Source organism: Pristis pectinata, chromosome 3, assembly GCF_009764475.1.
Source record: "Pristis pectinata isolate sPriPec2 chromosome 3, sPriPec2.1.pri, whole genome shotgun sequence".
In the NCBI taxonomy this organism is placed as follows: Eukaryota; Metazoa; Chordata; class Chondrichthyes; order Rhinopristiformes; family Pristidae; genus Pristis; species Pristis pectinata.
In genome coordinates, this window is record NC_067407.1 from 16,446,667 (window position 1) to 16,590,845 (window position 144,179).

The 144,179-nt window shown below is 42.5% G+C and overlaps 3 protein-coding genes across 3 annotated transcripts; all 3 read left to right on the plus strand.

Annotated features, from left to right (window-relative positions):
- Window positions 1–14,575: 14,575 nt before the first annotated feature.
- Window positions 14,576–77,468, plus strand: tlcd4a (TLC domain containing 4a). Its single transcript, XM_052011686.1, has 9 exons — window positions 14,576–14,675; window positions 29,131–29,292; window positions 33,810–33,899; window position 36,141; window positions 36,210–36,266; window position 36,723; window positions 38,849–38,943; window positions 58,680–58,753; window positions 72,238–77,468. The coding sequence occupies exons 1-9, from the start codon at window positions 14,665–14,667 to the stop codon at window positions 72,551–72,553; spliced, it is 807 nt and encodes a 268-aa protein (XP_051867646.1). The 5' UTR covers window positions 14,576–14,664; the 3' UTR covers window positions 72,554–77,468.
- Window positions 77,469–81,860: 4,392 nt separating this feature from the next.
- On the plus strand, window positions 81,861–98,695 carry LOC127568272 (holocytochrome c-type synthase). Its single transcript, XM_052011833.1, has 7 exons — window positions 81,861–81,968; window positions 87,212–87,368; window positions 87,793–87,947; window positions 88,586–88,734; window positions 91,693–91,812; window positions 93,073–93,159; window positions 97,773–98,695. The coding sequence occupies exons 2-7, from the start codon at window positions 87,260–87,262 to the stop codon at window positions 97,972–97,974; spliced, it is 822 nt and encodes a 273-aa protein (XP_051867793.1). The 5' UTR covers window positions 81,861–81,968; window positions 87,212–87,259; the 3' UTR covers window positions 97,975–98,695.
- Window positions 98,696–121,123: 22,428 nt separating this feature from the next.
- rwdd3 (RWD domain containing 3) lies at window positions 121,124–126,861 on the plus strand. Its single transcript, XM_052012342.1, has 4 exons — window positions 121,124–121,306; window positions 124,982–125,466; window positions 126,106–126,221; window positions 126,333–126,861. The coding sequence occupies exons 1-4, from the start codon at window positions 121,234–121,236 to the stop codon at window positions 126,436–126,438; spliced, it is 780 nt and encodes a 259-aa protein (XP_051868302.1). The 5' UTR covers window positions 121,124–121,233; the 3' UTR covers window positions 126,439–126,861.
- Window positions 126,862–144,179: the final 17,318 nt, after the last annotated feature.

The window sequence follows — 144,179 nt, forward strand, 5'->3', positions numbered from 1 at the left end:
GAAAGTCTAAATTAGATTCAGAAATTGAACAACGGATCTTTTCTAAATTTAGGTATGACATAACATCCCGTAGCCATTGGACATGAGTAGGGGGAGTAACTTCCTTCCATTTAAGCAACACAGCCTTCCTGGCTATAAGAGAAACAAAGGCCAATATGTGTAGCTCAGAAGTCTCCAAAATTATATCTTTTTCTCCTACAATCCCAAATAATGCAGTCAGAGGATTAGGCTTAAAATTTATTTTAAAAAGCACAGAAAATGTTTGAAATACCTCTATCCAGTATTTTTTAAGACTCGGACATGTCCAAAACATGTGGATTAAAGAAGCCTCTCCATTATTGCATTTATCACAATAAGGAGATACTGTATATCCAAATAAAAACAAGATAGCTTGTCTTTGGAGCTCTAGTTCTGTATGCAACCTAAGTTAATTCAAAAGTCAAATATAGGCAAGACTGCAAAGTTGCTTTTGGCATCACTTACACATTGTTAGGCATGCTACCTGTTATCTGACAGGGCAGAGGTATTCTGTTAGTTTCACTGCAATAAATCTACCAAAAATATGAAACTGGGCTCTGGAGTCTGTGAATGTTGAATGGAGAGGATTCTGAGGGATAAGATAAACGTGCATCTGGAAAGACAGGGGTTGATTAGGGATAGTCAGCATGGCTTTGTGCATGGGAGATCATGTCTTACGAACGATGGAGTTTTTTGATAATGTGACCAAGAAAATTGATGAGGGCAGGGCAGTAGATATGGTTTATATGGACTTCAGTAAGGCCTTTGATAAGGTTCCACATGGTAGGCTGCCCTGGAAGGTTAGAATGGAGAGTTGGCTAATTGAATACACAATTGGCTTGATGGTAGAAAGCAGAGGGTGTTGGTGGAAGGTTGTTTCCTGGACTGGAGGCCCGTGACTAGTGGTGTGCCTCAGGGGTCAGTGCTGGGCCCATTGTTGCTTGTCATCTTTATCAAAGATTTGGATAAGAATGTACAAGGCATGGTTGGTAAGTTTGCAGATGACACTAAAAGAGGCGTAATAGTGAACAATGAAGAAGGTTATCAATAATTGCAGGGGGATCTTGATCAGCTGAGCAAGTAAGCCGAGGAATGGCAAATGGAGTTTAATTCAGATAGGTGCGAGGTGTTCCATTTTGGAAAGTCAAATCCAGGTCAGACATTTCACAGTGAACAGCAGGCTCCTGGGGAGTGTTGCAGAACAGAGGGACTTTAGCATACATGGCTCCCTGAAAGTGGAGTCACAGGTAGACAGGGTGGTGAAGAAGGTTTTTGGTATGCTGGCCTTCATCAATCAGGGCACTGAGTATAAAAGTTGGAAGATCATGGTGCAGTTGTACAGGATGCTGGTGCAGCCACACTTGGAGTATTGTGTTCAGTTTTGATCACTCTGCGATCGGAAAGATGTTATTAAACTGGAAAGAGTGCAGAAAAGATTTACAAGGATGTTGCCAGGACTAGAGTGACTGAGTTATAGGGAGAGGTTGGACAGGCTAGGACTTCATTCCTTGAAGTGTAGGAGACTGAGGGGTGATCTTATAGAGGTGTAATAAATCATGAGGGGCATAGATAGGGCAAATGCACTCAGTATTTTCCCTAGAACTAGAGGGCATAGGTTTAAGGTGAGAGGAGAGAGAATTAAAAGGAACTTGGAGGGAAACTTTTTCACACAAATGGTGGTAAGTATGTGGAATGAGCTGCCAGAGGAAATGCTTGACGCAGGTACAATAACAACTTTAAAAGGACGACTAGACAGATACATGGATTGGAAAGGTTTAGAAGGTTCTGGGCCAAACACAAGCAAATGGAACTAGCTTGGATGGTGCATCTTGGTCAGCATGGACCAGTTGAGCCGAAGGGTCTGTTTCCATGCTGTATAACTCCATGAACTTTATAAGACAGGTGAGCCGACAATACTACCCTCTTCTAAAGCGATAGGAACATTGAAACAATGTTCATCCAACCTCAAATGTGCAAAGTTATGACATTTGCTTGCAAAACCAATAATTGACATCCATGAGTACTTCTGCTGAAGTTCCATTCAGCTTTTTCCTGAAAGCAGCTGGGAGGATCTATTTATCACTAGAAATGGCCCAGATCCAATTTGAATCAGCCAATGGCCAAATTCCAAATTTGTTGGTGATTGGGGGCAGCAACTGGTGACAGTTGGGATAGCTGAGAGGAAAGTGGTATCAAGGTCTTCACACCATTCATTTGAACCAATCCCATGTATGAATCCTCTGTCAGCTTCTGAAGGGAACTCCAGCTGCTAGAAGCAGTTCTGATGATGCAATACTCCAGTGCAGGAGGGTATTGCATCAACAGAGCCACTGACCTCCAACTGAAAATTGCACACGTAAAAGAATCTACACTAAAGATCAGCAGAGATGCTCCCACTGGTGTGCTGGCCAGCAGTCATCACTTGATCAGCAACATCTTCTGGTCTTTACAACATAGAAACTGTAGAGTTGAACAGCATAGAAACGAGCTCTTCAGCTCACTGCCTCTGTGCTGACCATCATGCCTATCTATACTAATCCCACTTAACTTCTTTAGTTCCATATCCCCCTATGCCCTGCTCATTCAAATACCTGTCCAAATACCTGGACAACTCCAGCCTCCACCACCTCCTCTGGCAACTCATTCCAGACACCAACTACTCTTTGTGTGAAAAAATTACCCTTCAGATCCTCTTTAAACCTTCTCCCTCTCACCTTAAATCTCTACCCTCTAGTTTCAGACACCCCTACCATGGGAAACAGACATTGGCCATCTACCCTATCTATTCCTCACATAATTTTATATACCTCTGTAATGTCACCTCTCAGCTTCCTTTGCTCCGGGGAAAACAGGCTTGCTGTAGTTCCCAAATTATGCAGTGACCACACTGCAAAATACTCCACTGGGTGTGGAATGCTTTCGGGTGCCCTGAGATTAGCAAATATAAATGCAATTTCTTCCCTTTATTAACATCACTTAATACCTCACCTGCAATCTCCTTTCTTTTGCTTGGTCAGTAATGCAAGATCTGTGCACAGGTAAAGCAATATTGCACTCACGGAAACCAGTGATTTAATAAGAGTAGTAATGTCAAGACAGGATCAAAACTCAATCCAATAGTGTGGCCATTGCTTATTATGTATTTAAATCTGGATGTGAATAGAACTAAAAGTAACCCTTAATTCTCTGCCTATTGCATTAATACCTTCTGGTACTTAGTCACCAGTAATCTGCTCATCAGCGCCCATTTTGGGTTTCTCCAGCTGCACATGGCTCCAGATCTCATCTCAGACTTGGTCCAAACATAGACTAAAGAGTTGATTTCTTGTGGTGAAGTGAGAGGAAGTGCCTTGACATCATGGCAGCATTTGGATGGCATCACTCATTCTCCCCTCTGCTGGTGCACGGAGATTATAACGTGTATCATTCATAAAATGCACTGCAGTTACTTGTCTATGTTACTCAGGTAGCATCATCTAAACCCATAACCTCTAGAACCAAGAAAGAAAAATGCAGACACATGGGAACACCACCACCTGATGTTCCCCTTCAAACTGCATGCCTTCCTCACTGAGAAATACATCAACATTTCTTCATCTTCATCGTGGCTAAATCTTGGACTACCTTCACTTGAAGGACAGCATCAGTTCGTGAAGATACCTGACCATGACTTTCTTAAGGGCAATTAGGGATGGGCAATTAATGCTGGCCTTGCTGGTGATTCTTTCATTGTGGAAAATGAATAGAGAAACTATTCAATATTTGCAGGTGAATTTCCTGCATCTATTATGCTGCTAATCTTCTAAAACATTATAGTTTATACAAACGCTGGTCAAAATATTGTATTTTGAATCTCTAGCCATTAGGGCAGCAAAAGCCATTCCAGTGACAGAGTGCGTACAGTTGGGACTGAGAGAGATGATTCGGATGGAAAAGTGGTTAGGAAGGTTAGTCTTCAGCAGGTACATTAGGCAGGATGGAGAGTAAGAGAGTAAGATGGAAAAGAGATCTGGTTGCTCTTTAAGAGGCAGTCATGGGTGTCGGCCTAACCCTATGAAAGTAAGCCTTAGGGAATAACCCTAAGGAAATAAGTGTGGGAAGGGAAATGATAGGATTGCTCCGGAGGAGGGCATAGGCTTGGTGGGGCAAATGGCTTCCTGATAATATGATAAGGAAATATAAAATAAAATGGAATAGCTGTGATAGGGTGGAAGCCAAGAGAAAGTGAATGACACAAGTTCTGACCACTGCCTATGAGGAGTTTGCACATTCTCCCCACATCTGCGTGGGTTTCCGCTGGGTGTTCCAGTTTCCTCCCACATTCCAAAGACGTACGGGTTAGGAAGTTGTGGGCATGCTATGTTGGCGCCGGAAGTGTGGCGACACTTGCCGACTGCCCCCAGAACACTCTACGCAAAAGATGCATTTCACTGTGTGTTTTGATGAACATGTGACTAATAAAGATATCTTATCTTATCTATGGAGCACTGCGGACCTGTGGTGTATCGGAGAAAAATATAAACTTGGAATGGCAGCAGGTCATGGTGTAGTGGAATGCAGCTGGGATATGGCAGCGCAGAGTACATTAAGGCATCTTAAGGTATCTTTATTAGTCACATGTATATCGAAACACACAGTGAAATGCATCTATTGCATAGAGTGTTCTGGGGACAGCCTGCAAGTGTCGCCACGCTTCCGGCGCCAACATAGCATGCCCACAACTTCCTAACCCGTACGTCTTTGGAACGTGGGAGGAAACTGGAGCATCTGGAGGAAACCCACACCGAGAAATAAGAGGAGACACGATGGCAGAGAAGAGAAGTCTAAAGGGGGTGAAAAGGAATTAACTCAAAAAGAGGGAAAGGAAAGTGGTGGAATTAGGGGTGTTGGAAGGTTGCCCAGAGTGACAGTCACAAAGCTCTGGAGAACAAACTCAAGTAACATAGGCTTGGTTAGCTAGAGATTATTCCAGTGATCTGGTTTCGATCCTGACCTCTGGTGCTGTCTGTGCAGAGTTTACATGTTCTCCCTATGACCACTGGGGTTTCCTCTGGGTGCTTCAGTTTCCTCCGGGTGCTTCAGTTTCCTCCCATATCGCAAATACAAATTGGCTACTGTAAATTATCTCTAGTGTAGGCAGTTGGTAGGACAATCAGAAGGAAGTTAGAGTGAAGGAGAATCATTCACAAGAAAATGTGAGGGAAGGGAAATTATAGGATTGCTCTGGAGGAGGGCATAGGCTTGGTGGGGTAAATGGCTTCCTGATATATGATAAGGAAATATAACATAAGATAGAATAGCTGTGACAGAGAAATACAAAATTAAATGGAATAGCAGTGATCGACACACGAATGATAGAGAAATGGAGGGCTATGTGGGAGGGAAGAGTTAGATAGATCTTAGAGCGGGATAAAACGTCAGCACAACATTGTGGGCCAAAAGGCCTGTACTCTGCTGTAATGTTCTATGTTCTATAGGGTGGAATCCAAGAGAAACTGACTGACACTGGTGGTGGTGCTGGCTGAGAGAATGATGAGGGTTTGTGAATCACAAATGATTTAATTGGATGAGGTACAAGTAGAAGAAGATAAATGGGAACAGAGTTACTATGAGATATAAAACACTGCAGTTGCTGGAAAGCGGAAATAAAGGAGAATGCTCGGCAGGTCAGGCATTATCTGTGGAGAGAGAAAATTTGAGTTATTATTACAGGCTGATGACCAGAACTGGCTAGTTCTGATCTAAGTTGGAAGGGCTGGTTTTCTGAAATTGTTGAATTCAATATTGAGGTCTGAGGGCTGTCAGAAGATGAGATGTTATTCCTCAAACTTACTTTGGGACCTTGTAGGGATACTGTGGGAGGCCAAAGACTGAGAGGTTAGATTGGAAGGGGGATGGAAAATTAAAGTGGCAGGCAACTACAAACATGAGGAGAAATGTACTTCAACCGAGAAATTCCAGTCAGCAACCAGAATGTGGGTGCCAATTACAGTAGCTTAAAATGTAAGCAACTTGGATAGCAGAAAAAAGGTGTGGCAACTGAAACTTAAAATGTCGCCCTGTGCAGAAAAGTTGTCATGATGTCCGGGAATGTGGCAAATATGATTAGTAAGGTTGCAGAAGACACAGAATTTGGTGGTGTTGATATTGAGGGGCAGTGAATTAGGGTTCAGAATGATATTGATCAGCTGATAATTTGAGCAGAGCAATGGCTGATGGAAATTAATCCCAATAAGTGCGAGGTGCTGCATTTTGGAAGATCTAATAAGATCTGATAAGACATACATCATGAATGTTAGGGCCTGGGGGAGTACCGAGGAACAAAGGGGCCTAGGCGTACAGGCCCATAGATCCCTAAAGATGGTAGCACAGGTAGATAAAGTGGTGAAGAAAGCATATGGGATGCTGGCCTTCATTAGGTGGGGCATAGAATATAAGAGCATGAAGGTCACGGCACAACTTTATAAAACTTTGTTTATGCTACAGCTGGAGTACTGTGTGCCATTCTGGTTTCCACATGATAGGAAGGATGTGATTGCACTGGAACGGATGCAGAGGTGATTTACCAGGATGTTCCCTGGGATGGAACGTTTCAGTTATGAAGAGAGACTGGGTTTGTTTTCCTTGGAGCAGAGAAGGCTGAGGGGTGGGTATACAAAATTATGAGAGGTACAGGCAGTCCCCGGGTTACGTAAGGGTTCCACTCCTGACAACTGTCTCTCTGTAAGAACCGATTTCTCTGTAAGTCAGAAACGTCCATCTTCTATAACTATCCATATTGTATTGCTCTTCATATACTTGCTATAATTCTTTCATTCCTTTGAATATTCGTCCTAACACTACCCATAATTAAACCAGGGGATTATATACTGTATCCAATCATTAATGAATAACACAAAATATTTTACTATTATTATCATTATTACTACAGGAGGCGCTGCCTCAAGAAGGCAAGATCTATCATCAGAGATCCCCACCATCCAGGCTATGCCATCTTCTCACAGCTACCATCGGGCAGGTGGTACAGAAGCCTGAAGTCTCACCACTGGGTTCAAGAACAGCTACTTCATTCGGTTCTTGCCCCGATGGGCAAAACCCTAATCACTACAGTTTAGCACTTTGATCACTTTGCACTAAGATGGGACTTCATTTTTTTTTGTTCTAATTGTGCTTTCTTGTAAAAATTGTGTGTAATTTATGTTTTTCTTGTGAATGCTGCTTATATGATATTCTGTGTATGTGATGCTGCTGCAACTAAGTTTTTCATTGCACCTGTGCATAGATGTATTTGTGCATATGACAATAAGCTTGACTTGGCTATTACTATCTTAAAAAGTACTTCAAAAGTGTATGGGAGAATTTGCATAAAGTAGGATTTCCATAAGTCAGGTCAACTGCTTTAGAACTTTTTTTCCTATAATGAACACATTCAAAACCAAAGGGCAGAGGTTTAAGGTGAAGGGTAAGAGGGTGAGAGGGGATCGGAGGGAAAAAATATTCACCCAGAGGTTGGCTGGAATCAGGAACGCACTGCCTGTATAGGTGGTGGAGGCACGTATTCTCACAACTTTTAAAAATTACCTGGACAAGCATTTCAGTCACCAAGGCATAGAAGGTGAAGTACTGGTAAGTGGTGTTAGTATAGCTGGGTACTTGATGGTCAACGAGACATGGTTGGTTGCAGGGTCTGTTTCTGTGCTGTATGATTCCATGAAATGTCCAGAAATTTGGAAGCTAATTTTATGAACTGATCCAGATACTGTGGAAATTAATGAGTAGATGTAGTTGGAGGCTGGGCTGGGTAGAAAAGTTTTAACAGATAATTTGCAGAAAGAATTAAAATGCATTCTTTTTTTTAGGGATATGAGTACTTAAATGGATGAGGGAGAAAGATGAAAAGATACTCTCTGGAATTTAGAAGAAAGAGAGGTAATCATATGAAAGATATATGGTTCTGAAGGAGCCTGAGAGGATAGGGTAGATATTGAAAGGATCCACTAAGGGGTTCTCGACCTAGGGGTACAATTTTACTATAAGGAATCAGCCATTCAGAATGGCAATGAGAAGGAACTTTTTCTCTCAGAGAATCATGATTCCTTGGAATTCCTTATTCCGAAGTCAGAAGAAGTTGAGTCACTGAATATATTTGAGGTTGAAATAGATTTTTGGGCTACAGTGTAAATAAGAGTTATGGAGATCATACTGGTATGAATTTGAAGCCAAGATTAGACCAGCTATGGACATTGAATGATGGAGCAGGCTCAAGGAGTCTAGTAGGGTATTCCTGCTCACATTTCTTATGTATTTTTATGTAGCATGACAGAGTAGAGATGCATAACAAAAAGCTCCCAAGGGAACTTGTTACCTTGACTGCTACACTCCACCAATCAAACCCTACATTAAACAGTAAACAAAAATATTATTTTATACCTATCCCTGCTGTGCAGGATTACATGATAATTTTGAAATTATTTGTTCATTTTATATTTGTAATGGTTGCCTAGTTTTGAATTATATTCAAGATGAAAGCGTTTCTTTTAATATATGCTTATCTGACTCCCATAGCCAACTAACAGAGAATGAGAGAAAACTGAGGTGTTGTTAGGGACATGCAACCATAGTCAAAGTATAAAGTTTAAGATAAAGTGGTCATTAATACAAACAAGAACCAGTCTTCACAAACTATTTCAAAATATAAACTAAACAAGCAGTAATCACTTTTGAAATTAAAAGCAGAGCTGCATGAATACTAAGATGTGGCTAAGTTGTTTCACTTGGTGGGTGAGTCCAGGGCAAGAGGGCACAGTCTTAGAATTAGAGGGTACCCATTTAGTACAGAGATGAGGAGAAATTTCTTTAGCCAGAGGGTCGTGGATTTATGGAATTTGTTGCCACGTACAGCTGTGGAGGCCCGATCATTGGGGGTGTTTAAGGAGAAGATTGATAGGTATCTAATTAGTCAAGGTACCAAGGGATATGGGGAAAAGGCCAGGATTTGGGGCTAGATGGGAGAATAGTTTAGCTCATGGTGAAATGGCAGAGCAGACTCGATGGGCCGAATGGCCTACTTCTGCTCTTCTGTCTTGTGATCTTGTGAATACAATAATACCTAATAAGCTCGGCGCTACACTCTTGGACCTTGGCCTTGGGCCCCCATCTGTATATGGCTTCTGGACTTTCTGACTGGCAGACCTCAGTTAGAATTGGTCATAACATTTCATCCACCCTGACCCTCAAAATGGTGCTCCCCAGGGTTGCGTGTTCAGTCCCCTGCTCTACTCTCTGTATATCCATGACTGTGTGGCCAAATACAGTGCCAACTCGATCTTCAAGTTTGCTGGTGACATCACTGCTATCAGCTGGATCAACAACAATGATGAGATGAAGTACAGGAAAGAGATACAAACCTTGTGCCATGGTGTCAGAATAACAACCTAGCACTTTAGCATTTCTTTTTGCACTCGTTCAGTTTGCACTAATATACTTTGCACCATTCTGGTGTTTTACATTCATTGCTATATTTATTATTACCATGTGTACTGTACACACTGTGAGCTTCAGGCAAGCAAGGAATTTCATTACACTCTGGTCTGTATGACAGCAAACTAATCTGAATCTGAAGCACCACTGTCTAAAGAGAGCTTACTGCTTGCTCACAGCAGGAGGCCACTCAAGAGCTATGGTTTGTACACTGACACAAGCACTAGACATTCTTGTATGCATCGGCCAAACATACAGACAATGGGGCCATGTTAATTGGCCGACATCAAACCAGGCATCCTCAGCTAAACAATCAATAATTGGGGTATTTGTGACCCAGAGAGTCTGCCTTCACACACCAATTTCGAATGTCTTGTGCTTCTGTCCTCAGAAGCTTTAAGAACATCCATGTGAATTACCTTGTCCCAGCAAAGGTGTATGAATGTTCAGAGGCGTTGTGTCAGTTACGATGTGTTCCCATATGAAATTCAATGGAACCTTTGTCTGCACATGAAATACTGAAGTAAACAATGCGACTGTAATTATTCAATCACCTGCTGTTATCTTTGTTCTTACGAGTATAAAAACACGATTTATTTTGAGTTGAGAGCTTCTCCTGATAGAGAATCTTCCAGCAAGTCTCCTCCTGCATGACTGCCTGTCGTGCTGAATAAAGACCTTTTACATCTCCATGTGGGTCATTCAATATCACAACAGAGATGTGAAATTGAACAAAGAAACAAAGATAATGTAATAACTCCAGTAACTTCAAAGAGGCAAAACGCGGGACATCTGCAATGAGAGCATTCAAATCCCTGACTCCATCCTCCCTTACCCCTGGCTAATTAAGACTAAATACCTCTCTAATTTTGTGAAGGAAGTTATATTGTTATTGTGCCTTTTCTACCACAAATATCATTGTTGAGCTCAAACTAGTCCAACAAGGGTCTGTGGACCCCAATCATGAGTGTGAATCCTTTGCAGATTTATCCCATGTTGACCCATTGGGAAGGAGAAAATGTTTATCAAGTACTTAAAATACCCAAGTCATTGAAAGGGTTCTTCGTGGAAAATTGTATAGCTCTGTTTCTGAACATAACCACGTCAAACAAAATACAGTTCTATCCATGTCTAACTGATGCAAATTTAATTAAGGACTTGAGTTCTAATTTGGGCAAGTGATGAAAACAAATGGCTCAGGTTTCACCAGCTCCAGGCTTCTGTTAGACTGGTGGGGGAATTTCCCAACCAACAGACTTAGTTCTTAAGTTAAACTGATCTATGTTTGTTACAGAAGATTTGATCCTTGTAGTAAGCACTTTGCTCTCTAATAATAATTTCCCCAGCTGCATGAATATATCAGATGTAATTTTACTTTACTTTTAAAGAAAGTATACTTGGTTATGGGCAAGAAAATGCCAGAAAATGGGCACATTTTTCATTCATTTGTGACTTTTACAAAGCTTGCATGGCTGAAACATAATGTCGGCGTCCTAGAGGTACTCTGTTTTGCAATAATAGGTATTAATTTTATTAGAGTTACTCCGTATTTTGTGAATTGTCAAGATAATTGGTGATCAAGAAGAGGAATGTAGAGCATCATTGGGAGCTCTGAAGACATGTGAAAAACAAAGTACACATGATCGATACAAGGCAGAGCAGGCGACCTGATCCAAGCCCAATGCAGCCTGCGTAGGACTTAAATTTTACATTTTTAAAAAAAATTTTATTTACAGTGTGGTAACAGGCCCTGCTGGCCCAACGAGTCCATGCCGCCCATTTTAAACCCAAATTAACCTACCCGTACGTCTTTGCAATGTGGGAGGAAACCGGAGCACCTGGAAGAAACCCACGCAGACACGGGAGAATGTACAAACTCCTTACAGACAGTGACGGGAATCGAACCCCGATCGCTGGCGCTGTAATAGCATTGTGCTAACCGCTACGCTACCGTGCCGTGTTTTGTTCAGGTGAACGTTTTAATAATACTGTCAGGTTTTGACGGAGTCGGATCCTGCAATACCAGCCCAGTTCTGTACTGTATCTAGGTCATGATGATTGCTTACTATTAACACTTGTTGTCTGTTCTTGATCAATATTTGCTGTTTCCTCATCAAGCAGGTCAATGTTACTTCAAGATTGCAGAAACTCCATTTCAAGTGCATGAAAATCAAAAAAAACTGCAAACGCTGGAAATCTGAAATAAAAACAAAATAAAAATTCTGTAAAAATAGACCTTTAAAATTCTGCTTTTTACACAATTGTGTGAGCTATGCTGAAAAATGCTTCAGGAATCATTTATACTGATGGCCAAATGCCTTTAAAATAGATTTATATTTTTAGACTGTCATGTCCAAATGATCAACCCTCTTGGGATTAGCATGTATATTTCAGTTCCCAACACTTCAATAAGGTTCACCTGCCAGCATTAACTTGCATTTGAAAGAGTTTGTAAATAAAACCTTACCTTGATAAGATAAACTTTCAACCAGGATAATTCACTTATGTTGGTGAACTGTATCACAAGCTGGATAATTAGAACATAGAACAGTACAACACAAGAACAGGCCCTACAGCCTACAATGTCTACACCAAACATGAAGCCGAATTAAATGAAATCTCTTCTGCCTGTACATGACCCAAATCCTTTCCCTGTCTTTTCATGTGACTAACAGCTTCTTAAACACCACTATGGTATCTGCTTCCACCACTGCCCCTGGCAACCTGTTCCAGGCATTTACCATGGAGACACAAGACTACAGGATCTGGAGATAGAGATGGAGATAGATAGGTGTCATGACAACAACCTTCCTTCAATGTCAACAAAACAAAAGAGCTGGTCATTGACTTCAGGAAAGGGGGCGGTGTACACGCACCTGTCTACATCAATGGTACTGAGGTCGAGAGGGTTGAGAGCTTCAAGTTCCTGGGAGTGAACATCACCAACAGCCTGTCCTGGTCAAATCATGTAGATGCCACAGCCAAGAAAGCTCACCAGCGCCTCTACTTCCTCAGGAGGCTAAAGAAATTTGGTTTGTCCCCTTTGACTCTTACCAACTTTTACCGATGCACCATAGAAAGCATCCTATCTGGATGTATCATGGCTTGGTACAGCAACTGCTCTGCCCAAGTCTGCAAGAAACTGCAGAGAGTTGTGGACACAGCCCAGCACATCACAGACACCAGTCTCCCCTCCTTGGACTCTGCCTTTACCTCTCGTTGTCTTGGTGAAGCAGCCAGCATAATCAAAGACCCCACCCACCCGGGTCATTCTCTCTTCCCTCCTCTTCCATCGGGCAGAAGATACAAGGGCCTGAAGGCACGTACCACCAGACTTCAGGACAGCTTCTACCCCACTGTGATAAAACTATTGAACAGTTCCCTTATATGATGAGATAGACTATGACCTCAGGATCTACCTTGTTGTGACCTTGCACCTTATTGCACTGCACTTTCTCTGTAGCTGTGACACTTTACTCTGTAATGTTACTGTTTTTACCTGTACTACATCAATGCACTCTGTACTGACTCAATGTAGGGTGGCACGGTAGCGTAGCAGCTAGCGCAACGCTATTTCAGTGCCAGTGATCGGGGTTTTGATTCCCGTCGCTGTCTGTAAGGAGTTTGTACGTTCTCCCATGTCTGTGTGGGTTTCCTCTGGGTGCTCCAGTTTCCTCCCACATTCCAAAGACGTACAGGTAGGTTAATATGGGTTTAAATTGGGCGGATTGGACTCGTTGGGCCGAAAGGGCCTGTTACCACGCTGTAAATAAAATATATTAAAAAAATATAATAGTAACTGCACTTTGTAATGAATTGACCTGTACGATCGGTATGCAAGACAAGCTTTTCACTGTACCTCGGTACAAGTGGCAATGATAAACCAATACCAATACAGGTGCTGGAATCTGGATCAAATCTGGAATTTGTCCTGGTGCAAAGTTTCAACCCGAAACATCAACAATTCCTTTCCTCCTACCAGTGCTACTCGACCTGCTGAGTTCTTCCAGTCATCTATAAATTCGCCGATGGTACCACCGTTGTTGGCAGAATCTCAGAAAGTGATGAGGAGGCGTACTGGAGTGAGATAGATCTGCTGGTTGAGTGATGTCACAACAACAATCTTGCATTCAATGTCAGCAAGACCAAGGAATTGATTGTGGACTTCAGGAAGGGGAAATCGGGAGAACAAGCACTAGTCTTCATTGAGGCGTCAGTGGTGGGAGGGGTGAGCAGCCCAAGTTCCTAGGCATCAACATCTCAGAGGATCTACCTTGGGCCCAACACATTGATGCAATCATGAAGAAGGCACGCCAGTGGCTCTACTTCATTAGAAGTTTGAGGAGATTTGGTATGTCACAGATTTCTACAGATGTACAGTGGACAGCATTCTGACTAGTTGCATCACCAATGTGCAGGATCAAAAGAGGCTGCAGAGGGTTGTAGACTCAGCCAGCTCCATCATTCTCACAACCCTTCCCACCATTGAGGACATCTTCAAGAGGCGGTGCCTCAAAAAGGCGGCATCCATCATTAAGGGCCCTCACCACCTAGGACATGCCCTCTTCACAGTACTACCATCAAGGAGGAGGAGGTACAGGAGCCTGAAGACCCACACTCAACGATTCAGGAACAGCTTCTTCCCCTCCGCCATAGGATTTCTGAACGGTCCATGAATACCTCGTTATTCCTCTTTTGCACTATTTATTTTTGTAACTTAGTCAATTTTATATCTTCATGTCTCGCACTGTACTGCTGCCACAAAACAACAAATTTCACAACACACGTCAGTGATAATAAACCTGATTCCGATTGTTTGTTGCTCCAGGCACTCTAAACTTTTCCCTCCTTTCACCTCAATTGCATGTCCTCCAGTACTTGACATCATTACCCTGAGAAAAAAAAGATTTTGACTGTCTAATTCACAGTTATATAAATTCACAGTTATATAAATAAACAGTTTTTTTAAAAACTTCCTACCCCATTTCCAGGCGACCAGTAAAGTAAGCAGACCTGGTTTTTTTTTGGCTGGAGGGAAAGTCGTTGAGATTGAGAGGGGTTCTTGTGGGTGGTGAGGCTGAGAAGGGATGCGTTTTAACGAGAGGACGGGCTTCCTGTTGAGATGACAGAGATCCTGGTGGTGGAGGAGGACAGAAGGAGCTCAGCATGCAGAGAAGGTGAGGCTCAGGGGCTGACTGGATGGGGAGGGGGCTGACTGGGGTGGGGAGGGGAGAGTCTCACAACTTTCGTTGACTTTTTTGAGTCCCTTTCACCGGCAGCGTGGCTGGGAGGAGGGCGGCTGGGCGGCGCGGCTGAGCTGGGGAACCGGGAGGGGTCTCCTCTCCCCTCCCCTCATCCCGGACTGGGAAGGCCCGCGGCGGCCTTTGAAGTGACAGGCCCCGAGGTGAGGGACACGCCGCCTCACCACAGTACCGGCCCCGGCCTCACCGGCTGCTGCCTCGGCCCCCCCCCCCCCGGTGAAGGCCGCGCCTTTCGAAGGAGGTGGTTTCGGGCGGGGGGGGGGGAGGATGAGGGGGGAGGTAGAGGGGGCCTGGGGTTAGGGAGGGACGTGAAGGGAGGTAGAAAGGGAGGGTAGGAAGGGATGAGGGAGGGATGAGAGGTGGGTAAGGGAGGGTTAAGTAGGGGGTGTTGGGGTAGGGAGGGATGAGGGGGGTGTGGGGGGGTGGGGAGGGATGAGGGGGGTGTGGGGGGTGGGGAGGGATGAGGGGGGTGTGGGGGGAGGGATGAGGGGGGTTGTGGGGGGGACAGATGAGGGGTGTGGGGGGAAGGGTGTGGGGAGGGATGTGGGGGGTGTGGGGGGGAGGGGTGAGGGAGGGATGAGGGGGTGGGGAGGGTGAGGGGGGTGTGGGGGGTGGGGAGGGATGAGGGGCTGTGGGGGGGAAGGGTGTGGGGAGGGGTGTGGGGGGGAGGGGTGAGGGGAGGGGTGAGAGGGGGTGTGGGGGGTGGGGAGGGATGAGGGGAGGGGTGAGGGGGGTGGTGAGGGGTGAGAGGAGGGATGAGGGGAGGGGTGAGGGGGGTGGTGAGGGGTGAGAGGAGGGGTGAGGGGAGGGATGAGGGGGTGGTGAGGGGTGAGGTGAGGGAGAGGGGGGGGGTGGAGAGATGAGGGGGGTGGGGGAGGGAGGGGAGTGGGGAGGGTATGAGGGGGGTGGGGGAGGGAGGGGGTGGGGAAGGATGAGGGGGGTGTGGGGAGGGGGGTGGGGAGGGATGAGGGGGTGTGGGAGGTAGGGAGGGGGAGGAGGTGTTAGTGAGGGATGGGGGTTGAAAGGTCTGGTGGTGGGGTGAGGGTAGGAAGGTCTGGTGGTGGGGGAAGTGAGGGGGAGGTAGGAAGGTCTTGGTGGTGGGGGAGTATTTCTTGTGCAGCACATCAGGAAAGTGTTCATTTTTCTCTCTGGAAAAGAATCTCTTGCTCAAATGGAATGCATGAGATGAACTGAGTTAAAACAGACTGATGCTGAAATGAGAAAAAGAATGAACATTCCCTGAACAAGAAAGGTCACTGTGCTTGAAGCACTTTTCATTTTATGAGAGGGAAGATGATAGAGTTATTTGATTTATTGAAATGGTAACAGCAGATTGCAGTTCCCCTCTGCTTCTGTGTTGAAAAGGAAGCTGGTTCATCATGAAGTCATTTATGTTAAACCAGACTTGGGTTCTTAAAAGTTGAAAATGGAAGATACTGAGATTAGAGTTGCACTGTGGGTGCTTTGAAAATAGAAGATTGCTTGAGGAGTTCACGTGTTGATTCAAATGCATTGGGAGGTGCAAGGTATTCGTAATGAGTACTATAAATATGCAGTGATGTTATAGTTTAGGTGTTGATTCAAGCCTGGAATGAATTCTTCAGTTGTTTTTATTCTATAATTCCTCATCTGATTAAACAGAAGCTTTCTGTATAAAATGTGTCTTCTTTTTATTACACTGTTTGTAATGTGGGTGAAAATCTGTGCAAGGCAGCACATTTGGTAGTCTTGATGTGGACGTAAGACCATTTGCTTTTACAGCACTACCCTAATGCATTATTCATTTTCATTTTTTAAGTACGGTTCCTGCAGGCCAAATACTTTTTTGAGTGCTTGTATTGCTATGCTGACTACATAGTTTTTAGACTATGACTTTGTGCCCATACAAGTTTGCTGTAATTTTCAAATTTTTTGTCTCAATTGCAAAAAGTAAACACAAAGCTCAATTCATATGAACCCACTCATCATTTGGTGTGTTTCCGAAGACCCTTTTCAGTCTGCAAGTGATGTTCCTTATTTCTGATAGAAATGGAAGCTGTTATTGGAATACTGTGTGTTTAAGCAGCAGTGTTTCATTCATCAATTGAGAGTCTAACTCACCTCCTGTCTTGGTTTAAGACATTTAGCTGCTGAAATTGTTTTGTTATTCAATGGTAAACCATCTAGAACAACATGGGGTAATGAGAAAAGGAAGCCTAAGTAAGTGACAATTATGTGCCTGCCTGGCTGATATAATTCACAATTATATTGTGCCCCCAGAACACTCTACACAAAAGATGCATTTTCACTGTGTTTTGATGTACGTCCGGTGACTAATAAAAATATCTTATCCTAATAGATATTTCAGATTAAAGTGTCTTCAGTGATTATGATGGGCTTGTACTTAGAACCAGTTTGCACTGCTATTTCAACTACTAATTTTCAGATTTGTTCAGTGATCATATTGGTACACTGTAGTATCATATTACTGTGGGGAGGAGGGCAGGACAAGGGGGAGGCATGCTATTTTGTACTATTTGCAAAACATGGGACCCACATACAAGGGATAAAAGGCATCCACCCAGTTATTCTGGGTGAATTGAACTTGAAGATTTCTGTTCAATTCAGAATAAAAACAAAATGCTGGAAGCAGTCAGCGGGTCAGGCAGCATCTGTGGAAAGAGAAACAGTTAATAGTTCAGGCTGTGGACCATTTGTCGGAACACTGATGTTTTATTTTAATTTCCAGCTTTGGCAGATTTTTTAAATTGTTTTTCAGTTCAGTTCAAGGTTGGGTCAAGTCTGATCTACAAAGTTTTTTGGTTCATAGTGTTACACCATAAGAAATAGGAACAAGATTAGGCCATTGGGCCCTTGAGCCTGCCCTGCCATTCACTAAGATTTTGGCAAATCCAACATTTTCCTAGGGTTCATTTTCTCACCTTATCTCTATAACCCTCATTTTCCTCACCGACTTTTCAAATAAAAATCTATCAGTATCAGCTTTGAATGTATTCAAGGAATCATAAGATAGTCTCCTCATACCCAGGATCATCCTGGTGAACCTTCCCTGAACTGCCAACAATAATATACAGTGGCATGCAAAAATTTGGGCACCCCCGGTCAAAATTTATGTTACTGTGAATAGTTAAGTGAGTAGAAGAAGAAACTGATCTCCAAAAGTCATAAGTTAAAGATGAAACATTCTTCTCAACATTTTTAAGCAAGATTAATGTATTTGTTCTCTACAATTTTAGAGTGAAAAAAGGAAAGGAGCACCATGCAAAAGTTTAGGCAACCCAAGAGATTTGAGCTCTCAGATAACTTTTACCAAGGTCTCAGACCTTCATTCGCTTGGTAGGGCTATGGCTTGTTCACAGTCATCATTAGGAAAGGTGATGCAAATTCCAAAGCTTTATATATATCCTGACTCCTCAAACCTTGTCCCAACAATTAGCAGCCATGAGCTCCTCCAAGCAGATGCCTAACACTCTGAAAATTAAAATAAATGATGCCCACAAAGCAGGAGAAGTCTATAAGAAGATAGCAAAGCGTTTTCAGGCAGCCGTTTCCTCAGTCTGTAACGTAATTAAGAACTGGCAGTTAATAGGAACGGTGGAGGTCAAGTTGAGGTCTGGAAGACCAAGAAAACTTTGAGGGAACTGCTCGTAGGATTGCTAGAAAGGCAAAGCAAAATCCCCGTTGACTGCAAAAGACCTTCAGGTAGATTTAGCAGACTCTGGGAGTGGTGGTGCACTGTTCTACTGTGCAGTGACACCTGCACGAATATGACCTTCATGGAAGAGTCATCAGAAGAAATCCTTTCCTGCGTCCTCACCACAAAATTCAGCATCAGAAATTTGCAAAGGAACATCTAAGCAGCCTGATGCATTTTGGAAACAAGTCCTGTGGACTGATGAAGTTAAATAGAACTTTTTGGCTGCAATGAGCAAAGGTATGTTTGGAGAAAAAGGGTGCAGAATTTCACGAAAAGAACACCTTTCCAACTGTTAAGCACAGGGGTGGATCGATCATGCTTTGGTGCTTGTGTTGCAGCCAGTGGCACGGGGAACATTAACTGATAGAGGGAAGAATGAATTCAATTAAATAGCAGCAAATTCTGGAAGCAAACATCACACCGTCTGTAAAAAGCTGAAGATGAAAAGAGGACGGCTTCTACAACAGGATAACGATCCTAAACACACCTCAAAATCCACAATGGATGACCTCAAGAGGCACAAGCTGAAGGCTTTGCCATGGCCCTCACAGTCCCCTGACCTAAACATCATCGAAATCTGTGGACAGACCTCAAAAGAGCAGTGCATGCAAGACGGCCCAAGAATCTCACAGAACTAGAAGCCTTTTGCAAGGAAGAATGGGTGAAAATCCCCCAAAAAAGAGACTCTTAGCTGGCTACAGAAAGCGTTACAAGCTGTGATACTAAGTACTGACCATGCAGGGTGCCCAAACTTTTGTTTTCGGACCCTTTTCCTTTTTGTTATTTTGAAACTGTAAAGGATGGAAATAGAAAAGTAATCTTGCTTAAAATATTAAGAAATGTTTCATCTTTATCTTTATGCCTTTTGGAAATCAGGTCATCTTTACTCGCTTAGCTATTCACAGTAACAGAAATTTTGACCGGGGGTGCCCAAACTTTTGCATGCCACTGATCTTTCCATTGTAAGCAGGTCATAATTGTATCTAGTAGATGAGGTCCACTAATGCCTTGTACAGCTCAATAAGACTTCTTGCTTTTATACTCCACCCATTGGCAGCATGTATGGAAACGTTTTGGGTCATCAGAACTGAGCAAGAGAGAGAACAAGTTAGTCGAGGTAGCAGAGAAAGTGGGGCAGGACAATAGGCAAAGGGAATGTTTGCAAAAGGGTGCCATGTCCAGCAGACCAGAATATACAATGAAAGGAAAAAGAACAGAGGAATGGCAGAGATGGATCCTGCCTGCCCTGCTGAGTTTTACCAGTATTTTCTGTTCAATTATCATTTGAAATAAAATCCAACTTCCCATTAACCTTTCTGATTACCAGCAGCATCTATGTGCCAGCTTTCTTTGTTTCATGTATGAGGACCTATAAATCTCTGAATCTTTCTGCAGTCTCCCATTTAAATAATAATCTGTTTCCTCATTCTTCCTTCCAATTTGAACACATTTTCCCATATAATACTCCATTTGTTAACTTTTTGCCCATCATTAAACTGTCAGTACCTCTCTGCTAAACGGTTGCACTTTTGTCACAGCTTGCCTTCACCCTACTCATTCATCTACAAATTTAGCAAAGTACATTTGCTTCCTCTTTCTAAATCAGTAAAATGTATCGTAAACGACCATAGTCCCTGCCACTGATCTCTGTGCACTCACTGGTTGCGGGTTGCTGTCCTGAAAATGACCCTTTATACATGGTCATTGCTTCCTGCTGGTTAGTCAATTCTTCTGTCTGTGCTAATATATTACTTCTGATGCCTTGAGCTCTTACAATGCAAAGTAGGTTTTCATGTGGCATTTTGTAGAATGTCTTTTGAAAATCCAAATTTACACCTATTTATGAAATATCCTAATTTACTAATATATTTGCTATTTATTAAATATCCAAATTTACCTGTCTGCCATGAACTTTGGCTGACACTTTCTCAAAGAACTCTAATAAACTTGTCAGACACGATTTCCTTTTCATGAAACCACACTGACTCTGCTTGATCAGATTATGACTTTCCAAATGTTACACTATTATTTAATAATTCTAACATTATTCCTATAATAGATGTTGGGCAAACCAGCCCATTGTTATTTACTTTCTTCTCCTACCCTTTAAATAAATGTATCACATTGGCAATTCTTTGGTATCTCTCCCGAATCCACTACCAATATATCCATCATTTCTGTATCCACTCCTTTTAGGATCCTACAATGTAAACTATGAAGTTCAGAAGAATATCTTTAGTCCCATCAGTTTGTCAAATACTATCCTGAAAGTAGTGTCATAGGTAGACAGGGTGGTGAAGAAGGCTTCTGGCACGTTGGCCTTTTGTCAGCCAGGCATGAAGTATAGATGTTGGGAGGTTACGGTGAGGTTGTATAAGACACTGGTGAGGCTGCTCTTGGAGTATGTGTTCAGTTTTGGTCTCCCTGCTATAGGAAAGATGTTATAAACTGGAAAGAGTGCAGAAAAGATTTACAACGATGTTGTCAGAACTTGAGGGACTGGGTTATAGGGAGAGGTTAGACAGGCTAGGACTTTTTTTCTGTGGAGGGTAGGTGACTGAGAGGTGATCTTATAGAGGTGTAAGCAATCATGAGGGTGTGGCGACTCACGTCTAGTCGGGCGAACCGGCTCGGCAGTCGGGTCGCGCGGTTGTCGGAGCGACGAGGCCCAAGATGGCGGCGGGCCTCGTCTTTCCGAGCGACAGGGAGAACCCGCGCGTGAGAAAGTCCTGATGACGTAGGACTTACGTCATTGCCGGTTTTTTGGGCGGGAGTTTTCTCCCTTAAAGGGCCCGCGCAAGGCAGGAAAATAAATCAGTTCTGTTTGGCAATCCTCTGAGTGAGTCTTGTTTTATTCCGCGGTAGCAACCGCTACAAGGGCATAGATTGGGTGAATGCACTCAGTCTTTTTCCCAGGGTTGGGGAATCATGAATTAGAGGATATTGGTTTAGGGTGAGGGGGAGAGATTTAATAGGAACTTGAGGGGCAACTTTTTTTATACGAAAGGTTGTATCTATGTGGAATGAGCTGCTAGAGGAAGTAGTTGAGGCAGGTACATTAACAACATTTAAAAAACACTTGTACATGGATAGGAAAGGCTTAGAGGGATATAGGCCAAATGCAGGCAAATGGGACTAGCGTAGGTGGGAATCTTGGTCGGCAGCGGGCCGAAGGGTCTGATTCTGTGCTGTATGATTCTGTGACTAATTCTCAAGTGATGGTAGTGGTATTTAATCCCTTCCTTTTTTAGTATAACATTTATGGAACACACATTGTATCTTCCATTTAAAAAAAATGCAGAATATCAGTTTTGCTCTACCATTTTCCCAGCCTCATTTTCTAAGGGGCCTGTTTTCACTTTGACCATATCTTTTTAATGTACCTGTAGTTACTCTTATTGTCAGCTTTAAAATATTTTCTTAGTTTGCCCTCATAGTTTATTTTCTCCTCCTTGATTTTCTTTTGAAGTCCTCTTTTGCTGGTTTCTGAATTTATCTCATCTTTGGGCCTATGACCAACTCTTGTTTTGGTATAGAATGAGATCCTTTTCTGAATACAGCATAATTTAAGGGCATTTGAAAATTAGAGATTTCGGATGAGCATTTGAGATTTGTAAACTGGTGCCCTTAAAGAAGTCTAACATTTTAATGCTGTATAGGAATTGGAGAGGTGGTAGGATGTGTGGCACCTTATAATTTTCTTTTTCCCCAATTCTGCTTATTTTAGCTGACATATGTACACAGAGAGCTGCTTGGATCTACAGGAACCAGAACTGCTGACAGCAATCAAAATCTTGACTTATTTTAGTTAATCTGGACAAGTGTGTAACTTCTAATCAGTGCTCAGGTAATATAATTATTTCCTATTATGTTTGTTTTATAGCAAGGCAAATCAGAAGCAAAGTAGGTGAATAACATTTCACCTTTTTCTATTTTTTCTTGGAAGCCCCTGCTCTTTTCTCCCACCCCAAATAAAATAAATGGTTGTGCTCTTGTTTGGTTAATCCAATTTGCTGATCTGTACATGTAATGTTGATATCATAGGTGATGAGTGAAGTCTAAGACTTTTCTGGTCTTCAGTCTATTAGTGTTTTCTTATGATTTGTGTAGATATCAAACAGTAACTATGAATTCAATCTCAGATGGTCAAAGCAGATATTCTCTTCTTAGATCCTTTGGGGTTGAGGATGACTTGTTTCAATCTCATTTCTGAGGAGATGGAGATGTGTGATTTCTAATAAAGCATAGTGGTCATTGTGCACCAGCTAACATATGGTCCTGGCCAAGTGAAGTCCTGGTCCTGATGGACCAATGGTAAGGAGATCCAGGATTTTTGGAGATCAGGTTGCGCTGCACAGAGTTAGCACATACAATTATGAGCAAGGCTGATTGTAGAAGGAGTATTGAAGTATGTTGCTGTGGTATGTCATGTGTTTAGAAAGTATTAAGTCGTTACTTGCTCCATAGCCTGTTCAGAGTAACCACAGTCGCACATTGGAGAGCTTTCAAATTGCCACTTTTGTATTTGTGTCTGGCATGTTTGGATTGCCCATGAGTTTTTTTTTGAATGATCAAAGGGATGTTGAGCTTTATGGAAGATCAAAAAATCCTCTGTATTGGCCTTTACAAGAAACTGCAAAACAATTGCTAGTTCTATTTGGTTTCCAAGTTTCAGGATTGAACTTGCTAAAATTTAAGTTAAAGGTCCAATAGGACTTGGAGCAACAAACACGCTGCTGGAGGAACTCAGCAGGTCGAGCAGCATCTGTAGGGGGAAAGGAATTTTCGTCATTCCGGGTCGAAACCCTGTATCAGGAATGTCAACAATTCCTTTCCCCCTACAGATCTTGCTCGACTGCTGAGTTCCTCCAGCAGAATGTTTGTTGCTCCAGATTCCAGCATCTGCAGTCTCTTGTGTTTCCAAAAGAACTAGCATGGCTTTAGTTGATGTCTTGGTTTGTCGGAAATCGTTCATTTTCCTTTACTTGTTGAACTTTATAGGGAGTGATATTCTTGGTGATTGGATAGGGGAGTCATGTGCAACACTGATTTTTTTTTCTCCAGCACTTGTTTCTGGAAGAATTTTTTGGAGATACTGTGGCAGAGAGCAAATGCCGGCTGCTTAATGAAAACTTGAACTCTGAGAAATTTAATTCTTAAAATATATCTTTGGAGTCTGGAGTCTTGCTGTGTAATATTGCAATTTTCTTGCTATCTGAGATTTTAAGAAATGGCTGAAGCTGTGTGTTGCCTCTGTGTCCTGTTGCAGGATCTTGCCTGAGTTGCTAATTCCCAGAATTTCAAAAAAGTACTGACTTATAATGGTTGCATGTCAATCCTTGATTGGCAAGTTGAATTTGATTAAGCTCTGTGTCTGTGTGTAGATATATTTTTATGTGATTATTTGCTTACCAGTGTTCAATGACTAATTTAACTTTTTTAAGATTAGCACTTACAGGATAGTAGCTTGGTTCAAACCAGGGATTAGAATTTAAAGAGTTACCTGGAAGCATTTTAAGTTGTTGCACCTGCTATAGTTACCCTGTTTAAATTGGCTCTGAATGCATGGGTTTGGTTTTCCTTTAAAAACATTCAGATTTTTGGTTGAGGACTGAGGCAGTGGAATCGGCACAGTTATCAGAAGAGGAAAAATCTGTGCTTGTTTACTGTCGAGTTGTTGGCAGCAGCTGTGAGGACAGCTGTTATTCCTTGGGTCAAGGTTAGAAGCCTAGCTCTGTGATCTTAAATTGTTGGATAATGAGCCAAATATAAATAGAAATTGTTAAAACCAATTATACTTTATCTTATTGCAAACAAGTGTCACTGTCAAATGCTCCAGATAGTAAATATCTGTTCAGCTTGGAAGGGGTAATGTGAATGTCCTTGTGGATAATCAGGTTTGTTAGATAAACATCTTTCACCAACATTTTATTGTGGATACATACGAATGCATAAGGAATGGGAGGGAGCAAGCCACTCAGCCCTTGGGCTTGCTTTGTGACTGAATAAGATCTGAGCTGAGCTGATGGCAAACTCAAAACCACATTCCTGTCTACCTGCGACAACCTTTCACCTCCTTGCTTTATCAAGTATCCATCTACCTCTGCCTTAAAATATTTGAAAACTGTTTTCATCTCCCTCTGTGGAAGAGAGTTCCTGTGATTCACAAACCTCTTGGAGAAAAAAGATGCCTCTTCTGTCTTAAATGAGCGGCCCCTTATTTTTAATCAGTACTCTGTAGTTTGAGTCTCTCACATGAAGAAACATCTCCTCACATTTGCCCTGATAAAATTCCTTAATCTTGTGTTTCAATCAACTTTCATCTAATTTTTCTCAACTCCAGCTGATACAGGTCAAAACTATCCAACCTTTCCTCATAAGACAACCCCCCCATTCCAAGTGTTCGTCTAGTAAACCTTCTCCAAACTGCTTCTGATACCTTAGAATAAAAATATGAATACTGTACCCAGTACTAGTGCATATGTTCTCACCAATGCCTTGTATAACTAACGCACAATCTCCTACTTTTGTATTCAGTTTGGTTCACAATAGACAGACATTCCGTTAGTTTTCCCAATTGCTTTCTGTGGTCCTTTTGTAAATTGTGCACGAGGACACCCAGATCCCTTGTTTACTTTTCCTGCCAAAATAGACAGTTTCATATTTTCTTGCATTATATTCCATTTGCCAGATATTTGACTACTCACTTAACCTCAATGTAACCCTTTGTGGCCTCCATATGTCTTCTTCGTAACTTATGTTGGATTTGACTGTTTTAATTAGTTTTTTTTTTAACATGTATAGTGTTTAATACACCTCAAGTGGCTGCACAAGGAATGGCCGCTTCCTAGCTTATTGGTTCGTCCATCAGGTGAATGTGTGTTCTCATTGGTTGGTTTGGCCACAGGTATCTAATAGGTTTCCTAATTGGACTGTTGTTAGCTAAGGAGTACCTCTTATCTCAGGTATAAAAGGTGTCGCTTTTTATTAATCTCCTCCCTCCTCTCCCCCCGTTCCCCACCTACCCCCCCCCCCCCCCCCCCCCCCCCCCCCCCCCCAACCCAAACCCTAGCTCATCTTCAGTTCCTTTTGTCTCGGCTCATCTCCTAGTAGGAAAGCTAGTGCCATGTGCTCTGTGACTGTTTCTTTGTTTTAAGCTTTTCCAATAAAACTTTGTGAAGCACCAAGTTGTTGTCAAGTGTTTTCAACTCATTCCTGGACTCCTGAAAGAACTGCAGATTCGAAAATAACTGGATCTGACCATTAGAAGACTTAACTTTTTGAATTGTACTTTGTTATTGGCTAAGACAAGTTATAAAATTGCAAGAAATTTTTGGTAAGACCTGATTTGTAGAGTTAGTGAAATTGGGTTTTTTAATGGTATTTAGATATTATTTATCTTGTGTTCCAAATTTGATTAATAATTTACAATTCATCTTTGAAACTTTTCTATCCTATGAAATCAATATTGAATTATTTTATTCAGAGCTGTGTGATACTGAGACTAAATTATGTGCAGATGTGATGAATTGTTTATAGCCACAGGGCTGAAGGAGGTTATGGAGCTTGGAGTAAGTGATAACAGAGGTGGGGAGAGGCAAGAGCTGGGAGGGACTTGTAGATGTGTGAGAACTTTTAGAATGGACAAGTACTGCTAATTGATACTAGGGCATAAATTGAATGCAAAGTTTTCATGTCCCTGTGTGGTACTGCATGAATCCAAATTTTTTGAGGAGTAAGATAATTCTGTAGGTTTTCTGTATTTAACTGAGTACATTAACACTTCCAGTTTACCTCCTGACAATAATGAGATCAATTAACTTAATTGTTGAACTCCATGCAGGATCTGCACTTTGTGTTGCCAAGCCTCACATTGTTTGGAAGTCTCTGGAAATTACTGAGTGCAAACCAGTAGATGTGGATGACTGTACATGTTTAGGCCAGAGATTGAATGAGTCAGCTTAGTGAATTTGTTGGGTCGGGGTTGGTGGTTGAATCTTCTTGCCTGATGCATATTCTGTTGAGGCAGTACTGTTGTGCACATGTGGAGATAATGTATCCCCTCCTCTTCACTAGTGCATGAGGTGCTGGCAGGGCAGATACTCTTATGGAAATTCATCAATGAAGCAGATGCCCAGTTTAAACTGAGGACCAGCTTGGTTGCCCTTCCTGATTTGGCTCTGGCTACTCAGCTATTGGTTGGAGGTCTGTCATTTTATGTGATTTCTGACACAACACCTTAAAATGAAATCTCCCAGAATAGAGTTGCCAACTCTTTGTGCACCGATGTTCTTTCTCTCTCTCTGGAACAGAGAGATAGGAGATTTTCACTCTCCTTGTAGTCCACTCGGGTTGTTGAACATGTTCACGTGGTGGATGTTTTTACTCTTCCAATATCACCAAAGGAACTTTGGAGCAGCGGAGTATTTTTTTCCTAGGTTGCTGGCAACAATGTCTAGGATAGTTCCAAGAGGTTCACAGATAATCTGGCAAATTTATCAACCTTGGTTTCTGCTGTGCTTTGCCAAATACAGCAATAGAGTAAGAAGGATGGACTAATGACTGTACTGGGTTAGGTTCATGTTAACATGAGCTAGAGAGTCATGAGATGTTCGCTTATCTACATGGGGAGTTGTTGAGCCATCAAGCTGGCTCATTCTTCATTGCAAGACCCACCCAATATGTTCTCCTGCAGCTTTTCCTTCCAGAGAAAGGTATACCCACCACTTGGTTGTTTGAGTTGGCCGTTCCCTGCCTGTGTCTATCTTGATGGAGGCTATATCAGGTTCTCTTAGTTCCTGGACTTTGATAGCAGGGTAGTGTTCAGATTTGTTGCTGCTGGGGTTGTCCATGATGTTCCAGTCCTGAATTCATATTGAGGACTGCACTGGAAGTTGCCTGTTTGTGACTTAATGAGGGATGGCCATTACATTTCAGCTAGGTCTTGGTCTAGTCACGTGGAGTATCTCTCTTTCCCATCCTCCCTCAGACTCCCTCTCTGTCGTCCTGTTGAATTGTGTTGCTCAGCCCCCCCTTTATCTTTTGCTGCTCTAGATATCTCGCTTTCCCCTCTGTCAGAAAGATGGTAGCTGTGAGAGGTTCCAGCAGGATGAATCTGCCTCTGTTGTCTGGAAGCCTACGTGCTGGGACCCACTAATCTGTCTACAGAGTACCACAAAACCTCTTTCTGCTTGCTCTATTATGGAACCAGGATGCAATGATCATCACATACACCACAGCCCTGGAATTATGGAAGAGCCCAAATAGGTCTTCTACCTTAGAGAAAACTTTTGCCTTTTTCCCAAAGGGAGACAAAATTCTCCTGGATGAATTCAATGGCAGAGTTGGAAAGATTGCAATCTTTTTAAGAGGTGTGATTGGCAAGACAGGTATAGGGAAAGTAAATTCAACATACTTCTCCTACTGATAAAATGTTTGGAACATTGCCTTGTCATAACCAATGCCCTGATTTATCAGAGAGGCACGTACAAGACCTTCTTGAAGCTTTCTGATCCAGGTACTGGTACATGTTAGATTATGTCAGTATTCAAGTAAGTGACTGCAAATATGTATGCATCATCTGCACCATGGTAGATGTCAATGATATTTGCACTGACCACTGCCTACTCTTTATTTCTAAAATCCTGCCCCAAAACAATGGCAGCAACAGAAATGCTGCTGCAAGAAATTATTGCTGAAGGTTCGGGACTCCATCCCACTGCAAACTACGCTTTCGGCCGCCCTGTCACTACTGACTGATGAGGTCTAAGCCCGTTTGTCATCTGAAAAACACGTTCTCTAGAGCAGATGATATCACTACTGAAGTTTTAACACGTGTTGAACTTCAGTCACAAATCCACAACCATATCTCCCACATCTGAGGGGAAATGTGCAACATCTCCACTAAGTAGTGAGAATCCTTAGCACATGACTGTTCAAAAGGAGCATTCAGAATGGTACTGAGAACATCCGAGTGCCTTTCGCCTCCCACACTACCTACCACCTCTCCCATCTGTGGAAGAATCTGTGGGTTCCTCATTGACCTCATCTACCTCAGAATCCACTGAGTGGTAGCAAGTCATCCTTGATTCCAAGGGACTGCTGAACATCTGCTGATCATTGTTGGATTCCAAATTTTCTTTCTTAGAAAATTAATTTCATTTTCTTTGGCCTTTTTTAAAAGAAAGGGACTTTTTGTTTTATTATTTATTCGTTCGATATGTACGCCATAAGGCCAAAATTTATTATTGGTTCTTAATCACCCCTTGAGTTTCATACAGGAGTTGTGTGTCAACCACATCACTAGGCCAGGATCGATCACATGATCTACCATACAGTGAGGTTAGAGGATTTCCTTCCATATAAGGCATTTCTGAAGCTGATGAGTTTGTGACAATTAATAGCTTTTGATTTCCATTACTGATCCCAAACTTTTATTTAAAATTCCAGATTTAATTAATTAATTAATTGGATTTCTATTCCCCAGTTGCCATGGTGGATTTCAAACTTTTATCCACATAACTAGCCGAAGTCTATAGATACTAGTCTTGGAACTTAACTTCTGTGCTGTGTTTGGAGAGGTCTGAAATGTGAACATAAACTTGGGTAATTGAATGAATTTGTTAGTTGTCTTAATTTTACTCAGAATATTTTATCGTTTTTATTTCCTTACAGAGGTCCAGTTGTAATGGCTTCACTTGACTGGCTGGTTGTTGCAGTAACTAGTTTCACGATATTTCAAATTCTGTTCCATTACTTAAGTGCAAAGATATCTGTTTGTTTCTGCAATGGTTACCGAACACTGACTGACATTCAGAAGGTTGAATGGAACTCCAGGTATGTAGTCTGGTGATTTGATTTGAAAAGGCAAATTTAAACAAAGGCATGTTTGAAATGTTTTGCATTTGTTTTATAACTACAGTCCTGACACTCTTTCAGATAAATCTTAAAACAAATATGAAAACTTCTGCCTTTCTTCTGAAATTTCTCTTGAGACACACCAACTTTTGGCCTTCCAGAGGTCATCTGTTCATTGACATTCAGTGCTAGTGCTTCTACATGCCCAACCATTTGGAGGTCCATGAGTATAGCAAGGCTGGAAATCAGGAAGTTTGATCATACCAGGGAGTGAAAGGTTGCCACAGGTAGGCAGGATTCCAGAGTTGAGGTTACAATTGGATCACCTGTGTTCTTATTAAATGCTGGAGCAAGCAGAAGGACATGGATGATAATGAGATTAAGTAGGGGTATGTTGATAACCAAGGGCATCTTGATTTGAAGAAGGATGAGGTTTTGGGAGTCTTGAAAAACATTAAGGTGGATAAGTTTCCAGGGACTGATGGAGTCTATCCCAGGATACTGAGGGAAGCAAGGGAGGAGATTGCTGGGGTCTTGACAGAGATCTTTGATTCCTATTCAGCCAAGGGTGAGGTGCTAGAAGACAGGAGAATAGCCAATGCTGTTCCTTTGGTTAAGAAAGGCATTAAGGACAAACAAGGAAATTATAGGGTGGTGAACATTGCGTCAGTGGTAGAGGAATTAGTGGAGAAAATTCGCAGGGATGGGATTTACTTGCATTCAGAAAACCAAGGATAGTCAGCATGGTTTTGTGAGGGAGGCCCTATCTCACAAATTTGATCGAATTTTTTGAGGAAGTGAAGAAGTTAATGAGGGCAGGGAAGTGGATATTGTCTACATGGATTTCACTAAAGCATTTGATAGGGTCCTTCATGGTAAGCAGGTCCAGAAGATTAAGTCATATGAGTTGATAAGCTGGATACAAAATTGGCTTGATTGTAAGAGATAGAGGGTGGTGGTAGAGGGGTGTTTTTCTGACTGAAGGTCTGTGACCAGTGGTATTCTGCAAGGATTAGTGCTGGTACCTCTGTTTGTAATATATATTAATGGTTTGGATGAAATTCCAAGTGGTCTGATTAGTAAGCTTGCAGATGACACAAAAATTGGTGGAGCTGTGAATAGTGAGGAAGATTGTCAAAGGATACAGCAGGATATGGATCAGTTAGATATTTAGGCAGAGAAGTGGCAGATGGAGTTTAATCCAGACGTGTGAGGTAATTACTTGGAATATTTTATCGGCTGAAGGGCCTGTATTGTGCTGTACTGTTCTATGATAATACATTATGGGAGGTCAAGTGCAAGAGGAAGGTATACAGTAATTGACAGGACCGTTGGGAGCATTGATATACAGAGGGACTTCGGGGTGTAAGTCCATAGCTTCCTGGAAGTGGTAACACTGGTAGATAGGGTGATAAAGAAGGCGTATGGCATTTTTGCATTCATTGTTCTGGATGTTAAGCCTTAAAGTTGAGAAGTTGTGTTGCAACTGCTTAAAACATTGGTTAGGCTACATTTGGAGTATTGTGTGCAGTTCTCATCACTGCATTGCAGGAAGAATGTGAAGGTTTTGGAGAAGGTGCAGAAGAGATTCACCAGGATGTTGCCTGGGTTGGAATGCATTAGCTATAAGGAGAGGTTGGACAAACTTAAATTGTTTTCTCCAGGGTGTTGGGGGCTGAGGGGAGACTAAATAGAAGTATATAAAGTTATGATAAGATATTTCTTTACTAGTCACATGTACATCAAAACAGTGAAATGCATCTTTTGCGTAGAGTGTTCTGAGGGGAACAGTCAAGTGTCGCCACACTTCCAGCGTCAACACAGCATGCCCACAACTTCCTAACCTATACGTCTTTGGAATGTGGGAGGGAACCGGAGCACCTGGAGGAAACCCATGCAGTTACGGGGAGAACGTACAAACTCCTTACAGACAGTGGCTGGAATTGATCCCGGATCACTGGCGCTGTAATAGCATTACGCTAACTGCTACACCACTGACGCATAGGCGGGATAGATAGTGTCTTTTTCCCATGGTGGAAATGTCAAATACTAAAGGGCATAGGTTTAAGGTAAGAGGGGTAAAGTTTAAAGGAGATGTGTGAGGCAAGCTTTTTGCATAGAGTGGAGTAGGTGCCTGGAATGAGCTGTCAGAGAAGGTGGTAGAAACAGATATGATAACAAAGGTTGAGGCATTTAGACAGACATATGAACAGGCAGGGAATAGTGGGATATGGCCATGTGCAGGCAGACAGGATTAATTTAACTTGGTGTTGTGATTGGCGCAGACATGGTGGGCCGAAGGGCCTGTTTCTGTGCTGTACTGTTCTATGTTTCAGGTTCAAGTGGCTGAACGGCCTACTCCTGCTCTGAATTTGTATTGGGGTACCTTCTTCCTCTGCTTGCGATCTTTGTTTCTCACTTTGGAATTCCTTGATGAAAATGTTATTTTTCACCACTCATGTACTGCCTACGTTAATTAATCTTGAAGTAATGGAAGTAGGCTGGGACAATTTTTCTAAGGTACAGTATCCTCTCTGTCAGCTTTTCCGTAGTAGTTTGGTTGAAAAAAATTATAAGTTAGCTCAGATAATAAATGGTAATTTTCAGGGTGGAGTTGCAAAATGATTGAACCAGATGTACTCCTAAAATCAAACTTCATTTAAGAACTGCACTTCATGCATAATTTTTTTTTACAAAATCCTTTTGATCTAATGGTTAAAAATAGTAAAGTAAGCTTGCTTTGCTTTGAACATTATTATTTTTGGGATGTCAGTATTGCTAGACGGCTGCATTTATTGTCTATTCCAAGATGTGATCTTGTGATAGCTCTTCCATTAGACATTTGGAATTGACTATGTAATGTATATTGAGGCTGTATAGGCCAGGGCTACACATAAGGGATAGATTCCCATTCCCAAGGGAGACTTTTAAACTCCATCAGAGATGGGAACCTATTGTTCTCACATAAAGGAATTGAAAGCTAGTTGCTGTTTACAATATTTTGCTGGTGCTAATGCACAAGTGATCAGATTTACTGAATTTCTTACCTTAATTTGCCATGGGCGGATATCTAAGTTCACATCTTTTAAATTTCCGGTTTAGTTGCAAATAGAGTGCACTAATTGTGCTTGTTTGTCACCAAGTATTATTTTTAAAGAAATGCTATCATTGCGAAATACTTTAAAAAAAAAAGGAAATTTTATGGAATCAATGTAAAGAACTTTATTTAGTTGGCAAAGATCTATGCTTCATGTAGCTAAAAGAAAATTGAATATTTAGAATAGGCACTGGTTTTCTAATTGGATTTTCAGTTTTATAAATAAAGCTTCTGGAATGCTGTTAACCAAGTACTAAAGTTCATGTGTAGATCTTAATTTGTAGAATACACTGGATGATGTGAGATAAGAACTAGAAATAGCATGATGTTTTATGACCTGGTGTTTCCTGCAGTAAACAAGACCTCAGTTGTTTTATATCCTCTCCTTTGATTGGGGAAAAAGGGCTCCATAGTTGGAAGCGTCAAGCTTGTAATATGTATTTGATTCTGCCTGAAATTGCCACATTTCTCATCAATTGTTCTATTTATAAATACTGAGTTTATCCTGCAGGATCATTTTCCCTCACTGGGGCAAATGAGTGGTTTAAATCAAACTCCTATTGTTAGTTGTGTAACATTTGTAGAGTTAAAGCAGTTCCAAACTATTTGTGAGCAGAATTGAATAGACTGGGGTTCTTTTCATTGGAGAAGAGAGTTAGAATAGATCTGACTTTTTAAGATTGTGGCAGAGAGATTGTTTTTTTGGAAACAATTCCAGGACAAGGGAACAGAACTGATCATTGTCGCCATGCAATGATCATAGTTGATAGCAGTTTAGTTATAGAGTAGCTAGATGTACATGTCAGGGAAGAAGGGAGTGGTGTTACAATGTGGGAAGGGATAATTATAATAAGAAATTGCTTGCATGGAATAATATGACCAAATGATCCACAGGGTATATTGCACATTGTTTTACTTAACTTTAAGCAATAAACACTACTTGAAAATACCTTAATTTTGGGATTAAGGGGAAGGGTTCCTGCTTGGTTTTACTGAAATTTTGTAGCAACAAATTTGGCATTCATCCTCAAACGTAATGAAGCATTGGGAGTGGGTTGAGTGGAATAATGCTTTAAAATAAGGACCATTTAACAATATCAACCAACATTGGTCCAGGAAGAGTGATCAACTATTTACTTGTATAAGAAAGAGTGAACAGGAAGTGAGTCTAGTTGATAAATTGAGTTTGGAGAGAGCAGTCAGACTATAATTTGGATAAATAGCTTTTCAGATTTGGGACAGTACGTAACATTTCCTGAGGTTGGGATTAAAATGGGAGGGAGGGATATGAAACTTCGGTGCCAGAAGTATCAAATTCTCTGTAAACCCAAAAAAGTCCATCAATGTGCAATCAATGATGCCTCACCTGACTTTTCACTTTTTTATTTTTTTTTTGTAGGGTAGTGTCCACATTCCATGCTTTGCTGGTTGGGCTATTGTGTCTGTACTTGCTGTGGTTTGATGATGCAGTCAATGCAGATCCAATCTGGTAAGAAATCTTTTAATTTCACTGATCAGAAACTTGAGTTGAAAATGTATTCAATAAAATAATTACACTTTAAAGGGATACATAAACTTACTCTGATCCAATCACCATTATATAAACATCGTGATCTCTTCTATTCTCATAATCACAAAAAAGAGATTGGCCTTTATAATCAAAAACTATTGCATACAAAAGGAGGAAGCATTTCTCCAGCAATACAAATCTCTATTTAAAATTATATCTAGACTACTGTGTGCAATTCTTCACACTGTATTTTGGGGATTGCATTAACTAGGCTTATATCCTTGGAATATGTAAGATTCAGGTGGGTGGTCAATTTGTAGTTCTCAAGATTTTGAAAAGAATTGATTGGATAACTAGGTCAGCTGATGGAGGAATCCGAGGCAGAGTGACCTAACTTTAAAATCAGGATCAAGGCAATTCAATAATTGTAAATCTGAGATTGATAGGTTTTTGCTAGCCAAGGTTGTTACTAAGGGGTATGAACCAAGGCAGGTGGATAGAGGAAAAATATAAATCAGCCTGTTAAAGGTGAATTGTCCCAAGGGACTTAATAGGCGCTTTTCTTGTTCAGATTCTCCCAAATGAGAAAACGAGTATGTAATTTAACATTGACAGTAGCCAGGGACTGCTGCTTAGAAACAATGAGTAGTGCCTGTATGAGATGGGAAAAGGAGCATGTTTTACTTACTCTCGGGTACAAAACCTTATTGGAAGTTGTCTGCCTTCAGCATATTGGCTAAAATTGTTTGTGTGACCAGGGATAGGAAGATAATTTTCTGAGCGACATGCTACTAATTTATTTTTGTACTGTGGAATAGCAAATTGGTTAAGTATTCTGAGATTTCCTTTGCAATGTGGAACCTGTCCTAAATTTGCTAGGACTTCAAACAAATGGATAATTTACAGGCTGCAGAATCATATGAGGCCATTTAGCCTATTTGAGTCTGTGACATGTCTATGCAGCAGCAATCCACCTACTCCTCTACCCTCTCTCCTAAGCATTACAAATATTTTAACACCATAGTTGAATCTGTGTCCCACTACAGTGCACTGGCAGTGCATTCCAGATCCTAACCAAAGCAGAAAAAAAAACCTTTGTCATGTCACTTGGTTCTTTTTGCCACCTTCATTCCATGACCTGTATCTCTTGACCTTTTTCAATGTCTTTCTTTCTGTGCTGTTTAGATGTTTCAGGATTCCTTCCTGATTTCAAATGCCTGTGTCAGATCCCTATCTTAACTTCCTCTCTTTCAAGGAGAACAATCCCATTTTCTCCACACTTTCTAAGTAGGTCCCTGATCCCAAGAAGTATTCCTATTGATCTTTTCTCACTTACTGTAAGACCTTCATTTTCCTCAAGTGTGCTCAGAACTGGGAATATTAGTCCAGCTGTGGCCAAGCCTGGGTTTTATAAAAGTTCATTATGCTCTTGTACTCACTGCCGATGTTTCTAAAGCCTTGGATCCTGTCTGCTTTTTCAACTGTTTACCAACTTATCCAGGCACTTTCAGCGATCTATACACATGTATCTCTTGATCTTTGTTCCTGTATCCTTTTGGAATAGTGCCATCTGACTTATGTGGCTTTTCCTTGTTCTTCCTCTAAAATGTAATTAATTAGCATTTTCACCAGCCTGTCTATAATCGGTTGAAGTCTATTCCTACTCTCCTCACAGTTCATTGCAGTTGCAAGTTTTGACTAATTTCAGTATCAGACATATTCACATTGACTTATAGTAATTAAAAAAATGTTAAGGACCTCTTTATTCTGTGTGTTTTAACTTCAAGCAATAAATTTAAAAAATAAATAAATTACTAGTATTTGCCCAGGAAATGTAGGATTTGATGCTTGCAGAGAATGTTGATTAAGCATAAAATTATAAATGAAGTCTCAAAATTATAATGTGGAATTAATTTCCATGTAGAATTGTTGTGAAGGTTCCATTGCATTTGCCATGTGCTACTCTTAACTGCATTTTCCTGTTCAATTTCCCCATCTCCATCTTTTTTGCAGTCACTGTCCCCTTAATAGGAATACAATTGCTAGTTGAAATTATTTATGATTTTTGATGTTTTTGGCAAGCTGTGTATTTGCAAAGACATCACAATTGGTCTCAGTATCTGAACACCTACAGTATCTGGGATGGGCTTTCTGGTTGGTGAGTCTGCTTTGATTACTGGACGAACCACAGACTACCTGGACTATTTTGACTCGGTAAAGGGTTTCATGCTGCGAGCACTGATTATTGTTTCTGTTTAAATGTAAATTTCTGCTTCTTGGTATTTACAGGGGGACCCTACACTGGTAAAATTAAATGTTGGTCTTGCCGCAGGCTACTTCATTCAGGTGAGTGTCCTTTTTAGTCAAGTCATTCTTTCAGATTTATGTTAACTAGAGTACAGTTTCTTTGAATTCAACTAGGAACAAGATAAGAAATATCTTTTGCTTCAAGTCTGCGCAAGATATATACATTGAAATTGTTTGATGTGGTAATGGTAGTTTCATCATCTTTCTCTGCACATGAAGACCCAGTGGAGACAAAAGACTTTTAGGAGTCCCATCATGAGAAATATAAGTCAGAATTTTGTTTGGATGGGGCTGCTACTACTAGACTAATCTAAGTAGAAACGCACAAATGCCATTTAAATTGTACTGATCCATCATCCATCAGCTGAAGGTAGGGAAGAACATGATCACATTTTGAGCTTAGTATCTGATGAAGGACCTAGAGTCGTAGAGTTGTACAGTACAGAAACGGGTCTTTCAGGCCAACTTGTCCGTGCTGACCAAGTTGCCTATGAGGGTTAGTCCCATTTGCCTGAGTTTGGCTCATATCCCTTTAAGCCTTTCCTATTCATGTAACTGTCTAAATGTCTTAAATGTAATTGTACTTGCCTCTACCATTTCCTCTGGCAGCTTGTTCCACATACCCACCAACTTCTGTGTGGAAGAAGTTGCCTCTCGGGTCCCTTTTAATTCTTTCTCCTCTCATCTTAAATCTATGCCCTCTAGTTTTGGACTTCCCTACGCTGGGAAAAAAAGACTGACCATTACATCCCAGGAAATGAATCGGCCTCTCCTACTTCAGATTTATTGGATCTGCTGGGCATTTTCATTATCTACCTTCCTTTTTCTTCCTAAGGATATATATCCTGTTGACTTCAGAAAATTAGGCCTCTTTCATAATTAATGTTTCTGTTGTGAATAGATATTTTATATCCATATTTATTTGGGCTTTCTTTTTTTTGATCAATTTTTACCGAGCCTTTGTAAGCAACTTTGCAAGAGAATTTTGCCTCTTTCTAAGAATTATTTTGCAATAGAAATCTCAAAGTCCTTGCTTTGGTTTTTGAATAGATTCAAAGTAACCCTTGTTACTTATTACTGTTTTGTGAATGGGTTGTATGATTTTTTCCAAATTAGAAAGCTGAAACTAGTGTACCCTGGGCCCCTGTTTTTTCTGAAGGTCCTGTGAGATTAAACATTATTGTGTTTCATCTTCAGAAATTTGGCTAGAGTCTTTGAGTGGGAGGAGAGTATTTTGCAGTGAATATTTTGACTCTAGCGGTGATTTTGAGCCGTGTGATTAGGTTAAGAAATATAATTGGAGTTCCTAAGTTATAAATAACCACTAAAAACAGAAAATGCTGGAAGCACACTCAACATTGTAGATAATCTGTGGAAAAGGAATCAATTAACATTTCAGGTCAAGCCCAGTTTTGAAGACAAGTGCTAGAAATATTAACATGTCTCTGTAGACCTGTTAGTTTATATAGGCACTATTTGACTGTCAAAATATGCAAACTTTCCAATATACCATTTGAGGAAATGCTTTCAAAGCAACATATGCTATCATTAAATAATTTAATGTTTTGAAATACAGAAATATTAGGATCACTTACTGAAAATAGTAAAGTATGGGAAAAGTATTTAGTTATTGTTGCAAGGGGAATCAGTATGACTTAATATCTAAATCAAGAGACAGTGATGCCAATATAATGGAATTATAGTAAAACTCTGATTAATTGGCCACATTTAGGACTTTTGGGTGGTGCTGGATGAGAAAATTTTTCCCATTTTTATTTTACTTTTGTTTACATGTGATAAATTTTCCTGTGAACCCAATGAGTTTAAAAGGAGAGGGGAAATACATGACCACCCCAGACCCCGGCTTTGGCTGCAAACCTACCCATGTTTCTGATCTCTGGTATTCCAGAACCACCACCCCCCCCCCCCCCCCCCCCCCCCCCCCCCCCCCCCCCCCCCCCCCCCCCCCCAACCCTAGCTCTGGCTGCATAACTGGCCTGCAGTCTGGGCCTCTGTCACACTCTGGATCCTAGGCTCATACTCTGAACAATCAGGATTTCTGGACTATCAGATTTGAGGTTTTTATTTTGGAGTTTTACTGTAATGTGCTTGCAAAGTGATCCCTTTGATATTGCCTGGGTGTACCCACCTAATTTACCCGACTTTGGTGGAAGGCACACAAGGTTGCACAAAATGAAACTGCTTTTAAAAACAGGATTGCTGTCTGCAAATTGTCACTTGCCTTTAAATTTGTTCTCTAATTTAAGTACTTCGAAAGGTTTGTATAGTTGGGTACATCAGACATGAAGACACTCAATGAGACACCCAATTCTACCTGCTGTATTAACAAATACAGAACTTTATTGTGTTGGCTAACTTGTGTTGAATGCATTTTTAAGGAACATGCAAAAAAAAAAGTTCGCTTAAAGAAATTGAATGCTTGGTCAATTTTAACAAAATTGTTCATAACTTGTTTCACTAGAACCAATTTGCAAGTATGATTTTCAAATGACAGTCATGTTTATGGATTATGTAACATTTGTTATAGCTTAATGTGAGTAACTGAATAAACTCTCACTTCACACCTATTTCTAATTTTATGTTCTGTGTTGCTTTTTTAGATTTCCTCCTTATTTTGTGGTATTGGAAAGCAATTGGGGACATTTACTTTGTAATCCACCATTTGACAGCGCTGTATGCCTACTATTATGTACTGGTGAGTGCTGTATTAGACAATAGCTGTACTTGTAGGCAAGAAAGGACCAAGAGGAAACAGCAATAGGTCTGTGCTTTAGCCAGGTAGATGTTAGCGGTTCAAATTAATAGGATAATATTGAGAAAATAAGTCATTACTCACACTGAAGTAATAAATGTTATGGTTCATCATTGAATTATATTTAGTTAACAAGTGAATTAACAAATGAGCGTACTTTACCCTTGTGTTATCGTGATTTGTGTATAATAAGAACTAGCATTTAAACACTAGCTAGTTCACACAACCCTTCATTTCATGGACAATGAAATCACTTGTGGGTAAGCTCTGAAGTAAGATGGAGACATGAGAGACAGCAGATGCTGGTATCTGGAGCAACACACAATCTGCTGGAGGAACTCAGTAGGTCGAGCAACATCTGTTGGGGGGGGAGGAAGGATAATATTGAGAAAATAAGTAATTACTCGCACTGAAGTAATAAATGTTATGGTTCACCATTGAATTATATTTAGTTAACAAGTTAAACACTAGGTAGTTCACACAACCCTTCATTTCACAGACAATCAGTGATAGTATAATGGCTTTAAGTTGCAGAGAAAGTGGGGGAGGGCTGATTAGAACAAACGGAGCATCTCTGATGGGGTATGGCCAAATCAAGTCGGTTAATGGATGCTGTTGAAGGCTAAGCATACTACTTTGTCTGTGTTGTGTTGCTAGCAACAGGACTTATGAGACATGCCCAGCAGGTCAAAAGGACTAATGGAGAGAGAGAAAAACTGAACTAATGATGTGCAGCAGTTTTGTTACATAGTGTGCTAACTTGCCAATAACTTGCCCAGTTTTCAATGGTTTATGACAATATAGTTCAGTTTCAAAACTTGTGTCAGACAGCTTAGGTCCAAGCATAGATAAAAGAGCTGAATTCCAGAGGTGAAATGAAAATGACTGCCCTGTATCAGGGCTCGGGATGAGTTGGGGTGTAACTCTCGGAAGCTGGAAACCATACCTAGCACAATGGAAGATGATTGTGATTGATGGAATTCCTCAGTGCAATTTCCTTGAACCAGGTATCATCAACCATTTAACTCTTTCCTTTCCTCCCAGCAAATATCAGAAATGGGACAGTTTGATTATACAGAAGTTCTCACATTGCCTTAAAACTACCTAACTTCTCTGAATTTAAAACTTGGTATACTGAAGTTTAACTGTGAGTAGTTGTGCTGAAATCTCTTAAATGGCTGTAGATAGGCAGATCTGTATTTTAAAATGTCAGGCCATATTGGAATTGTGGGAAGTCACTTTGGCTTCAGGCTGGCCTCTGGCTGTTCACTCTTGGTCCAAAGATTTGGGAGATTTGCATCACTGGGTTAGATGATTTTTCTCACTGTATTTTTGCATGCAGTATTTGCTTGTAATTGGGACATTCTTTATCCGCCTTTTACTATTACAACAATGCATGTTCTTGCTCTTCTATTTTCAAGGTAGCATGTGCCTTTCTGCTTCTGAGGATTTAACTTTGCTTGTACTGTCATCTTAAATAAAATGCACTTCCCAATTTAAGACCCCTGTGTTGTCCTAATTTTGTTTTCCCTGCCATTCCTTTGAAATTTATCTCATGTCTGAATGTAGTTCCACAAGTGGGTCAGGCCTAGGTGGTATTATGAGCACTAACCCAAAGGGTTACTCGGTAGGGATTCACCTGTATTTTTCCAAGGAGCACATTTCCAGTGTCACTGAACAAAGTCCAAATTTCTGCTCTTTCTCCTCTCAACTGGAGCTATGAATGCTGATGTTGTGTTGTACTTGGCTCAATCCCACACTGATAGAGATATCAAATGAACCAAAGAGAATCTTGCTTCTAAGATGTTTTTTTGACCTAATAGTTTGACAACACCTCTAAATGAGAACAGTAATATAGGACAGATAGTGAACATCATATTTTCCATTGTAATCAATTGAATGATGAGCATGGAAGTATAAAAAAAAGGCTCATTGAAAAGCTGTTGTATTGATCAACTTTTAATGCTGATATTTGCATCAAAAATCAAACAAGTGCATACTGCTTTATCATTGTGTGCATAACCAGGATATTATTCTGAATTGAACCCACACTAGCAAACCAGTAATAACTCACTACCAGAGTTTAGTATGAATAAAAACTTATCAATGAATCGCTGTCCTAATTTTGGCATTATTGTTGTCTAATTGAAAGCTTTGAATACTGCTACTTTTGAAAACCTTTTGCCATTGGCTTTTGCAGATCCATTGTTCTGTGTGCAGGCATCTACTTTTAAAATTATGAACCCAAAACTGTGAAACAGGATGTAGCTACGCAAATGCTGAAAGGATTTCTGCAGCAAAACTAAATGAGAAATAAAATTCTACGGTTCTTGTTTGCAACAACAGTGCAGTTTGCAGACAAATATTGCAACTAAACCTGCTGACATGAATCCTTATTTTGCACTTTTAACATCATAATACAACTGAAGCCAATTTAGCTTGTTTTTAAAAGAAAATTTTCCATTCATGTTGCTAATAAAGAAAATTGTCCACTATTCATTCTGACTTCTGATGCAGAATTTTTTTTCTTGCATGTGCTGGCGGTCAAAAGCTCTTACAAGTGTTTTTTTCCCACTATTAGAAAGCTAAAAAAAAAATTGAAACAATGTGCAAAGTTTTTTTTCTTTTTATTTCAAACATAGGTTCTGATGGAATTAAACCTCCTGGTTGTTGTTCTTAATGGCAGTGGGTAAAACCCCACTCTGAGTGCTGAAAATCCAAAATGAACTGAATACAATCTTTCATAATAAAAGTGTTGTTTAAAGTAAGCTATATGGAGGAGCAACAATGTGAGTTTTAAATTTATTTGATTTGAGCATGTGCTATTGGATAAGAAATCCCTACAATATTGCTTTTTATTTTTTTTTTACAAACTATTAATGAATTCTACTGGAGGAATGGCCAATTTGCACAAAATTACCGGAAGATTTTTTTTTTGAATAAAATGACACCACTTGTTGCCTTCTAAATGATCTAATGGGAATTACTTATATTCTTGCATTTACTGTGCTGTGGAGATTGGTAGCTGCTTTCCTGTAATTTCTTGAAAGCATGCTCTGTTTTTCTTTCTATGTTGCAAGTGTGAATCTGTAGAAGCAAATGTGGACATAAGTGAAACCTGTATTTTGTGTTCACCTGTACTGTCACTGATTCTTATCTACTAGCAATGGCTTCTGTTTTCCTGGATTCTCTGTTTAAACATATAGTCTGCACTTAATGTTGTGTCTTTCCTTTCACAGTGCTGGATGCATGACGGTGTTGCTTTTCTGCCAGTTGATAGATCTCTGTAATCATTTACCTTTATCCTTTTTCTCTAACTTGCCTAACTTACGTTATAACTACTTTCCTTCCCAAGCTGAAAATGCAAAATTACAAAATGATGAGGAAGTCAATTGACCTAGTGAGCTTCTGTACCTCCTTGCCTGCATTTAGATGCTATTGATGTACATTGAACAATTATATTGTCTAGTAATAATATGGACTTACCAGAATGTAATAGTACTAGTATACAATGCTTCAACCTTGGGTTTGTGTTTTTTTTTGCTGTTATTTGAGTTCTTGGATTCATAACACAGTAAGTACACTTTTAATTATCTGGTAAGATTTTTCCTCCCGGATGTAAAAGTGCATTTGTTATAAACAAATTGTCTTTATTTTCTATTTGTTAGGATGTAAGGAGTGGCAGGAATCAAAAAGTGTATGTCCAGTACTGCAAATTACACAAGGGTGCTTGTTTCTTATTTAGTCATACTTTTGTTTTTAGTCATTCTTTTGCATGATTTCTAGTTCCTGAGTTGGAAGAATTGGTCCTCATGTGTTGGAACCAGTTTGCAATTGGCTGTTCAGAACTGCAATAGGAGCAGCCTGCTGGGTGTAGCTTCCCCACAGGTGCCTGCTTACTGCTCTGGGGTTTGTAGGGATGGAGAGGAAGGGGAAGGCCCCACATCCTGTGGTGCCCCGGTGCAGCACATCAATGTTGTCTAACAAAAATGCTTTTTTCTACTGAGAATTTCCTGCTGACTTTTTTTACGTGCTCAGTTGTCGGGTACATCATGGTCAGCTGCCGTATCAAGCCAATGTCATGTTAAGTTTCCTCACACTTCCTGTATTGTTGCATTCTCCTTTCGAAGGAAGAAACTTCCCAGAATTTGGGTTCTCTCATATGTGCCATATTTTCAGCTAATGTCTCTGCAGAATCCATGTCAACTGAATTTGCTACTACTTTGAGATTTTTCCATGAATTACCACTTTTGATAAGTTTATTACTTTGATAAAAAATAAGTTTTCTTAAGAAGTAAGTCAGTTGTATCATCAGTGGTAATTCTCATCAGTGGCAACTTTCTTTGGCAAACTTGTCCCTTGATGATACTGTGAGGTTAATTTATAATTCCAGAATAGAAGAAAGAACAATAATCCTGCATTTAACAGACTTGGCAGATTGTGGAGAAAGCTGCAATTGCTAAATGAATTGTATTTTTTTTTAAATGGTAGCTGTTTGGAAGTATTACTACTGAGATGCATGGAGAAAATGTAGGGGATTGCCGTTGAAATGATAAACTGCAATGGCTGACGATGCTGAATACAGCACATAGCATATTTGTGTTACCATGATGGCAATTGATACAAAAACAAAGAAATGTGAAGTTTATATTCTCTTGGTATAACAATTTAAGATGTTTATTCCTGCCCCATCCCTATCTTTTTCCATTATCTTTTTGAAATGCACAGAGTTACGGTCAGTGTCTCCAAAATGTTCACCCACTGACGTTCCCTCTACTTGACTGGCTACATTCACCAAGATAAGGTCCAGTAATGCTCCTTCCCTCTTTGGCCTATCTATATACTGTTTCAAAAAGCTCACATCAAAAAAAAACTTTCTGACCCTTTTATGCTAAGACAATCCCAGTTAATATTTGGGGAAATTGGAATTACCTGGTACTATAACCCTATATTACATTTCTCTGATATTTGTCTGTGATAATTTATGTAGTAATTACGTTTTCCAGCTGGCTGTTCATAATTTTTGTAATTTAATCTTATTTCAAGCTGCCAATTTTAGTTTTGCTGGATTATAATTTAGTGTGAATTGCTTTAAGATGGGGGGCGGGGAGAGGGGGAATGGGAAGCTGCAAAACTCACCAGCCAGTTACTTTCCTGTGTTCCTGTAATGTCTGGTGCTGGTGCTTACTCATTCAACTTTGATTTTATTTAAATACAAATGCACAGTCTCTTTCACCCACTTCATTAGATTTCCCCACCCCCCCCTCATCGAAATCCCAATTTCATTCTTTGTAGAGTTCATACAGTGTGAAAAATGGAAATGGATCTTGCGCCACTTATTATGTGCATTAACAAAAGCATTCTGTATTTGTGCTAGCTAAAATTCCAAAATCCTGAGTCAGTATCTGCTGAGCTTGATGACTAGACAACTGGTTCTAGTCAGCCATTTAGTTGGCAGATGTCTTGTTTATCACTGACTAATGCTGTTTTTCTGTAAAATATTGCATTTAAAGTTAAATGCTAAAATCCCCTCGCCAAAATCTTGAGTTTTCTACTCTGTATAATTTGTACTTGGTGGAACTGCACTCTGCTGTTTACTCCTGACCAAACAGTTGAGCCATAAAGCAATACAGCACAGATACAGGCTCTTTGGCTCAACCAGTCCACGCTACCCTCAGCTAGTCCCAATTTCCTGTGTTTGGCCTGTGGCCCTCTAAGCCCCGCCCTTCCTTGTACCTATTCGAGTGCTTCTTGAATGATACTACTGTACCTGCCTCAGCAGGAGCCTTGGATATCACTGGAGAGCAAGTTTATTTTTGTTTCCCCAATGGTTTAAACCTCAACCATGAGAGCTAGAAGTCAATGCAGTTCAGCAGTAGATGTTCCAGCTATTTTACTGAAATTTTCATGACTCTTGGTAAATCATAATTTCAAGTATAAGAATTTAAACACAGGTACAAGTAGACCTGAAAATATTTAGTAAGATCGTGGCTGATCCTCCATCTCAAATTGACTGTCATGCCTGAACACCATAACTCTGGAACCCCTCAGCTGAAGGTCTGCTAAACTCAGCCTGGAATGTATTCAATGACTGGGAAGAGAAACACAAAGATTTATAACCCTCTGAACAAAGAAATTGAACAAAGTTTATAAAATTGCATGTTCTGCCTCTCAGTTTCACAAACTTCTAAATGTTGTATTGATAGCTCAACTGGGAGAACAAATTGCTGAGTTTTTTGTTTGGAAATGTTTTGTTACACTGATGAAAAATGCAACCACCATAATTATAGGCCTGAAACCACAACGACTGAATTAAACTTGAAGCGCCAAGGTCTATTGGAAACTTTCAAGAAAAAAACATTTCTTAAAGGTGAAATGTAAAAATTCAAAGAATTTTGTTTCAAAGAATATTTGCAACACTGTCTGTTTTGGAACTTACTGAGGGGGGAAATAATTATTTCCTCCTGTCAGGCGGCACCTCTACTTTTCCACTGGTTGCCCACCCCTTTTCAAGATTTGATACTTGCCCAAATTTGAAAATAACTTTCCTTAACGTAAGAATATAAGAAGCAGAGGTAGGCCAATTGGCCCTTTGAGCCTGAGTGATCTATAGCTGATTCATTCTTGGCCTCAACTTCACTTTACAGCTCTCTCCCCATACCCCTTAACTGCCTTGTAGTTCAAATATTAGTTAATCTCTCCTTGAATATATTCATCTGCTCTGCTCTTGCAGCTCTCTGGGGTAGAGAAAGGTTCATGACGCTCAGTGAAGAAATTCCTCAATTCTGACATGAATAGATGAGACCTTTATTCTGAAACCATGACTGGTTCTAGATACCACCACTAGGAGATACATCTGCTCGGCATTCACCCTGTCAATCTCTCTCAAAAACTGACATTTCCATAAGTTCAACTCTCATTCTTCTGTACTTGAATATACATGTCCAGCCTGCTCATGTATTGATGCACATGTCTTCGTGCATCAAGCCCTTCATACCAGGAATCAACTCAGTGAACCTTTTCTGCACTGCCTTCAATGCAAGGATATCCTTCCTTAACTACAGAGGCAAAAACTGCAAGCGGAACTCCAGGTGTGGCCTCGCTGGTGCCCTTTGAATTTGCATTAAAGATTACACTCATTTTCCCTCCCCCACCCCCCATAAACACCAGGGTTCCATTAATCTTCCCAAGTACTGCTGCACCTGCATGCTAACTTTTTCAGTTTCAAGGACTAGGACCCCCCGCCCCAGATCCTGTTGCACCACGACATTTTCAAGTCTCTATTTGAATAATGATTTTTTTTCATTCTTCCTTCTAGAGTGGATTACCTCATTTTTTTCACTTTTATACTTTATTTGCCAACTTCTTGCCATTCAGTTAACTTTTGCAGGTTCTTGGTGTCCTCTTAAGAACTTGCTAACCTGCTTATCTTTTTATCATCAGAAAAGGTGGCTACACTTGGTCCAAAATCATTTTAGGCCTAGATCGTAATTGGCTGAAGCCCTGGTACTGTGGCACCCCTTTGGTTACTAATTACCAATCTGAAAATCACCCATTTATCACAAGATCACAAGACGAGGGAGCAGAAGTAGGCCATTCGGCCGATCGAGTCTGCTCCAAAGAAAAGGGGGGAGAAAATAAAATAAAAGAGAAATGGGGGGGGGGCAACAAAAAAAATCTAACCCCAATTTCTGGCCTTATCCCCATATCCCTTGATACCTTGACTAATTAGATATCTACCTATCTCCTTCTCAAATGCCTCCAATGATCTGGCCTCCACTGCTGTACGTGGCAAGGAAGGAATTCCATAAATTCACTTCTGGCTAAAGAAATTTCTCATCTCTGTTTTAAATCTGTACCCTCTAATTCTCAGATTGTGCCCTCTGGTCCTGGACTCACCCACCAAGGGAAACAGCTTGGCCACATCTACTCTGTCCAGTCCTTTCAACATTTTAAATGATCTATGAGGTCCCCTCTCATTCTTCTGTACTCCAGTGAGTACAGTCCAAGAGCTGACAAACGCTCATCATTTGTAAGCCCTTTCATTCCGGGAATCATCCTCGTAAATCTCCTCTGAACCCTCTCCAACATCAGCACATCCTTCCTAAGATATGGGGCCCAAAACTGTACACAGTATTCCAAATGAGGCCTCACTAGTGCCCCGTAGAGCCTCATCAACACTTTCCTACTTTTATACACTATACCTCTCGAAATGAATGCCAACATAGCATTTCTTTGCCACTGATCCGACCTGGTGGTTAACCTTTAGGGTATCCTGCATGAGTACTCCCAAGTCCCTTTGTACTTCTGTACTTTGAATTTTCTTCCCTTCTAGATAATAATCTGCCCATTTATTTCTGTTTCCAAAGTGTACAACTGCACATTTCTCAACATTGAATCTCATCTGCCATTTCCTTGCCTATTCTCCTATACCATCTAGGTCTCTCTGCAACCTTCCTGTCTCCTCAATACTCTCTACTCCTCCACCTATCTTGGTGTCATCCGCAAACTTAGCCACAAAACCATTTACTTCATCATCCAAATCGTTAATGTACAGGGTAAAAAGAAGCGGCCCCAACACCGACCCCTGCAGAAGACCACTAGTAACTGGTGGCCAACCAGAACAGGATCCTTTTATTCCCACCCTTTGCTTCCTGCCAACCAGCCAATGCTTCACTCATTCTGTTATCCTACCTGTAATTCCATGACCTCTCGTCTTATTAATCAGTCTCTTGTGCGGCACCTTGTCGAAGGCCTTTTGAAAGTCTAAATACACAACATCTACTACCTCTCCCTTATCCACCCTACCTGAGATTTCTTCAAAAAACTCCAATAGGTTGGTCAGGCAGGATCTTCCCTTCACAAAACCATGTTGGCTTGGACCTATCTTGCCTTGCACCTCTAGGTATTCCATAACCTCATCCTTGAGGATCGATTCCAATAACTTACCCACCACCGACGTCAGACTAATAAGTCTGTAATTTCCTTTATGCTGCCTCCCACCTTTCTTATACAGCGGAACTACATTTGCGACCCTCCAGTCCTCCGGAACCATGCCGGAGTCTATCGATTCCTGGAAAATTATCACCAATGCCTCCGCTATCTCTAAAGCCACCTCCTTCAGAACCCGGGGATGCACCTCATCCTGTCCGGGAGACTTATCAGTCTTAAGTCCATTTAGTTTTCCTAGCACCTCCTCTCTAGTAATCTTAACTGAACTCAGTTCCATTCCTTGAGACCCCTGATTAACCGGTATATTGCTGATGTCCTCCACAATGAAGACCGATGCAAAATACTCATTTAGTTCCTCTGCCATCTCTTTATCAACCCGTGTCTTTCTTTTACTCCTTATATATTTAAAAAAACTCTTAGTATCCTTTCGGATGTTACCTGCCAACTTCCTTTCATAATTCATCTTTTCTTTCCTAATGACCTTCTTAGTTTTTTTCTGCAGGTTTTTAAAAGTTTCCCAGTCTTCTGTTTTCCCACTAATTTTTGCTTCCTTGTATGCCCTCCCTTTTGATTTTATTGTAGCCTTCTCCTCTCTCGTTATCCACATTTGTGCCTTTTTTCTATTCAAAACCACCTTTTTTCTTGGAATATATCTATCCTGCATCTTCCTTATTGCAGAAATTCCATCCATTTCTGCTCTGCCGTCCCTCCAGCTAGCTTACTCTTCCAATCAATTTGGGCCAGCTCCTCTCTCATGCCACTGTAATTTCCTTTGTTCCACTGAAATATCGATACACCAGTTATCAGCTTCTCCTTCTCGAATTTGAAACTGAACTCAATCATATTGTGATCACTAGTTCCTAATGGTTCCTTTACCTTTAGTTCCCTATACACCTCCGGTTCATTACACAGCACTCAATCCAAAACAGCCGATTCCCCTGGTGGGCTCATCAACAAGTTGCTCCAAAAAGCCGTCCTGTAGACATTCCACAAACTCACTCTCCTGAGATCTACTGCCTTGCTGGATTTCCCAGTCCACCTTCATGTTAAAACCCCCCATAATTATCTTAACATTGTCACTCTGACACACTTTTTCTATTTCTAACTGCAACTTATAGTCCACTCCTGACTGCTATTAGGGGGCCTATATATAACTGCTACTATTGTCTTTTTACCCTTGCTATTTCTTAGCTCCACCCATAAGGATTCCACCTCTTCTGACCCAATGTCCTTCCTTTCTATTGATTTTATATCATTACTAACCATCATGGCCACACCACCCCCTCTGCCTACCCGCCTATCCTTCCTATACACTGTGTACTCCTGGACATTTGGTTCCCAGTCACATTCGTCATAAAGCCATGACTCAGTGATTGCCACAATGTCGTATTTATTAATCTGTAGTTGTGCCATTAGGTCATCTACTTTATTCCTAATGCTATGTGCATTTAAATATAGTACATTTAGTTCAGTATCTGCTATTGATTTTGTTGTACTTCTATTGTTCAGCAAATTATCCTGACTTTTCACCTGCCTGTCCTTCTTGCCATCCTCACTCCTGACTATTTTCTGTCTAATTAGCCACTCCCCTATCCATGCCAATATATTATCCATGCCAATATATTACCCACACCCTTGTGCAGTACCTTTTTACACAGCACCTTATTTGAATGCCTTTTGTAAATACAAATATATCTTCTGGTTCCCTTCTATCCACCCTGCTTGCTATATCCTCAAAGAGCTCTAGCGAACTTGTCAAAAGTAATTTCCCTTTCATAAAACCACATTGACTGATCGCCTCATGGTTTTCAAAATGTTCAGCAGTTTCCCAATGACAGATATTCTGCTAACTGGTTCCTGCTTTCTGTCTGCCTCCTTTCTTGACTAGTGGCGTTACATTTGCAGTTTTCCAGTCCTCTGGGACCTCCTCCAAAATCAATGGAATTTTTGTCATCCTTCGACGTATCCACTCTTTGCAGCCATTTCCTTTAAGACCCAATGATGCAGGCTTTTAGCCTCGTTTGTTTGCCTATCAATAGATTGTTGTGTGTTCCTCCCTCCCCATAGCCTCTTGATTATCTATTATTATTGGGGTATCTGCCTTCTACCATGAAGACTGATCCAAACTAATTATTTAGAATCAAGAATCCATAATTATTTAGACCTCAGACCCTACTTGGAAATTAAAAATTGGATTTAATTCTCAGTTTCAACCTGTAAGGGATTAATATTTACTTTGGCTACTCTGTTCCTTTTTATTTACTTGTAAAGGTTTTTATTGTCTTTTTTAAAATTATTTGATAGTTTATGCTTGTACTCCTGTCTTCTCCTTCTCCATGCTCCCTCAAATGTGATGAAGATATTATGTGAGCTGAAACCTGTTTTGTGCCCATACACACAGCTATAGAATTATACAGCCCACACTATCCTTGCTGAGCATCAAGCACCCATTTATACTTGCTCCATTCAGTTTAATACTTGGTCCGTTGCCTTCCATACATTGGCGATTCAAGAGTTTGCCTCCACCACTCCCCCAGGCAGTGTGTTCCAAATTTCAGATGCCCTCTTAAACTTTCTGCCCCTTACCTTAAACCTATCCTCTCTGGTTTTATTCTAACAAGCTGTACATTCAATATTTACAAGGCAAAACTTAATCCCTGCCCTAGACTCCCTGACAAGTCAGATCAGAGGCAGGCTGGGAATTCACTGGGTTGAGGCTGTGCAGCAGACTAATATTTCAGGTAATCCTCGATTGGCTTCAGGAGCCTGAAGGTATGAATGAATGTCCTCAAATTGGAACCTTGGATCGAGGCTCAACAAAGGGTCAATACCAACACATTTGCTGGTTAATTTCTTTCCTGGCTCTTGTTAGTTTGGCGGTGTATTCAAAAATGTGAGTTACTTTCAAAGCTTTAAAGATATTACTGGCAGAGTCAGGCACAACAGGTTTGCCAGCAGCTGTTGTGACACTTCTTCATCTGTGACATTTAATTGCGGTATGAAACTATTCATTCTATTGAAATGATAGACAATGAGGGGAATGTTGAATTACCATGCTGAATTTCCTATAGTCATGCTCCAAGCAGTGAGTAAGCCTGTCAAGGGCATTTAAAATTGATTTTAAATGTCTTTAATAGTCAGAGGCATTTGAAAATTACTCATTGATTTATATTTGAAGTAAAAATTAAACTATAGAATACTAACGTAATTAAAAGCATTAAATAAAGAGAAATAAGTAAAAGGTCAACACTTGCTTTTTTCCCCCTGGATTAGTGATCTCTTTCAGATGAATTGGGTTGGTATTCGTAAACCAGTTCTTCCAGCCATAAAGCCGAGAGCTGCATGCAGTGCATTTGTGTAGCTGAAACACATGCTTATGTCATGTGGCAGAAGATATGTAAAAAAAAATTAAAGATTTGTGGTTTAATCTAATTTTTGTTGTTAATGGGGATGATCACAAGGTTGGCACTGTGGTCTAGGATTGTGGTTGATGCAGGTAAGGCCTAGACTAAAGCAAATTAATTCCCTTCTGTTCAAATACCTGTGGTTGTTGAGAACCAGATATGGTGGTTTTGGGAATAGGAGGCACGGTGAAGGGGGATGGAGGGGGACTGAAGTAAAGTTTGGGGGAAAGGATAGAATAAAAAAACTATTTGCAGTTTAACCAGATGCCGCAGTTGTACTATTCCTTGTATTTAGGAATAAAAGTCTATTCTTTTTAACCTGCTGTTTTCCAATTGAAGAATGGAGTGTTGTCCAGATTTTCCAAGTTTATGGCTAGCACTAAACGGGACCTGGTTGTGGCAATTATTTCAACAAATGTGCAGTAATAGGAAGGACAAGAAAACAAAACTGGAAAAATGGAGCAGCACACACGCACACACACACAATGCTGGAGGAACTCAGCAGATCAGGCAGCTTCTATGGAGGGAGATGAACAGTTGACATTTCAAGTCAGGACCTTTCATCAGGACTGGAAAGGAAGAGGGCAGAAGCCTGAATAAAAAGGTCGGGGGAGGGAGAGGGGCAGAAGTTGACATGTGATAAGCAAGTCCAGGTGAAAGGGGAGGAAGATGGGAGGGGGGATGAAAGGGAGTGAGGTAAGAAGCTAAGAGGTAGAAGAGGCAGAGGGCTGAAGAACAAGGAATCCAGTAGGAAAGGACAGTAGACCATGGAATAAAGGGAAGCAGGTGGGGAACAGATGGGCAGGTCATGAGGGCAGGGGAGGGGAAAGAGAAGGGGTGAGGGGGTCACAGGAATGAGGGAAAACAAAGGGGGGTCGGAGAGGGGAGGGATTACTGGTACTGATGACCCCTTCTCCTGCCTTAAGCCCTCTTCCTCCTCTTGGACACCTCATCCTGGCCTTCTGCTCCCTCTGGATCTTTTCATCTCTAACTGCTGATGGAACATTAACCATCTCAACTTCCCTCCTGTTACCTATTGCAACCTCACCCCCTCGGAACGCACTGCCCTTCACTCTCTGTACTGATCCTAATCTTACCATCAAACCTGCAGGCAAGGATGGTGTTGTTGTAGTCTGGCGAACTGACCTTTACCTTGCCAAGGCCAGTCATTAACTCTCGGACACCTCTTACTTACCCCTCAAACAGGAACGCACCAAGGAGCATCAGGCCATTGTCTCTCGCACCATCACCGACCTCATCACCTCCGGAGATATTCCCTCTACAGCCTCCAACCTCATAGGTTCCCCTATCCGGCACTGCCTGTTTCTACCTCCTACCCAAGATCCACAAACCTAACTGCCCCGGTAGGCCCATTGCTTCTACCTGCTCCTGCCCCACTGAACTCATGTCCTCATATCTTGACTCCATTTTGTACCGTGAGTTCAGTCCCTTCCTGCCTGCATCCGTGTCACTTCACATGCTCTCCATCACTTCAACAACTTTCAGTTCCCCGGCCCTCACCACCTCATTTTCACCATGGACGTCCAGTCCCTGTACACTTCCATTCCCCATCAGGAAGGCCTTAAGGCTCTCTGTTTCTTTCTGGACAACAGACCTAACCAGTTCCCCTCCACCACCACCCACCTCCGTCTGGCAGAACTGGTACTCACCCTCAACAACTTCTCTTTCAGCTCTTCCCACTTTCTCCAAAACAAAGGTGTAGCCATGGGCACTCACGTGGGCCCCAGCTATGCCTGGCTTTTCGTCGGCTACGTGGAACAGTCCATGTTCCAAGCCTACACCGGTAACACCCCCCAACTCTTTCTCCACTACATTGACGGCTACATTGGTGCTGCTTCCTGTGCCCATGTTGAGCTCGTAAAAGCCCGTAACCCCTCCCCTCCCCTCCTCCCCCTTTGTTTTCCCTCATTCCCATAGCCCCTTCACCCCTTCTCTTCCCCTCCCCCACCCTCATGACCTGCCCACCTATTCCCCACCTCCTTCCCTTTATTCCATGGTCTACTGTTCTCTCCTGCCAGATTCCTCCTCCTTTGCCTCTTCTACCTATCACCTCTCAGCTTCTTACAAGACTCCCTTTCATTCCCCCTCCCCCACCCATCTACTTTCCCCCCTCACCTGGACTTGCCTATCACCTGTCAACTTCTGCTCCTCCCCCTCCCCTGACCTTCTTATTCCGGATTCTGCCCTCTTTCTTTCCGGTCCTGATGAAGGGTCTCAACCCGAAACGTCAGCTGTTCATTTCCCTCCATAGATGCTGCCTGACCTGCTGAGTTCCTCCAGCATTTTGTGTGTGTTGCTCCAGGTTCCAGCATCTGCAGAATCTCTTGTGTAACCAAAACTGGAAAAATGTAGAGTTTTCAAAGGGTTATGTGGCTAAAGGAGGTTGCAAAGGATAGGAACAAGAATTTTAGAGTCACGGATAAGGAAATGAGGCCCTTCAGCCCACCAACATCACATTGATTATTAACCAGCCATTTAAACTAATCCTACATTAGCAGAATGGCACAGTGGAGCAGCTAATAGAGCCGCTACTTCACGGTACCAGAGACACAGGTTCAATCCTGACCTTGGGTGCTACATCTGTGGAGTTGCACATTCTCCCTGTGATCGTGTGGGCTTCCTCCAGGTACTCTGGTTTCCTCCCATATCCCATGGATGTGTGGGTTAATTTGGGCACTGTAAATTTCTGCCTACTGTGTAGGTGAGTGGGAAATTCTGGGGAGAATCAAATGGGATCAAGGAATTTTAAAAGAGGCTAGTGAGCAATGATGCAAATGGGAATTGGAGCAAGATTGCAGCAGATTTTTAGATAAACCGATATCTGTAGAGATCAGCTGAGAGGCCATTCGAGTATTTAAGTCAATAGGCAACAAGAGCGTGTTTGAGGATTTCAGTAGCTGATATTGGGGGAGAGATGGATAATGTGACAGATGAAGCCAGAGCCTCTAGGTGATAAAGGTGATGTGGAGGCAGAAGTTTGCTTGAGTCAGGTAGAACACCCAAACTGCAAAAAATCTGTTAGCCTGATGGTACCTATTGGAGGGCAATGGAATCTGTTGCCAGACAATGCATTTTATGTCAAGGATTAACGATGATAGCTTTGTTCACTTGCATGTTCAAATGGGGGACTTTTCTGCTCACCCAGGACTGGATGTCAGATGAGAAGCTCCCTAATAGAGTCATACAGCATGGAAACAGGCCCTTCAGCCCAACTGGTCCATGCCGACCAAGATTCCCATCTAAGCTGGCCCATATCCCTCTAAACCTTTCCTATCCATGTACCTGTCCAAGTACCTTTTAAATGTTGTTAATGTACCTGCCTCAACCACTTCCTCTGGCAGCTTATTCCATATACTGACCACTCTCTGGGTGAAAAAGGTTGCCCCTCAGGTTCCATTAAGTCTCTCCCCTCTCACCTTAAACCTATGCTCTCATTCTTGATTCCCCAACCCTGGGGAAAAAGACTGAAAGATGCAGCAGTGCAGAAGTTGAGAATGTTAGTGCTAAGGTGAAGATGGGTATCATCAGTATGGATAAGGAACCTGATGTTTTTTTAAATACTTTTAAAACCAATGTTTCTATTCCTTTGTTGAAGATGTTTGTGTTACTTTTGTCTCTAAATAGCCTGCTATGTTTGAACATTTATTTTGCCTGAAAGAATAAGGATCAAATCACACTTGTATCATACTTTAACTTCAGCATGATGGATATCATCATTTTTTTACTTGTGGGTGTGTTTACATTGTTACTTCATGGCTTGTTATACTGACATAGGTAACTGTCTCCAGTGTCACCAGCTTGATCATGGCATGATCCTGAAATGGGGACAGAGAGCCTGAAAGGATAGGAAAAATATTTTCCCATGACACTGATGAAATCCTAATCCTAGCACATAAAATGGACATAAGCATGAAAATAAAAAAAAAGCTCAAATAAAAAACAGAAAATGCTGGAAATATTCAGCAGGTCAGGCAGCATCTGTGGAAAGGGAAACCGTTAACGTTTTGGGTCAAAGGCCCTTGAAAGAAAACAGGTTAGTTTTGGGTTGCAGAGAGGGTGGGGGAGGGATCAATAAGATAGAGGGAATATCTGTGACAGAGTAAGGTCAGGGTTGCTATGGGGTTAAGCTGTGGATGAAGTCATCTAGTTTGCTTTAGGTAAAGGATGCCAGTTAGAGAAATGGAATGCAAACAAAAGAACACAAAAGCTGCAAAATGCAGAGCGGTGGTAAGTGTACAGCAGATCAGGCTGTGCTAGTGGAGAGAGAAAAATTGAGACAATGTTATAGATGGATGACTTACAAAAGAATTAAACAGTTCCAGTACTAACAGAGAAAGCAAGTTAACTAAAGTTGTTGAATTCAATATTGTGTTTCCCAAGCTTACATAGGGGGTTATTATAACAGTGACATAAACGCTGCAGATATATGGGTTCATGTGGAATGGAGAATTAAAGTGGCAGGCAACATGAAACTCAGGGTCGCTCTTCTGGATTGAATGCAGGTGCTCTGCAAAGTGGCCACCCAATCTGCATTTAGTTGCTTTATTGTAGAGGAGACCACATTATAAACATCAAATGCAGTACACCAGACTGGAAGAAGTGCAAGCAAAATGTTTCTTGACCTGGAAGGATGTTTTGGCTTCCTTGATGATGGAAAGGGAAGGCATAAAAAGACGGGTGTTTTATCTTCTGCAGTTATGTGGGAAAGTGCCAGGTCAAGGGGAGTGATTGGTGGAGAGGGAAGAGTGGACAAGGCAGTTGCAAAAGGAATGTTCCCTTTGGAATGCTGAAGGGGAAGGGGAGTGGAAATGTCTGGTGGTTTGGGAGTGCTGGTGCATGAATCGCCAAAGGTTGGTTTGCAGGTGCAACAGGTTATTAAGAAGGCAAGTGGAATGTTACCCTTCATTGCTGGAGGGATTGAATTTAAGAGCAGGGAGGTTATGCTGCAACTGTACAGAGTACTGGTGAGGCCGCACCTGGAGTAATGCGTGCAGTTCTGGTCTCCTTACTTGAGAAGAGATATACTGGCTTTGGAGGCGGTACAGAGGAGGTTCATCAGGTTGATTCCGGAGATGAGGGGGTTAGCCTATGAGGAGAGATTGAGTCGCCTGGGACTATACTTGCTGGAATTCAGAAGAATGAGTGGGGATTTTATAGAAACGTAAAATTATGAAAGGGATAGATAATATAGAGGCAGGAAAGTTGTTTTCACTGGTGGGTGAGACCAGAACAAGGGGACAGAGCCTCAAGATTCTGGGGAGTAGATTTAGGACGGAGATGAGGAGAAACTGATTTTCCCAGAGATTAGTGAGTCTCTGGAATTCTCTGCCCAAGGAAGTAGTAGAGGCGACGTCATTAAATATATTTAATACACAGTTAGGTAGATTTTTGCATAATAGGGGAATTAAGGGTTATAGGGAAAAGGCAGGTAGGTGGAGCTGAGTCCACAGCCTGATCAGCCATGATGTTATTGAATGGCAGAGCAGGCTCGATGGATCAGATGGCCTACTCCTCCTGTTTCTTATGATCTCATTGGAAATTGTATAGAACATGTCACAAACCAGCAACAAAAGAAACACACTGAGCATGATTCAGTGTTAAAAACTATTTTATTAATCACTACTTATGATACTACGTAAAATAAAAGTAAAAAATGTTAGTATGTTAGAATTCAAAAATGTTAAACCTCGAACGTTAACCCCAAAACTAAACTCGTCGTGTGTGTGTGTGACAAAGTCCAAAACTCCCAGTTCCTGAATGGTTCTTAAAGTTCAGTTCCGCAAGCCATAAGGTGAAACATGAGCAAGGGCTTCTTCAACAACCACCGTTGTCTGAAGATAAGATGTAGATGTAGAAAAACATAGAGAGAGTACATACGAAATCCAAATGTTCCACGATGGAACCCAAACGACACTTCAGTGTTTACTCGGTAGTGACTTCCTCACCCCGAAAAGCATCCGAACCATGGTCGTCCACACACAAATACCTGTTTCCTTCTACAGGTCAGCAACAAAGTGAACTCCACCGGATTACTTCCAACTTCCATACATGGATTTCAGTGGCAAACACAGTTATTGTTTCTCATCCATCGATAGAGAAAACAAGCAGGCTGGTGTCTCTCTCCCTTCTCTCTCTCTCTCCTTCTTCTTCTGCCTTCTTCAACAACGTCATTACGTCCTTTATCTTCTATTGACGTAAGCACGCCCCACACACACATACACACACACTCTCTATCTTAAAGGGACTTTCACTGAGTCCGTAACAAACATTAGTATGACGTGGTAAGTTATTTTTACTGCAGGTAATTTTTTTTTAAAGATTTGAGATCACATAGTGAAATATACTCTACAATGCAAGTTGCTGGCTTTTTAATGTCTTTTGGCTTCAACAGATATCTCATCTTGTGCTACAGTTCCCAGTAAGTGTACAAGCCAATTTTCTTTAATTGGTTTGGTGTTGTATCACTTCATGGAAGTCTCCAATTGGATTAAACAATTTTGCCTCTTCAATGCACTTGCAGAATAATGCTTAATATTTTCGTCAAAAGACTTTTGCATTTCAGCTGTTGTGTCCATCTGTTCCTACTAAGAATTAAATTCATCTTTCTCTTGTTCCATTTCCACACTATTGTATTACCTACAAGTTGTCCCACTGGTATGGATGAAAGTATCTTCTTGCACCATATGAACTAGCTTTCTGTTTATGTATAACATTTTCTGTATGGTTCAACAGTTCATAAAGGTTTTTGATGAAAAATGGGTTTGGGGGGAGAACTGGAATCCCACTTTCCACAATTAACTCTGGAATTGGACATAATAAGGCCATCGTAAGGGCATGAGTCAATGTAATGTGTACAATTGACTAGTCAGAGCATGCAGGAAAAGTAACGCAAGAACCAAAGTTTACTTCTGTAACAGGATTGCACACGAGGCTGTTTTTTTTTTCAGCAACAATGATTAGATTTGTGGGTGCATTAAACGGACCAATATGTGACTAACTGCTTTTCCCTTTGTTCTGGTTTAGAGTTCCTTCAAGTATTCAAACAATGTAACATGTGCTTTATTGGTACACTTATCTTAGTATTAACTTTTATACTTGCAAACTGGGAATAAAAATTACAATATACCATTAACATTCCTTTTTTTTGCACACAAAGCATAGTGATTGTTATATTTATGGAAAATAATTGACAGAAGTATTTTTTTTATCAATTTTAGTTTTCCAACCAGTGCTTTGAATAATCTAATTTGTTTAATGATGTGGATTATAGGTAAACTTTGAATTTTTAACTTGTTGTTTTAGGGTGAAGGAATGCTGCCTTATTTTGCTAACTTTCGTCTGATTGCAGAGTTTTCAACTCCTTTTGTTAACCAGCGGTAGGTATAGTAGTATTCTTTCTTTTTACAATATTTTTATTAAATCCATGAAAAAAAATAGTGTACATGCATCAAAAAAGAGAGTAAAAATACTGAATACATTGTGTTAAATCATACTTAAGATCACAATACTCTAGTAATCACATATAATAGTTAATAAAGGAAAAAAAATTGAAATATTTTATTATAAAAAAAATCTACTCACACTACCAAAAACCAAAGCTGTTTGATGGAAAAAAACAAGGAAAAACCCTTAAAAACGTAACAGTGTCAGCCAATATCTGTGTTTCAGTCACCAAATAAGAGATTTTGAAAATAATTCAAAAAAGGTCCCCACAAGGTTTGAAAGTCTAAGTTAGATTCAAATACTGAACACCGAATCTTCTGTAGATTCAGGTATGACATAACATCCCGTAACCATTGAGCATGAGTAGGCGGAGTAACTTTCTTCCATTTAAGCAATACAGCTCTCCTGGCTATAAGAGAAATAAAAGTTGAATGTGTAAGTCAGAAGCCTTCAAAGTTATATCTTTTTCTCCAACGATCCCAAATAGTGCAGTCAAAGGATTAAGTTTAAAATTTATTTTGAAGAGTAGAGAAAAAGTATGAAAGACCTCTGTCCAATATTTTTTAAGACTCTGACACGTCCAGAACATGTGAATTAAAGAAGCCACTCCGTTATTACATTTGTCACAGTAAGGAGATATATCGGAATAAAAAAGGGATAGTTTATCTTTAGACAAGTGAGCTTTGTGGACCACTTTAAATTGAAGGAGAGAATGACGGGCACATAATGACGAAGTATTAACCAACTTGAAAATTTCATTCCAAGTTTCCTCAGAAATTGACATCTGCAAATCTTGTTCCCAAGCGTTTTTAATTTTATCTAGTGGCACCTTACTCATTCCTAGTAATAAATATTAGATATTGAGCCATCCTGAAAGGGTTCCAAATTAAAAATTACGTCTAATAAATTTTTATCAGGACTCAAAGGAAAAGAATGTAATTGAGATCAAAGAAAATCTAATTTGCAAATATCTAAAAAAATGAGTTTTTGGTAACTTATACTTGGTAGACAATTGTTCAAACGAAGAAAGGTTTCCTCCAACAAACAGACCTAATTTGTCCCACTCTTTAAAAACTACATCAGTCATAAAAGGTTTAAAAAAATAATTAGAGAAAATGGGACTGGACAAAAAAACTCAATAAACCAAAATATTTTGTAAATTGTAACCAAAGCCTCAAAGCATGTTTAACTACTAAATTATCTGTTAGTTTATTTAATGATATTGGAAGTGAAGAACCAAGCAGAGAAATAATAGAACATTTTTTTAACAGAGCTTCCGAAGAAACCAATACTGGACAAGCCTCTTGATTAATGTAATGTAACCAAAACATAAGATTTCGTATATTGACTGCCCAGTAATAAAATAAAATCTAAAAATTAGGTAAGGCTAGACCTCCATTCTTTTTAACCTTCTGAAGGTGAACTGTATTTAGTCCAGGATGTTTATTATTCCATATGTAGGAAGATATAATTGAGTCAAGAGAGTCAAAGAAAGACTTAGGAATAAAAACAGGTAAAGCCTGAAAAAGATATATAAATTTAGGTAAAATATTCATTTTAATAGTATTAATTTGGCCAATCAATGATATAGAAAGGGGAGACCAACTTGATAAAACCCTTTTCACATGATGCAGTAAGGTGAAAAAATTTTCTTTAAATAAGTGTTTATAATTTTTAGTAATTGACACCCCCAGATAGGTAAAATGATTTCTTACAATTTTAAAAGGAATGTTAATATCAGATGGTACCAGGTTATTCAGAGGAAAAAGTTCACTCTTGTACAAGTTTAATTTGTAGCCTGAAAAATGACTAAAGCGAGAAAGTAAAGAAAGCATAGGAGGTAACGAGGCTTCAACATTAGATATAAAAAGTAATAAATTATCAGCATATAAAGAAGCTTTGTGGTTAATGCCTCTTCTGGAAATACTAAGGATACCTAGATTCTCAGAGAGAAATAGCCAAAGGTTCTAAGGCCAAATCAAAGAGCAAAGGGCTCAAAGGACATCCCTGTCTGGTTCCACGCTGAAGTTTAAAAGATTTAGAATTTTGAAAATTAGTAAGAACTCGAGCAGAAGGGGATAAATAAAGTAATTTAATCCGTTGGATAAAATCAGGCCCAAAATTAAATTTCTCTAAAGTTTTAAATAAGTAATTCCATTCAATCTGATCAAAGGCCTTCTCAGCATCTAGAGATATCACACATTCCGATATTTCCTTAGAGGGAGAATAGATAATATTCAGTAAACGATGAATATTAAAATGAGAATATTGATTTTTTTAATAAAACCAGTCTGATCATCGGATATAATTGAAGGTAAAATATTTTCCAATCTACGAGCTGGAACTTTAGATAAAATTTTAACATCCACGTTAAGTAGCGAAATTGGTCTGTACGAAGCACATTCTGTTGGGTTCTTATTTTTCTTAAGAATAAGTGAGATAGAGGCTTCATAAAAAGATCGTGGTACTCTACCCAATTTAAAAGAAGCAAAAAAAAAGCACATAAATGAGGTATAAGCAAAGAGGAAAAGGCCTTATAGAATTCTCCAGGAAATCCATCAGGACCTGGAGTCTTTCCAGAATGTAAAGACCGCACAACCTTGGCGATTTCCTTGTATGTAATAGATTGATCCAACTGTTTTCAGTTTTCAGTGGAAAGTATAGGAACGTTTAATTGGTCAAAGACATTATTCATTACAGTATTATCTTTAGGAAAATTAGAACTGTAAAGTTTAGAATAGAATTCTCTAAAAGTATCATTTATTTCTAAAAGATCAGTTGTCCTCTCACCATTGGCTTTTGAAATTTCTTTAATTTGCCATCTAGCTCTGGAGATTTTTAATTGGTTAGTCAGTAATTTACCTGTTTTATCTCCATGAATATAAAATTGACTTATCTTTTAGAAGTTGACTTTCAGTTGGATATGTTAAAAGAAGATCATATTTAGTTTTAATTTCAACTCACCTTTTATATAAAGCCGGATCTGGATCCAAAGCATATTTTTGATCTAATAGTTTCAGTTGATCAACTAGATCAGCTCTTTCTCTGTTTTTTCCTAATGCTTGCCGTATAAGAAATAATTTGACCTCTAATAAAGGCTTTGAAAGTATCCCAAACGATAAGACTAGAAATTTTCTTTTTTAAAAAAAAGAGTAATTTGTTTCTCTATAAATTTTTAAAATTTTTTATCAGATAACAAGGTTAGGTTAAAACGCCAAAATCTATTTGTCTGAGGGAGCCCAGGGAAATTTAAAGATAGAAGCACAGGAGCATGATGTGAAAGAGTAGGTATAGTAGTATTTATGAATAAAATGTCACATATAATGCTTTTGGCATGCCAAAAAATAAAACACTTGTATTTTGATTTTAGTTGTGGAATCCTAAAATGGTCTTTAATTGTTCATATGTGACCCTTACGTAGGATCAGGTGTTAGCATGTACAGTAAATCATCCAATGACTTGCAGCAAGGAAGTAATCCGCCAATCAAGACAAGTTTCTGAATGATTTACACCCTTCTGCTCTTAGCTTAATGAAAATCTTCCTGTGTGTTTTCAGAAATTATTGCATTTTCACATAAACTGTCAACTAACTTCACCATAGAAAGTTACAGTTTCTATTGAATAAATTACTTTGTGTTGCTTCAATGCAAATCAATACCCTGGCCCAGAAAAATAATAATATAAACATTCCTTCATGCAGTAAGTTCTTGTTAGATTTTAACTTTAAGTATCTTTTCTTTTGTCTCTCCTGCCTTTCAATCCAAATTTCCTTTCCCTCTTTTTGTAGCTGATATGACTTCAGTTCACCATGTTTCCTCCTTTCTATTGTTGATCCTGTAGTCGGATGTGGCGTGTTTCTGAAGGAAAAACTCGGAGACGAGGAGGTTGAATTCAAGACACACTTTACTCACACAGACAAAACGCACGCACGCCCAAGTACCCGAGAGCCTCTCCGGGCCCACGTGGGGCGGACATGACGTAAGGTTCCCACCTCCCACCGGAAGGCCCGCCCCGCAGTTCATTCACGACGCGCTCCCGTGCATCCGCCTGCGGCCGCCGATGACAATTTGAGTCCCGTGTGTACGGGCCGCTACACCACCCCCCCAGAAACTTCCATCGGGGGCATGGGGCCCCCAGTCTGTGTGTCCCGCTTGGGTGGCCTGCCCCTCCGGCGCGGTGCGAATACCCTCACCGGTTGCCCAATGTCCAAATGCGCCAGTTTGAGGCGGTCCACTGTAAAAGTCTCCTCACGGCCACCCACCTCCACGACACACGTAGACCCATTGTGCTGGATCACCTTGAAGGGTCCTTCATACGGCCGCTGTAGGGGTGACTTGTGCATGCCCCTGCGAATGAAAACGTACCCGCAATCACGGAAGTCCTTAGGGATAAAGGACAGTGTAGTGCCACGCCTGGAGGTTGGAACTGGTGCCAGGGTCCCTACCTTGTCCCGCAGCCCTGTCAGCACCTCTGCTGGCCTCCCTGCTTGACCTCGGGCCTCTGGCACGAACTCAGCTGGGACCGTCAGGGGGGTTCTGTAAACCAACTCCGCCGAGGAAGTGCCCAGGTCCTCCTTGGGGGCCATGCAGATGCCCAGTAAGACCCAGGGGAGCTCATCTGTCCAGTTGGGGCCCCTGAGGCGCGCCATCAGGGCCGACTTGAGGTGCCTGTGGAACCGCTCGACCAGACCGTTGGACTGTGGATGGTACACTGTGGTGTGATGTAGCCGGGTGCCCAGGAGTTGCACCAGTGCTGTCCACAAACCTGATGTGAACTGTGCTCCTCTGTCAGAGGTGATGTCCGCTGGGAGTCCGAACCTGGCAATCCAGTTTGTGATGAGCGTCCTGGCGCAGGATTTGGTGGACGTGTCTGCTAGCGGCATGGCCTTCGGCCATCTGGTGAACCTGTCGACCATTGTAAAGATATACCTGGCACCCGGGAGACAGGCAGGGGGCCGATGATGTCCACGTGGATGTGCTGAAACCTCCCGAGCGTCGGCTGGAACTGCTGGAGGGGGGCCTTCACATGCCGCTGGACTTTGGCGGTCTGGCAGTGTACGCAGGTCCTGGCCCAGTGCCTGACCTGCTTGCGCAAACCGTGCCAGACGAATTTGTCCGCTACCAATTTGATGGACGCCCGGATGGACAGGTGGGCCAGGTCATGTAGCGTGTCGAACACCCAGCGCCTCCGTGATGCTGGTACCACTGGCCGGGGTTTGCCAGTAGACGTGTCGCACAGGAGCCGAGCTGCTGTCGGGCCGACAGGGACGTCCTCCAACTGGAGTCCCGAAACGGCGGTGCAGTAAGCTGGGATCTCGGTGTCCACCTGTTGCGCCTGCGCCAGCGCCGTGTAGTCGATCCCTGGGGACGAGATGGTTGCTGAGTGAATGTGGGGGTGGGACAGCGTGTCGGTGACCACCTTGTTCTTCCCTGCAATGTGGCGGACGTCTGTGGTGAACTCCGAAATAAAGGAGAGGTGCCTCTGCTGCCAAGCTGACCATGAGTCCGATACCTTTGCAATGGCGAAGGTGGGGGGGGGGCTTGTGGTCTGTATACATGGTGAAATCCCTTCCTTCGAGGAAATACTGGAAACGCTGGATAGCCAGGTAGAGCGCTAACAACTTCCTGTCGAAAGCGCTGTACTTAACCTCTGGCGGTCACAGGTGTTGGCTGAAAAAGGCGAGTGGTTGCCACTGGCCCTCGACGAGTTGCTCCAGGACTCCGCCGACCGCCGTGTCGGAAGCGTCGACTGTGAGCACTGTGGATACATTGACTCTTGGGTGTACCAGGAGGGTCGCCTTTGCCAATGCCTCTTTGGCCCGCTCGAAAGCCTCCGTGGACTCCGCATCCCATGCCACCTCTTTGGCCTTGCCGGCCATTAGACTGAACGAGGGCCTCATGATGCGTGCTGCCGCCGGCACGAAACGATGGTAGAAGTTTACCATCCCCACGAATTCCTGCAGGCCCTTGACCGTGCTGGGTTTGGGAAACTGGCGGATGGCCTGGACCTTGTCCGGTAGAGGGGCGGCGCCATGCCGATTGACTCTGTGGCCCAAGAAGTCGATCTCCGTCTGCCTGAACTGGCACTACGCCAGGTTGATTGCCAGTCTGTGGTTGCTCAGGCATTGGCAGAGTTGGCACAAATGTGCCACGTGCTCTTGATGTGACTTGCTGACCACCAGGATATCGTCTAAGTAGATGAAGACGAAATCCAGGCCTCGCTCCACCGAGTCCATGAGCCTCTGGAAAGTCTGGGCGGTGTTCTTGAGGCCGAAAGGCATCCTCAGAAATTCGAACAACCCGAAGGGGGTGATGAGGGCTGTGTTGGGCACATCATCGGGGTGCACGGGGATCTAATGGTACCCCCGGACCAGATCGATTTTCGAAAAGATGGTCGCCCCGTGTAGGTTCACCGTGAAATCCTGGATGTGAGGCACCAGGTATCGGTCGGCGGTCGTGGCGTCATTGAGCCTTCTGTAGTCCCCGCAGGGCCTCCAACCTCCTGCGGACTTGGGCACAATGTGCAGCGGGGATGCCCACGGGTTGTCCGAGTGATGGATAATCCTCATCTCCTCCATCTTCCGGAACTCCTCCTTGGCGAGGTGGAGCTTGTAGGGTGGGAGCCTACGGGCTCGGGTGTGCAGCAGTGGTCCTTGTGTGGGAATGTGGTGCTGCACGCCGTGCTTGGGATCGGTTGTGGAGAACTGCAGGGTGATGTTGGAGGGGAAATCTGCCAGCACCCTGGTGAACTCGTCACCCGAGAGCATGACGGAGTCCAGGTGGAGGGCCCGTAGCTGGGCTTCCCCGAGCTGGAAAGTCTGGAATGTCTCGGTGTGGACCAAATGCCGGCCCTTCAGGTCGACCAGAAGACGGCCCATAGGAAATCCGCCCCCAGTAACGGCCGTGATACCACTGCCACTGTGAAGGTCCAAGTGAAGCAGCTGGGCCCGAAATGCAGCGGGATGGTTCGCGAGCCGTACGTTCGGATAGTGGTGCCATTTGCAGCAGTGAGATCAGGACCTGGGGCAGCGTTACGGGTGTCCATGTTGGAGGGGGGAAGAATGCTGATTTCAGCCCCGGTGTCTACCAGGAAACGTCGCCTGGAGTGTGGGTCCCAGAGGAATAGGAGGCTGTCGCGATGGCCAGCCGTTGAAGCCACTAGCGACGGCCAGCCCCGGCGTTTCCCGGAAAGGCACATAGTGGGCGGCAGTGGCACGTGTTCGAACCCCATCTCTGGTGATAAAAACACCAGTGGTCCGAACCCTCATCCTTGTCCCCCATGGGTCTCAGCGGCTTTGGTTGTGGGGCCTTGGCCTTGGGCTGTGCAGTTGTGATTAGGCAGATGGAGGCTGCTCCCCGCTGTTTACTCTGCCACAGAATGTCCGCCCTGGCCACGAGCCTGCGTGGGTTGCTGAAATCTTCAGCTGCAAGGAGGAGGCGAATGTCCTCTGGCAGTTGCTCGAGGAACAACTGCTTGAATAGAAGGCACGGCTTATGGCCGTCCATGAGCGCCAGCATATCGTTCATCAGCTCGGATGGCTGGCGGTCGCCCAGGCCATCCATGTGCAGGAACCGCGCGGCTCGCTCGCAGCGGGAGAGTCCGAAAGTATGGATTAGGAGCTCCTTGATCTTAGCGTACCTGTCCTCCGTTGGTGGCTGGTGCAGGAAGTCGATAATCTGGCCTGCCGTGTCCTGGTCGAGCGCGCTGACCACATAGTAGTACTGTGTGGCGTCAGCTGTAATGTCTCTGAGGCTGAACTGAGCCTCAGCCTGCTCGAACCAAACATGGGGCTGAGCGGCCCAGAAAGTTGGGAGCTTGAGCGAGACTGCGTTGTGCGAGTTGTTGGAATGCATGTCGCGGGTTCCAGATGCCGTCTGGAAGCGTCCGGGTCACCAAATGTAGTCGGACGCGGCGCTTTTCCAAAGGAAAAACTCGGAGACGAGGAGGTTGAATTCAAGACGCACTTTCACAGACAAAACGTGCGCGCGCCAAGTACCCGAGAGCCTCTCCGGGCCCCCGTGGGGTGGACGTGACGCAAGGTTCCTGCTGGAAGGCCCGCCCCACGGTTCGTTCATGACGCACTCCTGCGCGTCTGCCTGTGGCTGCTGATGGCATTTCGAGTCCCGTGTGTACGGGCCGCTACAATCCTTTCTTTTGTTGGTTTGGAATGTGCAGTGTTAATCCTGTCTTTCAGGAAAATTCCTTAGTATTAACAGGTTACACCTCCAGCAAACAATGGGACAACAGTTGTGCCAAGGGGCGAGAGGGGAAAAAGTCAACAAATGGGGCATTCACTGGGAAACCCTGGGCCAGTATAATTGAAATTATTTAAAAAACAAGCAAGAATGAATTTCAAACATCATCATTGATTTAATATTTTATATTTATTAGGACCTGAGCCCCTTTTTTTCAGGTTATGTATTTGGCCATTTGTAATTATTTTATTTTCAGTGTTACTTGTAGCCCTCTATTTCTGTTTTCTGGTAGTTGCTGGGAGTAATTTTTGCAACCTTTCAACAGTATCAGATTGTGTAAATTTATACATTTAAAAATAGGAAATGCTCAAAACACTCAGCAGGTGAAGCAGTGTTTGTGGAAAGAACTGCAGAGTTAACATTTTCGATTGAAGAACAGAAATAGTTGTGATGAAGGGTTTTCGACTTGAAACATTAACTCAGTAGCTCTTTCCACAGAAGCAGTGTGAACTGCTAAGTGTTTACAGCAACTGCATTTTTTCTTACTGTAGAAGTTTGTGCATCTGGTTTATGTGCAAACTGACCAAGATGTCCCTTTAGTGATCCTCTAAATACTTGAGGTGGCTTTGCCAAGCACCGCCCTTACATGGAGTCAGAGTTGTACAGTACAGGAACAGGCTTTTCAGCCCAACTTGTCCACGCTGACTAAGGTGCCTACCCAAGCTAGTACTATTTGCCAGCACTTGACCCATCCCTCTAAACCTTTCCTATCCATGTACTTGTCCAAATGCCTTTTAAATGTTGTAATTGATCTGCCTTTACCACTTCCTCTGGCAGCTCATGTAATATGCCCACTAATCCCCTGTGTTGGAAAAAGTTGCCCCTCAGATCTCAGAGAAAGACTATGACAATCTACCCTATCTCTGCCCCTCATGATTTTATAAACCTCTATAAGGTCACTCCTCGGCCTCCTTCACTTGAGGGAAAACGGACCCTACCGATCCAATCTCTCCTGATGACTCAAGTCCTAAAGTCCAGGCAACATTCCTGTGAATCTTTTCTGCACCTTCTCTGTTGCGTGGTGACTGGAACTGCACACAGTCCTCCAAGTGCAGTTGCACCAGTGTCTTGTACAGGTGATGTCCCAACTCCTATACTCAATGCCTCAGCCAGTGAAGGTAAGCATGCTATATGCTGCCTTAACCACCCTTTCTAACTGTGCTGCCGCTTTTGGGGAAACTATGTACTTGTACCCCTAGGGCTCTGTTCAACAACACAGCCCTGCCGTTCAGTGTGCACATCCTGCCCTAGTTTATCTGCCCAAAATGCATCACTTCACACTTTATTCTGCTCTGTGGTTTTGGTCTCGCTCTTGGTTTTCATATTCACCCTCCTGGAAAAGGAATCCAGGGCAAGGTTTGCAGTCAGCTGAAACTGTTTTTCTCTTCTCCCAAAAATATGGATCTTATTAGTCCCAATGGTCTTTGTTCTTGTATCCAGGTAGATGTTAGGTTTGTTGCTTAAAAACAATGAAACCTGTAGCTTATGTTGGATGTATTAAGCATCTTTGCTATTCATTCTGTTTGATTTAACGGGTAGTGGCCACAAGCTACTCATCTAAGAAATGTATTTGAAATTGGGAATAGAGAGGGATGAATACTGAAGTCCATGCCAGTACCCAGGAACCAATATTAGTTTTGTTCACAAACTTGCACATTGGCTGCAGAGCATTATTTTATCATCTGAGTATCATCCTGGCACACTGATTGGTAGCTGTGGTCCCAGTGTATTCAAGACAGTTCCTTGGTAGTGTCAACTCCATTGAGCTATGTTTAGCTCTTCGCTAAGTGACCTTCCACTAGTTATGAAGGCAGAATTCACCCCATTTGCAGTTCCTCTATAGTTAGTCCTCCCTGATATCCATCATTTGTGTTCAGCACTGAACCCATCCATGTAAAGTTGACCAATTCTCATTGAGTAGTACAACTCAAAACTTTAAAGTTTATTGAAATGAAATAACTTTACTCTTAAAATACTAAAAATAATATAACCTAAGATATCCTAAAAATACTAAAGAATTCTATGATACAAGATTATGTGAATAGAAAAATTTACAAACTATAATAAAGTACCATGCATTGTTGCAGTCTTTGTACTCTAACAATCTTACACAGTTCATAACTCGTATTCATTCAAATCCCATTTAATTAGCTCAAACTCTAAATCTGGAAGCAGCTCACTGGAGTTACCGTATATACGGGTTGATCAGACCTGTCTGTAGTTCCTCTGCAAAACTGTCCATGTTTGTCCCCAGATCTCCCACTTTCTATAATAAAAAGAGTTATGATCATGACATTTGATTGATGCAAGACCCTCCCTTTGTGATTATCCTTCCTGTACACAGTTTATTCCTTGTAAGGCCACGCACCTCACCCAATTAGTCTTATGTCATTGAAAGTTGTTTTGCTGTCAACACCTTGAAAAGTTTCTACTCTACTGAAATTCAGGAGACAGACTGTGGATAAAATGGAACTTAACTTGTGTCCTTGGGTAAATCTTGTTTGGTGAACGGGAAGAACTTCTTCTCACATCTTCAACTTACAGACTGACTTTTTAAAATTACTTTCAACAAAGGACCTGTGGCCTCAGAATGCTGGGTTGAATTTTGATCAATTGTTAGTCAGTATTTGGTCAAACTGGAGTTAAATGCACACTTAATTGAAGGTACTTCCTCTGCCTATGATAGGAAAATATCTTGTGCCACAACCTGGATGACATTTGGGCTTGAGCTGACAAGTTATCTGGCAATGTTTGCCCCATGTGAATGCTGTACAGCAACAACTTCCTCCTGACTTTCAATGTCAATTCTCTCACAATCAACACCCTGAGGTGGGAGTTGACTGACAGTGTAATTGGATTAGCCATGACTATGAGGTTAGGCCATAAAACATAGGAGCAGAATTAGCCATTTGATCATGGCTGATTTATTATTCCCTCTCAGCCCCATTCTCCTGCCTTCTCCCCATAACCTATGATGCCCTTACTAATCAAGAACCTGTCAACCTCTGCTTTAAATGTACCCAATGACTTGGCCTCCACAGCCGTCTGTGGCAGTGAATTCCACAGATTCGCCACTCCCTGGCTAAAGAAATTCCTCCTTATTTCTGTTCTAAAGGGATGTCCTTTTATTCTGAGGCTGTGCCCTCTGGTCCTAGCCTCTCCCACTACCGGAAACATCCTCTCCACATCCACTCTATCCAGGCCTTTCAATCTTCGGTAGGTTTCAATGAGATCCCCCCTCATTCTTCTAAACTCCAGCAAGTACAGGCCCAGAGCCATCAAACACTCCTCGTACATTAGCCTTTTTATCCCTGGGATAATTGTTGTAAACCTCCTCTGGACCCTCTCCAACATCAGCTCATCCTTCCTTAGAAATGGGGCCCAAAACTGCTCTGACCAACGCCTTATAAAGCCTCAGCATTATGTCCTTGCTTTTATATTCTGGTCCTCTCAAAATGAATGCTAACATTGCATTTACCTTTCTTACTACTGAATCAATAATTGAGGATAGTCTGAGTAATTTACCATGAGACGGGAGTTTGGTGGACTATTTACCATTTGCCTGTTCTGTTGTAGGTGCAACATTCAGCTTCATATTATTTGGGTTGAAACAGTCTATTTTATGGGTACCTTTTGTCCTGCTCTCTGTATTGACTGCTTTTACCACTGCAGAATGCACAGCAACAACTTGCCAAGCTTCCCAGCCTTATAGCATCTTCCATTGAAAAGGACAAGAGTTGTTGTACTGCACTGGGATTGCACACACCATCTACTCAAACATACGTCATTACTCTTTGTCAATATCCTGCAGTTCTTGGCCAAATGCCTCTGTAAAAATGCCATTATCAAAAATACCAGAACCATTTCAGAAGGACCATCGCTGCTTAATTATGTTTTAATATGCTTTTAAAGTGTGGTGGTTTCATTCAAGCAGGATACCATGCGAGGTGAAAAGAGAGTGAGAGTGTTAGACAGTGACAAACTGAGAACTTTGAACCCATAATGCTTATATATCTGAATACAAGTCTGCTTTCTTAGTGCCAATTTGGCTTGGTAGCAAATTAGTTAATGTGTGAACCCCTCAGTCTTGTGGTCAAGATAAATATTCCATCAAATTTGAACCCAAAATTAGAGCAGCAGTTTTTAATATTAGTTGAACTTATACTGGCGTGCAGATGGTTAGGAGTGTGACAGACTTTTCTGTGACTTTAGCCAGTTGGATGAACAAAGATAGGGTCAATGGCCTTCCTTGTTTCTAAACAATCGTTGTATAAATTTAATTTTTTCCCCTATGCTCTAATGGTTGTCATCAAAATTGAATGTCAAAAATGACTTGCTATTACTCCTTTTTATATATTAAAAAAAAGTGCACCAATCAATCCACTGGAGAGAAGTATAGATTAATGCACAATTTAACTGTCTGATTTTTCTTTAGTGCCAGTGTGGGTGGGTGAAAAATCTATCAAGGTTGACAAAGAAGTTCCTCGATGTAAAGAGACAGGTTCTTATCATTTACAACACCATAGCTCTGTGGATAGCTTACTACAAAAGGGAACTGATGACTGTCACATCAAATTTTGATGTTATCCACCCAGGCATCAGGAAGATTGTGGAAAAATTTGTGCAAAATCTTGTGCCTCTGTATTTATGCCAGCTGTTCCAGTTTGATTATGACTTTGTATTGATTATAAAACTGCATGTATTGTCAGGAATTATGGTTTCCATACTGGTAATCTTGATTGCAGGAAAACTTGCAGAAATGCTATTACCCAGAACTTTACCTCTCGGATGGGAAAGTTTGAAAAGAGAGGATGGGAAAGAGAAATTCCTAATTGCTATACCAGTAGAATTTATTTTGTGTTTTTAGCAACCAACACAATCACATTAGTGAGATTTTAATTCTTTAGTCCTGATTTTACTCAGTTTTACATGAATATCGCCCCTTTAATGAACTTCTAGCTATTACAATTGGGAAAAGAGAGAGTGACTTAAACATGTGGCCTGGACCACAATTTCAGTTCTTGGTCATTAAAATATGTTATTAATTTGGTTGTCAGTTTATGGTTGAATTGTCATGTGATAATGAAGATGCAAAAGCATAAATTGTATTTTTGTTATGTGTTAGATTCAAAGTGTCTCTTATCATTGTGTTTGCTTTTCAGGTGGTTTTTTGAAGTATTAGGTTATCCAAAAACTTCCAAACCAAATATTATTAATGGGTTTCTGATGGCACTGATATTCTTCCTGGTGAGAATTGCTGTCATGCCCCCATACTATAACAAAATGATTTCCACATTTGGAACGGAGGCCTTTAACAAGCTTGGACTACAAGCACAACTTACTTGGATCATTGCTAGTATTTGCTTAGATGTTATGAATTTAATGTGGATGCATAAAATCGGAAAGGGATGCCACAAAGTTTTGCTTGCGTGCAAGAAGGAAAAGGCGGACATCCAAGAAAATGGAAAACAACAGTAGAGACTCCCTTTTACTTTGTCATCCTTAGGTTTTTCTCTGAAGGTACTTATAGTTGGGATCTTGTGCACATAAGCCAACAATGTACTGTATTAGTTCAAAGTACTGTACATAAATACAGGCGACCATTGCATTTTGGAACTTATAAACCCATAACATTTATGACCATGCAAAGATGAAGTATGCAAACTGAATATTCACTGAATAACTGCTGCTTGATATGTTTTCTTGCGTATGAAAGAGTAAATGGAGGCACCTGAGTTGCATGCAAGTTACATCCAACCCTGGGATATCTCCATAAAAGCACGACTTTAGGTTTGCACTGTTTATTTTGGAAAACTTTGTGATGCTCTGAATGTTGCGAGCCAATTGTACACCTTCATCAGAATTTTTTCTTGCCATGAAGAAAGTTATGATTTTTATTTTGGAAACTTGCAAACAAAAGCCTTTGAAGACACTCATGCCATCAACCTACAACAACGTTCCTCTTTTGGAAACTTGCTAGATAATGATTTGCATTTATATAGTGCCTTCTGTCTAGAAAAAAAGTAAAGATGCTTTGCGCATCCATGAGAAAGACAGTCCTGCAGGCTGGGAAGATCAAATGTGTCTAAATGCATGCAGAAATGAAATTCCTGTTAATAATTTTTTATCTGTATTTCACTGTCCAATTTCAAGAAATTTCATCATGAGAAGTCAAAGTTGATCTGCTGGCGATCTGGAACATTTATTGTGCACAATAGATTGTTGGTTGTCTTGATTATTAGTAACAGTGTACTAGATATATAGGAATTTTTATATGTCAAACCTCAAAATTGTTAATAGTTTTACACATTCACAGAAATTGTAGCCGCTGTAATTTTAAGATTTAACCTTGTAAAATATTTACTAGTAATGCTGAATTTTTATTAATTTCTTGTTTCGAGTAATGTTCAGGTTGAATATAAATTTGGGCAAAAATGTATTGTAGGTTTTAACAGACCTGTGAATCTGGTTTCTTTTAGGAACAAGGAATAGGCATTAAGACCTTAGTTGATAAGAGTATATTAAGTGTATCTTGAATATAGCAATAACACCTGATCCAGAGTCTACTTTGACGTATTGTTAGTCTTGTCAATCTCACGTTTTAATATTGATAAAAACTGTTTAAATCATGACCTCAATGCCCTCCAAGGCATTGGCACTTCTGTGTTTACAATACAGAATTGATACAAAGGTTTGTTCCACTCTAATGCTTATCCATTGTGGAGGCTGGTTTGAAACTGCAGGTTTTTTAATTGTACAGTTTGTAGGGTATTAGTTATATTATTAGATAATATAAGTGTGGAAGGTTGGTGAAACTGTCCATACAATAGGACATCACCTGATGCCAAAAATCCTATTTTGTAAATAATTGTGCCACTAAATCTTGCAGGCAACACCCATTGGTACTTTAAGGTTCATTAATTATTATAGAGGTTCTGTGGAAGAAGTCAGTTAAATTACAGTGAACTAAGTTTCAACCTGAGTTTTGGTGGCACACTAACAGGTAGTGGAGCTGCTGCTCAGCTTCAGTGACCCAGGCTCAATCCTGATCTCTGTGGGTTGACCATGTGGGTTTCCTCCAGGTGAGCCAGTTTCCTTCCCCGTTCCAAAGAGGTGCGTGTTGGTATGGTAATTGGTCACTGGAAATGGTCCCCAGAGTGAGGGTGAATGTAGTATCTGGTGGGGAGAATAAAATGGATTAGGGTAGGAAGGGTGCTTGATGGTCGGTGTGGTCTTGGTGCGACAAAGGGCCTGTTTCCGTGCTGTATCTCTCTTTGACACATTTGTTTTCATTTTCACCAAGGTTAAATGAATGAGTACACAGAGCCTCAATGGGCAGCTAAGAATGGGTTTAACCTACTGAGTCAAATCAGATAGGTAATGCTTATTGTTTGTATTTTATATATTGATATACTTATGGTTCTGCTACTCTTTGTAAGATCATGCAATGCAACTGAGTACTAAACTAGAATGAGAATAGTGCAGTGTTTATGCTCATAAGAGTTCTTAAATCTATCCTAAAACACACTTGATTAGACCCTGTGATCAGTCTGCTGTTCAGATCCACTAAGTCTGCTTTAGCACTTGCACAGTAACTGAAGCACACCCCTGGGACATGCATCTTTAAACTTTAAAAACATTTGTGTTAGTTTATCAAACCTTAATTTATTTGTATATTTTCCTACACATCAAATTGTTGCTTGTGCCTTTGTATATCTGATTTTTAAGAACATTTTTCACCATGTCAGTCAAGCTAGCTGGAGGGGTGAATTGCCTTATTTATTATCACCAAAGTATGGTTGTACATTCCTTTTCATCAATAACTCCTTTTCTAGTAAGTCAAAGGACACAAAGGAGTCACAATTTATGTAAAAAGCTATTAGCTTATATTGGAATTTGATTGTATGTTGCAAATGAAACTATTGCAAAGTTAAAGAACACCCGACTGAGTTGAGGGCACTGTTTATCTGTTGTCATTTAAAGATGCTGACCCAAAACTATATTGCCCAGCAAACCCAGCCCCCCAATGTTCAAGCTGTGTGATTCAGCAGTCTTTATTTTTGGGAAAGAATGGTCTAACTACTTTGCTGTAAGTACCATTGTTTAAAATTATTTTAAGCCTGTAGTTTTAAGTAAAATACCTAGCATTGAAGGCTCTTTTAAGTTCCATATCAAATTATGGGCTTGTATATGAAGAAACTAAGTTTTTGAACTATATAGCTCATTATATACCAAATTATCTGTGAATTCTTGTACATGATAAATAGCTTCTAGTTTATTATTTCAGCAACTCTTTTGACGCATGGATATATACATGTGTAATATTTTTATAACTGACAAAGTTAAGGATCAAAAAAAAATTTGAGCTTTGAAAAATTGTTTGATTTTCCACCACATTGGGGGTGGCATGGTAGCATAGCAGTTAGCTATTATAGCGCCAGCGATTGGGATTCAATTCCTGCCACTGTCTGTAAGGAGTTTGTACGTTATCCCCATGACTGCATGGGCTTCCTCCGGGTGCTCCGGTTTCCTCCCACATTCCAAAGACATATGGGTTAGTAGGTTAACATGGGTATAATTGGGCGGTGTGAGCTTGTTGGGTCAGAGGGGCCTGTTACTGTGCTGTATAAATAAAGTTTTACATTGCCTCTACTGTTTTATGTTAGTCTTGGTGATTTAAGAGTAGCAATTAGTCTTGGATATATAACATTGCAAACTTTTTATTTTTCCATTTGAAGTCCCATTGAAATTTTGAGCATATATAAAATTACCTTGGAATATAAAAACTGTAGGGCCTCATAATTTGGACAAACTAGTTCCAGGTTTGATTTCTGTTCTGTGAATTTCTTAATCTCAGCTGAATGTGGCATTTAAACTACCAAAGATTGCATAAGCCTTTACTAGTCAATGAAGGAGAAAACCTATGAGGGTTCGGAGTCCTTATCGATGCCTTCTCCTGAAAAGTGTACCATTGCGAATGTCTGGTATGTTAGGGTTGCTAGTGATGTTCTCATTGATCAAATAGCTGGTTGAAATTTTGCTGTCCAAAACCCACATATGGATTTGATACAATTGTTACATGTTGGGTGCTATTGTACCTGCAGCTGTACCCTAGCAAGAGCCAGCATCTTCATAATGCAAAAGGAAAATTGTTCTTTTTTTACTAAAATTATATATGTATTTATAGCTTATTTAAAAGTACACTCCAGGTGGACTGTGTATAAATTTTTCCAAAATTCCAAGAACTATTTATTCTAATCGAGGAAAGCTTGTTACAGGTCATACGTTCGTATATGATAAGGTGTTTATTTTTTGACTAGTAGCTATATTTAATGCATATATTGTTTTAATGCATTTGGCCTTTGTGATAAAAATGGTTAAATATTATTTAAGAATTGTTTTTATCGTGAAAGGACTATGTAGTTGTACTTGTGCTTCTGTTTTCTCTTTGCCTACTTTTTTATCCGTACGTTTTGTTTATGAACCAGAAAGTGGCTTTTTTGTAAATTATTTTGAGGCATGTTTCCTTCAAGTGCTGATTAGTCCTAAATCTCATTTTAAAAACTTATTTTTTGAGACTTTTTAAGGAGGACAATGGTTGCATTTGTAATGCCAACAGGATTGTCAATAAATGTAGTCAAATAACATCATACTAAGAAAAGCTAATATAATGAGGCAATACCAATAACTAATGTTTAGATGTTTAATGTTATCAATCTTAATGTTGTGAAACTGTTGAATATTAGCACAATGTAGTTGATATTGTTTGCTAGTTAAAATCTATGCAAAATATTTGCAAGTTACAGGAAGGTTTTGATGAGTATGGGGTAAGTGATTCCAGTGACTATAAAAGAGATTACAGACTTAACATGGGTGACATGAGAAAAAAATGGAGGCAATTTGTCATGACCTGCCTGACAGGGTGGTGAGAACAGATTCAGCAGTAATTTTCAAAAGAAATTTGAATAAATACTCCAAGGGGAAATACTTGATGGAAAGAAGCATGGAAGTGGGTTGAATCGAATTTCCAAGAGTCACTGTGACAAGATGGGATAGTCGGCCACATGCCCTTATTTTGTGTCATATCTTTCGAAGTGATTAAAGATTTCCTATTTAAAAATTGCAAGTTAACACAATGTCCTAAGTAAGAATTTTGGTGAATTCAGTTCACTTTATCAAATGTAAATATCATTTGCATATAATTTTGCATTTCTCATGCTGCTGAAAACTATACCTCAGTTGATACTGAAAGCATTGTACCTTATTGCTTTTGCAGTTTTTAATTCTGATTTAAATTTATCTCACACGATCCAGCTGTAGAGGCCTTTGCTTAAGATTTGAACAATTTACTGAAAGATCCTATTATAAATGAAAATAAAGGATATGTTCTGGTCATTGGTTTTCTGAAAAATTATTTGTATCAATTCCAACATGAAGTTTTTTGTCACAGTTGAGTTTGTTGTCATATGCACAAGTGCGTATTTGCACAGGTACAATGAAAAACTTACTTGCAGCAGCATCACAGGCACATAGCATCAGATACACAACATTCACCAGAAAAACATGATTATAAGATGTACATCATTTTTACAAGAAAGAACACAATTAAAACAAAAAAAAACAAAGTCCGTTGTAGTGCAAGGTGATCGTAGTGTTGCTATACCGTGGTAGTGATTAGGGTTGTGCCGGTTGGTTCAAGAACCAAATAGTTGAAGGGAACTAGCTGTTCTTGAATCTGGTGGTGTGGGACTTAAGACTTATGTAGCTCTTACCCAATGGTAGCTGTGAAGATGGTATGGCCCAGATGGTGGGGATCTTTGATGTTGCTGCCTTGAGGCAGTGCCTCATGTGGATACTACCGATAGTGGAGAGAGATATGCCCGTGATATATTGGGCTGAGTCCACTGCTCTCTGCAGCTGCTTGCATTCCTGTGCATTCAAATTCCCATACCAGGCCATGATGCAACCACTATATGTGCCTAAATAATAAGTGGCAGTAGGCTTTGTGCTGGGAATGCCTGACTGACTATCAGGTGAGAACAAGATCATAAATACAAAATGCTGAGATATGGGGAGATTAACTGCTTCATGGTGGGTAGAGTTTTCTGCTTGTTTAAAAGTGATATGCAATCTTTATCCTGACAAACTTGGTACTAACTGGTATCAGGGTTGGAATCTTCTTGTTCAAACACGCACAGCTCCAGAAAGTGGTTATGAAGTGACAATGGCTGACCATTTACCTGCTTACTAATGTGCACTTTAGGTTCTACTGGGATCACTCATTTCCCAACCTTGGTCCAGATATGGTCAGAATAACTTAATTCCAAAGGCAAGGTGAAAGTTTGACACTGAGGTAGTGTTTGAATTGAGTGTGACTTCTGGGATCCTCAGCAAAACTGAAGTCGATTAGAATTATGTGAAAAATTCTAAAGTCCTAATGAGAGTTTTGAACAAAGGAAGATGATTGTGATTGTTGTGGGCAAGTCATTTTAACACCAGGATATCACTTAGTTCCCAAGCCCAATAATCTTCAGCTGCACCACTTCCATCATGAGGTCAGAAGAGGTAACCTTTAATGCTTTCGGTGTTAATTTCTATTTGCAATTTCCCAGACAACAAAACAAAGCCTGGAGAACTTTTAAAACTTGGGCTGATGTGCAAATGGCAAGTAAAGATTACCTGCTCCTATCATTCAAGGGGATTATTGTTGTCTTGGCTCATAGATGATTGGTGGGGCTATTGTTTAGTAGAAGCTTAACTAATTCAGCCACATAGATGCTTGGAGCAATTTAGAAGTACAGTTTTATGCAGGAAGGACTAGATTCCTGGCACCTTCAAAACTTGCACTCTCTCTACTAGACACGAGTCAGGTGTGGGATGCAATATTCTCCATGTGCCTGCATAAAAGCAGTTAACATACGAGGAGCTCCGTACCATGTAGGACAAAGCAATCTGATCAGCATTTCATCCACTCCACCTTTGCTACATCTCCCACGGTGTTTACCATCAATAGGAGACACTGCAGCAAATGGTGTCATGACAACAATCTTTCCCTCAGTGTCAGCAAGACAAAAGAGCTGGTCATTGACTTAAGGAAAAGGGGTGGTGTACATGCACCTGTTTACATCAATGGTGCTGAGGTCAAGACGGTTGAGAGCTTCAAGTTCCTGGGAGTGAACATCACCAACAGCCTGTCCTGGTCAAATCACATAGATGCCACGGCCAAGTAAACTCACCAGTGCCTCTACTTCCTCAGGAGGCTAAAGAAATTCTGTTTGTCCCCTTTGACTCTCACCAACTTTTACAGATGCACCATAGAAAGCATTCTATCTGGATGTATCACGGCTTGGTACGGCCACTGCTCTGCCCAGGACCACAAGAAGCTGCAGAGAGTTGTGGACACAGCCCAGCATATCACGGATACCAGTCTCCCCTCCTTGGACTCTGTCTTTACCTCTCGTTGTCTTGGTGAAGCAGCCAGCATAATCAAAGACCCCACCCACCCGGGACATTCTCTCTTCTCTCCTCTTCCATCGGGTAGAAGATACAGGAGCCTGAGGGCACGTACCACCAGACTGCTTCTAACCCCACCGTGATAAGACTATTGAATGGTTCCCTTATACAATGAGATGGACTATGACCTCATGATCTACCTTGTTGTGACCTTGCACCTTATTGCACTGCACTTTCTCTGTAGCTGTGACACTTTACTCTGTACTGTTATTGCTTTTACCTGTACTACATCAATGCACTCTGTACTAACTCAATGTAACTGCACTGTGTAATGAATTGACCTGTACGATCGGTTTGTAAGACAAGCTTTTCACTATACCTCGGTACAAGTGACAATAATAAACCCATACCAATACCAACTTGGCAAGGTTTTTCATGAGCTGCCAAATCCATAAACTCTACCGTGAAAATGCTGGAAATAATCAGCAGATAAGGCAGTATCTGCAGAGAGAGTGTAGCTTCCTTCTGTACTGTAAACAACCAGCCCATCAAATCCATACTGGCTTTGTGTTAGAGTGATCTAATTGGTCTCACTCCCTCAGCTTCTCCCATAGATGTGCAAATTCTTTACTTTCAGATACTCCTCCAGGTCTTTTTTGAACGCTATTACTGAATTTTCCTCTACCCCTGGCTATGCATTCCATACCCTAACTGTTCCCTTGTCCTTTTGCCATTCCACCATTACTTCTTGAGTCTTTCACCAACAAAAGTTTCTCTCCATATATTCAGTCCAAACCTTTCATGACTCTAAATGCCTTTATCAGATCCCCTTATAAATTCCTTTTTCAGGAAAAACAACTCCATTTTATCCTCAGTCTATAAGTATAATTAAAGCCCCTCATCCCTAAAATCATTTTAATCAATCTCTTTTGCACTCTATAAAGCCTTTACATTTTTCCTAAAATTCAGTGCCCAAAACTGGATACGATATTCTAGTTATGACAAAACCAGTGTATTATAAAGGTTCATTATGACTTCCTTGCTCACTTATTCCATGTCTAAAGTCTGGGATCATGTATGCCTTCTGGTCTATATCAACCTGACCTATCATTTTCAATGAGTTATGAATGTATACCTTCCCTTCTCTCTTAGTTTTAAAATTGTGCTCTCTAGTTTACGTTGGTTCACCTTTCTCAGCATTAAATTTCATTTTCCACCTCTCCATAGTGTCTGCCTAAATCTCTCATTGCTGTCCTCTGCACAGTTCAGTGTGCCTCCAAATTTCATGAACAGAGTATAACTGAGTTCATGTTGAACCTTCATGAAACATGGGCGCTGCTGCATTGGAACGATGAACCCACATTTGGCCATGGATAGATGTAAAAGATTAAAATAGGATACAGAAAAGATTTAGTGGAACGAGCTCGAGATGAGGAAATTCAGTTAAACGGATGGACTGTAGGATAAGAGATTGTTCTCCCTAGAACACAAAACTGAAATTAGATTAAAGAGTTCAAAATTACGAAGGGTCCAGCCAAAGTGAATAAAGGAAAACTACTCCTATTGGCTTAGGAACTGAGAATGAGCGAACATAGATTTCAAATATTTAGGGTCACCCAGGGGCATGAGGAAAAACAGTTTCGCGTAGCAGTAATAATGATTTGGAATTTACGACGTTAAAAAGCACAAGTTGCTTTCATAACAACGTTTCATAATGTGCTTTCATAACGGATTGGATAGCTATGGATGACTGAAGGAGAAAAGTGCCGAGGTACGGGAGAAGAGAAATGGGGCTGATAATATTGTTAGAATATTTAAAAAAATGCTGAGATAAAATGTCTTCGGCCTGAAACGTTAACGTTTCTCTTTCCAAAAGTGGTGTCTGATCTAGTAAGCGTTTCCAGCACTTTTTGATATGATTGCTCTTGCAGAATACCATGTTGGGTTTCATTGGGCAGATGGTCTCCTTATATGTCGTAGCGATTCGATGATCCTACCGTATAATTATATTTTCCACTGGGCAGTGTAACGGCACAGATGGTTGTGAGCAAGATTTAAATACCTCGCAGCCCACGGACCTGTGATGAAAGCAATCATCGACCGCGGGAGAGAGCATAATAAGAAGAACATTGGATGTGCCTTTACCACAAGGGCTGCAAGCGACTCAGTAAGGCGGCTCACAGCCACCTTTTCAAGGGGAAGCAGGTGCTGCGCAATAAATCGCTGTGTTTGCCAGTAGTCAGGTGAGAAGCTGGCGGCACAAGGTCTGAGGCTGCGGGATAAACAAACCTTGAACTCGGAACAACGGCCCGAAACAATCGGAGGAAGTGACGTTACCTGGAAAGCGGTCTATTGGCGCAGCGGGCGCGGGGGGTTGTGGGAGTGGTGTGTGCCCTCACCTTGAGGACAGTCGGAGGACGGGCGGCGCGGCCCGGGAAGGGTGAGGGGTCCGGTCCGGTCCGGCCCGGCCGGGGAGGGAGGAGGGTGAGGGGTCCGGTCCGGTCCGGTCCGGCCCGGCCCGGCCCGGCCGGGGAGGGAGGAGGGTGAGGGGTCCGGTCCGGTCCGGCCGGGGAGGGAGGAGGGTGAGGGGTCCGGTCCGGTCCGGCCGGGGAGGGAGGGGGGTGAGCGGTCCGGCCGGGGAGGGAGGGGGGTGAGGGGTCCGGCCGGGGAGGGAGGGGGGTGAGGGGTGCGGCCGGGGAGGGAGGGGGGTGAGGGGTGCGGCCGGGGAGGGAGGGGGGTGAGGGGTGCGGCCCGGGAGGGAGGGGGGTGAGGGGTGCGGCCCGGGAGGGAGGGGAGGGAGGGGGGTGAGGGGTGAAGGGTGCGGCCCGGGAGGGAGGGGGGGGTGAGGGGTGCGGCCCGGGAGGGAGGGGGGGTGAGGGGTGCGGCCCGGGAGGGAGGGGGGGTGAGGGGTGACGGGTCCGGCCCGGGAGCGAGGGGGGGGGTGGGGGGTCCGGCCCGGGAGCGAGGGGGGGGTGGGGGGTCCGGCCCGGGAGCGAGGGGGGGGTGGGGGGTCCGGCCCGGGAGCGTGGGGGGGGTGGGGGGTCCGGCCCGGGAGGGGTGAGCGGGCCGGTCCGGGAGGGAGGGAGGGAGGGGTGAGGGGTCCAGCCGGGACGGTGGTCCGGAGTCGGGGGAGGGGGCTGGAGCCGGCTCATTGTGGTGGAGCCGGTGACGTGGACGGGAGACACGGGGGTGGGTGGACGGGAGACGTGGGGGGGGGGGGGTGGACGGGAGACACGGGACACGAGAGGGACATGGGCGGGGGGCAGACGGGGGGGGTGGGAGGGGAGAGACGGGCAGTTCGGGGCTGGCTGTTCGGGGGCGGAGGGGTGACCTGGGGGGTGCCAATGCCGGGCAGTCTCGGTGTGTCCGGCCAAGGTGGGGGTACTTCTCCCACCACCTGGGACATCACTAAACATTAAACACCCTGGATCAGGTCTTCATCCCCACCCCACCACCTGATCAGACTAGAGGAGGGAGGAGGAGGAGGGCAGGGGTTGCGTGTAGGTCAGGGCTTCTCCTACCACTTGGATCAGCCAGGCCTTCTGTTTTTTTAACTGCCTACCTCTGCACCCTGGAATCAGTTTAATTATCACTGACATATGTTGTGAAATTTGTTTTGTGGCAGCAGTACAGTGCAAGACAAAAATTAATATAAATTACCAAATTAAATAGTGCAAAAGAGGAATAATGAGATAGTGTTCATGGACAGTTCAGAAATCTGATGATGGAGGGGAAGAAGCTGTTCCTGAAACATTGAGTGTGGGTCTTCAGGCTCCTGTACCTCCTCCCTGATGGTAGTAACGTGAAGAGAGCATGTCCTCGATGGTGAGGGTCCTTAATGATGGATGCCACCACCTTGAGGCACTGCCCCTTCAAGATGTCGTGGATGGCGGGGAGGGTTGTGCCTGTGATGCAGCTAGCTGAGTCTACAACCCTCTGCAGCTTCTTTCAACCCTGTGCATTGGAACCTCCATCCCAGGCAGTGATGCAGCAGGTCAGAATGCTCTCCACCGTACTTCTAGAATTTTTTTGGAGTCTTTGGTGACGTACCAAATCTCAAACTTTCTTGGAGATGGTTATTGGCATGTTTGTGGCGTAAATGTTACTTGCCACTAACCACCTCTTGTGATCTGGGTCTTGCTGCCTGCTGGAATGGACTGCTTCATGCGCTGTGGAAATGCAAATTGAACACCGCAATTGTCAGCAAATATCACTGCTTCTGGCTTTATGACTGAAGAGAAGGAATTGATGAAGATACTTGGGTTACTGCCCTGAAAAACTTCTGCAGTGATGTCCAAGGGCTGGGATTGTTGACTTCTGATAAGCACAACCATCTTCCTTCGTGTGATGCAACAAACATCTGGTGGAGGAACTCAGCAGATTGAACTGTTTGGGGTGTGGGGGGAGGGAGGAATTGTCAACGTTTCAGGTCAAAACCCTGCATCGTTCAGGTTTTGACCTGAAACATTGATAATTCCTTTAACCCCGTGGATGCTGCTCAACCTGCTGTGTCCCTCCAGCAGATTGTTTGTTGCTTCAGACTACAGCTTCTGCAGTCTCGTCTTCCTTTGTGCAGTGAACGATTCCAGCCACTGGAGTATTTTGATGCCTGGTAACTTCAGTTTTTCCAAGCCACCATGATGCTACATTTGGTCAAATGCTGCCTTGATGTCAATGACAGTCCCCCTCACCTTCAGAATTCAGCTGCTTGGTCCATATTTGGACACTACCGGGTTATTCCTATTTTTTTTTATCTATTGCACTATTTATTTAATTTTGTAATTTATAGTAATTTTATGACTTTGCACTGTACTGCTGCTGCAAAACAAATTTCACGTCAGTGATAATGAATCTAAATCTGATCTGCTTCTGAATTTGATTTTGAATGTTGTGATGAGCAAAGTGGTCCTGATGAAGCTCAAACTGGGTATCAGTGAATAGGTTATTAGTGAGTAAGTGCCACTTTATAGCACTGACAATGGCTTCCACTGCTTTATTGTTGATTGAGAATTGACTGATGGTAGTTAGCTGGGCTGGATTTGTCCTTTTTGTCACTGGATCATACCTGTGCCATTTACTTTAGGGTTAGTGTAGATTCTAGAGTTGTAACTGTATTGGAACAGCGAGGCCAGAAAGTTGATGAAGGTCGTCATTTGGAAAAAATGTTTTTTGATTGAGCTGTCTACCTCAATATAGCATTATTTCTGATACTGTGCGCTGCAATTAATAATGTCAAATATCACTACCTTTCAATTGTAGATGTTAATATGATAGTAGAAACAGTTCAGCAGGAAAATTCCAGTAAATATGTCAAATCATTTGCTTCTTTTCCATATGGCATGAATGGCCGAAACATGAGCCTTTTGCTCTTTTAAAAATTGACATTTTGTATTATTACAAGTTGGTATAGTGTCTGAAGTGTCCTCAATAAGCCATGATTATGAAATTCACTTGCAATAACTTTTTCATACCCCTTGTCACTCCCCAAGCACCCTTCAGTTACTGATGCCAGTGATTAACTTCTAATGTGCATGGTCTTAAGCTTGCATGTAATAAGCTGTATAAAGAGGTGACTCTAAATTGTTTACTGCTATTGATTGCAGGATGAAAATTGTCTAGCAATCAATTTTCCAATTATCCTGCTCCTCAAATACAATTTTTATGCCCATCTGTGGAGACAAACATGCCCTCAATTTAATACATCTTTGGAAAGATGACGCCTTAGAAAGAGTACCCTGCCTCAGTACCACATAAGTCATACAGTGTCTTTCAGCCCTTCAGGTCCATGCTGATCATCGGCTATGCATTTACACTAATCCCATTTTATTCTCCCCTCATTCCCTTCAATTCATTCCAGATTCTACTACTTGCCTGTACATTGGGGGTAGTTTAAAGTGACTAATTAACCCACCAACTCAAGTCTTTGTGATGTGGGAGGAAACTGGAACACCTGGAGTAAACCCTTGTGGTCACAAGGAGAATGTGCAAACCACTAAGAGAGCACCAGAGGTCAGGATTGAACCTCCCTCCCTCCCTCCCTCCCTCACTCACTCATTCCCGTACCTAAACAACCCTTACAGGTCAGGTAAAGATTAACATGCACCTTCTCCAACCTCGACTACTGCATTCAGTGTTCTTTATGTGGCCTCTACAATGGCAAGGCTAGGTGGCCATTTTACAGAGCTCCATCTGCCCACCATGTCCTCCTCACCTGGTTCTACCTTTTGCCTGCCAGGCCCTCCCTCATCAGTCTCACCTCTTTATACTGGCTCTCTCCCCTTCCTCCACAGCTGCTGCCTGATCCACTGAGTTCCTCCAGCAATTTGGTTTTGCTCCAGACTACATTATCTCCAGTATATTGTCTCCATGCACTGCTCTTGTTAGGTTGATTTCCTTTTAATTACAGAATAACAGAATGTGATGTTGTCTATTTGGACTTTAGCAAGGCCTTCGACAAGGTCCCTCATGGTGGGCTGGGCTGAAAGGTTAGGTCCCAAGGAGAGCTAATTAGGTGGATGGAAAATTGGCTCAGAGGTAGTTAGCAGATGGTGGTGGTTGAAGGTTGTTTCTCGGGATGGAGGACGGTGACTAGTGGTGTGCTGCAGGGGTCGGTGTTGGGACCCTTGTTATGTAAATAATTTGGATGCGAATGCACAAGGCTTAATCAGTAAACTTGTGGATGACACAAAATTAGGTGGTGTTGATAGTGAAGAAGGTTTTCATAGATTACAGGGGGATCTTGATCAGTTAGGGAAGTGGCTGAGGAGTGGCAAATGGATTTCAATATAGATGAGTGTGAGGTGATGCACTTTGGAAAGTCAAACCAGTGTAGGACTTGTACTATGAATGGTAGGGTACAAGGGAGTATAATGGGACATAGGAATAGAAGAGCATAGTTCGTTGAAAGTGACGTCACAGGTAGATGGGGTGGTGAAAAAGGTGTTTAGCATGTTGGCCTTCATCAGTCAAAGTGCTGAGTATAGGAGTTGGGACATTACTTTGCAGTAGTTGTTGGTGAGGCTGCACTTGGAGTACTGTGTACCGTATTGGTCACCCTGTTCTACGAAAGATGTGGTTAAACTGGAAAGAGTGCAGAAAAGACTTAGGACGATGTTGCCAGGACTAGAGGGCCTGAGTTATAGGGATAGATTGGCCAGGATAGATCTTTATTCCTTGGAAAGTAGAAGAATGAGAGGCGACCTTATAGAACTGTTTAAAATTATGAGAGGGACAGATAAGGTGGACGGTGAATGGTCTTTTCCCCAGGGTAGGGGAGTCAAAAACTAGGGGGCATTGATTTCGGATGAGAGGGGAGAGATTTAAAAGGGACCTGAGGGGCAACTTTCTCATGTAGAGGGTGGTGAGTATATGGAACGAGCTGCCAGAAGAAGTAGTTGAGGCAGGTACAATAGTATCATTTAAGAAGCACTTGGATAGGTACGTGGAGGGGAGGGGCTTGGAGGGATATAGACTGAAAGCAGGAAATTGGGACTAGCTGGGTGGGCACCATGGTTAGTATGGACTCGTTGGGCTGAAGGGCCTGTATCCGTGCTGTATTGCCTATGACTCTGTTGATTAAATGCTGACATTCTGATACTTGAACCATTCATGAAGCTGTAGGTTTAGTACAGCATTCAGCTAAATAATAGGATTATTTGCTTTTTCACATTTTTTTTATAAAAGGTTTACACATCTCTTGGAACTTAACTGAGGCCTTAGCTGATTCAAAGTATGGGAGCATCCACTTCAACACCATCTAGTGATGTGCAAACAGCTTCTGTTGCACCACAGGCAAAGTCCACATTGTCGGAATGCCCGATGCATCAAACCAAGAAGGAAGGTAAATGTTTTAATGTAATAGACTGAGTTCGAGTGTTTTACCTGAAACCAACCAGCAACTTCTATGAAGTTAGTGTTTTATTTTCAACTATTTTGAAGACAGGATCTTATAATTAAAAATTTTAAGGTGTATCTTGGCATTTGTGTATAGTCTTCAGATATTCTACACATACCATTTGTCTTCAACATGAATGAGTATTTTGCACATCTTAGCCTTGAGGTTACTGTGTGAACATTATTGTGCAAACGCTTAAATACTTAATGCTTTTGTCACAACCATTTTCATGACTTTTAACTGAATAAAAGAACTTAGCGTTGTACTCTAAAATGCAAACGAAAGAATTTCAAGGCCATCACAAAATTGCATTGACATCTTTAATTGCATTGTTTCGTTTATATTTTTTTATCATTGTGCATCCCATCAGGTTGTCCAATGCATCAGGCGACTGCAGCAGCCACTTCGGCAGAGAATGTATCTTGTCCAACACCATCACATCAAGAGAGGGCGTATGAATACGTGGAGTGCCCCATGAGAATGGGTGACAGACCGGAAACAGATCCAGTTGATCCCAGTAATATGGTAAGAAGGAATGGGTTCATTTTAGTCAATCAAATATTATTCCCTGCGATATAGTTCAGTCAGTTTGTTTTGCAGTTACCCTTACTAAGTTTTCCACCATAGTCAAGCATTTAGTCAAAAGTTCCCTGGTCAGTTTTAAGTCCCTTTGGTAAAAAGGATTCAATGAATACCTTATGTAGACTACAATATACTGTTTCCATCATAATTTGCTTATGTTCTGCTCTATTTATTTGTGAGACCTGTTTGGCTGCACAACTGAAACCATCTTCAGTTAGTTGAACTGACTAAGCACACCTAGGGCATATTACATACTGATATTCACAAAACAATTGTGGCATTAAAAGTTTATTAATGAATTTTTGTAAATTTTTTCATGTACAAATAAGTCGTGAAATTAAATATAAGTTCGCAGCTTATTTTAGAAAAGATAAATCAGGATGTGTCTGGGGAAAATTAAACTACAACTGAAATTAGCATTAAAGCAGTATAGATGGTGATTTTAGATTTTTATTTCCTTCTATGATTGTCAAGCCAAATCCAACTTTTTGTGTAGTAGCTGCATTAACTTTTGTTCAAATAATGGATAATATCAAGCATTTTTCAGTTGCTATTAGAAACTTATCACTTTTGTTTTGTAGATGCCACCACCTAACCAGCAGCCAGCACCAGATCAGCCATTCCCCCTTTCTGTAGTCAGAGAGGAGTCTTCCATTCCTCGAGCTCAGTCAGACAAGCATTGGGTGTACCCTTCTGAACAGATGTTTTGGAATGCAATGCTTAGGAAAGGGTATGTAGATGCTCTCCGGTTTGTATTACACAGATATGCTGTTTTTTAAAATGCCTTCATTTTTCTGTGGAGCTCCATAAGAAGGGTATTTAAACAGGAGAATTGAAACTGAAGCACTGTGAGCACTCTGGTTGAAGATTATAACTGCAGTAGTATATTTAGAATTCGGAACTAATTTTGTTCAAATTGGGTATATTTTTAAAAAGACAAAGCTTCATGTTTCAAACTATGCAATTGGCTCGAGTTTTATGACAAAAAACATGAGGAGTAGACCGTACAGCCCCACGAGACTGCTCTGTCGATCTGATCGTGGTCACGGCTCTATTTAAGTCTTGTTTTCCCCTGCAGTACAAAATCTTGTTCTAGGTTGCCCTTCGATTACCTCTGGCAGGTGTGGATGTAAAGACAATTGTAGCTACCTGGAGAATAATCCCTTGACATGAATTGTTTAAACTGCCATAGTTACAGGATATATGAGATTGAGCCTTCAGGAAAAGCTCCATTTTAAAAAATAGAATTGAGGCTTTTAATTTTTTAAACCTGTTGTAGAAGCATGTTTTAAGAAAAAGTATTTACCAAATCTGATACCTGTTTTGTAATGCTGTCGGTATGTTAAAGTACCGACAGCTAGTTCACATTAAAGAACAGAGGTTATGTAGTTGCAATCAATTACGTAGTTGCATTCTGGCTCAAAGTGCTGAATATGTCAAGCATTAGTTTTATGTTTTGTGGTTGAATGTTCATTTTGCTTATAAAGAATCTCTATGGTTGTAATATCTGGATTACTTCTGGCACCATATGTTAACGAGTATAGGAAAAGGGAGATGGGCCAGATGATTGTACAGCTAAAGGGATGGTGTAAGAGGAAGGGCTTTAGATTTCTGGATCTCTGGGACCATTTCTGGGGAACCATAGAACCATACAGCACAAAACAGGCCCTTCGGCCCACCATGTTGTGCCATCCATCAAACCACCCTCACACTATCTAATCCTTTCCTCCCGCATATCCCTCTATCTCACATTCCTCCAAATGCCTATTCAACAAACTCTTGAACCTGTCCAATTTATCTGCCTCCACCACCACCCCAGGCAGTGCATTCCATGAACCAACCACTCTCTGGGTGAAAAATCTCCCCTGAACCTCCCACCCATAACCTTAAAGCCATGCCCTCTTGTCTTGAGCATTGGTGCCCTGGGAAGGGGGTGCTGACTGTCTACTCTATCTATTCCTCTCAATATTTTATATACCTCTATCATGTCTCCTCTCATCCTCCTCCTTTCCAGTGAATAAAGCCCTAGCACCTTAAGCCTCTCCTCGTATTCCATACGCTCTAATCCAGGCAGGGAAGATGGAATGTTTGCAATCTGGGCAGATTGCATTTGATCTGGAATATTTCCAACATCCTTGCAGGGAGCTTTGGAAGGGACTTAAACTAATTTGGCAGGGGAATGGGGGAATAAATATATGCATAGTTGGGAAGGCGCAGTCAAATATAGAAGGAAAACAGTACAGCAGGCAGAACTTGCATACAAAACTGAACTGCATCTATTTTAATGTACAGAATCTTACTAAAAAGGTGTGTTGATCAGCACTCAGGATTATGATATTGTTGCTATCACAGGGACATGGTTGAAAGGAGGGCAGGACTTGCAAATCAGCATTTGAGTATAGAATTTTCAGGTGTGACAGGAGGGTATTAAAAGAATACATTGAATAAGCAATCAAATACTTCTGTAATGAGGGGAAAATATAGAGTTGTACAGCTTAGAAACAGGCTCTTTGGTCCACCGGGTCCATGCTGACCATTATGCATACCTATACTGATCCTATTTGCCCCCATTAATTCTATGCTTTGCTCATTCAAGTACCTGTCCGGATGCCTCTTCAATGTTGTTACTGTTCTAGTCTCCTCCATCTCTGGCAGCTCATTCCAGATACCAACTACTCTTTGTGTGGGAAAAATTTGCCCCTCAGATCCCCTCTAAACCTCCTCCCTCACCTTAAACCTATGCATGATTAGTAAATTTGTGGGATCCAGAATAAGTTGGCAAATTGGATCCAAACTTGGCTTGGTAATCGGAGGCAGAGGAAGATAGTGGATGTTTGTTTCTTCGATTGGAAGCCTGTGACAAGTAATGTGCCACAGGGACCAATGCTGGGGCTCTTACTGTTTTTAATATATAGTAAGATGGGCAGAGCAATAGCAGGTGGAACTTAATCCTGATGTGCAAGGAAATGTACTTTGGGAATACTGATAAAGGTAGGACATACACAATAATGATGGGGCCTTGGCAAAGTATTGAGGAACAGAGTCACCTCAGTGTACGAGTGCAAGGATTCCTGAAGGTGGCAGCACAGATAGAAAAGGTGATGTAGAACGCTTATGGGATATTTGCCTTCCTTAGCTGGGGTATAGAATATAAGAGCAGGGAGGGTATAGTGCAGCTTTATAGGAAACATTTGCAGTACTCTACTGTGTACATTTCTGTTTGTCACACTAGGAAGGATATGACTGCACTGGAGAAGATGCAGGGGAGATTACCTTGCCTGGGAGGGAGCATTGCAGAGGAGGCTGAATGGGACCTGATGGTTTTACAAAATTAGAAGGGGCATTGCTAGTAGGATCTTTTCCTTGTAGAAGAGATCTAAAACTAGAGGGCAAAGGATATAAGGGTTGGAATTTGGAACATACTACCTGAGTAGAGGCAGAGAGACTCGCAACACTTAAAAATTATCTAGATGCGCCCATGAATTGCTAAGGCATAGAATACTATGGACTGAGTACTGGTAAATAGGATTGGAATAGATAGGTACTTAATGGTTGACATGGATGTAGTTGGCCAAAGGGCCTGTTTCTTGCTGCATGACTGACTTTAAGAAAGTTGTGTTTTTGAGCAGTGACAAAACCACTATTTCTACATTTTCAAGGCTGTATTTCATTTCAAATTCTTTTACAGGTGGCGTTGGCGTAATGAAGACATTACACCTAATGATATGACAAATATTATCAAGATTCATAATCAGAACAATGAACAGGCCTGGAATGAAATACTCAAGTGGGAAGCGCTCCATGCCAAGTTAGTTCAACTGCTGAAAGTAGACACACCAATTGAATAGCACGGTGATTGCTGTCTAAGTTTGGATTATTTTACTTAACGAATGAAGTTGACCTTCAAATGATCAAACTTCAGTTTATTGCATTGAAGATTGAATGTCCACTGATCTCCTTGGAGGGCTAATAGGATCTTGGTTATGAATGTGTGTTATTTACTGTCAGCTGTCTGAAGTAAGATTTTTCTTTTTCATATGATGCAGCAATGTAAGAAGGTTAGAAAGAAATGCTGTGGGTTTTGTGGTCACCAGCTTACTAATACAATTGGGGCAGTAGAGTGTGCAAAAGGCAAATTACCCACTAGGATATCTTAGCTCCTATGATAAAAGCCCTGCTATACAATTTTTAGTCTCTTTTCTAGAATACACAAGTGAACTAAAATACTACCTTCAATCCTTGCAGCCACTGAACACTATTTTCAACACTACAGCTGAATAGCCCATTATGTCCTGTGAGCGCACTTTATCTTGCACCTAATAATTCATTGTATTCTATTATGTGCACTAGTATATTTTAGTCAGCTGTGATATTGTAAACAACTGTTTAAAGTGGCATGAATAGCAGAATCGATGAAGGGTGGGGTGGTGGAATATAATTGATATAATTCGGTAACAGTCTAGTTGAACAGATTCCACAAAACAGTTTTTACAAATTTGTCTTTGTGTTCGTTGCAGTGTCAGTCAGATTATCTGGTCATTGATATGATTTAGCAGTGTAGACAAAACAATTAATTCAACAGGATGGACTTGAGACTGGAAGAGACCATTTAGCTCCTTGAGATTCTGCTATGTTTGATATGTGACCTAATTCTGTATACCTGCTTCTGCTATATTATTTCCTTTATACCTTCTGGTTAACACAAATGTTCATTTCTAAAATGAAAATTAGTAATTGAAACAGCCTTGATTACATTTTGTTGAAGAGTACCAAGCATGGATCACTTGGCATGTTGAAATGTTTCCTAACTACGAACCCGAAAGGCCTGGCTCTTTTTTTTCAAATATACAATGTCGCCTATTTTTAGACTCTCCTGCCAGCATTAGAAAGGGCTTGTGAGATGTGGGCACCTCTTTGCAAGATTAGTGACAGGAATATATTTTAAAGAACCTTATTCATGAAGCATGAATTCATGGACACTTGCCATATCAATGTGGGTAGTAATATTGGGTATAAACGTTAGTTATACAAATTTAAAATCAATATATTTTTGTGTTTGGTATTCTAGAGAATGTCCCTGTGGGCCTTCACTAATTCGCTTTGGAGGGAAAGCTAAAGAATATTCACCGAGAGCTCGAATTCGTTCTTTAATGGGGTATGTTTCAAACTGTGTATTGAAATTATTTAATTGTTAGACAATGCAGCACGTTTTAGTTTGCCTTGCTTGATGTAATGTATGTTTTTGGATATTCTCTTTGAGAAATTGGTGATTTTTGGAGGATGTGTTGATGAGTGGAAAAAGATACCCTTCTAAATGCAATCAATGCATGAGGTTGATGTGTAAAATAATTCCAAGTACTTCCATTTTTATAGTACTTTTTCAAGATAGCAAAATTTTGGTAGACTATGCATTTCCATAGCAGAAATATCACACAGCACTTCACCGGAGTGTCGACAAACCAAAAAGTTGTCTCCAGCCTTGAGATATGAGATAAGTAACCAAAAAATTGGGCTGCTTTTAAGTAGTGCCTTTAAGCAAGTAGGGAGAAGTGAGTGGGTATGGAAAGAATTCCAGAGTCTGGTTATTCCATGCCAACTGAGTTGTCCTTCTATGCTAACCCCACTTTCCTGTGGGTGGTAGGGGAGAGGGGAGAAACTATGAGTATCTACCCTATATATGCCCCTCATTATTTTATAAACCTCTATAATGTCACTCTTCAGCCTCCTTTGGTCCAAGGAAAATAGTCCCAACCAATTCAATCTCTCTTTGCAACTCAACCCCTCCATTCCAGGTAACATTGTGGTGAATCCCTTTTGCACTCTTTCTGGCGCTACTATAGTGTGGCAACCAGAACTGCACAAAATATTTCAAGTGTCGCCTTACTAATGTCTTGTACAACTGCAACATGATGCCCCAACTCTCAAACTCAATAACCCTGACTATGAAGGCAAGCAAGCTAAATGCTGCCTTCACTACTTTATCCACCCATGTTGCCATCTTCAGGGAGCTATGGGCTTGCACCCCAATGTTCCTCTGTACATTAACATTCCTAAGGTCCCACTCTTTACATGTCCAGCCAGTGTTAGAGACCTAAAATGCATTATCTCACACTTGTCTGAATTAAATTCAGTCTGCCACTGCTCATCCCAAATTTCCAGCTGATCTATGTTCCTCTTGTATCCTTGGGCAACCATCCTTGCTATCTACAACTCCACAAAGCTTTGTCATCAGCAAACTAAACAGACCACAGGCATTCTCATCCATCACATGACAAACAACAAAAGTCCCAGCACTGATCCCTGTGGTACACCACTGATTACTGACTTCCAGTCAGAAAAACAACCCTCTGCCTTATCACCAAGCCAAGTTTGGATCCTGTGAGCACCCAAAGCACCTTGGATTCCATGTGCCCAAACTTTCTGATCTTCTCAAAAGCCTTGCTAAATTCCATGCATATTGCATCTCATCTGCCACCTTGGTAGATGCAACCTTCTTCCAAAAAAAAACTCATTTGTGTGGCAGGACTTCCCATGTACAATGTGCAAAACCATGCTGACCTGATTTTTTTTTCCCCCACTTACACCCCCCCCCCCCCCCCAAAATCAGTCCCTGCTTTTCCAAGTGATCATGAATTCTATCCCTAAAAATTTTTTCCAGTAGTTTTCTGGGTTATCCTTACTGCCCTTCTTGAATATGGGAACAACATTAGCTTGCTTCCAGTTTTCCGGAACCTCGCCCATTGCTAAAGAAGATGCAAAGATGTCTATTGGAGTCCCAGCAATCTTCTCCCTTGCTTCCCATAATCCCCTGGGATAGACTTCATCTGAAGCGGGGGGCGGGGTGGGCAGGAAGATAGAAGAAAATTTTGCCTTTTTAAAAGGAGCAAAGTGGAAAACCAGGATTTGGAGAAGATGAGGACAGGTGTCAGGGTCACTGCACTTGTAAACCAATTTTTTAACAAATACTTGAAAAGTGCAGTATTTATGTTAAACTCCAGGTTCACTTTTTTTAAACAATCATTTGATTGTTACATAATGAGGCATTGAAACAGATTGAAATTTGGTCGTCAAAAGATGTGATGTCATGGAGGATGGTTATTTAAATTGACTTCCTTTTTTTTTTGTTTGTTTTTTTTAAATAAGGAATGCATTTTTCTCCTAATTTTGTCTGCCTAGTGGTTTGCCAAAACCTTAATTTTTTTTTATTGGTGGATTTAAGATTTAATAATAAATAAACTTCCAAAGCACCAGATGTGGGTAACTCTATTTGGAGAGACCTAGCAAAGCAAGAACATAGAACATTACAGCACAGTACAGATCCTTTGGGCTGCGATGTTGTGCCAACATTTTATCCTGCTCTGAGATCTATCTAACCCTTCCCTTCCACGTAACCCTTCATTTTTCTATCATTTATGTGGCTATCCAAGTGTCTTTTAAATGTCCCTAATGTATCTGCCTCCACCACCTCTGCTGGCAGTGCATTCCACACACCCACCGCTGTATGTATATAAACAAAAACACCTATCTGTGACATCCCCCCCCCATACCTTCCTCCAATCACCTTAAAATTATGCCCCCTCATGTTAGCCATTTTCTCCCTGGGGAAAAAGTCTCTGACTGTCCACTCAATCTATGCCTCTTATTTTGTACACCTCTATCAAGTCCCCTTGAGAAAAACCCTAGCTCGCTCAACCTATCCTCATAAGACGTGCTCTCCAATCTAGGCAGCATCCTGCTAAATCTCCTCTGCACCCTCTCTAAAGTTTCTAAATCCTTCCTATAATGAGATGACCAGAACTGAACACACTACTCCAAGTGTGGTCTAATGAGAATTTTATAGAGCTGCAACATTACCTTGTGGCTCTTGAACTCAATACCCCAACTAATGAAGGCCAACATGCCGTACACCTTCTTAACAACCCTATCAACCTGCGCAGCAACCTTGAGCTCCCATTCTGTTTCTGACTTCCACCCACACTGACTCAGTAGACGATCCCTCCAGGACATCCTCCCTTTCTGCAGCTGTGACACTGTCCCTGATCAGCAAAGCCACCCCCCCCACCTCTTACCTCTGTCCCTCTAAACCCTGCAATATCCAGCAGCCATTCCTGCCCTTGCGATAGCCAAGCCACTGTAATGGCCACAATGTTGTAGTTTCCGATGCTCTAAGTTCATCAGCCTTATTCCTGATACTTCTCAAATTAAAGTGGACACACTTCAGCCCATCCAACTGACTGCAATTTTGCCCTTTCAACTGCCTGTCCTTCCTCGCAGTCTTTCTACACGCTGCATCTACTCGTATACTAAATGCACCAACCTCTGACCTATCACTCAGGGTTCCCATCCCCCTGCCAAACCAGTTTAAACCCTCCCCAATAGCTCTAGCAAACTTGCCTGCAAGAATATTGGTCCCCCTCCAGTTAAGGTGTAACCCGTCCCTTTTGTACAGGTCATACCTTCCTCAGAAGAGATCCCAATGATCCACAAATCTGAAACCCTGCCCCCTGCACTAACTCCTCAGCCATGCATTCATCTGCCAGATCAACCAACTCTTATTGGTATTGGTTTATTATTGTCACTTGTACCGAGGTACAGTGAAAAGCTTGTCTTACAAACCGATCGTACAGGTCAATTCATTACACCCTCACTGGTGCGTGGCACAGGCAGCAATCCAGAGATTGTTACCCTTGAGGTCCTGCTTTTCAGCTTCCTACCCAGCTCCCTATATTCCCTCTTCAGGACCTCATCTCTTTTCCTACCTATGTCATTGGTACCAATACGTACCACGACCTCTGGCTGTTCGCAGTCTCCCTTCAGAATGCTGTGGACCCGATCTGAGACGTCCCTGACCCTGGTACCTGGGAGGCAACATACCATTTGGGAGTCTCTTTCACTTCCACAGAATCTCCTGTCTGCCCCCTTACTGTTGAATCCCCTATCACTACTGCTCTCCTCTTCTCCCCCCTTTCCCTTCTGCACCACATAACCAGGCTCTGTGCCAGAGACCTGGTCATGGAGGCTTTCCCCTGGTAGGTTGTTTCCCCAACAGTATCCAAAGCGTTATACCTGTTATTTAGGGGAATGGCCGCAGGGATACTCTGCACTACCTGCCTATTCTCCTTCCTTCTGACAGTCACTCAGCTACCTGCTTCCTGCAGCTCAGAAGTGACTGCTTTCCCGTAGCTCTTATCTATGAACACCTCGTTCTCCTGTAGGAGCCAAAGGTCATCCAGCTGCAGCTCCAGTTCCTTAACACGGTCTGTAAGGAGCTGTAGCTGGATGCACCTTGTGCAGATGTTGCTATCAGTGAGACTAGAGGTCTCCCAGAACTCCCATATCACAAAATGAACACACCATTGACCCTGGAGCCATTCTAACTAAAGAATAATTTTGGATAGACGCAGGTCAGCCCTCTGGAGAGGGAGTGCTTTATGGGAAACGGAAGGAGAAAACATTTTAGTTTTAATCTGAAGGAATGTTTAGAAGTTGTATTAAATACATGTTTCTCTATTAGCTGAGCGATATGAATTTTAAAGGACAAAATAACATGAGATACTGACTAAAATGCTTATGAAATTAATATTTTGAAAAATTTCATAAATTTGATGTTTAATGTCCATGTCACTTCCATGTCATTGCAGGTAACTAAGCTACTATAACTCAAAACTAATGACAAATTTAAATGGCTTTTAAAAAAAAAATGAATGTTTAATATTATAAGATAATGTGCATTATTTATACAGTTGATTTACTTTAAAATCCCACTAGGTATGACCTACCATTTGATCGGCATGATTGGGTTGTGGACCGTTGTGGAAAAGAAGTACGATATGTAATTGATTACTACGATGGAGGAGAGGTTGACAAGGCAACTTACAAGTTCACTGCTTTGGATGTGCGTCCAGCTCTGGATTCCCTTACTGCCGTGTGGGACAGAATGAAAGTGGCATGGTGGCGCTTGACTTCATAAACTTTATTTGGATTGTATTATTTACTGTACATGCATAACTTTTTAAAATTAAAGCAGAATTAACTAATGAATAATAACTGGATACAGTTGAATACAGCCTGCACTGCCTTCGACCAGATATTTCTCATTTGAAAGCTCACCTATTTTACACTCTTTGCTATTGCTGTGCATACAGCTGGTCATTATCCATATACATTGTATATGGTTTGTAGTTTTTTTTTGCTGTATTGAATTCTACATGTGAAGTAATTGATCGGATAGGTTGAAGAAACCATCTCATTTACTGTGAAGTTGTTGAAGAAAATACTCCTGGGAATTGCTTTTATAAATAGTCCAATTTTAGTTTCAAAAGTTGTACTTGATTGCATTTCATTTTTTTTTGCTTTTGAGGCTAGATGGGATATCAGGAATATGTGGCCATTAGATTGTTCATGTGATTTGCATGGAGTAATATAAAATTGTTGCATTTTCACGGATGAGCCCAGCACTCTCTCGCCTGCGGCATTAAGCTAAAGCACTCTAAAATCCTGATGGAAATGGTTGAACTTTAGTAACTGTCTACGTGTACCAGGCTGCTGATGTGTTTTGAAAAATGGAGATTACAGCTACCATTTTTTAGGTTTTCAAAGAAAGCTTCAGAAAACCACTAGTCTGCCTTGTTAATTTTTTGGGGATGTTCTTGTTGCCTTTATGCAGACAATAAACTTATTAATATCTCTAATCCCGATTATCCCATGGCTGATTTGTTTATAGTTGGCATTCTAACTATCCCTGTACTGGTAGTGAAATTGACTTGATTGTCTTTGAAGCTAATTTCCACCCTGTTATGTTCCTAGTTGAGTATGGATTATGAGGAGTGACTAAGGGAGCTAGGGCTTTACTCTTTGGAGAGGAGGATGAGGGGAGACATGATAGAGGTATACAAAATATTAAGAGGAATAGATAGACAGCCAGTGCCTCTTTCCCAGGGCACCAGTGCCCAATACAAGAGGGCATAGCTTTAAAGTAATGGGTGGGAAGTTCAAGGGAGATATCAGAGGGAGGTTTTTTACCCAGAGTGTGGTTGGGGCATGGAATGCGCTGCCTGGGGTGGTGGAGGCAGGTACATTGGTCAAATTCAAGAGATTACTGGATAGGCATATGGAGGAATTTAAAACAAGGGGATATGTGGGAGGAAGGGCTTAGATAGTCTTAGGCATGGCTTAGAGGTCGGCACAACATGGTGGGCCGAAGGGCCTGTATTGTGCTGTACTGTTCTATGGTTCCCTTTTGATATCTTAGGTCATCTATTAGTATTTATCACAAGCACAAAAACTCCCACATCTACCTCAACTACACCAACTTTCACCTTGCTGCCTGTAGTGACTCCTTTGCAATCTTCCAATTTGTTTCTCCATATGTCATATATGCTCTGGCAAGACTTCCCATAGCAGTGACTTCATTGTGTCTTCCTTTTACCTTCCCCCTACCATATTCAACAAGGCTGCCTCCTCTTTATCCTACTTCTCTCACCCCCTTCCCTGTCAGAAGAAGAATAGGTTTCCTCACCTTCCAGTCCACTAGTTTCCATATTCAGTACATCATACATCATAATTTCTGCCACTTTCAACAGGATTCCACCACCAGGTACATCTTCCCCACCTCTCCCTTTCCAGCATTCTGGAGGGATGATCCACTCTTCTGTTCTACCAACTACCCTTTTTTGTGGTGCTTTCTTGGGCAACTATGGGAGATGCAATGGCTGCCCTTGTACCAGTCCCCACCATTCAAGGGCTCAACCTTTTCAGCTGAAGAAAGTTTCCAATGGAGTGCATTGTGTTTGGTACAATGTGGTGCCCTCAACACTGGAGAAACCAAATGCAGATTGGGTGACAGCTACAAGGGATATCCCAAGCTTCCAGTTTACCTATCACTTTAGTCTTACATTTCATTTTCACTCTGACCCTGTATATATTTTCAATTAAGCAAGAAAAGCAATGCATCTCCTGTCTGGGTATTTTGCAGCCCATGGTGAGGTATTTCCTTGGGTTCAACTTAAACCACCTCACATCAATGGACTTTTTGAGGAATGACACATTTTGGCAATTGAATAGCGCTGTACAGAAATTAGAACAAGATTATAATGTGCCAATAAATAGATCCTGTTGAAAAGCAATCTGTTTTTCAAAAATGGCTGCCTCTGTTCTGTGTCAGTTCCCTGCCCTTTCAATAAAAAAAGATTTAATTCTTTAAGTACTCCTAATGTCTAGCCTCTACAATCCTCTGGGGTAGAAAATTAGAGATTTGCCACCATCTGAGAAGTTTTAAATGGCTAATCTTGTAACTGAGATTCTCCCACTAGTGGAAGCATTTCAGCATCATTGTTTCAAGTGTTGCTGGTATCCTCTTGAAATGCCCCTATTTTGTTGAGTGGTTGAGAGCATACTTTTGCTTACAGTACTTTAGCTATAATATTTTGTTTAGTTTCCATAAATGGTGTTTCTGTCAGCCTATCACTTTTGTTTATTTCTGTTGCTTTGATGACTTTTATTCATGGGTGGTGTCAGCATTTAAAATCCATTTCTAACTGCCCTTGAAGAGATGCTGAAGGCACCTTTTTGAACCCTTGGAGGTAGGAAGTTATAGGACTTTGCAAAGAAAATTTAAGAGCACTGATGTGTGTCCAAGCCAAAGGGGTATGAGCTGGTGGAGTATTTGCAGGTGATTGTGTTCACATGTGTAAACTGCCCTGGTTCGAGATGGCAGAGGATGTAGGTTAGACAATCCTGTTGGGAAAAGCATTGATAAGCTGTTGTAGAGCGTTCTATAATGTATGCTTTTAATATATTAGCCAAGACAAATCAATGGTGGAAGGAGTGACCTTTTAGAATTATAAATGGGATGCCAATCAAGCAGGCTGCTTTGTTTGGGATATTGTAATTGCAGTCAATGGAAAGTATTGCATCATATTCTTGACTTGTGCCTTCTAATTAGTGAAAAGCTTTTGGGAGTCAGCACAAGTCATTGCAATTGTATTTTCATTTTATATCCAATTAGCAACATCAGTGGGATAAAGTTGGCAAGGGTAACGTCAATGGGAGGTGGTCAGACTCTTTGAAGATCGAGTGTCATTGTTTGGCACTGCTGTGGCATGAATGTGTGCATCATTTCAAGCCTGATTGTTGCTGGATCCTGAAGAATGTATGCACAGGGCAAATGGAACTCGAAGGTATCAGATGCAAATCTGAGGCAAAAATTAGACGCAAAAAGACCTGAAAATTATTGTCTAGGCTACTGCCCTGAAGAACTCCTGTAATGATCCCCGAGGCCGAGCTGATTGGCCTCAAACACCAACGATGTATTCCTTTGTTCTCTATAAGCACATTGAAAGCTTGCAAACTGAAGTCAATGGGAATCAGTGTGTAAGGTTTGTTTGATCCATTGCCTGGCCAAATGATGTCCAGGGTGGTGACTTTCACCTGTTGAGGCTGTACTTGAATAGCTTGCCTAAAGACTTGGCTGGAGCCCAAGGCTTAAGCACTACAGCTAAGATGTGGTTAGGTACCAAAGTCTTTGCCGTAATCCAATGAGTTCAGTTATTTCTTGATGTCATAGGGAGTGAACTGACTTGGCTTAAAACTGGCTGTTATCACCTAGGGAGGAGATCTCTATGTATCATCTTTTTAGAAACTGGGCTAATCTGGTGGGTTTTTTTTCTCTTTAGGACTTGGTCAGTAGTTGTACCAATGAGCCACTCTTGGTGGTGTATGTTGAAGTCTCCGACAGTGCATTCTGTGCTCTTGTTGTCAATGCCTTTTTCCAAGAGACTTTCAAAATGTTGAAATACTGATTCATCAGCTGATGGAGGGTAAGAGATGGTAACCGGCAGACTTTATTGCCATTGTTTGACCTGATGCCACACAGCTGTCTGGAGTCCATATGTGGACTCGCAGAGCCATTCCCTCCTCATCACATGGCTGGGCTCTCATCTCCAGTGAATCAATGCTGCTGGCAGGACAAGATGTTTTCACAAATGAATTATCAGAGTATTGAATGTTGGCTGCACGTTATGATTCTGTGGTGAATCACACTATTGCTTGAATAGTCTAAGGTAGCTTTCCCAACTTTTGGCATAATGTCCATATTGAAAGACTTGCCATAATAGACCAGACTGGATAACCCCATCTTTCCCACCTCTGTGGTATCACTTAATTCTGCCTCTGTCTAAACTGGTCTGCTGCTGAACTCCTCATGCATAGTGTTGTTACTTCTACATTTCAGCATTTTACTGAACCTTGAACTGACCTCCTCCCTCTTCTGTAAACTTCCAAAATTCACTGGGGATCCCTTTGCCCTTTTTACTAGCTGACTCTGGGCTAGACATTGCCTCATTTGTAAAATGCCTAGCCTTGACTTCAGATCCCTTGATGAGCTTGTCCCTTCATATATCTGTAACATCAAGTCTGCTAACCTCCTGAGATATTTGCTTTCTAATTCTGGCTTCTTTGTCAGATCCAGATTTAATTGCACCACCATTGGTAACCATGGTTCTAGCTGTCAAAGCTCTAGTCTGTGGAGTTCCCTCCCTAAACTCTTTGCCTGTCATTCTTCCTTTATGTGATAAAACCTGCCTTTCTGACCAAGATCTTCTCCAATAAGGTGTCCTTTCGGGCTTGGCATCTCTTTATTTATGAAGCACCTTAGAATGTTTAGCTACAAATATTGATCCCAATGCCTATAGAATGGTCCATCTTCTTACTACGCTTTGCCGTTGTGGCTTGAAATGATTGTGTAGTTTGCTGGGCTCAGGGCCAACTTTGCGTCTGAAGTCACATACAGGTCAGCCTAGAATGGCTGGCAGATTTCCTTCCCTAGAGGGAATTTGAAATCCACATGGGTTTTTATAACAATAGTTTCATGGTCACCATTACTAAGGTTTTTAATTCAAGACTTACTAACTGCATTTAAATTCCCCAGCTGTCCAGAGTTTTGAACACGCATCTCTGGATCATTAGTGCAGACCTCCTGGATTATAGTTGAGTAACATAACCACTATGGTACCAGAGACACTATCTGATATATTGTTTTATTGGCACTGAAGGGTGATTATCACTTAATCATTTCACTAAGTCTAAAATTAATGTTAACATTTATCAGTTTTCTTATAGAGAGCAGTTTATTCCTTTCATTAATTCAGTTTTACCATGTAATACTTTCATTTCTCAGCAGCAATAAAGATAGCTGCAGTGAAGATGGATGAGCTGCAATTGCAGGTGATTATCACCAAACGGCCACAACCCATTGTACAGTTGTTTAAAATGTTGCATTATCCTCTGAACAAGAGAAATGTTTTGAAAAAAAACAAAGCTATTTCATGCTATGCCCAATCACGGAATTACAGGTGAGATTGAAGAACATTCTTCAAAGTCGGATTGCATGAATTCAAAGGAAAAAAGTTCACAATGCCACCTTCTGGAGGCAGGAAGATTGGGGATGGGAAATTAAGCAAAGCAGGACCAAGACATTGGTCCTCCTTCCTACCTAATGAGACTAGCTGAGTTAGGCAACTTGGATGGCACAGACAAGTTGGGCCGAAGGGCCTTTCTCCATGCTGTACAACTCTGACTCTAAGGAAGGATATACTTGGGCAGGCACGGTGGTGTAGTGGTTAGCGTAATGCTTTACAGCACCAGCGACCCGGGTTCAATTCCCGCTGCTGTCTGTAAGGAGTTTGTACGTTCTCCCCGTGTCTGCGTGGGTTTCCTCCGGGTGCTCCGGTTTCCTCCCACATTCCAAAGACGTACAGGTTAGGAAGTTGTGGGCATGCTATGTTGGCGCCGGCAGCGTGGCGACACTTACGGGCTGCCCCCAGAACACGCTACGCAAAAGATGTATTTCACTGTGTGTTTGGATGTACATGTGACTAATAAAGATATCTCTGATGGAGGGAGTGTGTGAAGGTTCGCCAGACTGATACAGAGGATGGCAAGTTCGTTGTAGGAAGATTTGATTAAGAAGATTGCACCTATTCTCTAGACTAGAAGAAAGAGAGATGATCTCATTTGAAACATTCAAAATCCTTAAGGGGCTTGATAGGGTGGATGGGAAGTATTTCCCCTGCTTGGGTGTCTAGAAATGGGCCACAATCTCAAACTAAGGTTCAGCCATTCAGAACAGAAATGAGAAGAAATTCCTTCATTCAGAGCTAGTGAATCTTTGGAACCTTCTATTCAAGTGGACTCTGGAGGCTCTGTCACTGAGTATATTCAGAAAAGGGATTAATACATTTTTAGATATTAAAAGCATCAAGGGATATGAAGTTAATGCAGGAAAGTGTGCTGTGATAGATCAGCCATAATGGCAGAAAAGCCACCAAGAGCTGAATGACCTACTCCTATTTCTAAAATAAAACAAGAGAAACAAAGGATTGCAGATGCTGGAATCTAGATGAAAAGCACTATGAAGCTGGAGGAACTCAGCAGGCCAGGCAGCATCCGTGGAGAAAAGCAGGCAGTTGATGTTTCAGGTCAGGACCCTTCTTCAGGACTGAAGATAGGAAAAGGGGAAGCACGATATATAGAAGGGAAAAGCAGAGACGTGATGGGTGGACAAAAGAGGCGGGGTGGGCACATGGTGGTGATAGGTAGGTTTGGGGAGGAGGGGAGAGCAGATCCACCAGCGGATGGGCCAAAGGTAAGGAGAGAAAGGTGAAAAAAGGGGGGTAGAAAAAAGAGAGAGGCTAGGAAAAGGAAGAAGAGGAGAAGCATGGTGGCTGGGGGGGAGTTACTTAATGTAGGAGAATTCAATGTTCATGCCGTTAGGCTGCAAGGTTCCAAGACTGAAAATGAGGTGCTGTTCCTCCAGTTTGCGTTTGGAATTCTCCTGGCAATGGAGGAGGCCGAGGGCTGACATATCAGTGATAGTGTGGGAGGGGGAAGTTGAAATGACTGCATCTCCCCGTTGCTAGTCACTTGCTGGCTGCCCCCAGAACATTCTAAGCAAAGGTGCATTTCACTGTGTGTTTTGATGCACATGTGATTAATAAAGAAATCTTATCTCATCTTAACATAGACAACCCCTACTATGATTTTTGTTTTAAAACTAATCCTCTGACTTTCTTGCCTTATGCTGCCACAATTTATTGACTCGTGGATTCGTACATAGTCATAATTATCTAACATTCTGCCTAAACACCTTCTGTGCGTGTTTGCCACTGAACTTTGAGTATCGCCATTGTGTCTTTCCTGGGGTCATCACATGTCCAGTCTTTTATTTACACGGTCTTCCAGCTGGGGTTGGTGATAAATATAAGAGATGAGGAGCTGCATTTGATTTTGTTCTTGTTTCTGCTTCTAGACATTGAAATTGACTGTGAGGCTCTAGAAACGATTGAAAAGCTTATCAGCCAATGCTAGGGATTCAATGTGGAATCTTGCTGAGCTGTAAGGTATCATATCATTGGATGCTATTATTCATAATGTCAGCAGGGGGAGCTGAAACCATGTGGTTGGAAACAATGCAGGGAAATAAACATTTGAATGATCTTTTGAATGAGTCATTTAAACACTTCCTGTAAATGAATACCTTTTTCTAGTAAATGCATGTTCAATAGCTGCAAGTAGAAGAAGTAATGTAAATGAACAGTAAAATATTTTAAATGTATAAGCCTATTAAAGTATTCCTAGTGTGTCTTATTGATTTAATATCATTTCTGTAACAGATTTGTGTTGTAAAGATGGTAAAGCAAATACATTAACTGTATTAAATTGGTGTAAGGCTGAGAAGCAAAGCATCCTGATCAGTTAAATCAAGAAAATAACGCAATGAATGTGCTGAAGCAGGGGTATGTTTAAAGCTTGCAAGATGTAATGTTGGGGGCGCTAATGTGTATTGTGGTGTGTTGAAGCAGCTTTGCATTGTAACCATCATTGGAGAGGTCCATAACTTGGGTAGATGGACCCAGAGAAGAAGTAGTTGTTGCAAATAAGACCAGAGATACACAGTCTTGTAGAGAGACATCTGCAGATGCTGGAATCTGGAGCAACAAATAAGAAGCTGGAGGAATTTGGCAGGTCATGCAGCATCTGTGGTTGGAAATGGACAGTCGACGTTTCGGGTCACGGCCCTTTATCTGGAATGAAAGCTAGAGGGGTGAAAGCCAGTTTAAAGAAGTGAAGTGAATGGGTGGAGCAAGAGACGGCAAGTGATAGCTAGCCATTTTACTTCCCCTCCCCATTCCCACACCGACCTGTCTGTCCTCGACCTCCTCCACTGCCAGGGTGAGGCCAAACACAAACTAGAGAGACACCACCTCACATTCCGCCTGGGTAATCTACAAGCAAACGGCATGAATATTGAATTCTCTAATGTCAGGTAAAGCCCTCCTGTTCTGTTCCTTTGCTCTCTCCTCCCATCTAGCTCCCCATCATCCTGTTTCTTTCCCCTTCTTCCCATCCACTGTGCAGTTTCACCAAGGGGAGGGGAGGAGAAGGCCATTTCCTGCATTTCTGCTCTCACCCCCACCCCTCCCAGACCCAACAGGGATCGGGTACCCCTTGTCCTCGCATTTCATCTGACCAGCCCAAGTATCCAACACGTCATTCTCTGCCACTTCTGCCATCTCCAACTGGACCCCACCACCAAGCACATCTTCCCCCCCCCCCCCCACCCCTTTCTGCCTTTCGCACGGACCACTCTCTCCACAACTCCCTCGTTCACTTCTTCCCCAATCCCCACCCATCCAGCTCTCACCCCGGGAACTTTCCACTGCCCCCGCCATAGGTGCAACACCTGCCCCTACACCACCTCCATCCACGGACCCAAACAGTCCTTTCAGGTGAGACAGGGATTCACCTGCACCTCCATTAATATCATCTACTGCATTCGGTGCTCCAAGTGTGGCCTCCTCTACATTGGTGAGACCAAACGCAGACTTAGGTGACCGTTTCGCAGAACACCTGCGCTCCGTCCGTAACCACGATCTGCATCTCCCCGTTGCCAGTCACTTCAACTCCCCCTCCCACACTATCACAGATATGTCAGTCCTCGGCATCCTCCACTACCAGGAGAAGTCCAAGTGCAAACTGGAGGAACAGCACCTCATTTTCTGTCTTGGTACCTTGCAGCATGAACATTGAATTCTCCCAATTTAAGTACTCCCCTCTCCCCTTCCCCACACCACCCCCAACCATGCTTCTCTTCTTCCTTTTCCTAGCCTATCTCTCTTTTCTCTATCCCTTTTTTTTCCTTTCTCTCCTTACCTTTGACCCATCCCCCGGTGGATCTGCTCTCCCCTCCTCCCCCGCACCTGCCTATCACTATCTCTTACCGGCATCTACCTATCACCACCTTGTGCCCACCCCACTTCCCCTCTACTTTTCCCTCCTATATATTGGGCTTCCCCTTTTCCTATCTTCAGTCCTGAAGAAGAGTCCTGACCTGAAACATTGACTGCCTGCTTTCCTCCACGGATGCTGCCTGGCCTGCTGAGTTCCTCCAGCATCATAGTGTGCAACTTGGAGGGGAACCTGCACATGGTGTTTCCATGCACCTGCTACCCTTATTCTTTTATGGTGGTGGAAGTTGTGGGTTTTGGGAGATGGTGTCAGAAGAATAAGGTTTTCAGTAACAGTGGGTGAGATTGCTGGTTGCTGCATTGTTTTGGTGTGGAACTTGCCAGAATGGCTTTCTTTCTCTGTCGAGCTGCATTGCATAACTTAAATTGTTTACTTATGGTTTTACTTGTTTATTAAATTTAATAAATAAAGTACTTTTGTTTGTAAGTTTAAATCACTAGGCACAAAGCAAGAGCAGGCTGCCTGGCTCTGCCATTCACTATGATCATAGCTGATCTGCCCCAGACCTCAAATCCTTTTTAAATAACTCCAATGATTTAGACATGACAATCCTTGAGGCTAGCAAATTCCAGAGTCAACCCCTTCCATTAATGTGAGTGAATAAGACAGGTGCCTGAAACATGGCAACAGAAATGCTGATTGATGTAACTATAAAATTTAGATGATATGTCTGAATTCAGTTGCCAGATATTGGGCCTAATCTCTCCCAACTGAGATAACTCATGGACAGGTGGTGACAGACATCGATTGAGATTGTATATCTCAGACCAAATAAGGATATCTGTGCCAAAGGATTTCCAGGCAAGTAATCTTTCCAAAGAATGGAGACAACGGTAGAAAGAGTTTACACTCCATATTAGGCAAGCTAGACCACACAACATTGAAGATGTTATTGCATCTCATAGGTTTTAAGGGAGGAGAATGTCATAATGCCCTCAAATGAAACCCTGGAGAATGCATTAGATGTATTGCAAGCACATTGCAACAACTTAGAGATGAAACATTTCACCTTTATCCATTTTTTCACTCACTATAAGGGACGGGGAATACTTGATAAAAACAGAAAAGGCTGCAAGTACTCAGTAGTCAGGCAGCGTCTGTGGAAAGGGAAACAGAGTTAATAAAGATTTGAAAGATTAACTCTCTTTCCACAGACGCTGCCTGACCTGCAAAGACTTTCCAGCATTTTCTGTTTCTACTTCAGATTTTAAGTGTCTTCAGTTTTTTTTTCAGGGAGAATATTACTTTCTTAACAGAGCTAAGATTGTGGTTGAGATGAGCTGTGTGGGAGTTGAGGCAGGATCAGATTACTGTACCAATTGAACACAATGGGCTGGAACATCAGCTGGCTTCCTACTGTGAGAAACAGCTGTAATATGGACTTCTGTGACCCTGCTGAACTCCCCTGAAACATTGACCATCCATTTTCCCCCACAGATGCTGCCTGACTTGCTGAGTTCCTCCAGCAGGTTGTTTTCTTTTACCTCTACTGTCTCTCCCTCTGTTACATTATGCACAATAATGTGCATGGTAGTGTGCATGGGAGGTCGCATCACTGGACCTTGAACATGCTGATGTCATCAGCATTAAAGGCACTCCCCACCGCAATTTATTTTTCAAGTTCCAAAGTGTGGCTGTGCTTGATATCCTTGCTGCTGTGCCACAGCTTACAGCCTAAACAAATACAACCACATCTTCTAATCATTCAATTCAATTATTTGCATTTATCACCAATATTCCTAAAGGAAAATACTTCTTAAAAATCAATCCTATTAAGTACTAAATTTTTAAAATGAGTTTATAAAGTCATATAAGCGCAGTTTTACTCCATTCCTGGAATTTTTCATCCTTCCCTATTAGTTCACAACCTTGTGCTAATTTTTAAAATATGCTTTATTTCTGTTTATTTGCTTGTTAATAAAAAAAACTTGTTGTACTATCAGCCTAGTTACAACTGAGTAGGAGTGGAGTGATGGTCCATGGATGTTTATGAGGATAAACCCAAAATTTATTCAACAATAAAATTCCAGCTTTGGCAATATATCTGCTTGTTCCAAATCACATTTAATTTTTAGACTTAATTGTGCATTAGGTTATAATTACCTGTTTATGTTGTGAATGCACAAGAACATAGCAAATGGAACATAATGTGGAAAATATCCACTTTGATGCACAAAACAGAATAACAGATCATTTTTATATGATTGAGAAATGTTGATGCCCAAAGGTACCTAGGTGGCCTTATACACAGGTCACTGTAAGCTAAGATATAGGTGCAGCAAGCAATTAGGAAAGCAAGTGATGTGTTGGCCTTTTTTATAAGAGGATGTGGGTACAGAAGTAAAACTATCTGACTGTGATAGTGTTTTGATGAGACTGCACCTGGAGTATTGCATACAGTTTTGGTCTCCTTGCATAAAAAATGGCTATACTTGCCATAGAGGGAATACAACAAAGATTCACCAGCTTGGTTCCTGAGCTGGCAAGTTTCCTTTATGAGGAGAGATTCAGTAGAGTCAACTTTAGAAGAATGAGGGGCAATCTCATTGAAGGTTACAAAATTCTTACAGGGTTTGAAATGGTGGATGCAGGGAAGATGTGTCCTGTGACAGTGGAGTCCAGAACCAGGGGTCACAGAGTCAGACTAAGGAATAGTCCAATAAGGACTGAGATGAGGAGAGGTTTCTTCATACAGAGGATGGTGAATCTTCAGAGGATTATGGAGGCTCAGTCAATGAATTTATTAAAAATAGAGATTGATAGGTTTCTTGATGTCAAGGCAATCAATGGAGATGATACAAGAAAATGGAGCTGAGCTTAGCTTAGCAATTTTCTTTGTAAATGGCAAACAGACTTAAAAGAATGAGATAGCCTACTCCAGCTCCTAGTTCTTATGTTCTTATGTGGTACCTTTTTCAGTTGCTTGATTCTTGAGGATAATGATGTAAAAATTGATTCATCTTTGCCAACGTTAATGTGTTTTGCAACCATAAGCATGGAATAGTCATTCATTTTTGCACAAAAAATATACCCACACTTAGCATATTATTGATCCCCATCCTGTGTCTTGCTGTTATGTAGGAGAAATAAAGGGCAACCTGGAAAGGTGTGATAGCACTGGCTAGGGTGTAGACGAGATTCACCAGGATGTTGTCTGGGAATGAGTGTTTCAGTTATGAGGAGAGACTGGGGAGGCTGAGTCTGTTCTCCTTGGGGTGGAGGAGGTTAAGAGGGGACATGATTGAGGGATAGGAAATTATGAGGGGTTAGATAGACTGCCGGAAACTTTTCCCTATATCCAAGGTGAATAAAACTAAAGGACACAGATTTAGGGTAAGGATTAAGAGATTTGGAGGGGATCTGTGGGGGACCTTTTTCACCCAGAGAGTGGTGAGTACTTGAATACACTGCCTGGGAGAGTGGTGGAAGCAGGGTCACTGACAGCACTTGTCTAGACAAGCACTTGAATCGTCCAGGTGTAGAAAGCTATGGGCCAAGAGCTGGAAGATGGGATGAATGCAGATGGGTACCCACTGGTCGGCATGGACATGGTGGGCTGAATGGCCTGTTTCCATGTTGTATAACTTGATAGATCTATGACTCTACTGAGGTTCACACAATCCTAATTTGCGAGTGGTGCTCCTTTCTCAGGTTCTGTGATCTTCATGATGGGCAACGTGGAGACTTTCTGGTGGCTTCTTGCCTTGCGCAGTCCAGGTGATAACATTGGAGATGTTGTGGTCTCATACGAATGCAAGCAATCCCTTAAAGACCAAGGTGATTTAGCGACGTGCTTAAATGATGCATTTAGTTTGTCTCCAATTTTTAATGCTTCATGTGTGTGATTTGTTACTGTATAAATAAATGAAAATTATAATACAAATCATATATTTTTGAAAACAGGTATACTATTCCAGCAATACATGTGATAAGAAATATTTTGATAGATTTAACAAAATAAGATTGCATTTTTATTGTAGGCAATCTGAATGACTGGTCAACACAGTGGTCAGCTGCACAAAATGAAAACATTTTAATTACCTTTTAAGTTTTATTAGTGTTATCATAGTGAAGATTGTACCAGCAATACAGCAGCATTTTGTTAATTCAGGTTTTCTGATTGCTGAGCTATTACTAATTGTTATGGTTTGTTTCACTTTGCTCTGTTCCTTCTTACAATCTTTTTATTTCTCTTTCCTCGCAGATCACAATAGAATGAATATCATACCAGCTTTATTCTTAATGTCTAAAAATCTTTAACATTTGGAGTAAGTTTTGATCGAATAATAATTAGTTATACCAACCTTCATGCCTAGACAGAGCCAGAGACCCTATTCCTTCCTAAATCTGTAATATTGATACCATCCTTCCCTCCCCCACCTGACTCCATCTGCCAATCAACCCCTCCTCACCTGAATTCACCTATTACTTGCCAGCTCTTGCACCACACCTCTCCCTCACCTCCTTATACTGGCTGTCTGCCCAGTCTGCTCTTTCAGTCCAGATGAAAAGTCTCGACCTGAAAAGTTGACTGTCCATTTCTCTCTAAGGATGCTGCCTGACCCACTGAGTTCCTCCAGCAGCTCGTTTTTATTTTATTACAAATCCTGGGAACTTGTCTTAACCTGAAGGTCTTGCAATAATAGTCAGAACATCACAAATTCTTATGCATCACTACTCATTGGCAAAAGCAGCTGTCGTGTGTAGTGGGTGACATTGGCGGTTATGACATTGTGTCATTAATACAGAGGCTTAAACTTATGATCCACAAAAATATAATTTCTACCACGGCAGTTTGAAAATTGAAGCTCACTTAAAAAATTAGAAATATAAAAATGGAATCATCAAAAGAGACATTGAGTTTTTCAAATCATCACTAAAAAAACACAACCTGCGCACTGAAGTCCTTTAGGGAAGAAATGTCTTTCTTCGGGTAAAAAAATTATATGGCTCCAGTCCCACACCCAACCACTGAAGAAACTAACATATACTCTAAACGTGTTGGTATCATGGGATCCATCTGCCCATCATCTCTCCCTCATTTGGTTCCACCTATTACCTACCAACCTCTGTCTTACCCCCTCCCTCTCACTTCTACATACCAGCTATCTTCCCTCTACACTCTCAGTCCTGATGCAGGATCTCCACCCGAAACGTCGACTATCGCTTTGCCTCCGCAGATGTTGTTTGGCCTGCTGAGTTCTCCCAACAGTTTGTTTTTTGCTCTGGATTCCTGCATCTGCATTTTCTTGTGTCTCCCTCCTATCACTGTGGTCAATTGTGACATTATCCACTTATTGTTCTCTAGGCATCTATCAATGTGATCAATTATCTGCTGTGTGTACTTTATTCAAGCTCATTCTTCTTACCAAAGGCTTTGACACCTGTGAGCAACTATGTTTCATTCTCAAATTATTCATATTTCTTTCTATGTGCAAAGTGCAACTTTACCCTTGTCTGCTGCCCCTTCCTTCCTAGGAAGCTACATGCTGATCTCTATTCTACACAGCTTCCCGAGCCTTACTCTTTTTCTTCATTTTAAGCCTGTCTCTCAATCACAATAGAAGGTGGCGAGTTTGCAGTTGGTTTTGGATCTCTACCAATAATTCTTTTTCTGGCTGAGTTGTGTGCCGAGTACATTAGCCTCACTGAAATTGTTTTTTTTATTATTTATTTTTGGGTCATTTATTTATGTGGTCCCCATTCAGTGCAAATCACCCGATTTGATTGCAGTAACTGCCACTGATGTCAACATCCAGCCCTTCCGTCACTAACAGACTGTGAATGCAGCAAGGACTAGTTACAGGATGAACTATTAGTAATTTGTTGAGATTGTATTCACAGCACATCCCAGCCCTACAACCTGCACGACCAAGAAGTTTAAGTAAACACCGTGGAAAAACCGTCACCTCCAAGTTGCACAGAATTCTGATTTGCATATTATTCCCTAATTCAGGCTGGAATTCCCAATGAAAATCCTAGGCACAGATGTTCTCCTTGTGTCTGCCCACCAAAGTCATAGATCCTTCTTGGTATCGGTCTACTTGATGAGTGATGAAAGCAGGAGCAGCAGTTAAAAAGATTCCCAGGTCCACAATGTGGACTCTCCTGATGGGACTGAAACAGTTTCGAGAGATGGCTCAATGCACTGACTTAATTAACTTGGGTAGTATGTTAAGTCGCTTTTTTTCAAGTGTCTCCAAATGCATTGAATATAAACAATATCCTGATTGTTGTTTTACTGCTTGTGATTTATGCAATTTTGGTGCAGATTTGCTAACTTCTAGATAATGTTAGGAGGTCACACATACAGCTTATGGAAATTTGTCCTTCCAAACCTTACTCTGTCTTCACAGTGGGTTTCATTAAATTTTTAGCAACAGATCTTATGTGTGTTAAAAGCTTTTACAGGAAATTTAGTCAATTCATCACCTTGCAAGATTCTCACTCACAGACAAGTAGTTATATGTCTTTTTGTCTATTTTTTTCCTTGCATCATTCCATTATTAAAAACATGCCCTCTTCGCAGAATCCATGTTTTATTTATAGGAATGACAATGTGTTTGGTAAAGTCCTTATATGCGATTTCTGTAATTCTACGGGTCTAAATGACTTTCATATAAGCAATGTAAATTCCAACTGTACCTTTGAGAATAAAATGAAGAGTTTAATATCCTTGCATTTACCTTTTGGAAAGATGTTTTTGTTCTCTCACTGCCTTCAGTATTTTGAAATGGCTCCTTGCACTGACAAATGCTGCTCTACAATTTAATGTATATTTTATAGCTTAATGTTAAACTCAGTACAGATCTGCCAAGTTTTGTAAAAAAAAGTGAGATTCACAAATCTTTTTCACTAGTTCACAGAAGACATTCAGGCTGTTGTGGATTTTCCCTGTGATGCCATTTTCCAGCTTAGTCAGAATGCAATTATCAAGTGGCTATGTATGCAAGGCTTACTTTCCATTTTAAATAACTGTGTTAAATATGTCGACCAGCATTTCGCCTCCACAGATACTGCTGACCAGCTGAGTTCTTCAAGCAGTTTATGTTTTGCTCCAGATTCCAGTATCTGCAGTCCCTTGTGTCTCTGTTTCTTAAATTAACCTTTATCTTGCAGGATTGAAGAATAGTTTATAGAATTAGATGAGGAAAGACAGGAGGAGGTTTGAGTGGAGCATAAATGTCAGTATGGACTTGTCAGGCTGATTGATTGTTCCTTTATTGTCACTTTGTCTAAATCCAGGAATTCCCTCCCAACAACACCGTGGGAGTAAATTTATCTGAATGACTGCAGTGGTTCAGGAAAGCAGCTCATCGGCATGGTAGTGTAGCAGCAGCACTGGCAAGCTGGGTTCAATTCCGGCCGCTGTCTGTAAGGAGTTTGTACGTTCTCCCCCTGTCTGCGTGGGTTTCCTCCAGGTGCTCTTGTTCCCTCCCACATTCCAAAGACATACGGGTTAGGAGTTGTGGGCATGCTATGTTGGCGCCAGAAGCGTGGTGACACCTGCGGGCTCTCCCCAGCACATTCTCAGTAAACGCAAAAAGACACATTTCACAGTGTGCTTTGGTGTACATGTGACTAATAAATAAATATTTTATAAATAAATATCAAGGGCAATTATGGGCAAGAAACACTTCCCTTGCCAATCATGTTTAGGGTTAACCCTAACCCTAACCCTAAAGCACGCCTACATCCTGCAAATATCAAACTCATTTGAAAACTGTGTCACTCCTATGGTCACTGCTGAACTCAATGACTACTAAAGCAACAAATTGTCAGGGACCCTTTCAGGACTAGAATCACCCCACAGCCAGTTAATTACTTTTGATCACTGTTGTGTCAAAGGAAGCATTGCAGATTATCCCCCTTTCTGCTGATGTTGGTTGAGGAGTAAATGTTGGCCAGATCAAAGAAGAAGCCCAAAGCACAAACCAATACAGAACACTGAAGCTACCCAGCAGGTCAGATGGAGAAACAGAATTAATATTTCAGCTCAGTGACTTTATTGCTGTTCAAAATATTCTTGTAGGATGCTTTATGTCTCACCTGAGAGGCATTTCAGAGTTCACTTACCTTATGGAAATTCAGTATCACAACTGTAGCTATTGGCCCGGATATGGCTGGACGGTAGATTGTTCTATACTATCTGGGTCCAGCTGAAGTTCTCCTACCTAAAGAGAGACCTCTATTTGCAATATTAAAGTCACTATTGTATGAAAAGCCAGATATACAGTGGCTGTATTAGTGCAATAAGTCTCAAAATGCTTCACAGGTGCATTATCAAATAAAGTATTGATGTCTGGAACATAAAGAGATAATAGGGTAGATGGCCAATAGTTGGCTAAAGAGAGGCATTACAAAGAAGGAAAGAGTGGCGGTGACGTAATTAGCAATTATGTGTGTCCACTGAGTGCATCCTGAGTAATTTATATTTTTTATATGCTGCAGATGCTTAACATATGAAAGGATATAACAAACTGCAGTGCTCCTTGCTTGCTTGTTTTTTTAGGCTACAAGAAGGTTCTGCTTCGAAAACTTCCTCCAGTGCAGTTCGCTCCCTAAACATTTTTCTAACAATCCCATTCCCCACCCCTGCCTTTTTCTAACTTCAGGCATTCCTTAAAACCTACCTCTTTTGCCAAGCTTTTGAACATTTACCCTAAAAGTATGTTGTCATGATACATCTGTTTTTGTTTGATAATATGAAAGGGCTTGCGATATCTGTTTCTCTTCGAAAAGCACGCCATCAGAGTGCCATTGGACTTGAGGAGACCACTTCTTGTAGAACGTTTTGTGTATGTTTGGTGACTGTTTTATCTAGCAGATCCTTGGCATATAATTTCAACAGACAATTATCCTTTCCAACAACAATCAAGATCACTGCAAACTCTAATGCCTCTTTCAGGACCCTCTTTTAACTTCTATCTGGAATCTTATAAAATTGTCAAATTTATGCAGTTCTAGTCTCTATAGACAAAGGGTACTGTAAAATCTAGAGTGCCTGTCTAAGAGAACCAGGGGGAGGAAGCTAATGATCAGAGTCTGGAGTGGAAAATTTGAGGAAACTCGTGATGGGGCATGGGGTGGTAGTAGAAATGATTGGTCACTTCAGCAGGTACCAGGTTATTATGTATTCACTACTATTACATTAGCTATGTGTTTTCCACTAAACAGTCAGAGCCTAATGAACAAAACTTCAGTCGATGCCCCTGGTTAAGGTAACCAATGCGTGGAACAGGCCTACTTGTCTTCGCCAGACTACTTATAGAAACATAGAAAACCTACAGCACAATTCAGGCCCTTCAGCCCACAAAGCTGTGCCGAACATGTCCCTACCTTAGAAATTACTAGGCTTACCCATAGCCCTCTATTTTTCTCAGCATAATTCTATCTCCTTTACAATAACATTGAAGAGAGATAGGAACAGACAGATTAGAAAGGCATTTACTTGGAGTAAAGGGAATTATGAGGCTCTCAAGCAGGAAATTGGAAGCTAAAATTGGGAACAGATGTTCTCAGGGAAAAGTACAGAAGAAATGTGGCAAATATTCAGGGGATATTTGTGTGGAGTTCTGCATAGGCATGTTCCAATGAGACAGGGAGGTTACGGTAGGATACACGAACTGTGATGTACAAAGGCTGTAATAAATCTAGTCAAAAGGAAAAGAAAAGCTTACAAAAGGTTCAGAGAGCTAGGTAATGTTAGAGATCTGGAAGACTATAAGGCTAACAGGAAGGACCTTAAGAAGGAAATTAGGAGAGCTAGAAAGGGACATGAGAAGGCCTTGGCGGGCAGGATTAAGGAAAACCCCAAGACATTCTACCAGTATGTGAAGAACAAGAGGATAAGATGCGAAAGAATAGGACTTATCAAGTGCAACAGTGAGAAAGTGTGTATGGATCCAGAAGAAATAGCAGATGTACTTAATGAATACTTTACATCAGTATTCACTACGAAAAAAGATCTTGGTGATTGTAGTGAGGACTTGCAGCAGGCTGAAAAGCTTGAGCATGTAGATATTAAGGAAGAGGAGGTGCTGGAACTTTTGGAAAGCATCAAGTTGGATAAGTTACTGGGACCGGATGAGATGTACCTCAGGCTACTGTGGGGGGCGAGGGAGGAGACTGTGGAGCCTCTGATGATGATCTTTGCATCATCAGTGGAGACGGGAGAGGTTCTGGAGGATTGGAGGGTTGCAGATGTTGTTCCTTTATTCAAGAAAGGGAGATAGCCCAGAAAATTATAGACCAGTGAGTCTTACTTCAGTGGTTGGTAAGCTGATGGAAAAGATCCTGAGAGGCAGGATTTATGAACATTTGGAGAGGTAGCGTAGCGGTTAGCGTGACGCTATTACAGCGCCAGCGATCGGGGTTCGATTGCCGTCGCTGTCTATAAGAAGTTTGTACATTCTCCTGTGTCTGCGTGGGTTTCCTCCGGGTGCTCTAGTTTCCGCCCACATTCCAAAGACGTACGGGTAGGTTAATTTGGATTTTAAAAAAAAATGGGCGGCGTGGACTCGTTGGGCCGAAAGGGCCTGTTACCACGCTGTAAATAAAAAATCAAAAAAAAAATAATATGATTAGGAATAGTCACCATGGCTTTGTCAAGGGCAGATCCTGCCTTACGAGCCTGATTGAATCTTTTGAGGATGTGACTAAACACATCGATGAAGGGAGAGCAGTAGATGTAGTGTATATGGATTTCAGCAAAGCATTTGATAAGGTACCCCATACAAGGCTTATTGAGGAAGTAAGGAGGCATGGGATCCAAGGGGACATTGCAGTGTGGATCCAGAACTGGCTGGCCCACAGAAGGCAAAGAGTGGTTGTTGAAGGGTCATATTCTGCATGAAGATCGGTGACCAGTGGTGTACCTCAGGGATCTGTTCTGGGACCCTTACTCTTTGTGATTTTTATAAAAGACCTGGATGAGGAAGTGGAGAGATGGGTTAGTAAGTTTGCAGATGACATAATGGTTGGAGGTGTTGTGGATAGTATGGAGGGCTGTCAGAGGTTACAGCGGGACATAGATAGGATGCAAAACTGGGCTGAGAAGTGGCAGATGGAGTTCAACCCAGATAAGTGTGAAGTGGTTCATTTTGGTAGGTCAAATATGATGGCAGAGTATAGTGTTAATGGTAGGACTCTTGGCAGTGTGGAGGATCAGAGGGATCTTGGGGTCTGAGTCCATAGGATGCTCAAAGCAGCTGCACAGATTGATTCTGTGGTTAAGAAGGCATATGGTGTATTGTCCTTCATCAATCGTGGAATTGAATTTAGGAGCTGAGAGGTAATGTTGCAGCTATATAGGACCCTGGTTAGACTCCACTTGGAGTACTGTGCTCAGTCTGGTCGCCTCACTACAGGAAGGATGTGGAAGCCATACAAAGGGTGCAGAGAAGATTTACAAGGATGCTCCTTGGATTGGGGAGCATGCCTTATGAAAACAGGTTGAGGGAACTCGGCCTTTTCTCCTTGGAGAGACGGAGGATGAGGGGGAATCTGATAGAGGTGTATAAGATGATGAGAGGCGTTGATCTGGTAGATAGTCAGTGGCTTTTTCCCAGGGCTGAAATGGTTGCCACAAGAGGACATAGGTTTAAGGTGATGGGGAGTGGGCATAGAGGAGGTGTCAGGGGTAAGTTTTTTACTCAGAGAATGGTGAGTGATAGTGATCATAATTCTAATTCTACTTATTGCAGATGCATTTGTCCATGATGGTGCTGGCAGGAGTGACAAACCAACTGCAGGAGGAACTTGGTGGGTCAGGCAGCATCTGTGGAGGCAGAGGGATGGTTGATGTTTCAGGTCCAGAACCTGCACCCGGACTGAGAGTGTAGAGGTGAGAGGGAGGGGTGAGGCAGGGGCTGGCAGCTGATAGGTGGAACCAGGTGAGGAGGGAGATGATGGGCGGATGGAGCCAGCCGGTCCTGATGCAGGGTCTCGATCTGAAATGCTGACCATCCCTCTGCTCAGAGAACCTTTATCTTTAGAGGTAAAATTCTGAGTATCTTGAAGTTGTGTGAGGGAGTATTCCACTTGCATCAGCATAAACAAAGTTTTAAAGCCCTTTCAAACAAGGTTTGATACCATAGTGATATTTCAGTGTAAACCTTGAGTGAGATCTGCTTTGTTGCAACATTATAATGCCCTATAACCTTTGGGGATGCCATGTGTTTCTCCAACTCTAGGCACCTGAATTTAATCCTTCTAATATTTGGTGATCATGACTTCAATTGCCAAGGCCTTGAGCTGGGAATTTTCTCCATTTGGGTGGCACAGCCGTGCACCTGGTAAAGCCGCTGCCTCACAGCTCCAGCGACCCAGGTTCGATCCATAGCTCTGGTGCTGTCTGTATAAGGTTTGTACATTCTCCCTGTGACTACGTGGGTTTCCTCTGGGCTCTCCAGTTTGCTTCCACATAACAAATATGTGCCAGTTTGTAGGTTAATTAACCACTATAAATTTCCCCTAGTGAGTAGGTGAGTGGTAGAATCTGGGGGGAGTTGATGGGAATGTGCGAAGTAAAGGTTACAGGGATAATTAGTGGGGAATAGATCTCTTTATTAGTCACATGTACATCGAAACACACAGTGAAATGAATCTTTTGCTAGAATGGTTCTGGGGGGCAGCCCGCAAATGTTGCCACACTTCCGGCGCCAACATAGCATGCCCACAACTTCCTAACCCGTACGTCTTTGGAATGTGGGAGGAAACCGGAGCACCTGGAGGTAGCCCATGCAGACACGGGGAGGACGTACAAACTCCTCACAGACAGCAGCCGGAATTGAACCCGGGTCACTGGCGCTGTAATAGTGTTACCCTAACCGCTACACTACTGTGCCTGCTTGTAAGTCTGCTCTGTAAACTGGCATAGATTTGATGGGCTGATGGTGCCATCAGGTAGGAGGTACAGGAGCCTGAAGACCCACACCTCAAGGTTCAACAACAGTTTCTTCCCCACTGCCATCAGATTCTTGAACCGACCTGAAAAACCCTAACACTACATTGGACTAGATTTCTTTTTCTCTCTGTCTGTAAGGAGTTTGTATGTTCTCCCCATGTGTCTGCATGGATTTCCTCCCGGTACTCCAGTTTCCTCCCACATTCCAAAGACGGACAGGTTATGAGCTGTGGGCATGCTATTTTGGCGCCAGAAGAGTGGTGACACTTGCAGGCTGCCCCCAGCACGTTCTCAGTAACACAAAAAGATGCATTTCACTGTGTGTTTCGATGTACATGTGACTAATAAATAAATATCTAAACAAATATCAACTTGTACTGATGTTATGTTTATTTTGTTGTGCAAGTTATGAATAATTTATGTTAAGTTTATGTTAACTTACGTTTGCCAGGTTGTGTTGCTGCTGCAAAGAGCTAATTTTCATGGCATTTATACCCTGGGTATGTATGCCTATGACAATAAACTTGAAATGGCCCCCTTCTATATCGTAAGGAAATATAATAATGATAAAGCTCTTTGCTTCTCCTTCACTTTTGAAAATTACCCTAAAATCTTTTGGCCAAGCTAATCTAAACGAACTTTTTAGCCATCTGCTCTAATACCTCACACCATTTCCTCACGCTCAACTGAAGCACCTGGCAATGATTTTGGTGAACTCAAGCCCTTTGTACAAACGGCAGCGTTCGCTGCTGCAGGAGGAGTGAGTTATGCCAACTCCCACTGCACCTACATTACAAATCGTGCATTTCCCACAAATATCAAAATAGACCCCCATTTGTTTGCAAATTCCATTCAGTGTTTAAGCGTTTTTTGGTACTGGTGAAACAAGCAGCATTGATCGGCAGCAGTCCGGCCGGTCGCCCTCTCTCACCGACACCCCGCACTGCAGCTGCTCCAGCGCTCGCCGAGCCTTGAGCGGCGGAAGAGCTCTCCAGCCCCCGCCCCGGAACCCACTCCATGGCCGCCGAGGAGGAGGCGGCCGCCCTCCGGGCCATTTACAACGGCGACTTCCAACTTCTCTCCCAGTCAGGTGAGGGACTGCAGGCCCTGAGGATGCACCCGGCGCTGCTGCAAGGAACCAAAACCAAAAGAGGCTGCTCCCTCCCCTTCTTCCCGGGGATGTGTTCAAGGCCAAGATCCTTGCATTCAGTGTTGGTGCAAGGGAACTGTCACCCCCACCTCCCTCCCCTCCCCCTCCCCTCCCTCCCCCTCCCCCCTCCCCTCCCTCCCCCTCCCCCCTCCCCTCCTCCCCCTCCCCCCTCCCCCCTCCCCTCCTCCCCCCTCCCCCTCCCCTCCTCCCCCCTCCCCCTCCCCCTCCCCCCATCCCCCCTCCCCCTCCCCTCCCCCCCATCCCCCCTCCCCCTCCCCTCCCCCATCCCCCCTCCCCCTCCCCTCCCTCCCCCCTCCCCCCTCCCCTCCCCCCTCCCCCCTCCCCCTCCCCACTCCCCACTCCCCCTCCCCCCTCCCCCTCCCCCCTCCCCCCCCTCCCCCCCCTCCCCCCCCCTCCCCCCCCTCCCCCCCCCCTCCCCCCCCTCCCCCCCTCCCTCCCCCCTCCCTCCCCCCCCCTCCCTCCCTCCCTCCCCTTCCCCCCTCCCTCCCCCCTCCCTCCCCCCCCTCCCTCCCTCCCTCCCTCCCCCCCCCCCCTCCCTCACTCCCTCCCCCCCCTCCCTCCCTCCCCTTCCCCCTCCCTCCCTCCCCTTCCCCCCTCCCTCCCTCCCCTTCCCCCCTCCCTCCCTCCCCTTCCCCCCTCCCTCCCTCCCCTTCCCCCCTCCTCCCCCCCCTCCCTCCCTCCCCTTCCCCCCTCCCTCCCCTTCCCCCCTCCCTCCCCTTCCCCCTCCCTCCCCTTCCCCCCTCCCCCCTCCCCCTCCCCCCTCCCCCCCTCCCTCCCCTTCCCCCTCCCCCCCTCCCCCCCCTCCCCCCTCCCTCCCCCCTCCCCCTCCCCCTCCCCTCCCCCCCTCCCCCTCCCCTTCCTCCCCCTCCCCCTCCCCTTCCTCCCCCTCCCCCTCCCCTTCCTCCCCCTCCCCCTCCCCTTCCTCCCCCCTCCCCTTCCTCCCCCCTCCCCTTCCTCCCCCCTCCCCTTCCTCCCCCCTCCCCCTCCCCTTCCTCCCCCCTCCCCCTCCCCTTCCTCCCCTCTCCCCCTCCCCTTCCTCCCCCCCTCCCCCTCCCCTTCCTCCCCCCCTCCCCCTCCCCTTCCTCCCCCCCTCCCCCTCCCCTTCCTCCCCCCCTCCCCCTCCCCTTCCTCCCCCCCTCCCCCTCCCCTTCCTCCCCCCCTCCCCCTCCCCTTCCTCCCCCCCTCCCCCTCCCCTTCCTCTCCCCTTCCTCCCCTTCCTCCCCTCCTCCCCCTCCCCCCCTCCTCCCCCTCCCCCTCCCCCCTCCTCCCCCTCCCCCTCCCCCCCTCCTCCCCCTCCCCCCCTCCTCCCCCTCCCCTTCCTCCCCTCCTCCCCCTCCCCTTCCTCCCCTCCTCCCCTCCTCCCCTCCTCCCCTTCCTCCCCTCCTCCCCTTCCTCCCCTCCTCCCCTCCTCCCCTTCCTCCCCTCCTCCCCTCCTCCCCTCCTCCCCTCCTCCCCTTCCTCCCCTCCTCCCCTTCCTCCCCTCCTCCCCTCCTCCCCTCCTCCCCTCCTCCCCTTCCTCCCCCTCCCCTTCCTCCCCCCCCTCCCCTTCCTCCCCCCCTCCCCTTCCTCCCCCCCTCCCCTTCCTCCCCCCCTCCCCTCCCCTTCCTCCCCCCCTCCCCTCCCCTTCCTCCCCCCTCCCTCCCCTTCCTCCCCCCCTCCCCCTCCCCTTCCTCCCCCCCTCCCCTTCCTCCCCCCCTCCCCCTCCCCTTCCTCCCCCCTCCCCCTCCCCTTCCTCCCCCCCCTCCCCTTCCTCCCCCCCTCCCCCTCCCCTTCCTCCCCCCTCCCCCTCCCCTTCCTCCCCCCTCCCCCTCCCCTTCCTCCCCCCCTCCCCCTCCCCTTCCTCCCCCCCTCCCCCTCCCCTTCCTCCCCCCCTCCCCCTCCCCGTCCTCCCCCCCTCCCCCTCCCCGTCCTCCCCCCCTCCCCCTCCCCTTCCTCCCCCCCTCCTTCCTCCCCTTCCTCCCCCTCCCCTTCCTCCCCCTCCCCTCCCTCCCCCTCCCCTCCCTCCCCCTCCCCTCCCTCCCCCTCCCCTCCCTCCCCCTCCCCCCCCTCCCCCTCCCCTCCCTCACCCCTCCCTCACCCTCCTCTCCCCCTCCCCTCCCTCCCCCCTCCCCCTCCCCTCCCTCCTCCCCTCCCTCCCCCCTCCCTCCCCCCTCCCTCCCTCCCCCCCTCCCTCCCCCTCCCCCTCCCTCCCTCCCCCTCCCCCTCCCTCCCTCCCCCTCCCCCTCCCTCCCTCCCCCTCCCTCCCCCTCCCTCCCTCCCCCTCCCTCCCCCTCCCTCCCTCCCCCTCCCTCCCCCCTCCCTCCCTCCCCCTCCCTCCCCCCTCCCTCCCTCCCCCTCCCTCCCCCCTCCCTCCCCCCTCCCTCCCTCCCCCTCCCTCCCCCTCCCTCGTTCTCCCTCCCTCCCCCTCCCTCCCCCTCCCTCCCCCTCCCTCCCCCTCCCTCCCCCTCCCTCCCTCCCCCTCCCTCCCTCCCCCTCCCTCCCCCTCCCTCCCCCCCCTCCCTCCCTCCCTCCCTCCCCCTCCCTCCCTCCCTCCCTCTCCCTCCCTCCCTCCCTCCCCCCCCCCTCCCTCCCTCCCTCCCCCCCCCCTCCCTCCCCCCCCTCCCTCCCTCCCCCCCCTCCCCCCCCCCTCCCTCCCCCCCCTCCCCCCCCCCTCCCTCCCTCCCCCCCCTCCCCCCTCCCTCCCCCCTTCCCCCCCTCCCTCCCCCCTCCCTCCCCCCTTCCCCCCCTCCCTCCCCCCCCTCCCTCCCCCCTCCCCCTCCCCCCCTCCCTCCCCCTCCCCCTCCCCCTCCCCCCTCCCTCCCTCCCTCCCCCCCCCCCCCTCCCCCCTCCCCCTCCCCCTCCCCCCCCCCCCACTCCCCCCCCCCCCCCCACTCCCCCCCTCCCCCCTCCCCCCTCCCCCCCCCAACTCCCCCCTCCCCCCCCCCAACTCCCCCTCCCCCCTCCCCCTCCCCCTCCCCCTCCAAATCAATTAATTTCCTACTGCTATATGGGGGACTTTACTTTGATCAACTTGACTCCAGGATTTGCCTACATGATAGCTGCAATTAAAATGTTCTCTGTCACTAACACATTTTGGGTGATCCCAAAATCATGAAAGATGCCTTATTATGAATTTGTACTTTTATATTCTGAAAATGTACAACAGTCTTACATTCGTTATATTAACTGATCTAATCTGGGAATTATCCATCAACGTTGGAGCAACCATGAGATTGACTCAGTTTTCAAAGCCTGGAGATTTCAAATGGGAGCAATCAGTGACTAAGTAACAGGACTAGAGTTTCCTGGCCTAGAGTGTTGAATTATTGGGGTGGCTTCAGGCTGTCTTAGAATTGCAAGGGGTACACCTTATGTCTGTGTCTGCTTCAGTGCCATTCCTGTGTGCAATCTGAGTAAGCTGTTTCCACCTGGTTTTTGAATGCACGGGGAAAAAAAAGAAATAATTAAGAAGTTGAAAATAACAGAGTATTTATCTGTCTGAGAAATCCCTGCCATTTTTTTATTTTGAGAAAGATGTATGTGGGAAAGTTTCAGATATCAGTGTTAACTTTAGGAAATCAGTGCTAACTTCATAATTTTTCCAATGTATTGCAGAATCTGAAGGGATTACTTTCCAAATCTGTGACATCTGTGAACACCACACAAAGAAAATGCAGTTCAAAGTTACTTTTCAGTTATCCCCTGGCTACCCATACTGTCTGCCAGATATCTCCATCAGCTCAGATCAACTTAGTCGCAAGCAGTGCTCTGATTTGAAACAAAACTTGCTGCGGTACGCAGAGACCCTTCTCTCCCAGCCCATGGTCTATGAGCTGATGACGTGGCTCCAGCAGAACACTGAGAACAGCCTGGGTCAGCCAACAGTGGGTGAGGCTGATGAAGGAGACAACCAACAGCACCAGACCAATGCTGATGATGGTACATGGATGGCCCTTTTGCATTTAGATCACATGAGAGCCAAAGGAAAGTACATCAGAAGCATAGAAAAGTGGACTTCTGACCTAAGACTCACAGGAAGACTGATGTTCATGGGCAAACTTATATTAATTCTTCTACAAGGGGAGAAGAAAGATATCAAGGTATTACCATTTCATTTTCAGTGATGTGATTTAACATGTATCTTTTCTTCAGTTATGCTCCGTTCTTTTTCTCGCCAATATTCTCAACCAGACAGTCCTCCAAGGATGTTGTTTCCTTGCTGGTTCAGGTGCCACTAGATTCACTATGAGATTCATGTCTAGTTAAGTCCAGGTTCTGCACTTCCCTGACACAGGGTCTTTGAGAAGTTCCACTTGATAACAAACCCTTTCTTCAAACCCGAGGATGTTGAAGTCACTTGTTGCCCTAGTACCAATCCAGCCAAGATCAGTAAAATCGGTACCAACCAGGTTTCAAATCTGAGATCTTCCTGGCCTTCAAACTTGATGTAAGCATGTGATAAACTTGTTGAATTATTGGGAATTTATTTCTGCCTGCCATTTTGAGTTTGATACTTGTACATCTGCTGGAGATGAGTGCATGCTCTGCAGATCAGTGTGATGCTCTGTTACGCTAAATTCCTATGAAATAGCCTTTCAGTTAAAAATGATCTAATAAAGGCCAAAAGTTGAGAAAATTCACTATAACAGACTGTTTTCAAAATTACATTGCTCAAATACTGTCTGCACTGTCTGCTTTGTAACTTAACTCATGTTTTTATTTTGTTCTTTAAATGGAAGGATTATCTAGTTCTCCAGAAAACCACCAAGGTGGATGTGGACTCCAGTGGAAAAAGATGCAAAGAAAAGATGATAAGTGTTCTTTGTGAAGAAAAACTTCAAGCAGGCCAGCAGAGGTAAAACCCATCAATGGTCGTCACATTCTGGAGTGTCAGACCAGATTAATAGGGACATTCTGAACATTGGGTGAGAGTTATGGATTTTAAAAAAATCTATTTCTGTTTTAGGCTTACAGACTTTGCCGTGAAAGAATTTACATCAGGGTGTGAGTTACACCAAGAATTTGAAGCTCTGGGCTTATCTGACCTCTATGACAAGTTTGTACAGTTTTAAAATGTCCCTTCAACCTGGATAGAAAGAAGAAAATAAAACCAAGGTCTCTGACTTTCTGGGGAAATTGGGAATTCAGCACTACTCTGCTTCAGCTGGTTTAGCCAATGCTTGAGTAATACATGCGGCCACTGAAATCCATGACGTGTGGACATAAGCTCTGGTATAAATCTTTACAGGATACATTAAGAAATCATTAAGAAATCTGTCAACTAGTTTTTTTTTCCTTGTCTGAATCTATTAATAAAATGAATGGACTTAAATGAATGCTATTTGGTATAAGCAGATCTATAATCTTCATTGAATTGATATTTACGGAATAATTTCTTTTAAAGTTGAATTATTGAAAACAGATATAATAGTTTCTTGAGACTGCAGTCTAGTCAGTTATCATATGTGTACAATAAAGCACTTGACAATCGTGAACATTTTGATCAATGGCAATATTTTTAATTGTGGTTGTCTAAAATTAGTGAGTGAAAATGGACTCAGTCTGTGTTGGTGCTGGCAGCGCATCTGAGGGAAAGTAGCACAAGGGAAGTACATTGTGGCCAACAACCAGAGGTCAAAGATTCAAGATTGTTCAATGCTGGATTACCACTGTTTAGCATCATACTGCCTCACTCTCACCAGGGTAACTCTGGCTGACTCTGATCCCAGGCAAAAATGTCATTAAACAACGATATCCCCTGACAGGAAGGCGCAGAAGTGTGGCTTGTTTCGTGAGCCATTGGGCCATTGTGTGCCAGAGAGGAAAGACAGGTGGATGAGCCATAGAGTTATGTGGCATGGAAACAGGACCTTTGGCCCACTGGGTTCATGCTGCCCATCAGGCACTCATTGACATTGGATCCATTTTTTAATTCTCTTTACATTCCCATCGACTCTCCCCAGATTCAATCATCCACCTATACTAGAGGCAACTTACAATGGCCAATTAACCTACCAACTCGCAAGTTTTTGGGATGTGGGAGGAGAAAATGGAGCACATAGAGGAAATCCATGTTGAAGGGAGAATGTGAAAACACCACGCAGTCAGTACTTGAAGTCAGGATTGAACCCAGGTCATGAGCTGTACCATCCTAGGCACTTCCCTCAAACATTTTTCGTTTGTTGGTATTGACATAGATGCTTTGGCTGTTGTCTCACTGGCAACCTGTGCAGAAGAAAGCAAAGATAGCGGTAAAAAAAGATTTGTTACACTGTGAGTTATATTTTTCACCTTGGTTACCATGCTGAGTGGATTTTCCCAGTTCTCAGCTAGTTATTTACATGGAGGATTGTCTGCAATGACATTAGAGCATTCAGATTGAGAGACTGGAAGGAAATGCAAACCTCTAAGAAGCAAAGGCTGAGAAACTTCCAAACATTCAGAAAGATAATTAAAGTGAGAAATGTTGAAATATTAGTCTCCGTTTGACTGGCAAGCAACTCTCAACTGCAACTTTATCATTGGTAATATAAAATTCATTTTGAAACTCATGCACAAGAATTTGTTTAAATTGATACACAATATGGAGATAAATTTTTGAGATCGTATTGATTCACGTGCCTTCAAGAATTTACCGTTGATAGGAGACATATCCTCAAATCAAGTTTTTCAGTGGTGAAGTAAGGAATCACGAGTGTGGGAGACCATAAGACATAGGAGCAGAATTAGGCCAGTCAGCCCATCAAGTCTGCTCTGCCATTCGATCATGGCTGATTTATTTTTCCCTCTCAACCCCGTTCTCCTGCCTACTCCCTATAACCTTTGTCGCCCTTACTAATCAAGAACCTATCAACCTCCGCTTTAAATATACCCAATGACTTGGCCTCCACAGCCATCTGTGGTGATGTATTCCACAGATTTACTACTCTCTGCCAAAAGAAATTCCTGCTCGTCTCTATTCTAAAGGGGCATCCTTTTATTCTGGGGCACAGTGAGGCTGTGCCCCCTGGTCTTAGACTCTCCCACAATTAGAAACATCTTCTCCACGTCCACTCTATCCAGGCCTTTCAATATTTGGTAGGTTTCAATGAGATCCCCCCTCATTCTTCTAAACTCCAGTGAGTACAGGCCCAGAGCCATCAAACGCTCCTAATATGTTAACCCTTTCATCCCTGGGATAATTGTTGTAAACCTCCTCTGGACCCTATCCAATGCCAGCACATCCTTCCTTAGATATGAGGCACAAAATTGCTTACAATATTTCAAACGTGATCTGACCAACGCTTTATAAAGCCTCAGCATTACATCCTTGCTTTTATATTCTAGTCCTCTCGAAATGAATGCTAGCATTGCATTTGCCTTCCTCACTACCGACTCAACCTGCAAGTTAACCTTTAGCGAGTCCTGCACTGGGACTCCCAAGTCCCTTTGCACTTCCGATTTCTGAATTTGCTCCCCATTTAGAAAATAGGTTACACCTTTATCCCTTCTACCAAAGTGCATGACCGTACACTTCCCTACACTGTATTCCATCTGCCACTTCGTTATCCATTCTCCCGCCCTGTCCAAGTCCTTCTGCAGACTCCCTGCTTCCCCAACACTACCTGCTCCTCCACCTATCTTAGTATCATCTGTAAACTTGGCCACAAAGCCATCAATTCCATTATCCAGATCATTAACATATGAAAGACTGAAGGACAAGTCTGAAATTTTCATTTGTAAATGATGGTTGATGTTAAGTCAGCATTAATCTAAAATCTGAGAGAGGGAGATTTTTATTAATCTAACATACTTTGGGATAAGGCCAAAGCTGGAGCTAGGTCAGAGATCAGGTGCAATCTCATTGAATGGCTGAACAGTCCTCTGGGGCTAAATGGTCTGTCCTTGTGCCCATGAGTGAACGCAGTCATCTGTTTTTGTTCCGTGTTGTAACTTGACTAGAAGTCCAAATTTTCTGGGCAGGCTCAGCTGGGGAAAAATATTCCGTGTCATTCTGGGAGATGGAAGATGGCAGAGAAAGCCATCCAGGCAGGTTTTGACATTTTATACCTTTGAAAATGGCACCTGCAGATTTTAAAAAAGTCTAAATAAACCCATGTGTAATTCAGGTTATAGATTATAAAGACAAATTGGTAAAAGAAAATTGATGTAAAATAAACTGCTTTCATATCAAAGAAATTCCAACATATGCTATGCTTGTTAATGGTTGTCATAGAGTTCAGGGTGAGAGCTCCCTTTTGCATTGCGATTTGATGATACTCCTGTATCGTCAAAGGCCTTGGTATGACAGATCTAATTGAACATTGACTTTGCTGTTGGCTTGCTTTTTACCCCAGGTTGTGTTTTGCTTGGGGACCACACAAAATTTCTTTAACCTGGGGAATTAAGTACGGATGTGGTTTGCCTGCAGTTCCACACAATTCACACATATACAGCACGGAAATAGGCCCTTCAGCCCAACTTGTCTATGCTAACCAAGGGATAGCGAGAGGAGAGAGACTGGAACGATAAATATTGGCTCTGGCAACTTAGCACAAGCAGATGGGCTATGAATGGATGCTATGAGATGTCTGGAGATGTCTATCTAAGCTAAGCCCATTTGTCTGCGTTTGGCCCATTTTGCTCCAAACCTTTCCAATCCATGTACTCTGCAAATGTTTGTTAAACATTGTAATTGTATCTGCCTCTGCCAACTCCTCTGGCAGCTAGTTCTATGTTCCCACCACCCTCTGTCTAAACAACGTCCCTCAGGTCCCCTTTAAATCTTTCCCCTCTCACCTTAAACCTATGCCTTCTAGTTTTAGACTTCCCTACCCTTGTGGGTGGGAGGGGGCGGTGGGGAAATTGTGAGTATCTATCTATGCCCTTCATGATTTTATATACCTCTCAGTTCTACCTCTCAGCCTCCTTCGCTTCAGGGAAAACAGTCCCAGCCTATCCAGTTACTCCTAATAACTCAGGCCCTCCAGTCCAGACAACGTTCCTGTGAATCTTTTCCGCACCTTCTCTAGCTTAATCATATTCTTCTTAGACCAAAACAGCACGCAATACTCCAAGTGTGGCCTAACCAACGATTTGTACAAGTGTAACATAATGTCCCAACTCCTATGCTCAACGTCTCACCCAATGAAGGCAAGCAGATCATATGTCTTCTTCAACACTCTGTTTACTTATGTCACCACTTTCAGGAAACGATGTACTTATATCCCAAGGTCTCGCTGTTCAATAACATTCCCCAGGGCCCTGCCATTCACTGTGTTAGTCCCGCTCTGGTTTAACTTCCCAAAACACATTACTTCACAATTGTCTGAATTAAGTTCTATCTGCCATTCCCTTGCCCACTTTCCCAGTTGATCTAGAAGCTGTTGTAACCTTAGACAAACTTCTTCACTGTCTACTACACCACCAATTTTGATGTTACCTGCAAACTTATTAATCATGCCATTCTCTTCCAAAAAATTAATATATCTGACAAATATGGTGAAAATATGATCTCAAAAGGAGCACAGTGAACATTTGTTCCTGTGCTTTACTGCTGAAAGTTGAAGTGGAACAACTAGACTGACAGTTTCCAGACACTTTTTCCATTTGTTTTGTAGCCTTAGAAATGTAATTCAGAGTGCTCTGCTTCAAGGGATAGCGAGAGGAGAGAGACTGGAACGATAAATATTGGCTCTGGCAACTTAGCACAAGCAGATGGACTATGAATGGATGCTATGAGATGTCTGGAGATGCAACTTAGAGTGTAGAGATAACAGTGTGGTGAGACCACAGGAGGGTAGTAGCAGGAACATAAGAAACAGGGGCAGGAGAAGGCCCACGTGACCTTTTCCAGCTTCCTCGGTGACAAGCTGGCAGAACTGGCTGTGAAGGCTACTGAGAGGACTACATGGGATGCTGGCTTTGTAAACGGACACAGGCAGTCCAAAACCAAGGTGCAGTCTGTTAAACCTTTATTGATCCTGATTGGACTGTTAAGTATGCACATTAGGGAGGGTGACAAGGATTCAAGAGGTTGTGGTAGGAATTGGCTTGAATTGAACCAGGGTTGAATGGCGTCAGTTATATGAAGAGCTCTGAGAAGCTGTGGGTGCTCTTCCTAGGGGAGGGACCCGGGGAAGGTCAGAATAGAAATTATGAATCACGAGTGGTTTCAATGGAGTAAAATAAAATTGAGAAATTATTGCTGATGGCAGAAAGGCACAGATTTAAGGTAATCTGCATAAGCGTTGGAGACGAAGTAGGAGTTGACACAGTGAGTTGTCTGGTCTGAATGTAAACAGCTTCAGTTATGACCTTCAAAGGGGAGTTGGATAACTAATTGATTGGGAACCATTTGCAGAGCTGTGGTGAGAAGGTGAGGGGATGGGATGAATTGGATAAGCCTTTTAAAAAGCAGCCACAGGTCCTGTGAGCCAGATCGTTCTATTTCTTCTTCCTTTGCTCTATAATTTGGTTGAAGTCCCAAGAGAATGTTTGTCACTGCAATTCCTTTCCCTGGATTTTGTCAAAAACCCTTCCTTTGAATCTGTGTGCCACTGTAAGTAAATTTTTCCATGACATACTCACCGTGTATGCTGTGGGCCGAAGGGTCTGTTTCCATGCTGTATGCCTCTAAACAGTGGCTAGTTTCCACTTTGACCCAACATGCGCAAGTGTAATGGAATTATTCTGTCCACATTCACAATAGACAACACCTTTTCTAACTGCAGTTGAGCACTTGAAATGTCACTAACTCCCACTGCTAGTTTGTCCCTGATTATTTCTTCTGTGGACATATCTTGCCTGTACTGTCTTCTGCTAATCTCCAAGGCTCACTTCTCTAAGCTTTCTGACCTACAGTTTTATGAAGTCTTATCCTTGTATAAATAACATTTATTTGGATGGTGAAAGGCCCATCAAATGTACCTATCATTCTTGCCATTTTTTTTACTTTCATTGTCTGTCAGGTTGAATGATGTAAGTATATATTCTTGGCTTTATCACCCATCTCCTAAATCATGCTTATCTAATTCCTAGCCTATGTGTCAATCCTGATTTGATACAACATCATACTCCTAACACTTTCTGTAGCTGTGGTCATCCTTCAGATGTGGGGAAATAAACTTTCGGTCATGGAAGCAGATATAGAACTGAGACACTTACAGCTCAGTAGGCTGTCGTTTGGCCCATTATATCTGTGCCATCTCTTTGCCAGTAATATCTGACACCACTTTCACTGCCCTGTTGTCTCCCCATAGCCGTGTATCGTCCTCTTAATAAGTGACCCACCAGCAGGCCATTTTTCATTTGAACATCTACACTGGTGATCAGCTCAATTTCAAACATGTGTCAACACCCTGTGTGTAAAGAAATTTCATCTAGTCCCTGAACTCACTCTAACAAAGTATTTATGAACCTTTATCACTTGTAATCTAACCAGAGGGAATATGCCTTCTACCTGAGCCATCTAGTACCTGGCACATCGTCCATGGTCTGTGCTCTCCTACATGGGATATGGTCATGGTACAAGTTAAATTAACTGAATTAAATTACTAAACCAATAATCCAGAGGCCTGGACTAAGCAATCCAGAGACCAGAGCTCAAATATTAAGATAAGATCTTTATAGTCACATGTACATCGAAACACGCAGTGAAATACATCTTTTGCGTAGTGATTTTGGGGGGCAGCCCGCAAGTGCCGCCACGCTTCCGGCGCCAACCTAGCATACCCATAACATCCTAACCCGTACGTCTTTGGAATGAGGGAGGAAACCGGAGCACCCGGAGGAAACCCACGCAGACACAGGGAGAACGTACAAACTCCTTACAGACAGTGGCCGGATTTGAACCCGGGTCGCTGGCGCTGTAAAGCGTTGTGCTAACCACTATGCTACCATGCCGCTGTGGAATTTAAATTCAGCTAATAATCTAGATTTAAAAAGAAAATCCCCAGTTATTAGTATAGAAGACCACAAAACTACTGGATTGTTGTAACAACCCATTGGTTCACTAATTTCCTTCATGGGAGGAAACTTGCCATCTTTACCCAGTCTAGACTCCAGTTCACAATTGTGGTTGACTCATAATTGCCCTTTGAGATGACCCAACGAGCTGCTCACTTCAAGGATATGAAGGGATGGGTAATAAATGTTGGTCTTGCAACAATCCCCAGATCCCCAAAAAATGAATGACAGAAAAACCAGGGCCAGAGACTGGCTGAAGTGACGCTCTGCATCTGACAGATGTCCAGTGATGCGGAGCAGGACCCAGTGCATACTGAGGTCCCACTCTTGGCTTACTTGCTGTCAAAGTCTTTTTAAAATGTCTCTGATTCATTTAATAACTGTTCAAGGAGAATTAAATAAATAAAAACTTTAAAATTCTTCCATGAAAATGACTAACAAATAATGAAGTACCAGAGGACATGCATTTAAGGTGAGAAGGGGAAAGTTTAAAGAAGACCTGCAGGGCAAGTTTCTTACACAGAGAGTGGTAGGTGCCTGGAATGGGCTGCCAGGGATGGTGCTGGAAGCAGATACGATAGTGGCATTTTAGATAGGCACATTAATATGCAGGGAAAGGAGGGATATGGATCATGTGCAGGCATTGTGTTCAGCACAGACATCATGGGCCGAAGGTCCTGTTCCTGTGTTTTACTATTCTATGTTCTAAAGCAAAATAAAATAAGTCAAGTGCTTATTGCAGAGTCAGTGAGCTTGCATTTGGATCCAGTGAGTCATTGCTCTGCTTCTAGGCTCATGGGTGAGAAACTATGAAAGATTGCATAATATAAAAAGACTACAAAATACCATGCACTAATGTAACCACTGTACTCAGCATTATGAAGGGCTGAGGTAGGAATTTCACTCCAGTGATGAATTATGTTAACATTTCAAGATGCTTCTGAGGATGACTTCTGACATGGCGGAACCATGGTTGCTGCTTCTCTGTTCATTTGCAGGTCTTTTGAGCACAGAGTTTCAGAGAAGGAAAATTCTGTTGTAGCTATTGTGCCTCTGTAGGAATACATCCTCCAGCATTTCCTTCAATTCACAGCATGCATAAAATTTACTTAAAAGCCCTGTGATTAACGTTTAGTTGGTATTTGGTTATCATGAGTTAAATGCATTCTTGCTGCAGGTTTAGCTCCACTGTAGAGCAGACAGTCAGGTGAGCTGTCATCTGACTTCCAGCTTGTTCTGGACTTCCACCATGCTCACACAAAAGTCTGGGGTGATCTGAGCGGTGCCCGGCTGACGAGCTGGTAGTTCCACACAACCATTGGCATCAGTCAGCAGAATTCAGCCAATCAAATCCTATCGTAATTTTAAAAGAATAATTTAAAGAGATAATAAGCAGAGATGCTATTTGTTTACATGAGAAAATTAGACAAATTTCAGCCACCCAACACATACGGTTAAGTGCAGAGTTTTTTTAAAACATTTCCTACCTCCATTATCTTCTTGACAATGGGGATATTGTTTCCCTCTTTGTTTTGCCTTCTGTATCTGATTTGACATTGGATTCAGTATTATAGCCTTTATTTTCTGGTTCAGAGCCTGTCCAAATCAGGAATGATTCTATGCTCTGGTTCAGGAGGTACACGGTTTTGGACCCTGGTCCCGGTTGCGATGTGGAGGGTGCTGTGTCCTCTGGATGCTTGGTTGACAGCAGCTTCTAGTGCGACAGCCCTTGGCTGTGGGCTGAGAGAAAGCACAATTTCATCGCAGAGAAGGAAATCCCATTCATTAGATCAATTGTCAACCTTTCTGGTCCAAAGTAACTCATTTCTTTCCTGTAACTATACTTCCAATCTTCGACATCCTCCCTGCTAATCCACACAATGGCTTTAATCTCCTTTCTACAATGTAGCACTCAGGACTGGACCCGGTATTCTATGTGTGATTGCCTGCGCTTTGTACAAATTTACCATTCATTATTAATTTATCTTACACTCTACACTTGATACTCATTTGGCTTCATTCTCATTTATGCTGAGAACACTTCAAAAGTTTAATCTAACAGTTTCTTTTTATTTAGGATTTGACATCTGATCCCATGTGAGATTTAGAAAGCACATGGGTTTCAACCAGTGGGAAAGACTGGCCTTAATACAAAGAAACTAAATGCAGATAGAAATGAATTAATCATAGAGAGTGTAAATTCATTGACAGCCTGATCCAACTTTGGTCAAATGGATTTGTTACATCGATTCAGTTACAGTTACATGCTGGAATCAATTAACCAGTGATAAGAAGTACATTTTGGGATAATTAAATCCCGTTAAGTATCTTTGAAGTGAGTCATGGTGCAGAGTGCTGCAAAGTCACTTTGCGATTACTATCAAGTTCCATGAGGAGTGCAGAAGGGCTTGCTGGGAGCAACATCAGGCATACCTGAAAAATGATGAGGTATCAGCAGCTCAGGACTACATTTGTGCCAACCGGCAAAAAGAACATGCAATAGATAGGGCTAAGCTATCTTACAACCAATGGATCAGATCACAGCTCTGCCACATCTAGATACGAATGGTGGTGGATAACTAAACAGCTAACAGGAGGAGAAGGAGGATCCAAGAACAAACCCACCGCCAATAATGGCAGAGGCAGCAAGTGAGTGCAAGAGACGGGGCTGAAGCATTTGTAACCATGTTCAGCTGGGTTACAAGTAGATTGGATCCCCACCATCGCAAAACTCAGATCGATCCATATGATATGAAATGGCTGAGAGCTCTGGATGCATCAAAAGCTATGGGACCCGACAACTTCCCAGCGGAAGTACTGAAGACCTGCACTCCAGAACTAGTTGTGCCTCTAGTCAAGATGTTCCAGTCCAGTTACAAGACTGGCATCTCTGCCACAATATGGAAAATTGCCCAGGTATATCTTGTTCACAAAAAGCAGAGGGATATGGGCATTCTGTCGGTAGGAGGGAATAGCTATGTTGGCACAACATTGTGGGCCGAAGGGCCTGTTCTGTGCTGTACTGTTCTATGTTCTATGTTCTAAATCCCATACAGTTAATTACTAACCAGTTAGTGTACTCCCAATCATCAGCAAAGTGATGGAAGATGTGTTCGATAGTTCTATCAAGCAGCACTTACTTGTCAATAATCTGCTCACTGATGCCCATTTTATGTTCTTCCAGCTCCTGACCTTGATCCAATTGTGAACTACTGAGCTGAATTCCAGAGGTGATTTGAGAGTGAGTATCCTTGGCTTTGAGTGAGGCATCAGGGAGCCCTATTAAATCTGAATGGACACCTGGGGAAAATGTTTCAATCATCTCTGCCTTAGGAGTTTCTCAGTGAAGTCCCTCTGTGAAGGTACATCCATCCTCATCTGATTCATCAGTGACCTTTTTTCTATCTGAAGATCAGAAATGGGGACATTCGCTGATGTTAAATTCTATTTGCATCTCCTGAGCAAATGTAGCAGTCCATGCCTAAATGTAGCAAGACCTAGACAGCGTTCAGGCATGGACCGAAATGTAGCAAATAAGATATGTGGCACAAAAATGCAGGCAATAACTATCTCCAACAAGAGAGAATCTAACTGCATGTCCTTGACATTCAATGGCATTACTACCATCGAGGCTACCACTTACATCCTGGGGTTGCCATTGCTTAGAAACTCAGCTGAAGCATCCACTTAAAGAGTAGGTCAGAGTCTGGGTATTCTGTGGTGATTGACTTAACTCCCAACACCCTAAAACCTTACCACCTCCTGCCAGGCACAAGTCGGGAGTGCGATGGAATACTCTCCACTTGCCTGGATAAATGCAGCTTTAAAAATATCAAAAAAACCTGGCACTATGCAGGACAAAGCAGCCCACTTGATTGGCTCTCCCACAACCACTATAGACATTCATTGCTCCTTCCCCCACCATTGGTGCATAGTAGCTACAATGTGTGCCAACCACAAAAGACACTGTAGTTAATCACCCATGTTGTGAGAATTTGGGCTATATAGGGTAGTAAGACAATGGAAGGATTAGCATGTGAATTAACCCGTGTTTATGCAGAGAATGGAGCTGTTTCTAGTTAGTGAATGGAAATCAAAAAACTGCAGATGCTGTAAATCTGAAATAAAGTAGAAGATGTTGAATACATTCTGCAGTCAGGCAGCATCCTAAAGAATGAATAAACAAATTTTAACATTTGATGGAAGTCTGATAGAAGTTCGATGCAAGGATGTAAGGACAGGACTTTTAGTACAGATGCTAATAAATATTTGTGAGTCATTGATCACAGCTTGGTATCTCAGAGTTACTGATTTGTACTGGCTGAATAAGTCAAACTATGTAATAAAAAAGAAAACACAAGAAACATCCAGCAGGTCAGAAACATCTGTGGAAATGGTGATGGAGTTAATGGTTCAGGTCAAAAATCTTTGTTGGATTTCCAGCATCTGCAGTTTCATTTTTGATTTTCAAGTCAAATTATGTCATTATTACATATTCCAAATGGTGCTTTGAGTGGCAAAATTCCTCAGTTTGGTCCATGTTTTGAAAACAGGTTTACTTGATAGTCATGACCACTCTGACTGGAGAGAACTAGGTCTCTTACTGTCTGGGTGCTGGGATCAGCCATTGATGCCTTGTAAGTGTACAGTTGCTCTGTTAAACATTGCCATCTGGTAAGTTGGCTGAGGGCACAATATGAAGTTGGATTCTGAGTTAAACCTTGGACTAATCAAAGAGTGGATCACGTTACCTGCTGCACAGTGTGATGGACCAGATTGTTAACTATGAAGAGCCCACAATGACTTGATAGCCTGAACCCAAAGACTAAACTCCAGGGCAAATGGTTGACACAGATTGAAGTCTCAGCTTTCCTTCCTGAACAGCAGATCATGAAAACTCAGGACTATGATTTTCAAAGAGTGGGAATTGATTATATGCTCTTTATGTTAAAAAGTAATCTGGGAAAACTAAGGAAGCCTCACTGGTGTGCACAGACTGAAGAGAAGGCGCTGCTTAGCAACCATTTGGCAGTCGGCCAGCCAAATAACTGATCATTACCAGGACCTCCGCTGTCCCTGTTTCATGTGAAGTGGAGCCCAGCTGCAAGCATGAATTTGCATATGAAAATATCACATTGAGGGCTGTCGTAGGTCAGGAAGGACTAGCTCGTTCCTGCTGTTCTTTACATTCTTATATAAGCATATTAGCTGCATCACTTGACTGCAAAAACTACTTCCTAATTGAAATTATGCAGAAATTACTTTGGACACAGATCACATGCAGTATGTGATTGATGTTGGCCTCCTTAATTGCACATTTTGATTTTTTTTAAAGAAAAGTGAGCATTTAAGATGCCATCAAAGAGACATGTTACTTTCTAAAGAAATGGTTAGTTGGTTCGTGTGTGTGTGAGAGACATGATATGGTAAATTCCTGTATGGGGAGGAAATAATAAATAGTAGTATGGGTGCTTTGTAGAAAAGGTGTGCAGATCTTAATTTAAGAAAAAATTAATAACATCTCTCTTATGGAATTCTCCATTGATGGAAGGTACATTATTGTAATTGGAGCTAAACTTTGGTCTGACAGTTTCTAAGTAGTTGTTAACTTGATAATTTTGTCTGCACCCTATCATAGATGTTATCTCTGTTCTCTCCACCCCTCATCTCTGCAGCATAGAATACACTTGTAACTTTCATTTTTCCAGTTCTGATGAAGGAACCTTGATCTGAAATGTTTACTCCGTTTCACTATATATAGATAGATATAGATCGATATACACATATATATAGAGAACATTCTGACTGATTGCATCACCACCTGGTATGGAGGCTCCAATGTGCAGGATCGAAAGAGGCTGCAGAGGGTTGTAGACTCAGCCAGCTCCATCACGGACACAACCCTCCCCACCATCGGGGACATCTTCAAGAAGTGGTGACTCAAGAAGGGAATCCATCCATCATTAAGGACCCTCACCATCCAGGACATGCCCTCTTCATGTTACTGCCATCAGGGAGGAGGTACAGGAGCCTGAAGACATACACTCAATGTTTCAGGAACAGCTTCTTCCCCTCCATCGTCAGATTTCTGAATGGTCCATGAACTCTACCTGGTTATTCCTCTTTTGCACTATTTTATTTTTGTTTTTTTTTGGTAACTTATAGTAATTTTTATGTCTTGCACTGCAGTGCTGCCACAAAACAACAAATTTCACAATGTACGTCGGTGATAATAAACCTGATTCTGATTCTGTTTCTGCAATTTGACCTGCTGAATGCATCCAGCACTTTGTGTTTTTGTCACATTATTGCAGGTTGGGTGTTGGAGTGGGTGACAAAGCATCTGGGCTTTTGGTTAGATTATGACTGCAAACTGGGCAAATGCCACACAGGCTTTGTTGACCATTTCTCGAGGGTAAGTAAATAAAGGGTTTTCTCACCCAAGAGAAAAGTAGTTTTCTCACCCACCATGCTGGGTAAAAGAAGTAAATGTGCTCCCTTCATATACTAAGCTAGCAATAAATAAACATGAACATTGTGTCCTGTAGCTACATAAAAAGCTTTTAAATGTAGTGGCATCATTTTTCCTGTCAGTTACCTCTGATAAAGTTGAAAAGTAACCCCTGCACAATGCATTTACAATTATTTATCTAACAATGGTATGTGAAGGGAGAAAATGTAAAATGTACTTCTCTGTTTAACTCCAGTGGAAACAAAAACACCACTTAATTAGTTTGCAGGAACTAGTTGAAGAAGGATTCATTTCATGGCCTTGGAGTGTTGAAATGCATTTCACCAAAATGCAATCTGTATCCTATCAAGTGGTCTTTCCAGCACACACCTTTAGCAAAGACAAAATCTTGGACTCCCTGTTGAAAAGGTTACGCTTTACATTCCTTTTATAAAGTAAAAAGTTTTTGCACCTTCACAGTCCTAATAATGGCTTCATTGCCTTATGTGGATAGATTTTTGCTCAGCCCTGAACAAGCATAAAGGGCTTAGAAATGAAAAGTACTGATGCAACAGTACCAAACATAGTGTCATTATGATGAAATCCCGGTCTGTTATGCAGCCCCACGTACTTGTGGTGGACTGCAGTGGGTTCAGAGATGGAGAAGCACTCAGTGTATTTGGTGAACAATTTGAAGGAGAGCAGTGGAATATGATGGGGCAGGATTCCTGTGAATTAAATGAACTACAACCAATTTAAGGGACCAATAGAGAACAAAAATAGGTTTTAATATTATTACTCAATAATTGAAGTCTGGGCAAGTACTTCAAATTGTGCCCCAAAGTCCCCAGGCATCTGCAAAGGAGCATTTTCCACTGATTTGCAACATTCCACTGGCATCTCTATGACTGCAGATAAATATTCTGTTTACCTCACTGGTTTTGGAATAGTATAATGTTTCTGGCATTAGTGTATGTTCAGTTACTTGGGAAATAAAGGGACTTCTTTGTCAAATTTGTTAGTTTCAGCTATTTGTTAATTCATGATTGCAGGCCAAGGAATAGTAGAACTTAATTGGTTAGTTTTTTTTTAAAAAGTTTAACTGGCCCTTACATTGATTGAGTCAACCAACATTTGACATTACACTTAGTTGACCCAACTGCTCATTGGTAAGATTGATTGTAGTTCGAGCTTTGTTTCATTTTACTCCTTTGTTCTTCCTCCAGGTGGAGCAGCTGCATTTACCAAGTCTTCACCACCCTCTCTTGGCAGGCACTACTCATGTCATTCAGAGTCTCTTGGTCTCCATCCTCTAACCTTCCTCCTTCTCTGCAACTTAACCATATTTGATATTTTAGCTTTTCCCAGTACCAATGAAAGATCATCATCTGAAATGCTAAATCTGTTTCTCCTCCACAGATACTACCTAACCTGCTAAGTATTCCCAGCAATTTTCTGTTTTCATTTCAGGTTTAGAACGTAGAGCATAGAGCAGGCCGAATTAACCTAAATTTCTTCTGCCTGTACCTGATCTATGTCCCTCCATTCCCTGCATATTCATGTGTCGATCTAGAAGCCTCTTAAATGCCACTATTGTATCTCCTTCCACCACCACACCCGGTAGCCCATTCCAGGCATCTGTCACTGTCTGTGTAAAAAAAAACTTGCCCTGCACATCTCCTTTAAATATTCCCCCTCTCCTTAAATGTATAGTATTTGACATTTCTGCCCTGGGAGAAAGATTCCGACTCTGTGGCACTTCTGTAGCAGTGTGACATTTCAATTTTTGATCCAATCAAGGTTGCAAACATCAGGCAGTTTTTTGCAGCAAAGCTTGGTGGGAGGGACACTCCTTTGTATGTACTTCTCTCACCAAGCTTTAGAGAAGGAATGCCAGAGGTTACTGCCTGTATGATTTAAAGCATCTTGTATCGCTGTGTACACCTATTACGAATATTCTTGTCAATGTTTATTCCGTAATCAGTGCTATCAATGTATCTGTCCATTTGTCTTCCAAATGATTCAGGTAGGTTATTTGATCACCACTTTTAAGTAAACCAACAGCAAAGAAATTTTGAGAACATTTTCAAATAAGACAAGATAGGCTATCTTTATTAGTCACATGTACATCGAAACGCACAGTGAAATGCATCTTTTGCGTAGAGTGTTCTGGGGGCAGCCTGCAAGTGTCGCCACACTTCTGGTGCCAACATAGCATGCCCACAACTTCCTAACCCGTACGTCTTTGGAATGTGGGAGGAAACCGGATCACCCGGACAAAACCCACGCAGACACGGGGAGAATGTACAAACTCCTTGCAGACAGCAGCCGGAATTGAACCTGGGTTGCTGGTGCTGTAATAGTGTTACGATAACTGCTGCACTACTGTGCCTGCCCAATAATGAAGAAAACGATGAATTGAAGAAAACAAACCCCATTAAAGAAAAACCTGTACATGCTATTATTTTTGATCATTAGGTGTATATGCCATATAGGTAAGATTCCATTTTGCTGTTACAATGATAAAGTGAATGTGCTTAAAGTGTAATCCAAAGTTGATGTCTGCTCTCTGATTGGCTCCACTTTGTGTTAACTGCAAAAGAACAATAATTTGAATAAAACAATGGCATTAAATAAAAACAGAATAATATTACATTTATTTAGGCCATTTGATTGTAAGGAAATCCCAAAGCAATTCATAATGAATTACATGCATTTGGAAGTATAGTCACTGTTGTAATATGTACAACAGCTAAATTTCACACAATAACTTAAAATAAATCTCCACAAAATGTGTTTTGTAGCACTGGTTAAGGAAATACACCTGATAGACTCTGCCATCCATCAACAAATGCCATACAATTTACTGTGTACTGGAGACAGCAGTCAGGTCTCAGTAAAAGTTCTCAGAGGGCACACTAACAGTGCAGCATTCCTTCAACTGTCTGACCTGCTGAATATTTCCAGCATTTCCTGTACTTATTTTACATATGGTATGAGCAAAGTGTTGAAGCTGTGGGCTGACAAATCCCCGGATCCTGATAGAGTTTTAAAGGAAGGGGCTAGTGAGATTATTGGAGCAGTTTTCCAAAATTTCTTAGATTCAGGGAAGGTTCCATTAGATTAGCAACTAGCAAACTTAACTCCCTTTTTCAAAAAGCAAGTGTGGCAGAAAGCAGGAAACTGTGGTCTGTTTAGCTCAACACCTGTCATTGGGAAAATGTTAGAAGCTGTCATTAAAAGATGTTATAGCAGGGCACTTAGACACAATCAGAATAATCAGGGAAAATCAACATGGTTTTATTTGACCCAATTTATTTGAAGAACTGGTCTGTGTAATGGATAAAGGGGGAACCGGTGGATGTACTATACTTAGGTTTCCAGAAGGTATTTGATAAGGTGCTGTATCAAAGGTTCGGACTGAAAATAAAGGTTGATTATATAGGAGGCAGAAGACTGGTTGCCTGAAGGAAGTGGAGAGTAGGCATAAATGGGTCTTTTTCTGGTTGGCAAGATGTAAAGATGAATTCTTAACCTCACAATCTACCTCGTCATGGCTCTTGCACCTAATTGTCTACCTGAACTGTACTTCCTCTGTACTGTAACCATAACACTATATTCTGCATTCTGCTATTGCTTTCCCCTTGTTCTACCTCAATGTACTTATGTTTTGAAATGATCTGTAAGGACGGCATGCAAAACAAAGTTTTTGGTATTGGTATTTGTTTATTATTGTCACTTGTACCGAGGTACAGTGAAAAACTTGTCTTGCATACTGATCATACAGATCAATTCATTACACAGTGCAGTTACATTGGGTTAGTACAGAGTGCATTGATGTAGTACAGGTAAAAACAATAACAGTACAGAGTAAAGTGTCACAGCTACAGAGAAAGTGCAGTGCAATAAGGTGCAGGGTCACAACAAGGTGGATCTTGAGGTCATAGTTCATCTCATTGTATAAGGGAACTGTTCAATAGTCTTATCACAGTGGGGTAGAAGCTGTCCTTAAGTCTGGTGGTATGTGCCCTCAGGCCCCTGTATCTCCTACCTGATGGAAGAGGAGAGATGTCCTGGGTGGGTGGGGTCTTTGATTATGCTGGCTGCTTCACCAAGACAGCAAGAGGTAAAGACAGAGTCCAAGGAGGGGAGGCTGGTGTCCATGATGTGCTGGGCTGTGTCCACAACTCTCTGCAGTTTCTTGCGGTCCAGGGCAGAGCAGTTGCCATACCAAGCCATAATGCATCCAGATAGAATGCTTTCTATGGTGCATCAATAAAAGTTGTTGAGTGTCAAAGGGGACAAACCAAATTTCTTTAGCCTCCTGAGGAAGCAGAGGTGTTGGTGAGCTTTCTTGGCCATATCTCACCGTGTCTCGGTATACGTGGCAATAATAAACCAACTACCAATAATTTC

What these genes read in the sequence shown, in the direction of transcription:
- tlcd4a (XM_052011686.1), top strand. An exon ending in AAGGTTGAATGGAACTCCAG is followed by an intron (nt 29,293 to 33,809) that starts GTATGTAGTCTG and finishes TTTTTTTTGTAG; the next exon opens with GGTAGTGTCCACATTCCATG. An exon ending in ATGCCTACTATTATGTACTG is followed by an intron (nt 38,944 to 58,679) that starts GTGAGTGCTGTA and finishes TTGTTGTTTTAG; the next exon opens with GGTGAAGGAATGCTGCCTTA.
- rwdd3 (XM_052012342.1), top strand. Translation starts at nt 121,234, where the DNA reads ATGGCCGCCGAGGAGGAGGCGGCCGCCCTCCGGGCCATTTACAACGGC. An exon ending in CCAACTTCTCTCCCAGTCAG is followed by an intron (nt 121,307 to 124,981) that starts GTGAGGGACTGC and finishes AATGTATTGCAG; the next exon opens with AATCTGAAGGGATTACTTTC. An exon ending in CTTCAAGCAGGCCAGCAGAG is followed by an intron (nt 126,222 to 126,332) that starts GTAAAACCCATC and finishes TTTCTGTTTTAG; the next exon opens with GCTTACAGACTTTGCCGTGA.
- LOC127568272 (XM_052011833.1), top strand. Translation starts at nt 87,260, where the DNA reads ATGGGAGCATCCACTTCAACACCATCTAGTGATGTGCAAACAGCTTCT. An exon ending in CAGTTGATCCCAGTAATATG is followed by an intron (nt 87,948 to 88,585) that starts GTAAGAAGGAAT and finishes TTTGTTTTGTAG; the next exon opens with ATGCCACCACCTAACCAGCA. An exon ending in TGGGAAGCGCTCCATGCCAA is followed by an intron (nt 91,813 to 93,072) that starts GTTAGTTCAACT and finishes TTGGTATTCTAG; the next exon opens with AGAATGTCCCTGTGGGCCTT.